This window comes from Triticum urartu, chromosome 3A (genome assembly GCF_056163025.1).
Source record: "Triticum urartu cultivar PI428250 chromosome 3A, HENAU_Tu73, whole genome shotgun sequence".
NCBI classification, from domain to species: domain Eukaryota; kingdom Viridiplantae; phylum Streptophyta; class Magnoliopsida; order Poales; family Poaceae; genus Triticum; species Triticum urartu.
In genome coordinates this window covers 509,764,333-509,908,511 of record NC_141875.1, presented here as the reverse complement: position 1 = coordinate 509,908,511, position 144,179 = coordinate 509,764,333, and positions in this window count along the sequence as shown.

The following is a 144,179-nucleotide window of genomic DNA, read 5'->3' as shown; positions in this document are numbered from 1 at the left end:
GTAGTAGCCTTACTCTTCAGCAAGGTGGGGCTGGGGCCTGTTGAGGATTGCGGAGGAGCTGAAGAACTTGCAGAGCCTCATGTGGCAATTGAGATGCATTTGGTCCTTTGACACGAGGCGAGATGCACATGTGTTGAGGACTTTGCCGGAGGAGCAGAGGCCTTTGCAACTTGAGGAACAGGAGCAGTGTGAGGAATTAGCCGTGAGGGCATAGATGAGCTGGGCTGTGAGGGCATTGCAGAAGAACTGGGCTTGTGAGCTAGTTTCTTGGCCATGGCCTGATACGTCTCCAACGTATCTATAATTTTTGATTGCTCCATGCTATATTATCTACTATTTTGGACATTATTGGGCTTTATTATCCACTTTTATATTATTTTTGCGACTAACCTACTAACCAGAGGCCTAGCCCAGAATTGCTGTTTTTTGCCTATTTTAGGGTTTCGAAAAAAAGGAATATCAAACGGAGTCCAAAGGGAATGAAACCTTCGGGAACATGATTTTCTCAATGAACAAGACCCGGGAGACTAGGACCCTACATCAAGAAACAAGAGAGGAAGCCACGAGGTAGGGGGCGCGCCTACCCCCCCCCCAGGCGCGCCCTCCACCCTCATGGGCCCCCTGTTGCTCCACCGACGTACTCCTTCCTCCTATATATACCCACGTACCCCCAAATGATCAGAAATGGAGCCAAAAACCCTAATTCCACTGCCGCAACTTTCTGTATCCACGAGATCCCATCTTGGGGCCTGTTCCAGAGCTCCGCCAGAGGGGGCATCGATCATGGAGGGCTTCTACATCATCACCATAGCCCCTCCGATGAAGTGTGAGTAGTTCACCTTAGACCTAGGGGTCCATAGTTATTAGCTAGATGGCTTCTTCTCTCTTTTTGGATCTCAATACAATGTTCTCCCCCTCTCTTGTGGAGATCTATTCGATGTAATCTTCTTTTTGCGGTGTGTTTGTTGAGACCGATGAATTGTGGGTTTATGATCAAGATTATCTATGAAAAATATTTGAATCTTCTTTGAATTATTTTATGTATGATTGGTTATCTTTGCAATTCTCTTCGAATTATCAGTTTGGTTTGGCCTACTAGATTGATCTTTCTTGCAATGGGAGAAGTGCTTAGCTTTGGGTTCAATCTTGCGGTGTCCTTTCCCAGTGACAGTAGGGGCAGTAAGGCACGTATTGTATTGTTGCCATCGAGGATAACAAGCTGTTTTTTTATCATATTGCATGAATTTATCCCTCTACATCATGTCATCTTGCTTAAGGCGTTACTCTGTTTTCATGAACTTAATACTCTAGATGCATGCTGGATAGCGGTTGATGAGTGGAGTAATAGTAGTAGATGCAGGCAGGAGTCGGTCTACTTGTCTCGGACGTGATGCCTATATACATGATCATTCCTACATATTCTCATAACTATGCTCAATTCTGTCAATTGCTCAACAGTAATTCGTTCACCCATCATAGAATACTTATGCTCTTGAGAGAAGCCACTAGTGAAACCTATGGCCCCCGGGTCTATCTTCATCATATTCATCTTCCAATACTTAGTTATTTACTTTGCTTTTATTTTACTTTGCATCTTTATCATAAAATACCAAAAATATTATCATATCATATCTATTAGATCTCACTCTCGTAAGTGGCCGTGTAGGGATTGACAACCCCTTATCGCGTTGGTTGTGAGGATTTATTTGTTTTGTGCAGGTACGTGGGACTCGCGCGTAGCCTCCTACTGGATTGATACCTTGGTTCTAAAAAATTGAGGGAAATACTTACGCTACTCTGCTGCATCATCCCTTCCTCTTCGGGGAAAAACCAACACAGTGCTCAAGAGGTAGCAAGAAGGATTTCTGGCACCGTTGCCGGGGAGTCTACGCAAAAAGTCAATATACCAAGTACCCATCACAATCCTTATCTCCCGCATTACATTATTTGCCATTTGCCTCTCGTTTTCCTCTCCCCACTTCACCCTTGCCATTTTATTCGCCATCTCTCTCTATCCTCCCTCTCTTTCTCTATTTGCCTCTTTTTACCCGCTTGCTTTTTGTTTGCTTGTGTGTTAGTTTGCTTCCTTGTCACGATGGCTCAAGATAACACTAAATTGTGTGACTTTACCAATACCAACAACAATGATTTTATTAGCACTCCGATTGCTCCTCTTACCGATGCTGAATCTTGTGAAATTAATACTGCTTTACTTAATCTTGTCATGAAAGATCCGTTTTCCGGCCTTCCTAGTGAAGATGTTGCTACCCATCTAAATAGCTTCGTTGATTTGTGTGATATGCAAAAGAAGAAACATGTGGATAATGATATTGTTAAATTGAAGATATTTCCTTTTTCGCTTAGAGATCGTGCTAAAGCTTGGTTTTCGTCTTTGCTGAAAAATAGTATTGATTCTTGGAATAAGTGCAAAGATGCTTTTATCTCTAAGTATTTTCCTCCCGCTAAGATCATCTCCCTTAGAAATGATATTATGAATTTTAAGCAACTTGATCATGAACATGTTGCACAAGCTTGGGATAGGATGAAATTAATGATATGTAATTGCCCTACTCATGCTTTGAATTTGTGGATGATTATACAAAAATTTTATGCCGGGTTGAATTTTGCTTCTAGAAATCTTTTAGATTTGGCCGCGGGAGGCACTTTTATGGAAATCACTTTAGGAGAAGCTACTAAACTCCTAGATAATATTATGGTTAATTATTCTCAATGGCATACCGAAAGATCCACTAATAAAAAGGTGCATGCGGTAGAAGAAATTAATGTCTTGAGTGGAAAGATGAATGAACTTATGAAATTATTTGCTAATAAAAGTGTTTCTTCTGATCCTAATGATATGACCTTGTCTACTTTGATTGAGAATAATAATGAATCTATGGATTTGAATTTTGTTGGTAGGAACAATTTTGGTAACAACGCGTATAGAGGAAATTTCAATCCTAGGCCTTATCCTAGTAATCCCTCTAATAATTATGGTAATTCCTACAACAATTCTTATGGAAATTATAATAAGATGCCCTCTAATTTTGAATCTAATATTAAAGAATTTATTAATTCCTAAAAGAATTTTAATGCTTTGATTGAAGAAAAATTGCTTAAGATTGATGAGTTGGCTAGGAACGTTGATATAATTGCTCTTGATGTTGATTCTTTGAAACTTAGATCTATTCCACCTAAGCATGATATCAATGAGTCTCTCAAAGCCATGAGAATTTCCATTGATGAGTTGTCACATCCCTAGTTCCGGTATGACCTAGACCAGCTAGTCATTTGTGCATCATGTTTAAATTTCATTTAAATTTGAAATGGGGATTTGTGAAACACTCAGAATCATTTCTGAAAATGACCCAAGTAAAAATTGCTCCAAAAGGGTCCAAGAAAATGCTCATGTTGCTCTCTGAAAATATTGGACAGAGATAAAAATCAAATCAATATTTTTAAAGAGCTCATAAGTATTTATTTTGGGCATTTGGAATTAATCCAGTATTTATTTGCGTTGGATCAATATTTTTATATATACAAAATATTGTCCAGTAATTCTAAATTTTGGTGAGGGGCTTTGGATTAATCCCTTAGGTCCCTGCAAAATTTGACAGAATTAAATAAATTAGTTTAGTATTATTTTTAAGCAGAAACAAATGTCAGAAAATAGAAAACAAAAACAAAATAGAAAAAAGGAGGAAGTACCCGGACCTTACCTGCGGCCTGGCCGGCCCAGTTGGCCAGCCCAGCCCACCTGCCCCCGCTCCCCTGTCGTCTTCCTCCTGCCAAGAGGACGGGCGTGTGTCCGGCGCGCGCGCACGCTCCGCGCACCACGCTAGCTGCCTGCCTGACCTCTCCCCTGCCAGCGCGATGCGCTGGGCGACGTCGCGGGTGCCGTCCCGATCCGGTCGACCTCCTCACTTCTCCCCTCGCCTTCTCCCTCGCTTGCCGCAGCCATGGCCGAGCGCCATCCTCGCCGCCGTTCGCCTAGTCGTCGCCAGAGCCGTCCCCTCGCCCCTCCATCGAGTCCACGAGCTCCGCCACATCTCCTTCTACCTCCCTGTCGAGCCACGTGACGCGGGAAGCCCTCGAGGGCTGCCATCGCCATCGTCTTCCTCCTCGGGCTCCACCGTCCGCCGACGTCGATTCGCCGTCGCGAAGCTGTCCCCGAGCAAGCTGAGCCCCTCTTCGTGATCGCCGTGAGCCCCGCCATCTTTCCCCCCTCTCCCATGTTCATTTGCGTGCAAGAGGCGTGCTAGCCACCGGACCCGAGAGCTCACCGCCGCCGCGCTCGTCGTCACCGGCGAATAGGCTAGCAACCTTCACGTCCGAGCTCTGCTACGTGTTTAGCATGCTCCCAGAAACCCAACGCCACCATCAGCTAGCCCTCCCATGCACCGCAACATCGACCCTGAGCTTGACCGAACTCCGGCCGCCGCGGACTTGCTCGCCATCGTTGGCTCCGGCCACCATAGGCCCGGCCTCCACCACCACTAGATGCGCGCCTGCAAGAGATCTCCAACGAGCCCAAGAACAGCCTCGCCCGTGCCCTGTGGGCATTTTCCAAGCCGCGCCGCCGTCTCGGGCCTCGCCGGCGTTGAGTCGCCGGCGGGTTTTGACCCGCTGACCGGGGTTTGACCTTCCCCTTGTGTCACTGACGCGTGGGCCACCCCCCTGACTTTTTAGCTAGTATTAGTTTAACACTAATTAACTAGGTTAGTTAGCTAGTTAGTCGCTGACCAGTGGGCCCGACGCCCACTAATCCTAATTAGACTAATTAAACCCCCTGTTAACTAACTGAGTCACTGACATGTGGACCCCACACATCAGGTTTGGCTTGGTCAGCGCTATTGACCTGCTGATGTTAGCATGAGGCTGTGCTGATGCAATATATCATTTCCTGGAATAAAAATAATTTAGGAAATTCTAGAAAATGATATAAACTTCAAAAATTCATAGAAATTCAACCGTAGCTCAGATTGAAATAATTTATATATGAAAAATTATCAGAAAAATTCAACCTATCCATCTGTACCGGTTTCATGCATGTCAAACCAACTTATACCTACTGTATAAGTGAAACACTAAAATGGCTTATATAAAGAGCTTATTTTGGAGATGCATTTGAATCTTTGGTTCAAATGGATTTCATCCAAATAAAAGCTAGTTGCATTAGCTCAATTAGCATCACATATTCATGCCATGATCATGCATCATATTGTTGCATATGCTTGTGTTTGATTATCGACACCGTTCCTTCTCGATTGGTCCTGCTTCGGAGACCGATCCAGAGTACCTGTCAGAGGAGCAGTGTCACCCTTGTTGATCTACCAGGCAAGCAAACCCCCTTGTTCATTCTGATAAAATCCTACTCTCTTGCTCCTGCTCTCATTTATTGCATTAGGACAACAACGTTTCAACTGCTACTTTATGCTGCGGTAGTTGAACCCATTCCTCTGCATGACCTGTCATTGCCACAGTAAATAGTTAAAACCCACTAGCATGTGTAGGAGTTGATTGAGCCATGTTGTGTTCTTGCCATGCCATGCCTTCTATTGCTTAGAGTTGTGTCAGGTCTGATTCATCGGGAATGAATTGGAGTGGTACGATATGTTCTGGTGCTGAGAGTTAAGCGTGTGAACACGATTTGGTAAAGGTAGCAGTGAGAGGCCATGTAGGAGTACATGGTGGGTTGTCTCACTGGAACCGTCCTTAAGCACTGAGTTCTGTGTATGTTGTCCAATGACTAGCTACTACCACACATTGGGCTCCAGGTGCTCCAAGCTCTCTCGACTTATTAACCGACTTGATCTCTGTCCAGGAGTCGCAAATAGTTTCTGGTGTTTGTAGGTAGTGTTAGTAGTCTACCAAGTGGCACCCGGCTAGGTGGGCTTGGGACAGACTAGGCACAAGTGGCACGGTGTACTGAAAGTTCTAGTGATCGACTAGAGGGGGGGTGAATAAGTGATTTTTATGAAAGTCTTCAAAACATGGAAGTTTCGAAGACAAACGATAGAGATAAACCTATTACCATGCAGCGGAAGGTAGACTACACTAGGCAAACCATAGTCAAGTATTCAATGAAGTGAAAGCACAATGACTAATAGCAGCTAGGCAGTAAAGATCAGGTAGGAAGATATTGTGAAGCCAATCATAACAAGCAGTCACTTAGTGAAGACAAAAGATAATGCAATCATACAATGACTTCACAAGGACCAACAGTAAGTAAAGGGAAGGGAAGGATGAAACCAGTGACTCGTTGAAGACAATGATTTGTTGGACCAGTTCCAGTTGCTGTGACAAATGTACGTCTGGTTAGGGAGGCTGAGATTCAACTCAGAAGACCTCGTCTTCACCTTATTCCCCTTGAGCTAAGGACACCCAGTCCTCGCCCAATCACTCTGGTAAGTCTTCAAGGTAGACTTCCAAACCTTCACAGACTTCGTTCACCGGCGATCCACAATGACTCTTGGATGCTCAGAACGCGACGCCTAACCGGCTGGAGGATTCACAGTCCTCAAGTGTAATAAGTCTTTAGATCACACAGACAGGAAGACTTAAGTGATGCCTAACACTCTTTGGCTCTCGGTGTTTAGGGCTTTATCCTTGCAAGGAATTCTCTCTCAAAGGCTTCAAGGTGGGTTGCTCTCAAACGACAAAAGCTGTACTCCAACTCTGAGCAGCCAACCGTTTATGGTTGTAGGGGGTGGGCTATTTATATCCACTAGGCAACCAGACCTGATTTGTCCGAAATGACCATGGGTCACTAAGGAACTGACACGTGTTCCAACGGTCAGATTTCAAACACACACGGCAACTTTACTTGGGCTACAAGCAAAGCTGACTTATCCAACTCTCGACAAGATTTGCTCTCATAGTCTTCACTCGAAGACATAGGATTTTGGTTAAGCATCACTTCAGTCATTCTGACTAGTTCTCTTGGACCCCACTTAACAGTACGGTGGTTCCTATGACTCAACAAAGAAGAAAAAGAACGATGAAAGAACTAAGTCTTCGCGCTCCATAGTCTTCATGCGATGTCTTCTCTTGTCATAGTCTTCAATGTGAATGTCTTCACATACCACCTTTGACTTCAATGTCTTCATACATTTTTAGGGGTCATCTCTAGTAGGAAAAACGAATCAATGAGGGACTTCTACCTGTGTTATCCTACTATTCTCACAAACACATTAGTCCCTCAACTAGGTTTGTCGTCAATACTCCAAAACCAACTAGGGGTGGCTCTAGATGCACTTACAATCTCCCCCTTTTTGGTGATTGATGAAAAACTAGTTGAAGTTTTCAACGGGGAATAAAATATGTGAAATTGTAAAGGATAGGTTATTGTCTTCATAAGTGGCAAAGGCTCCCCCTGAAGATGTGCATATAAGTAATTTTCTTTTGGTATGCAAATGCACATGGCAGGTTGTACTTGTGGAGATCCTCTTCAACTTATGGTGACAATTCATCATGCATGAAAAGTATGTGAAGATAATGACATGCATAATGAAAAATGGACGTCTGCAAAATGATCTAAGTGCGAAATTTATCGTCGCACATGCGGAATTTATCATCGCATCACAGTAAAGCAAATAAGTAGCAGATGGCCATCGAGTTTGAGTGTTACAACTCAAAGAACCAAATGTATCAAAACGAGAGTTGTAAACACTAGGCAAAATATAAAGCAACCGCCCATATGGACCCGCTTGAAGACTATCAAACTCATATGCTTCTCCCCCTTTTGTCAGTAAGGACCAAAAAGGTTTGAAGACATAGAGCATCTACTCGTTCCCATGAGGAGTAGGTGAAGCAGCAGGGTCGTCGGTGTTGTTAGGCGGTGCAGACGAACTTGGGTCAGTGTCGATGCGTGCAGAAGTAGGGGGCGGTGAAGTAGCATCGTCTTCGTCATCGATCACTCTGGCATTCACAGTTGCCGCGGAGGAAGAGAACTCAAAGTCTTTAAGCGACGGAGTTCGTCGCAACACAGTCCTTCTTGGAGGTGTGGAGTCAAACTTGAAGCGTTCAGAGAAGCCATCCTCTTGAAGATCATCTTCAGAACACATAAGCGTCAGCCCTTTCCATGTACGCCGACAAGTTTCATAGGCAACAAAGGCATTCTTGGTGGCAAGGTTGCGAATCCTGTTTACGTCCACCAAGAGGCTTCGCATTTGGCGCTTCAGCCAGTCATGATGCTTATCCTATTTCTGATGAAGGGCAACCAGAAGTGCTCGGTTGTTGAGAACATGAGATCGCTTCTTGGGCCGTTGGGCAATGGTGCTTTCAGTGGCTTCAGTGAGGGCACGATGAGGTGCACGTGTAGTACTAGCCAGAGGATAAACACGAGTGACTGCTTGAACTCCTTCAATGTTTTGAGAGAAGCTTTGATTCTCAGCATTTTGAAGACTAAGAGGCTCCTTGGCAGGCTCTGGATAGATGGCTTCAACTGACATATCGACGTCAGGCAGAAAGATCCGATGATTGCGAGTAGAGGGCTGATAGGTGACAGCTAAGTGTAGTTTGATCAGCCGCATAATCCATGGAGCATAAAACTTCAAGCCAAAGAGATCAGATCCTGATGCAACAAGTTGGCGGATGAAGAAATCTTGTGCATTGAAGCTTTTGCCGTGAAGAATATGGAAGACCAAAGTCTTCATTGCACCTTCCAGCTTTGCATGTGGAGAATGTCCTTTGATGGGCCAGAGAGTTCGCCTTATGATGTGATAGATAGTACGTGGCAGATACTCAAGGTCTTCAACAAAGAACTCCTTAGGATATTCAGCATCTGGAGGCAAAGGCTTCATCATGGTAAGCATCTTACTCATATTGGGCTCAAGCTTGTGGAAGATGCTTTCCATAGCAGCACTGTGAAGCTGACAACCAGGTTCATAAAGATCTCCTGGAGTGGGCAGGCCAATAAGCTCAATGATATCAAAGGCTTTGGCTTCATGATGAACATTGCCTGTCATCCACTCAAGGACCCAAGTCTTCGGATCCCTGTTGTAGCCACGGATATGAAGAGTGGCATAGAATTGGAGCAGCAATTCTTCATTCCAGTGCTCCTTATCAGTGACGAACTGCACAGAGCCAGACTCTCTGAAGCAATCCAGAGCTTCTTCCAAACAAGGCAGACCAGTTATGGCTTCAGTGTCAAGACGCAGATGTGGGAAAATGCGACCTTGATTGTACAGAATGCATGAGTAATAACTGCGCTGCTGATAGCTCCAGAACCGATCAGAAGATATTCTTGCCTTGGTGTAGGGGTTCTTGGCGCTATCAAAGAAGGTGTTGTGTGCCTTGAAGCCATTGATATTAAAAGATCCGGGTGCAGATGCAGTACCTGGAAACCTGGGCAACCTTGGTATTGGCTTCTGAACCTGAGGCATATGCTCAACATGATAGTCAAACTGAGGACCAGCAGCAAGTGGAGGAGTCAGAAAGGGCCATTTGACAGTGACAAGTTGGCCATAGTTGAATGCTTTCTCGATAGTGTGTGGCCTTGGTGGTGGAACAGGAGCAGTGGCATCAACAAAGGCGTCGGGTTGCACATCTGTTGCAGGTGCATCATTGGCTTCATTAGCTTCAGGCACATTGGTTGGTGCAGGCTCCACATTTGCTTCAGCCACGACTACGTCATTGGCTTCATTTGTGTTGGTGGTGGCAGCCTCAGGATTCTCAACCTCCACTTCAGATGCTGAAGGGTCTGTCACGTTCTCCTCGAGAACAGCATCTTGGTGAGACGGGGGTGTAGCAACTCTTGGGGCTTCTTCTTCAGCGGCTAATGCAGCCAGAACATCTTCAGCCATTTTGGCTTCGGATTCAGAGACAGTCATAGTAGGAGTGGCATCTGGAAACACTTGACGTGCAACAGATTGGTGGTGCACTTCTCCTTCTGGAACGCTCAAAAGAGGAACTTGAGGCCTTGGTCCTTTGCAAAGCCTGCGTAGCGCTGGCGACACCTGTGGAGATGGAGTTGGCTGGGCCTCAAAGTCGTCTTCTTCGTCTTGCATGGGTGGTGTGACTTTTTGTTGTTGGGGAGTACTTGGGGTGTCTTGTTGTTGTGGGTGATCAGCCCATGATACATCTTGAGCAATTGGCGTCAGAGGACGACCAATGCTGATGAGTTCGCTGTGCGTGAGCAAAGGCGATGATACCAGTTGGTGCTCGATCTGAGGAAGAACTACATCATTTTCAACATTGTCATGGTAACCAATGTCTTCAGCAGTGGTGGGATCAACTGCTGGAATGTCTTCAGCTTCATGAGCCTCTGTGGAAGCAGGCTCATGAACAACTAGTTGGCACTCGTGGTGTTCAGATGCAGGGCGAACCATTGAGATAGGTTCAACAACTAAGGGCTCTGTGGGAGCAGCCCGATCCTTCTTGGTTTTGCGCTTCTTCTTAGAGGGAGAGACATCAGAAGCTTTGGGATTTTTCCTTTTTCTAGCTTCAGCCTCGGCAGTCCTCGTCTTCTTCAGTTCTGAAGCGGTTGACCTGACCTTTGGCTTCGAGCCAGTCATGCTGCTTGGGAAGACTATGCGAGGTTCTTCCTGCCTTGAAGGTGCAGATTGGTCAGTTGAGGGCTTCTTCTTCTTTGCAGCCATTCTTGGGTCGATGCCAGGATGACCAAGAGCCTTGCGCTTCTCAGCCTCATTGTAGGCTTGCACACACTTGTCAGCCAGGCTCTTCATGCGCTCACGAGAACCTTTAGCTTCTTCACGCTTCTTCAGAAAGGCTTCCTTGAGCTCGTGCAGCATAATCTTGAAGTTTTTCACATCTTGCACGCTGAGCTTGGCCATGTGCTTCTTGAACTGAGCTTTCTCATAGTCGATCTTTTGCTTCAGTTCAACGATGCGCTGAGCTAGAGCTAGCTCAGAAGCAATGGCGCTAGTGAAGGCGACACTGAGGCCAATTGGAAGTTGCAGATCTTCAAAGCTGAGGTTGGGCGTGTCAAACCACTCATCAATGAAGTTATGGATGATTGCCACATCAAAGAGAGGCAAATCATTGAAGATCTCTGCTTCTTCCTTGCTCTTAATCAGTTGCTCAAGAGCGTCATCTGCAAGATCTTCATCGCTGGACAGATCAATGGCGTCATTGCGCAGAATAGCAGCAGCAGTCAGTGCCTGATCAGTATTCTTTCTCATCTCAGTCTTCTTGGAGATATGTGATAGATCTTCAGACTGCACACTGTCTTTAGGAGGTGCAGTAGCCAGTGGCTTCGTCCGTAAGATTTTTGGGGCTGAGGAAGGGCTTTGAAGCTTTAGGCTTCTTCAGTTTCTGTGGCTTTGGCGGTGCGGGCGCTTCATCAGATTCAGCGTCATCTGCAGGCTCATCCACGGTTGTCCCTTGAACCATGATATGAGTGATGAGACCTTCCAGGTTGTAGAAGGGCCCAACAAGATTGGGTTCAGCTTCGCGGGTGCCATCGGCACGGGGAGCAGAAGGACCAGGGTTGAAGTCTAGTCCCAATGACTTCTTGTTTTGCTTAGCTGAATTCTTGGCAAATTGGAAGTTGCACTTGAACAGATTGTCGTCATGACACCATAGCAATGACGATGGGTCTGCATCCGCAGGCTGTGGTCCACGGACCATGCAGGGATAGAAGCCTTGTTCAATGGCTTCATCTCTGGACCTGGGTTGAAGATTTCTATATAGGATGTCTCCCCATGGTCGCTTGATGGCATTCTTCTCAGCATATTCCTGGGTCACAAACCTGTACTTGAACCATTGCTCAGCCCAGTATCTTCGAATCCATTGGATTCGTGTCTTGCGCTGATTGTAATCCTCTTCTGGATCAGTCTTGTATAGCTCTGAGAGGTCATCAGGCAGATCTTTTGATGTTCCCCCTCGACGCTGTCTGCCACCCTTCCTTGCTGATTTCTCTGTAGCCATGAACTTCAAACTCGAATGGCTTCAACACGTTCAAAGGTTTCAAAGGCTTCCGCTTGCTGGTCAAACAGGAACTGGCTTCAGGAGAATTTATATGATGCTGTAAGAATTCTGCAAATGAATGCAGACTATAAGAACCAAGGGATTCTCCCACGGACATGTACCTGTGACAGCATTAAGGTGCGAGGGAAGGGGAAGAGGTCATATGCATTCTCAGAAGATTTTGAAGATAAATCAGTTTAGAAGACATTGACCTCATAGTGAGAAGACATTCACTCATAGATAGAGAGTTGGTTCCAGATTTGTACGAATCCACGAATAAGTACAAGTGAGGAATCTAAGTACTTTGTGAAGCATAAGTGAACATACTAGGCATATTATGAGATCCAGTATGAAATAGATCCAACTTGTGTGAACAAAAACTGCTTGTGGTAGAAAGTGATGAATCTATAGGATCAAAGGGGCCGTAAAAAGGAAGTTTTATTTACCACATGAAGAACTGCTAGACGGAGTGGGAGAGGAGGCCGAGCAGTTCGATCGTCCGTGCCCTAACTTGGCGACGGAGGACACCTACAACGACGGCAGAGAAGACGATGTCCGCGGCCGGCGTTGAAGACGGTGTCGGTGAGGTCGCGGCAGCTAAGTGCTTCGTCGCCGGCGTCGTTGAGGGCTAGCGGTGGCGCTAGGGTTTGTGCGAGAGTGTAAGAAAGGATAATGACTGTGGTGAGGCGTGTATTTATAGGGACAGGGACGGCACAGTGTTATTACACAGGTGCCCTTGGCGATTCACATCTGAAGGACACGTGGCTATCATGCAACATATCGGAGGTTGTTCCACGTTCCCACGCACGCCTGGATTGTCGGGTGGTCGTTCCCACTTCTCCGGGTTTCAGGTGAAAGGATTTAGCATTGAAAACAGACTTAATGTTTTTCTCTGTATCTTCTGCTGACAAGGACGCAGAGAAGATATTCGGCAGTTTCAATAGAATGCATATGATTTGGAGAGATAGAGTTTGAGATAGAAAGCATAGAGAGGTTAGGGTCCGATCACATTCACTTAGTTCAAAAGATTCAACAAGAATACATAGCTATAAGTGAATGCTGTAGAGGACAGAACACCAGTATATATATATATATATGAGAAAGACAATCAAATCAACATAGTGAAGATAATCATGAAGACAAGTTGAGATTGAAGCCAAATCAAAATGTGAAGACATAGCAAATGTAACGCCATGAGTGAAACACTTCAAACAGAAAAGTTTGGTGGTGGCATTACCCACCGTATAGGAAGTATTAGACCCAGACACGGCGCACAATTATCGTGGCGCTCCGAAGTCAAATTCCACATTAATGTATTCACACTTAGAATGTAAGTCTTCATTGATTGAAGATATACTTTACTTTGTGTGTTGCACATCTAAGTCATCAATATGCATAAGTGTTTGGATGTGTGCCTGATCACAGGACATTTGAGGATTCCAAGATATTTAGCTCACACCGTAACTTGCAAAACCTCTTCTCATCCAAGGGCTTGGTGAAGATATCTGCCAATTGCTCTTCAGTGTTGACATGTATAATATCAATATCTTCCTTCACAACATGATCTCTGAGAAAGTGATGATGAATTTCAATGTGCTTTGTCTTCGAGTGCTGAACTGGGTTGTTGGCAATCTTGATGGCGCTTTTGTTGTCGCAGTAGAGTGGCACTTGCTTCAGATGAATGCCATAGTCTTTGAGTGTTTGCTTCATCCATAGAAGCTGAGCGCAGCAAGATCCAGCAGCAATGGATTCATATTCAGCAGTGGAGAGAGATACACAGTTCTGCTTCTTTGAAGACCAACATACAAGTGATCGTCCCAGAAAATGACATGTACCTGATGTAGACTTGCGATCCACCTTGTCACCAGCATAATCAGCATCCGAGAATCCAACTAGATCAAACTCTGAGCCCTTTGGATACCATAAACCTAGTGTTGGGGTGTGAGCCAAATATCGAAAAATTCGCTTCACAGCTAAGTGATGCGATTCCTTTGGAGCCGCTTGGAATCGAGCACACATGCAAACACTAAGCATAATATCTGGCCTAGATGCACATAGATAAAGTAAAGAACCAATCACATGGAGCGGTATACCTTTTGATCGAACTCTTTACCATTGTCGTCGGGACCCAGATGATGTTTGGCTGGCATTGGCGTCGTGAAGCCTTTGCAGTCTTGCATCCCAAATTTCTTCAGGCAATCTTTGAGGTACTTCTCTTGAGATATAAAGATGTCGTTGCGTTGCTGACGTATTTGAAGACCAAGGAAGAACTTCAGCTCACCCATCATGGACATCTGATATTGCTCTTGCATCATATATCCAAACTCGTCTGTGTATTTCTGATTAGTGCAGCCGAAGATAATGTCATCCACATATATTTGGCACACAAACAGTTCACCATCATATGTCTTTGTGAGGAGAGTGGGGTCGAGGGAACCAGGTTTGAAGCCTTTGCTCTTCAGGAAGTATTTGAGTGTGTCATACTAAGCCCGAGGGGCTTGTTTGAGGCCATACAGTGCCTTGTTGAGCTTGTACACCATGTCAGGATGTTTTGGATCTTCAAAGCCAGGCGGTTGTGCAACATACACTTCTTTGTCAATCTTGCCATTGAGAAAAGCGCTCTTCACATCCATTTGATACAGAAGAATGTTATGATGATTTGCATAGGCCAGCAGTATGTGTATGGCTTCAAGTCTAGCCACAGGAGCAAATGTTTCATCAACGTCAATCCCTTCAACTTGAGTGTACCCTTGAGCAACGAGACGAGCTTTGTTTCTGACAACTTGACCATGCTCATCTTGCTTGTTGCGATATATCCATTTGGTGCCTATTATATTGTGCTTGTGAGGATCAGGACGCTTAACCAATTCCCATACATTATTCAGCTCAAACTGTTGAAGCTCTTCTTGCATAGCTTGAATCCATTCAGGTTCCACGAAGGCTTCTTCAACTTTCTTGGGTTCAGATATTGAGACGAATGCGAAGTATCCACAGAAATTTGCTAGCTGTGTTGCCCTCGAACGAGTGAGTGGACCTGGTGCATTGATGCTATCAATTATTCTCTCAATCTGTACTTCATTTGCAACACGAGGATGTACAAGACGAAGATTTTGCTCTTGCTGATCATTCTCATTGTTAGAAGGATTGTCTTCAGGCTGAGCATTGTCTTCAGGTTGATCAGGTGCGGAGATGATAAGTTCCTCTTCAGGCTGAGCTTCAGAAGGTATGATTTCTCCAGTTCCCATAAGTTTGATTGATTCACTGGATGGAACTTCATCTAGCACATTTGGCAAGTGCTCTCTTTGTGAGCCGTTAGTCTCATCGAACCGCACATCCACTGTTTCAACCACTTTATAGTGAAAGAGATTGAAGACTCTGTAGGAGTGCGAATCCTTTCCATATCCAAGCATAAAACCTTCATGTGCTTTTGGTGCAAATTTTGAAGTGTGATGTGGATCCTTGATCTAGCACCTGGCACCAAATACTCTGAAGTAACTGACGTTTGGCTTCTTGCCAGTAAGGAGCTCATAGGATGTCTTGTTCAGAAGCTTGTGAAGATAAACACGGTTGATGATATGGCATGCAGTATCAATGGCTTCAGGCCAGAATTTTCTTGGAGTCTTGTATTCATCAAGCATCGTCCGAGCCATCTCAATAAGTGTTCTGTTCTTGCGTTCGACGACGCCATTCTACTGTGGCGTGTACGGAGCTGAGAATTCATGTGTGATGCCCAAAGTATCAAGATATGTATCTAGGCCAGTGTTCTTGAATTCAGTGCCATTGTCACTTCTGATGTGCTTGATCTTGACGCCATAGTTGTTCATGGCTTGATTGGCGAAGCGTCTGAAGACATCCTGCACTTCAGTCTTGTAGAGGATTATATGCACCCAAGTATATCTTGAATAATCATCAACAATGACAAAGCCATAGAGACAAGCAGTAGTAGTAAGAGTTGAGTAATGAGTGGGACCGAAAAGATCCATGTGCAGCAGTTCGAAGGGTTGAGTCGTTGTCATGATTGTCTTCGAGGGATGCTTGGCCCTCGTCATCTTTCCTGCTTCACAGGCACCGCATAAGTGATCCTTCTTGAACTTGATGCCCTCGATGCCTATGACATGCTTCTTCCTTGCAAGGGTGTGGAGGTTCCTCATGCCAGCATGCCCTAGCCTCCGATGCCAGAGCCAGCATTCTGAAGCTTTTGCTAGAAGACATACGGCAAGCTGTGGTCCTGCTGAGAAATCTACCACGTACAAATCATCTTTCCGATACCCTTCAAACACTAGAGACTTGTCAGATTCCATTAGAACAAGGCAACGATATTTTCCAAACATCACAATCATGTTTAAATCGCAAAGCATTGAGACAGACATCAAGTTGAAACCAAGGGATTCAACAAGCATGACTTTATCCATGTGTTGATCCTTTGAGATTGCAACTCTACCTAGACCCAATACCTTGCTTTTACCAGTGTCAGCAAATGTGATGTGACTTTTGTCATATGGACATAAGGTTGAGTCCATGAGAAGGCTTCGCTTGCCAGTCATGTGATTGGTACACCCACTATCAATAATCCATTCTGAAGCAGCTGGTGTCGTACCCTACAGTGCAGTTAGGGGGATAGGCTTCACGAAGAGAATTGTGAAGCATAAACATTTGACGAGCAAGTGGATTATGAAAGCTTAGATCAAGATTAGGACTGATAGGGCAAGTAGCAAGCGACTCAGGAACAAAGTACATAATAAGACCATTTGGGCATTTGATCTTGCGCCCTACAAGATGTTTAAGGTCCCCAGCAATAGCGTCAGACGATTTTGGTTTTTGGCTGGAGACCTTTCCCTGCAAAAGAGAGTTAAGCTTTCTTAGCCACCCACATATTCAAGGGTGGCTTTGAAGCAATGAGTCTAAGTGCAGCATCTGAGAACTTTGGCTTTGGAGCCCTAGCAAAAAGTCTTGCAGGTGGACAATAGTACTCATAAGAATAAGCAGAATAGTTCTTGGTCTTATGAACATGGCGGTTTGATGAACCGCGCTCATATTCATAGGCCTGAGTATGGCTTCCCTACAAAACATTTGCGTTAGTGCGACTCAGGTGAGTCCTCTGTCTGTATGAAGCCTTTGGACCGTATGAAGCCTGTGGTCTGGGGTTTGTCTTCTTCACCTGTGGTGTCATGATGACATTCACAGGAAGATTCTCCAAACACCTTTTTGGCACCCAGACCTTCTTCATAGGCGGTCCATTCCTGCAGTTAGTACCAATATACCTGGCAAACACTTCACCATTCTGATTCTTAAACAGTTTATAGTTTGCATCAAAGGATTCATCAATAACAATAGGATTAGCACAAGTGAAGCCAGATAGGGTGGATGGATCCGTTGAAGGTTCCTTTGCAGCAACCCATGTGGTTTTGGGGTACTGCTCAGGTTTCCAGTAAGAGCCATCAACATTCATTTTCCTTTCGAACCCAACACCCTCTTTCCTAGGGTTTCGGTTCAGGATCTGCCTTTTGAGGACATCACATAGTGTCTGATGCCCTTTGAGACTTTTGTACATCCCTGTTTCAAGCAATGTCTTCAACCTAGCATTCTCATCAGCAATAGCAGTGGTATCCTCAGCAGAGGGGTTAGTTACCACATCAACAGTTGAAGATATTGCAACAGTAGCAGCAGTAGAACATTCAGCAACAGAAGTAGCGTTATCACGCTCAAGGCATTTAAGACATGGTGGTTCAAATCCTTCCTGAGCGGGACTGATCTATTCAGCGCGAAGTGACTCGTTTTCCTTTTGAAGATCTTCATGAGCCTCTCTCAATTTCTCAAGATCTTGCTTCCTTTGAAGATAATCATAGGAAAGCTTTTCATGAGTTGTTGAGAGCGTTTCATGACGAGTTTCAAGTTCCTCATACTTAACATGAAGATTTTTATGTCTTCAATTAAGGACTGAGATCGAGTCATTTCAGCGTCTAACAGATCGCTTTTGTCTAACAGTTTTTGAATATGTTCCATGGCTTTCTGTTGTTCAGTTGCAATTTTAGCAAGTGTTTTGTAGGTGGGTTTGGAACCACAATCAGAGTCATCTTCACTAGATGTTTGATAGTGAGTAGTGCGTGTGTTTACCTTGGCACCGCATGCCATGAAGCAGTAGGTAGGAGTGGAGTAGTCCTTGTCATTTGCATCGGTGTCGGTGATGAAGTCATTGTCTTCAGTGTTGAAGATGGACTTGGCAACGTATGCTGTAGCCAGACTCGCAACGCCCGAATCGGACTCCTCCTCAGACTCCACCTCCGCCTCCTCAGAAGCAGACTCCTCCTCTAAATCCATTTCCTTGCCAACAAACGCACGTGCCTTGCCAGATGAGCTCTTCTTGTGTGATGAAGACTTTGAGGAAGACTTGGAAGAAGACTTTGAGTATTTCTTCTTCTTCTTGTCGTCAGAGTCATACTCCTTGCTCTTCTTCTTCTTGTTGTTGTTCTCATTGTCCCACTGCAGACACTCAGAGATGTAGTGACCAGGTTTCTTGCACTTGTGGCATGTTCTCTTCTTGTAGTCATGAGCAGAAGCTTCATCATTCCTTGAGCATGATCGTGAAGACTTTCTGAAGCCTTTCTTCTTGGTGAATTTTTGAAACTTCTTCACAAGCATAGCAAGCTCCTTTCCAATGTCTTCAGGATCATCAGAACTGCTGTCAGATTGTTCTTCAGATGAGGAGACAGCTTTTGCCTTCAAGGCACGAGTTCGCCCATAGTTGGGACCGTAGATGTCTCTTTTCTCAGAAAGCTGAAACTCGTGTGTGTTGAGCCTCTCAAGTATGTCAGACGGATCGAGTGTCTTGAAGTCAGGATGTTCTTGAATCATCAGGGCTAGGGTGTCAAATGAGCTGTCAAGTGATCTCAGGAGTGTCTTGATGACTTCATGCTTGGTGATCTTAGTGGCGCCGAGAGCTTGAAGCTCATCTGTGATGTCAGTGAGTCGATCAAACGTGAGCTGGACATTCTCATTGTCATTTCGCTTGAAGCGGTTGAAGAGGTTGCGAAGGACACTGATTCTCTGATCTCTCTGGGTTGAGACGCCTTCATTGACCTTGGAGAGCCAGTCCCAGACTAGCTTAGATGTTTCCAAAGCACTCACGCGGCCATACTGTCGATGTTCTTGGCAGTGGAGTCCAGTTGAACGAACTTCTTGACATCAGCAGCGGTGACACCTTCACTAGCCTTGGGAACGCCATTCTTGACGACATACCATAGGTCGACATCAATGGCTTCAAGATGCATGCGCATCTTATTCTTCCAGTAGGGATATTCAGTTCCATCGAAGACGGGGCATGCAACGGAGACTTTAATTATCCCTGTAGGCGACATAGCTAAAACTCCAGGTGGTTAAACCGAATCACACAGAACAAGGGAGTACCTTGCTCTGATACCAATTGAAAGTGCTAGTGATCGACTAGAGGGGGGTGAATAGGCGATTTTTATGAAAGTCTTCAAAACATGGAAGTTTCGAAGACAAACGATAGAGATAAACCTATTACCATGCAGCGGAAGGTAGACTACACTAGGAAAACCATAGTCAAGTATTCAATGAAGTGAAAGCACAATGACTAATAGCAGCTAGACAGTAAAGATCAGGTAGGAAGATATTGTGAAGCCAATCATAACAAGCAGTCACTTAGTGAAGACAAAAGATAATGCAATCATACAATGATTTCACAAGGACCAACAGTAACTAAAGGGAAGGGAAGGATGAAACCAGTGACTCGTTGAAGACAATGATTTGTTGGACCAATTCCAGTTGCTGTGACAACTGTACGTCTGGTTAGGGTGGCTGAGATTCAACTCAGAAGACCTCGTCTTCACCTTATTCCCCTTGAGCTAAGGACACCCAGTCCTCGCCCAATCACTCTGGTAAGTCTTCAAGGTAGACTTCCAAACCTTCACAGACTTCGTTCACCGGCGATCCACAATGACTCTTGGATGCTCGGAACGCGACGCCTAACCGGCTGGAGGATTGACAGTCCTCAAGTGTAATAAGTCTTCAGATCACACAGACAGGAAGACTTAAGTGATGCCTAACACTCTTTGGCTCTCGGTGTTTAGGGCTTTATCCTCGCAAGGAATTCTCTCTCAAAGGCTTCGAGGTGGGTTGCTCTCAAACGACAAAAGCCGTACTCTAACTCTGAGCAGCCAACCGTTTATGGTTGTAGGGGGTGGGCTATTTATAGCCACTAGGCAACCCGACCTGATTTGTCCGAAATGACCATGGGTCACTAAGGAACTGACACGTGTTCCAACGGTCAGATTTCAAACACACACGGCAACTTTACTTGGGCTACAAGCAAAGCTGACTTATCCAACTCTGGACAAGATTTGCTCTCATAGTCTTCACTCGAAGACATAGGATTTTGGTTAAGCATCACTTCAGTCATTCTGACTGGTTCTCTTGGACCCCACTTAACAGTACGGTGGTTCCTATGACTCAACAAAGAAGAAAAAGAACGACGAAAGAACTAAGTCTTCGCGCTCCATAGTCTTCATGTGATGTCTTCTCTTGTCATAGTCTTCAATGTGAATGTCTTCACATACCACCTTTGACTTCAATGTCTTCATACGTTTTTAGGGGTCATCTCTGGTAGGAAAACCGAATCAATGAGGGACTTCTACTTGTGTTATCCTGCAATTCTCACAAACACATTAGTCCCTCAACTAGGTTTGTCGTCAATACTCCAAAACCAACTAGGGGTGGCACTAGATGCACTTACATGTACCAAGCATAGATCCATCCGGCGAGGTGGGCTTGGGAACCCTGCACATATCGTTTGGGGCCGTGAGCGACACCCCGGCCGGATCTCCTTGCGGATGGAACCCGAATAGGCGATAAACATGGGCTAGAGTCTTGTGTGGTTAGTCAGGTCGTGGCTGACACCCTCGCCAGGCTTCCTCTTGAAGGTTGCCGAGATACATGACGTGTATATGGTGATAAGTGGTGAGAGCATGTGTGAAGAAGTACACCCCTGCAGGGTTTTCATGATCTATCCAAATAGCCGTGTCCTCGGTTATGGACTTCTTGGATGCTTACGTGGTACATAGACAACTTGAAGTGGATACTCTAAAATGCTCAAGACAAGTGTGAGTGCTATGGATGGCCTTCTCGTAGAGACACGAGGATGAATCCATAGTAGTGTATTGATGTGGTGATTACTGGACTCATGTGTGCTGCCTCACCTCAAAGAAGTTTCTCGTTTTCGTAGAACAGGATAGCCATTGAGTCAAAGCTGGCTTGCTGCAACTAAACCCCACATTACCTTCTTGATACAAATGCATGTACGATAGGATCTAATGTAAGTCTTGCTGAATACCTTTGTACCCACGTTTGCTTTATTTATGTTTTGTAGGTGAGACATCTGTCTCACTAGTAGTACCGCTTGGACTTCGACGAGTAGCTTGTTACCTCAGCTACGATCTTGTACCCTTGGGAGGGACTTGTAGATAGTCAGGCTTCTTAGCCTTTTTCTTTTGTAGTTGTCTGTACTCAGACATGTAATGCTTCCGTTGCTTGTATGCTCTGAATGATGGGTCATGAGACCCCTGTTTGTATTTAATGCTATGTGGCTCTTCTAGGCCTTTATCTATATGAGTTTGTGTTATGTTGTGATGCCATGTTGTACAGCACATACTTGCATGTTATGCATACGTGTGACGTGTATTGCTATGTGTGGGATCCGACAATCTAGTTGTTTATCCTTGGCAGCCTCTCTTATGGGGAAATGTAGTCTAGTGCTTCCTTGAGCCATAGTAGTCCGCTGCAGCCCGGTTCACCGGAGTCCTGCTAGCCCAGCACTACTGCTCAGGACACTTGACTGGCTGGCATGTGTTTCATTTCATTCATGTGTCTGTCCCTTCGGGGAAATGTCATGCGGTGACATCCGGAGTCTTGCCTAGCCTGCTACAGCCCGGGTTCCCCGGAGTCCTGCCAGCCCAGTGCTACAGCCCGGCTTCACACGCTGCCGACCGACATGCTCGATGTGAATCATGTATGCCTGTCCCCATAGGTTAGTGCCGCTTTGGGTTCACAACTAGCCATGTCGGCCCGGGTTCTCTGTCATATGGATGCTAGCGAGACAATCATATACGTGAGCCAAAAGGCGCAAACGGTCCCGGTCCAGGGTAAGGCGACACCCGTGGGAATACTGTGCGTGAGGCCGCAAAGTGATATGAGGTGTTACCGGCTAGATCAATGTGACTTGGAATCGGGGTCGCCGACAGCTTTGGTATCAGAGCCTGACTGCCTGCAGGATTTCCAAGCCAACCTGATCGAAGTTGAGTCTAGAAATTCTTTAGCTATATAGGGGAATTGATTGTGGAAGGGAACGTAAGGCTCTTTTTACTCCTTATATCTCATGCCTTCTGATCTGAGTCATCCTATCTTTCCTACGGGGTTAAGGAACTAGGCTTTCTCTTCTGTCTATCAGGATCACGTGTTACTACTCCGTAGTCTCTTAGGATTGGTTGATCAAAGTCATATCCCAGTTCGAGTACTTCCGGTGTAGTCTGTTTAGTAATATCTCAGAACCTTAAGTGATGATGTTGAGTATGGTGCTACCCCATCATTTGCAGGATGTCTCATTTTGAGCATTTTACTGCCGTTATGCTGCCAGAATGGTCCTAGGAGTTCAAGAGATAGTATTTCCCTTGTACTATATTCTACATCTTTATGATGATGCTGAATCCATCCTTGTTTCCTTGGTTTCATTCTTCAGGATGTTGCCGGTTAACCAAAATTTTGTTGCTCGTCGCCAGAACCACGGAGATGGTAGGGATGAGGATCCTCCCGATCAGTCTTCGTTGGCAAAGTTCATGTTAGAGGTTGAGCTGAACAAGCGTGAGACCAACCGCTTGTTAGCACGTATCGAGGAGAACACCGCACCCCAGTGCAAGGAATCAGTGACCATCTATGATTTCATTGGTCTGAAACCACCTACCTTCCATCATTCCATTGAACCACTCGATGCAGATGACTGGCTTCGTAGTATCACTCACAAGCTGCGTTCTGTGAACGTAGCTGAAAGTGACAAGGTCATCTATGTTGCATATCACCTAGAAGGTCCTGCTAGTCTTTGGTGGCAGAACTATGAGGCTATGCTTCCAGCTGGCCAGATAACCACCTGGAGATATTTCACTGAGGCTTTTTGCGAGCATCACATTCCTCAGGCTCTCATTGATCGCAAGAGAGAAGAGTTCTGTAGTTTCACCCAGAGTAAGATGGCTGTTGATGCTTACAGTAGATAGTTTGAGAACCTCGCCCGCTATGCTACAAAAGAGGTGTCCACAGACGCCAAGAAGCAGGCTAGGTTCCGGAAGGGTCTCAACCCCAAGTTGCATCGTGATCTCCACTTGCACCATTGCAATACATTCCAGGCTCTTGTGAACAAGGCCATTAATGCAGAGACAGCTCAACTCACTTACGAGGAGTCTCGTAAGCACACCCATGATTTGGGTTCTTCCTCCGGTTCTAGTTCTCAAAAGCGTCGGATTTGGGTTCCGAACTCTGCTCTTCCACCCGGTTATACACCAAGGCCTTCTTGTGTGGCACCTCACCCAGTTCAACCATATGCTACACCCATGCCTATTGGTAGACCACTTGTCAATGCGGGTCCATGTCCTACCTCCAAGATTTGTTACAAGTGCGGAGAGCCAGGCCACATTGCCCGTATTTGCACTCAGACCCGTGTTGCTCCACCCCAGCCTGAGAAGTCTGTTGGCCGTGGTAGTAAGCCTTCACACCAGATGATCAGTGACAAGTCAGCTCCCACTGAACTTGGACGTGTGCATCACGTCTCAGCTAAAGATGCTCATGATGATCCAGATGTTTTTCTTGGTACACTCCTTGTCAATTGCCATCCAGCATCGGTTTTGTTCGATACTGGAGCATCTCATTCCTTCATTTCTGAAAGCTATGCTAACTTGCACAACATGTCATTTTGTGATATGCCCTCTCCACTAGTCATTCAAACTCCTGGATCCAAATGGCAAACTTCTAGTGTAAGCCATGGTAATGAAATCCTTGTTGACAGACTTGTATTCCTTGCATCACTTATAGCCCTCAAGTCTACAGATATCAACATCATCTTGGGTATGGACTGGATGAAAGCTCATTATGCCAAGATTGATTGTTACACCAGGTCCGTTCGGCTTACACACCCATCTGGCAAGATAGTCACTGTCTCCACCAGAGTTGCAAAGCGTCAACTCTATTCTCTTAATGCCAGCCCTCTTCCAGACCTTGAGGATATCCCGGTAGCCCATGACTTTTCGGATGTCTTTCCAGAGGAACTGCCAGGTATTCCACCTGACAGAGATGTAGAATTTGTCATAGATCTTATCCAAGGAACCGCCCCAATCTCTAGGAGACCTTACAAGATGGCACCCTTAGAACTAGCTGAGATTAAGAAACAACTCGATGAATCCTTGCAAAAGGGTTTCATCTGTCCTAGTTCTTCTCCCTGGGCTTTCCCTGTCCTCTTCGTCAAGAAGAAGGATGGTACGGACCGAATGGTTGTAGATTATCATCCCGTTAATTTGGTCACGATAAAGAACAAGTATCCGCTCCCCAGGATCAACGACCTATATGATCAGCTCGTTGGATCCTCAGTCTTTTCAAAGATGGATTTGAGGTTAGGCTATCACCAAATCAAGATCAGAAATGGGGACATTCCTAAGACGGCTTTTGTCACTCGTTATGGCCAGTATGAGTACACCGTCATGTCCTTTGGTCTAACCAATGCTCCAGCTACATTCTCCCACTTGATGAACTCGATCTTCATGGAGTACTTAGATAAGTTCATCATGGTTTACCTCGATGATATCCTTATTTACTCGAAGAACGAGGAAGAACATGCCGAACATCTTAGACTTGTGTTAGAGAAACTCAGAGAGCATCGCCTTTATGCCAAGTTCTCCAAGTGCGAATTTTGGTTGCCAGAAGTGACCTACCTAGGCCACGTGATCTCTGGTAAGTGCATTGCTGTCAATCCCGAGAGAGTTCAAGCCATTCTTGATTGGACTCCACCTGAAACGGTTAAGCAAGTTAGGAGTTTCCTTGGCCTAGCCAGTTATTGTCGCCGCTTCGTTGAGAACTTCTCCAAAGTGGCCAAACCTCTCACGGAACTTCTCAAGAAAGATATAAAGTTTGAGTGGTCCCCATAGTGTGAGCATAGTTTTCAGGAACTGAAAAGACGCCTGACTTCTGCTCCCATACTTGTGCCACCGGATTTCACTAAGGACTTTGTTATCTATTGCAACGCCTCACGACAGGGACTAGGTTGCATTCTTATGCAGGATCGCCATGTGATTGCCTATGCATCTCGACAGTTGCATCCACATGAGGAGAATTATCCTACACATGATCTAGAGCTTGCAGCCGTAGTCTATGCACTTAAGACATGGCGCCACTACCTTCTCGGTAAACGTTGCGAGATATACATCGACCACCAGAGTCTCAAGTATATCTTCACCCAACCAGATTTGAACCTTAGGCAAAGACGTTGGTTGGAGTTGATCTCAGATTACAACTTAGGAATTACCTACACCCCAGGCAAGGGCAATGTCATGGCTGATGCACTAAGTCGTAAGTCCTATTGCAACAATCTTATGTTGCAGCAGGGCCAACCACTTCTCCATGAGGAATTATGTAAGCTTAACCTTCACATTGCTCGTCATGGATTCCGTTCTACCTTGGTGGCGAAACCTACCCTTGTGGATAAAATCATCTCTGCTCAGAAGCAGGATACGGGAATTTCCCGGATCAAGAGAAACATTAACAAGGGAGTTGGTGGATGTTTCTCTATAGATGATCGAGGTGTTGTTTTCTTTGAGAATCGCTTGGTGGTTCCCAAGAATCAACATCTACGACAATTGATCCTTAAGGAGGCTCATGAATCTCCTCTCACGATTCATCCCGGTAGTACTAGGATGTACCAGGACCTACGCCAGAGGTTCTGGTGGACTAGGATGAAGAGAGAAATTGCTCAGTTTATTGCTAACTGCGACGTTTGTCGTCGCGTTAAGGCAAAGCATCAAAGGCTTGGTGGCACCCTTCAGCCTTTAGCTATTCCTGAGTGGAAATGGGATAAAGTTGGTATGGACTTCATCACCGGCTTTCCCAGGACCAAGAAAGGGAATAATGCTATCTTCGTAGTCATTGATCGACTTTCCAAAGTGGCTCACTTCCTACCTGTTCGAGAGACTATCACTGCTAGTCAGCTCGCTGACTTATATATTTCTCGAATAGTGTCACTTCATGGTGTTCCACTAGAGATCAATTCAGACCGTGGTAGTCTTTTCACTTCACATTTCTGGGAGAGTTTCCAAACTGCCATGGGCACCCATCTTTCCTTCAGTACCGCTTTCCAACCTCAGTCAAGTGGTCAGGTGGAAAGGGTCAACCAAATCCTCAAAGGCATGCTTAGAGCTTGCATTATCTCATTCGGTATGGATTGGGAAAAGTGCCTTCCTTTCGCCGAGTTTTCTTATAACAATAGCTACCAATCCAGTCTCAAGAAAGCTCCTTTTGAGATTATGTATGGACGAAGATGTCGAACACCTTTGAACTGGTCAGAAACCGGTGAAAGACAATTCTTTGGACCGGATATGATCCAGGAGGCAGAAGAGCAAGTTCGCATCATTCGTGAGAATTTGAAAACAAACCAATCTCATCAAAAGAGCCAGTATGACTGTCGTCATAAGGAAGTGGCTTATGAAGTTGGCGACAAGGCTTATCTTCGGGTTACTCCCTTGAAGGGTACCCATCGTTTCGGTATCAAGGGCAAGTTGGCTCCTCGTTACATTGGTCCTTTTCGCATTCTCGCTAAACAAGGAGAGGTTGCCTACCAGTTGGAACTACCCCCACATCTTTCTCGAGTACATGATGTCTTCCACGTCTCTCAACTCAGGCGTTGCTTCTCGGATCCCATCCGCGAAGTGGACCACGAAACGGTTGATCTGCAAGATAACCTCACTTATCGAGAGTACCCCGTCCGCATTCTGGATCAAGCAGAGCGTGTCACTCGACGTCATAACATCAAGTTTCTCAAGGTTCAGTGGTCTCATCATTCCGAGAGAGAAGCTACTTGGGAGCGTGAAGATCGTCTTCAATTGGAGTACCCCACTTTCTTTCCGCCAACTCCTGAATCTCGGGACGAGATTCTTCCGAGTGGGGGCGAGTTGTCACATCCCTAGTTCTGGTATGACCTAGACCAGCTAGTTATTTGTGCATCATGTTTAAATTCCATTTAAATTTGAAATGGTGATTTGTGAAACCCTCAGAATCATTTCTGAAAATGACCCAAGTAAAAATTGCTCCAAAAGGGTCCAAGAAAATGCTCATGTTGCTCTCTGAAAATATTGGACAGAGATAAAAATCAAATCAATATTTTTAAAGAGCTCATAAGTATTTATTTTTGGCATTTGGAATTAATCCAGTATTTATTTGCGTTGGATAAATATTTTTATATATACAAAATATTGTCCAATAATTCTGAATTTTGGTGAGGGGCTTTGGATTAATCCCTTAGGTCCCTGCAAAATTTGACAGAATTAAATAAATTAGTTTAGTATTATTTTTAAGAAGAAACAAATGTCAGAAAATATAAAACAAAAACAAAATAGAAAAAAAGGAGGAACTACCCGGACCTTACCTGCGGCCCGGCACTGTGCGGCCTGGCCGGCCCAGTTGGCCAGCCCAGCCCACCTGCCCCCCTCCCCTGTCGTCTTCCTCCCGCCGGGAGGACGAGCGTGTGTCCAGCGCGCGCGCACGCTCCGTGCACCACGCGAGCTGCCTGCCTGGCCTCTCCCCTGCCAGCGCGACGCGCTGGGCGATGTCGCGGGTGCCATCCCGATCCGGTCGACACTTCTCCCCTTGCCTTCTCCCTCGCTTGCCGCAGCCATGGCCGAGCGCCATCCTCGCCGCCGTTCATCTTAGTCATCGCCAGAGCCGTCCCCTCGCCCCTCCGTCGAGTCCACGAGCTCCGCCACATCTCCTTCTACCTCCCCGTCGAGCCACGTGACGCGGGAAGCCCTCGAGGGCTGCCATCGCCATCGTCTTCCTCCTCGGGCTCCACCGTCCGCCGACGTCGATTCGCCGTCGCCAAGACGTCCCCGAGCAAGCTGAGCCCCTCTTCGTGATCGCCGTGAGCCCCGCCATCTTCCTCCCCCCCTCTCCCATGTTCATTTGCATGCAAGAGGCGCGCTAGCCACCGGACCCGAGAGCTTGCCGCCGCCGCGCTCGTCGTCGCCGGCGAATGGGCTAGCAACCTTCGTGTCCGAGCTCTGCTACGTGTTTAGCATGCTCCCAGAAACCCAACGCCGCAATCAGCTAGCCCTCCCGTGCACCGCAACATTGACCCCGAGCTTGACCGAACTCCGGCCGCCGCGGACTTGCTCGCCGTCGTTGGCTCCGTCCACCATAGGCCCGGCCTCCACCACCACTAGACGTGCACCTGCAAGAGCTCTCCAACGAGCCCAAGAACAGCCTCGCCCATGCCCTGTGGGCGTTTTCTGAGCCGCGCCGCCGTATCGGGCCTCGCCGGCGTCGAGTCGCCGGCGGGTTTTGACCCGCTGACCGGGGTTTGACCTTCCCCTTGTGTCACTGACGCGTGGGCCACCCCCTGGCTTTTTAGTTAGTATTAGTTTAACACTAATTAACTAGGTTAGTTAGCTAGTTAGTCGCTGACTACTGGGCCCGGCGCCCACTAATCCTAATTAGACTAATTAAACCCCCTGTTAACTAACTGAGTCACTGATGTGTGGACCCCACATGTCAGGTTTGACTTGGTCAGCGCCATTGACCTGCTGACGTAAGCATGACGCTGTGCTGACGCAATATATCATTTTCTGGTATTAAAATAATTTAGGAAATTCCAGAAAATGATATAAACTTCAAAAATTCATAGAAATTCAATCGTAGCTCAGTTTGAAATAATTTATATATGAAAAATTATCAGAAAAATTCAATCTATCCATCTGTACCAGTTTCATGCATGTCAAACCAACTTGTACCTATTGTATAAGTGAAACACTAAAATGGCTTATATAAAGAGCTTATTTTGGAGATGCATTTGAATCTTTGGTTCAAATGGATTTCATCCAAATAAAAGCTAGTTGCATTAGCTCAATCAGCATCACATATTCATGCCATGATCATGCATCATATTGTTGCATATGCTTGTGTTTGATTATCGACATCGTTCCTTCTCGATAGGTCCTGCTCCGGAGACCGATCCAGAGTACCTGTCAGAGGAGCAGTGCCCCCCCTTGTTGATCTACCAGGCAAGCAAACCCCCCTTGTTCATTCTGATACAATCCTACTCTCTCGCTCCTGCTCTCATTTATTGCATTAGGACAAAAACGTTTCAACTGCTACTTTATGCTGCGGTAGTTGAGCCCATTCCTCTGCATGACCTGTCATTGCCACATTAAATAGTTAAAACCCACTAGCATGTGTAGGAGTTGATTGAGCCATGTTGTGTTCTTGCCATTCCATGCCTGCTATTGCTTAGAGTTGTGTCAGGTCTGATTCATCGGGAATGAATTGGAGTGGTACGATATGTTCTGGTGCTGAGAGTTAAGCGTGTGAACACGATTTGGTAAAGGTAGCGGTGAGAGGCCATGTAGGAGTACATGGTGGGTTGTCTCACTGGAACCATCCTTAAGCACTAAGTTCTGTGTATGTTGTCCAATGACTAGCTACTACCATGCATTGGGCTCCGGGCGCTCCAAGCTCTCTCGACTTATTAACCGACTTGATCTCTGTCCAGGAGTCGCAAATAGTTTCTGGTGTTTGTAGGTAGTGTTAGTAGTCTACCAAGTGGCACCCGGCCAGGTGGGCTTGGGACAGACTAGGCACAAGTGGCACGGTGTGCCAAGCATAGATCCATCCGGCGAGGTGGGCTTGGGAACCCTGCACACATCGTTTGGGGCCGTGAGCGACACCCCGGCCGGATCTCCTTGCGGATGGAACCCGAATAGGCAATAAACCTGGGCTAGAGTCTTGTGTGGTTAGTCAGGTCGTGGCCGACACCCTTGCCAGGCTTCCTCTTGAAGGTTGCCGAGATACATGACGTGTATATGGTGATAAGTGGTGAGAGCGTGTGTGAGGAAGTACACCCCTGCAGGGTTTTCATGATCTATTCGAATAGCCGTGTCCTCGGTTATGGACTTCTTGGATGCTTACGTGGTACATAGACAACTTAAAGTGGATACTCTAAAATGCTCAAGACAAGTGTGAGTGCTATGGATGGCCTTCTCGTAGAGACACGAGGATGAATCCATAGTAGTGTATTGATGTGGTGATTAGTGGACTCGTGTGTGCTGCCTCACCTCAAAGAAGTTTCTCGTTTTCGTAGAACAGGATAGCCATTGAGTCAAAGCTGGCTTGCTGCAACTAAACCCCACATTACCTTCTTGATACAAATGCATGTATGATAGGATCTGATGTAAGTCTTGCTGAATACCTTTGTACCCACGTTTGCTTTATTTATGTTTTGTAGGTGAGACATCTGTCTCACTAGTAGTACCGCTTGGACTTCGACGAGTAGCTTGTTACCTCAGCTACGATCTTGTACCCTTGGGAGGGACTTGTAGATAGTCAGGCTTCTTAGCCTTTTTCTTTTGTAGTTGTCTGTACTCAGACATGTAATGCTTCCGTTGCTTGTATGCTCTGAATGATGGGTCATGAGACCCCTGTTTGTATTTAATGCTATGTGGCTCTTCTGGGCCTTTATCTATATGAGTTTGTGTTATGTTGTGATGCCATGTTGTACAGCACATACTTGCATGTTATGCGTACGTGTGACGTGTATTGCTATGTGTGGGATCCGACAATCTAGTTGTTTATCCTTGGCAGCCTCTCTTATGGGGAAATGTAGTCTAGTGCTTCCTTGAGCCATAGTAGTCCGCTGCAGCCCGGTTCACCGGAGTCATGCTAGCCCAGCACTACTGCTCAGGACACTTGACTGGTCGGCATGTGTTTCATTTCGTTCCTGTGTCTGTCCCTTCGGGGAAATGTCTGAAGGAAATATGCCCTAGAGGCAATAATAAATTTATTATTTATTTCCTTATATCATGATAAATGTTTATTATTCATGCTAGAATTGTATTAACCGGAAACATAATACATGTGTGAATACATAGACAAACAGAGTGTCACTAGTATGCCTCTACTTGACTAGCTCGTTAATCAAAGATGGTTATGTTTCCTAACCATGGACAAAGAGTTGTTATTTGATTAACGGGATCACATCATTAGTTGAATTATCTGATTGACATGACCCATTCCATTAGCTTAGCACCCGATCGTTTAGTATGTTGCTATTGCTTTCTTCATGACTTATAAATGTTCCTATGACTATGAGATTATGCAACTCCCGTTTGCCGGAGGAACACTTTGTGTGCTACCAAACGTCACAACGTAACTGGGTGATTATAAAGGAGCTCTACAGGTGTCTCCAAAGGTACATGTTGGGTTGGCGTATTTCGAGATTAGGATTTGTCACTCTGAATGTCGGAGAGGTATCTCTGGGCCCTCTCGGTAGTGCACATCACTTAAGCCTTGCAAGCATTGCAACTAATGAGTTAGTTGCGGGATGATGTATTACGGAACGAGTAAAGAGACTTGCCGGTAACGAGATTGAACTAGGTATTGGATACCGACGATCGAATCTCGGGCAAGTAACATACCGATGACAAAGGGAACACCGTATGTTGTTATGCGGTCTGACCGATAAAGATCTTCGTAGAATATGTAGGAGCCAATATGAGCATCTAGGTTCCGCTATTGGTTATTCACCGTAGACGTGTCTCGGTCATGTCTACATTGTTCTCGAACCCGTAGGGTCCGCACCCTTAAGGTTTCGATGACAGTTATATTATGAGTTTATGAGTTTTGATGTACCGAAGGAGTTCGGAGTCCTGGATGAGATCGGGGACATGACGAGGAGTCTCGAAATGGTCGAGACGTAAAAATCGATATATTGGATGACTATATTCAGACATCGGAAAGGTTCCGAATGATTCGGGTATTTTTTGGAGTACCGGGTAGTTACGGGAGAAGCAATGGGCCTTGATGGGCTTTAGTGGGAAGAGGAGAAAGGGCCAAGGGGCTGCTGCGCCCCCCCTCCCTCTGGTCCGAATTGGACTAGGGAAAAGGGGGCCGGCCACCTTTCCTTCTCCTCCACTTCCTTCTCCCTTCCTCCCCTCTTGGTGGACTCCTACTAGGACTTGGAGTCCTAGTAGGACTCCACATCCTGGCCGCACCAATTGCCCTGGCCGGCTTCCTCCTCCTCCATCCTTTATATACTGAGGCAAGGGGCACCCCATAGACACAAGTTGATCTTCGTGATCGTTCCTTAGCTGTGTGCGGTGCCCCCCTCCACCATATTCCACCTCGGTCATATTGTAGTGGTGCTTAGGCGAAGCCCTGCGATGGTAGAACATCAAGATCGTCACCACGCCATCATGCTGACAGAACTCCTCCCCGACGCTTTGCTGGATCGGAGCCCGGGGATCGTCATCGAGCTGAACGTGTGCTAGAACTCGGAGGTGCCATAGTTTCGGTGCTTGATCAGTCGGGCCGTGAAGACGTACGACTACATCAACCAAACGCTTCCGTTGTCGATCTACAAGGGTACGTAGATCACACTCTCCCCTCTCGTTGCTCTGCATCACCATGATCTTGCGTGTGCGTAGGAATTTTTTTGAAATTACTACGTTCCCCAACGGTGGCATTTGAGCCTAGGTTTTATATGTTGATGTTATATGCACGAGTAGAACACAAGTGAGTTGTGGGCGATTTAAGTCATACTGCTTACCAGCATGTCATACTTTGGTTCGGCGGTATTGTTGGACGAAGCGGCCCGGACCAACATTACGCGTACGCTTACGCGAGACCGGTTCTCCCGACGTGCTTTGCACTTAGGTGGCTTGCGGGTGACAGTTTCTCCAACTTTAGTTGAACCGAGTGTGGCTACGCCCGGTCCTTGTGAAGGTTAAAACAGCACCAACTTGACAAACTATCATTGTGGTTTTGATGTGTAGGTAAGAACGGTTCTTTCTAAGCCCGTAGCAGCCACGTAAAACTTGCAACAACAAAGTAGAGGACGTCTAACTTGTTTTTGCAGGGCATGTTGTGATGTGATATGGTCAAGACGTGATGAGATATAAGTTGTTGTATGAGATGATCATGTTTTGTTGGAGTTATCAGTAACTGGCAAAATCCTTATGGTTGTCTCTCTATTGCATAAGATGCAAGCGTCCAATAATTGCTTTACTTTATCGCTATGCGATAGCAATAGTTGCAAGAGCAATTGTTGGCGAGACGACCACGTGACAACACATTGATATAGATCAAGATGATGGAGATCATGGTGTCATGCCGGAGACGATATAGATCATGACAGTACTTTGGAGATGGAGATCAAAGAAGCAAGATGATGATGGCCATATCATGTCATATTTTGATTGCATATGATGTTTATCTTTTATACATCTTATTTTTGCTTAGTTTGACGGTAGCATTTTAAGATGATCTCTCACTAATTATCAAGAAGTGTTCTCCCTGAGTATGCACCGTTGCGAAAGTTTTTCGTGCTGAGACACCACGTGATGATCGGGTGTGATAGGCTCTACGTTCAAATACAACGGGTGCAAAACAGTTGCACACGCGGAATACTTAGGTTATACTTGACGAGCCAAGCATATACAGATATGGCCTCAGAACACGAAGACCGAAAGGTCGAGTGTGAATCATATAGTAGATATGATCAACATAGTGATGTTCACCAATGAAACTGCTCCATCTCACGTGATGATCGAACATGGTTTAGTTGATTTGGATCACGTGATCACTTAGAGGATTAGAGGGATGTCTATCTAAGTGGGAGTTCTTAAGTAATATGATTAATTGAACTTAAATTTATCATGAACTTAGTCCTGGTAGTATTTTGCAAATCATGTTGTAGATCAATAGCTCACATTGTTGCTTCCCTGTGTTTATTTTGATATGTTCCTAGAGAAAATTGTGTTGAAAGATGTTAGTAGCAATGATGCGGATTGGATCCGTGATCTGAGATTTATCCTCATTGCTGCACAGAAGAATTATGTCCTTGATGCACCGCTAGGAGACAGACCTATTGCAGGAGCAGATGCAGACGTTATGAACGTTTGGCTAGCTCAATATGATGACTACTTAATAGTTTAGTGCACCATGCTTAACAGCTTAGAATCGGGACTTCAAAAGACGTTTTGAACGTCATGGACCATATGAGATGTTCCAGGAGTTGAATTTAATATTTCAAGCAAATACCCGAGTTGAGAGATATGAAGTCTCCAACAAGTTCTATAGCCAAAAGATGGAGGAGAATCGCTCAACTAGTGAGCATGTGCTCAAATTGTCTGGGTACTACAATCACTTGAATCAAGTGGGAGTTAATCTTCCAGATAAGATAGTGATTGACAGAATTCTCTAGTCACCATCACCAAGTTAGTAGAACTTCATGATGAACTATAGTATGCAAGGGATGATGAAAACGACTCCCGAGCTTTTCATGATGATGAAATCGATGAAGGTAGAAATCAAGAAAGAGCATCAAGTGTTGATGGTAGACAAGACCACTAGTTTCAATAAAAGGTCAAAGGGAAGAAGGGGAACTTCAAGAAGAACGGCAAGCAAGTTGCTGCTCAAGTGAAGAAGCCCAAGTCTGGACCTAAGCCTGATACTAAGTGCTTCTACTGCAAAGGAACTGGTCACTGGAAGTGGTACTACCCCAAGTATTTGGCGGATAAGAAGGATGGCAAAGTGAACAAAGGTATATTTGATATACAAATTATTGATGTGTATTTGACTAGTGTTTATAGCAACCCCTCAGTATTTGATACTAGTTCAGTTGCTAAGATTAGTAACTCGAAACGGGAGTTGTAGAATGAACAGAGACTAGTTAAGGGTGAAGTGACGATGTGTGTTGGAAGTGGTTCCAAGATTGATATGATCATCATCGCACACTCCCTATACTTTCGGGATTAGTGTTGAACCTGAATAAGTGTTATTTGGTGTTTGCGTTGAGCATGAATATGATTTGATCATGTTTATTGTAATACGGTTATTCATTTAAGTAAGAGAATAAATTGTTGTTCTGTTTACATGAATAAAACCTTATATGGTTACACACCCAATGAAAATAGTTTGTTGGATCTCGATCGTAGTGATACACATATTCATAATATTGAAACCAAAAGATGCGAAGTTAATAATGATAGTGCAACTTATTTGTAGCACTGTCATTTAGGTCATATTGGTGTAAAGCGCATGAAGAAACTCCATGCTGATGGGATTTTGGAATCACTTGATTATGAATCACTTGGTGCTTGTGAACCATGCCTTATGGGCAAGATGACTAAAGACTCCGTTCTCCGGAACAATGGAGCGAGCAACTGACTTATTGGAAATAATACATACTGATGTATGCGATCCGATGAGTGTTGAAGCTCGCGGCGGGTATCGTTATTTTCTGACCTTCATAGATGATTTGAGCAGATATGAGTATATCTACTTGATGAAACATAAGTCTGAAACATTTGAAAAGTTCAAATAATTTTAGGGTGAAGTGGAAAATCATCATGACAAGAAAAATAAGGTTTCTACGATCTGATCGCGGAGACAAATATTTGAGTTACGAGTTTGGTCTTCAATTAAAACTATGTGGAATAGTTTCACAAATTCATGCCACCTGGAACACCACAGCATAATAGTGTGTTCAAACATCATAACCGTACTTTATTGGATATAGTGCAATCTATGATGTTTCTTACCGATTTACCACTATAGTTTTGGGGTTATGCATTAGAGACAGCTGCATTCACGAAAAAAGGGCACCATCTAAATCCGTTGAGACGACACTGTATGAACTATGGTTTGACAAGAAACCTAAGCTGTCGTTTCTTAAAGTTTGAGGTTGCATTGCTTATGTGAAAAAGTTTCAACCAGATAAGCTCAAATCCAAATCGAAGAAATGTGTCTTCATAGGATATCCAAAGGAAACTATTGGATACACCTTCTATCACAGATCCGAAGGCAAGACTTTTGTTGCTAAATTCGGAAACTTTCTAGAGAAGGAGTTTCTCTCGAAAGAAGTGAGTGGGAGGAAAGTAGAAAACTTGATAAGGTAATTGTACCTTCTCCCTTATTGGAAAGTAGTTCATCACAGAAATCTGTTCTTGTGACTACTACACCAATTAGTGAGGAAGCTAATGATGATGATCATGTAACTTCAGATCAAGTTACTACCGAATCTCGTAGGTAAACCAGAGTGAGATCCGCACCAGAGTGATACGGTAATCCTGTTCTGGAAGTCATGTTACTAGACCATGACGAACTTGCGAACTATGAGGAAGCGATGATGAGCCCAGATTCCGCGAAATGGTTTGAGGCCATGAAATCTGAGATATGATCCATGTATGAGAACAAAGTATGGACTTTGATGGATTTGCCCGATGATCGGCAAGCCATAAAAAATGGATCTTCAAGAGGAAGACGGACGCTGATAGTAGTGTTATTATCTACAAAGCTAGAATTGTCGCAAAAGGTTTTCGACAAGTTCAAGGTGTTGACTATGATGAGAGATTCTCACTCGTATCTATGCTTAAGTCTGTCCGAATCATGTTAGCAATTGCCGCATTTTATGAAATCTGGCAAATGGATAAACAAAACTGAATTCCTTAATGGATTTATTAAAGAAGAGTTGTATACGATGCAACTAGAAGGTTTTGTCAATCCGAAAGGTGCTAACAAAATGTGCAAGCTCCAGCGATCCATCTGTGGACTGATACAAGCATCTCGGAGTTGGAATATACACTTTGATGAGTTGATCAAAGCATATAGTTTTATACAGACTTGCGGTGAGGCCTGTATTTACAAGAAAGTGAGTGGGAGCACTACGGCATTTCTGATAAGTATATGTATTGTTGATCGTAAATAATGTAGAATTATTCTGTAAAGCATAAAGGAGTGTTTGAAAGGAGTTTTTCAAAGAAAGACTTCGGTGAAGCTGCTTACATATTGAGCTTCAAGATCTATAGAGATAGATCAAGAAGCTTGATAAGTTTTTCCAATGAGTACATACCTTGACAAGATTTTGAAGTAGTTCAAAATGGAGCAGTCAAAGAAAGAGTTCTTGGCTGTGTTACAAGGTATGAAATTGAGTAAGACTCAAAGCCCGACCACGGCAGAAGATGGAAAGAGAATGAAAGTCGTTCCCTATGCCTCAGCCATAGGTTCTATAAAGTATGCCATGATGTGTACCAGATCTATTATATACCCTACACTGTATTAAGCAAGGGAGTACAATAGTGATCTAAGAGTAGATCACTAGACATTGGTCAAAATTATCCTTAGTGGAATAAGGAAATATTTCTCGATTATGGAGGTGACAAAAGGTTCGTTGTAAAAAAGTTACGTCGATGCAAGTTTTCACACAGATCTGGATGATTCTAAGTCTCAATCTGGATACATATTGAAAGTGGGGGCAATTAGCTAGAGTAGCTCCGTGTAGAGCATTGTAGACATAGAACTTGCAAAATACTTATGGATCTGAATGTGACAGACCCGTTGACTAAAATTATCTCACAAGCAAAACATGATCACACCTTAGTACTCTTTGGGTGTTAATCACATAGATATGTGAACTAGATTATTGATTCTAGTAAACCCTTTGAGTGTTGGTCACATGACGATGTGAACTATGGGTGTTAATCACATGGTGATGTGAACTATTGCTGTTAAATCACATGGCGATGTGAACTAGATTATTGACTCTAGTGCAAGTGGGAGACTGAAGGAAATATGCCCTAGAGGCAATAATAAAGTTATTATTTATTTCCTTATATCATGATAAATGTTTATTATTCATGCTAGAATTGTATTAACCAGAAACATAATACATGTGTGAATACATAGACAAACAGAGTGTCACTAGTATGCCTCTACTTGACTAGCTCGTTAATCAAAGATGGTTATGTTTCCTAACCATGGACAAAGAGTTGTTATTTGATTAACGGGATCACATCATTAGTTGAATGATCTGATTGACATGACCCATTCCATTAGCTTAGCACCCGATCGTTTAGTATGTTGCTAATGCTTTCTTCATGACTTATACATGTTCCTATGACTATGAGATTATGCAACTCCCGTTTGCCAGAGGAACACTTTGTGTGCCACCAAACGTCACAACGTAACTGGGCGATTATAAAGGTGCTCTACAGGTGTCTCCGAAGGTACTTGTTGGGTTGGCGTATTTCGAGATTAGGATTTGTCACTCCGATTGTCGGAGAGGTATCTCTGGGCCCTCTCGGTAATGCACAGCACTTAAGCCTTGCAAGCATTGCAACTAATGAGTTAGTTGCAGGATGATGTATTACGGAACGAGTAAAGAGACTTGCCGGTAACGAGATTGAACTAGGTATTGGATACCGACGATCGAATCTCGGGCAAGTAACATACCGATGACAAAGGGAACACCGTATGTTGTTATGCGGTCTGACCGATAAAGATCTTCGTAGAATATGTAGGAGCCAATATGAGCATCCAGGTTCCGCTATTGGTTATTGACCGGAGACATGTCTCGGTCATGTCTACGTTGTTCTCGAACCCGTAGGGTCTGCACGCTTAAGGTTTCGATGACAGTTATATTATGAGTTTATGAGTTTTGATGTACCGAAGGAGTTCGGAGTCCCGGATGAGATCGGGGACATGACGAGGAGTCTCGAAATGGTCGAGACGTAAAAATCGATATATTGGACGACTATATTCGGACATCGGAAAGGTTCCGAATGATTCGGGTATTTTTCGGAGTACCGGGTAGTTACGGGAGAAGCAATGGGCCTTGATGGGCTTTAGTGGGAAGAGGAGAAAGGGCCAAGGGGCTGCTGCGCCCCCCCTCCCCTCTGGTCCGAATTGGACTAGGGAAAAGGGGGCCAGCCACCTTTCCTTCTCCTCCACTTCCTTCTCCCTTCCTCCCCTCTTGGTGGACTCCTACTAGGACTTGGAGTCCTAGTAGGACTCCACATCCTGGCCGCACCAATTGCCTTGGCCGGCTTCCTCCTCCTCCATCCTTTATATACTGAGGCAAGGGGCACCCCATAGACACAAGTTGATCTTCGTGATCGTTCCTTAGCCGTGTGCGGTGCCCCCCTCCACCATATTCCACCTCAGTCATATTGTAGCGGTGCTTAGGCGAAGCCCTGCGATGGTAGAACATCAAGATCGTCACCACGCCGTCGTGCTGACAGAACTCCTCCCCGACGCTTTGCTAGATCGGAGCCCGGGGATCGTCATCGAGCTGAACATGTGCTAGAACTCGGAGGTGCCATAGTTTCGGTGCTTGATCAGTCGGGCCATGAAGACGTACGACTACATCAACCAAACGCTTCCGTTGTCGATCTACAAGGGTACGTAGATCACACTCTCCCCTCTCGTTGCTATGCATCACCATGATCTTGCGTGTGCGTAGGAAATTTTTTGAAATTACTACGTTCCCCAACAATGTCATGCGGTGACATCTGGTGTCCTGCCTAGCCTGCTACAGCCCGGGTTCCCCGGAGTCCTGTCAGCCCAGTGCTACAGCCCGGCTTCACACGCTGCCGACCGACATGCTCGATGTGAATCATGTATGCCTGTCCCCATAGGTTAGTGCCGCTTTGGGTTCACGACTAGCCATGTCGGCCCGGGTTCTCTGTCATATGGATGCTAGCGACACAATCATATACGTGAGCCAAAAGGCGCAAACGGTCCCGGGCCAGGGTAAGGCGACACCCGTGGGAATACCGTGCGTGAGGCCGCAAAGTGATATGAGGTGTTACCGGCTAGATCGATGTGACTTGGAATCGGGGTCGCCGACATGAGTACAAAGAAAGAACCGCTAGGATGCGTGCTAAAAAAGATGCCTTTATAAGAGCGTGTTCCTCTAGTTCCTATGAAAATAAATATGAAGATCTAAAAGTTATTGATGTGTCCCCTATTAAATCTTTGTTTTGCAATATGAATCTTAATAATGATGGGACTGAATATGATCCACCTTTACCTAGGAGACGTTCCAAGAATTCGGAGTTTTTAGATCTTGATGCTAAAATTGATGAAAGTGGGATCGGAGAAATTAAAACCCTAGATGTTGCTAAACCCACTATTTTGGATTTCAAGGAATTTAATTATGAAAATTGCTCTTTGATTGATTGTATTTCCTTGTTGCAATATGTGCTAAATTCTCCTCATGCTTATAGTCAAAATAAAGCGTTCACTAAACATATCGTTGATGCCTTGATGCAATCTTATGAAGAAAAACTTGAATTGGAAGTTTCTATCCCTAGAAAACTTTATGATGAGTGGGAACCAACTATTAAAATTAAAATTAAAGATCATGAGTTTTATGCTTTATGTGATTTGGGTGCTAGTGTTTCCGCGATTCCAAAGACTTCGTGTGATTTGTTAGGTTTCCGTGATTTTGATGATTGCTCTCTAAACTTGCACCTTGCGGATTCCACTATTAAGAAACCTATGGGAAGAATTAATGATGTTCTTATTGTTGCAAATAGGAATTATGTGCCCGTAGATTTTATTGTTCTTGACATAGATTGCAATCCTTCATGTCCTATTATTCTTGGTAGACCTTTCCTTAGAACGATTGGTGCAATTATTGATATGAAGGAAGGAAATATTAGAATCCAATTTCCGTTAAGGAAAGGCATGGAACACTTTCCTAGAAATAAAATTAAATTACCTTATGAATCTATTATGAGAGCCACTTATGGATTGCCAACCAAAGATGGCAATACCTAGATCTATCCTTGCTTTTTATGCCTAGCTAGGTGCGTTAAACGATAGCGCTTGTTGGGAGGCAACCCAATTTTATTTTTCTTCCTTGATTTTTGCTCCTGTTTAGTAATAAATAATTTATCTAGCCTCTGTTTAGGTTGTGTTTTTGTGTTTAATTAGTGTTTGTGCCAAGTAGAACCGTTGGGAGGACTTGGGGAAAGTCTTGTTAATCTTGCTGTAAAAAACAGAAACTTTAGCGTTCACGATAACTGCTGCCATTTTTATTTGGAAAATGATATTTAGTTAATTATTTTTGAATATGATTAATAGATAAATTCCTCACGTCCAGCAATTTATTTTAGAATTTTTGGGGTTCCAGATCTTGCGCTAGCTACAGATTACTACAGACAGTTCTGTTTTTGACAGATTCTCTTTTTCGTGTGTTGTTTGCTTATTTTGATGAATCTATGGCTAGTAAAATAGTTTATAAACCATAGAGAAGTTGGAATACATTAGGTTTAATACCAATATAAGTAAAGAATGAGTTCATTACAGTACCTTGAAGTGGCCTTTTGTTTTCTTTTGTTAACAGAGCTCACGAGATTTTCTACTTTAAGTTTTGTGTTGTGAAGTTTTCAAGTTTTGGGTAAAGATTTGATGGATTATGGAACAAGGAGTGGCAAGAGACTAAGCTTTGGGGTGCCCATGGCACCCCCAAGATAATCTAAGGACACCTAAAATCCAAAGCTTGGGGATGCCCCGGAAGGCATCCCCTCTTTTCGTCTACTTCTATCGGTAACTTTACTTGGAGCTATATTTTTATTCACCACATGATATGTGTTTTTCTTGGAGCGTCTTGTATTATTTGAGTCTTTATTTTTTAGTTTACCACAATCATCCTTGATTTACACACCTTTTGAGAGAGCTATACATGATTTGGAATTTGTCAGAATACTCTATGTGCTTCACTTATACCATTTGAGTTATATAGTTTTGCTCTAGTACTTCACTTATATCTTTTAGAGTACGGTGGTGGATTTGTTTTATAGAAACTATTGATCTCTCATGCTTCACTTAGATTATTTTGAGAGTCTTAAATAGCATGGTAATTTGCTTAAATAATCCTCATATGCTAGGTATTCAAGATTAGTAAAAAAATCCTAGGAGTGTTTTGAATACTAAGAGATGTTTGATGCTTGATGATTGTTTTGAGATATGGAGGTAATAATATCAAAGTCGTGCTAGTTGAGTAGTTGTGAATTTGAGAAGTGCTTGTGTTGAAGTTTGCAAATCCTGTAGCATGCACGTATGGTAAACGTTATGTAACAAATTTGAAACATGAGGTGTTTTTTGATTGTCTTCCTTATGTGTGGCGGTCGGGGACGAGCAATGGTCTTTTCCTACCAATCTATCCCCCTAGGAACATGCGCGTAGTGCCAAGGTTTTTGACAACTTGTAGATTTTTGCAATAAGTATGTGAGTTCTTTATGACTAATGTTGAGTCCATGGATTATACGCACTCTCACCCTTCCATCATTGCTAGCTTCTTCGGTACCGTGAATTGCCCTTTCTCACATTGAGAGTTGGTGCAAACTTCGCCGGTGCATCCAAACCCCGTGATATGATATGCTCTTTCACACATAAACCTCCTTATATCTTCCTCAAAACAGCCACCACACCTACCTATTATGGCATTTCCATAGACATTCCGAGATATATTGCCATGCAACTTTCCACCATTCCGTTTATCATGACACATTCATCATTGTCATATTGCTTAGCATGATCATGTAGTTGACATAGTATTTGTGGCGAAGCCACCATTCATAATTCTTTCATACATGTCACTCTTGATTCATTGCATATCCCGGTACACCGCCGGAGGCATTCATATAGAGTCATCTTTTGTTCTAGCATCGAGTTGTAATCATTGAGTTGTAAATAAATAGAAGTGTGATGATCATCATTTTCTAGAGCATTATCCCAAGTGAGGAAATAAATAAAAAAGGAGAAAGGCCATATAAAAAAGGGAGAAAGGCCTAAATAAAAAATGAGAGAAAAAGAGAGAAGGGACAATGTTACTATCCTTTGCCACACTTGTGCTTCAAAGCAGCACCATGATCTTCATGATAGAGTCTTTTTGTCACTTTCATACACTAGTGGGAAATTTTCATTATAGAACTTGGCTTGTATATTCCAATAATGGGCCTCCTCAAGTGCCCTAGGTCTTCGTGAGCAAGCAAGTTGGATGCACACCCACTTAGTTTCTTTTGTTGAGGTTTCATACATTTGTAGCTCTAGTGCATCTGTTGCATGGCAATCCCTACTCCTTGCATTAACATCAATCGATGGGCATCTCCATAGCCCGTTGATTAGCCACGTTGATATGAGACTATCTCCTTTTTGTCTTCTCCACATAACCCCCATCATCATATTCTATTTCACCCATAGTGCTATGTCCATGGCTCGCGCTCATATATTGCGTGAAAGTTTATAGGTTTGAGATTGCTAAGGTATGAAACAATTGCTTGGATTGTCATCGGGGTTGTGCATGATGAGAGCATTCTTGTGTGATGAAAATGGAGCATGACTAAACTATATGATTTTGTAGGGATGAACTTTTTTGGCCATGTTATTTTGAGAAGACATAATTGCTTAGTTAGTATGCTTGAAGTATTATTATTATTTTTATGTAAATATGAACTTTTATCTTGAATCTTTCGGATCTGATTATTCATACCACAATTAAGAAGAATTACATTAAAATTATGCCAAGTAGCACTCCGCATCAAAAATTCTGTTTTTATCATTTACCTAGTCGAGGAAGAGCAGGAATTAAGCTTGGGGATGCTTGATACGTCTCCAACGTATCTATAATTTTTGATTGCTCCATGCTATATTGTCTACTGTTTTGGACATTATTGGGCTTTATTATCCACTTTTATATTATTTTTGGGACTAACCTACTAATCGGAGGCCCAGCCAGATTTGTTGTTTTTTTTTGCCTATTTTAGGGTTTCGAAGAAAAGGAATATCAAACGGAGTCCAAAAAGAATGAAACCTTCGGGAACATGATTTTCTCAATGAACAAGACCCGGGAGACTTGGACCCTACGTCAAGAAACAAGAGAGGAGGCCACGAGGCAGGGGGCGCACCCACCCCCCCCCCCCCCCAAGCGCGCCCTCCACCCTCGTGGGCGCCCTGTTGCTCCACCGACGTACTCCTTCCTCCTATATATACCTACGTACCCCCAAACGATCAGAAACGGAGCAAAAAACCCTAATTCCACCGCCGCAACTTCCTGTATCCACGAGATCCCATCTCGGGGCCTGTTCCGGAGCTCCGCCGGAGGGGACATCGATCACGGAGGGCTTCTACATCATCACCATAGCCCCTCCGATGAAGTGTGAGTAGTTCACCTTAGACCTACGGGTCCATAGTTATTAGCTAGAGGGCTTCTTCTCTCTTTTTGGATCTCAATACAATGTTCGCCCCCTCTCTTGTGGAGATCTATTCTATGTAATCTTCTTTTTGTGGTGTGTTTGTTGAGACCGATGAATTGTGGGTTTATGATCAAGTCTATCTATGAACAATATTTGAATCTTCTCTGAATTATTTTATGTATGATTGGTTATCTTTGCAAGTCTCTTCGAATTATCAGTTTGGTTTGGCCTACTAGATTGATCTTTCTTGCAATGGGAGAAGTGCTTAGCGTTGGGTTCAATCTTGCAGTGTCCTTTCCCAGAGACAGTAGGGGCAGCAAGGCACGTATTGTATTGTTGCCATCCAGGATAACAAGATGGGGTTTTCATCATATTGCATGAGTTTATCCCTCTACATCATGTCATCTTGCTTAAGGCGTTACTCTGTTTTCGTTAACTTAATACTCTAGATGCATGCTGCATAGCAGTCGATGAGTGGAGTAATAGTAGTAGATGCAGGCAGGAGTCGGTCTATTTGTCTCGGACGTGATGCCTATATACATGATCATGCCTAGATATTCTCATAACTATGCTCAATTCTGTCAATTGCTCAGCAGTAATTCATTCCCCCATCGTAGAATACTTATGCTCTTAAGAGAAGCCACTAGTGAAACCTATGGCCCGGGGTCTATCTTCATCATATTGATCTTCCAATACTTAGTTATTTACTTTGCTTTTTTTACTTTGCCTTTATTTTACTTTGCATCTTTATCATAAAAATACCAAAAATATTATCTTATTATATCTACTAGATCTCACTCTCGTAAGTGGCCATGTAGGGATTGACAACCCCTTATCGCGTTGGTTGCGAGGATTTATTTGTTTTGTGCAAGTACGAGGGACTCGCGCGTAGCCTCCTACTGGATTGATACCTTGGTTCTCAAAAACTGAGGGAAATACTTACGCTACTCTGCTACATCATCCCTTCCTCTTCGGGGAAAAACCAACGCAGTGCTCTAGAGGTAGCATGGCCTTCCTAGGCTTGCTAGCAGAGGCCTCAGCAGCAGCAGCAGCAGTAGAGTCCTCATTGAATTTCCTCACTGCTTCCTTAGCCATTTTGGCTAGCTTGGCTTGTCATTTTGCCCATTCATCAGGATAGTCCTCACCACGCTTGAGGCTGGTGGGATCAGCTATTTGGCCAGGGGCCACATAGGCAAGGAGGGTGAAGAGCGAATTTCTTCATGTACTTGGGAGCGACATATCTGCACTCCCTCCATTCACGTGCCCATCTTCATTCAATCCTCTGTATGCGTACCTTGCGTTGATTCTTGTTCTCCTTGCCATGTTTGGCTTCATCAGGAGTACAATATTCTTCATAAATGTCATCAGGGATCTCAAACGCTATGTTGACTTCCAGTTTCTTGCCTCCCTTCTGAGGTTTCTTACCATCTGCCATATTCTTCAGCTGAGGATTTTGAACAATTGAGTTATCTGAAGAAGTATGCAATTTTTCTTCGAGGAACGCTGCAAATGAGTTAAGTTGATGAGAACCTAAAGATTCAGCAGCGGACATGAGTACCTGTGAACAGAGTATAGGTGTGAAGAATTTGGAGAGGTCATATGCGTTCTTAGAAGTTTTTGCAAAAAGAACACGTTTGAGGAATTTGACCAGAGGCGTCTTGAGGAATTTCACTAAGCGCTTTTTGACTTAGGTTCCAGAGTTGTATAGATTGAACATCCACACAATTGAGGAATCTTGAAGAAAAATGATGCTTAAGAGAAATAGATCAAGAAGAGATGCTTATGTGAGGTGTTCAAAGTGTGGAAGTTGAAGAATAAACACGTTTTGAAGATTTTGTAGAAAACATCAGAATCAACAAGGGCAGTAAAAGTAACTTTTAATTATCCTTGACGAAGAACACGGCGAACTGGGAGTAGTAGATTGGAAGTTCGTCGGTCCAGATCTTCCACGCCCTAACTTGGCTGAGGAAGACAGCTACGGCGGCAGCGGAGTGAAGAAATCCGCGGCCGAGACGAGTACGACGGCGATGATGTCGGGGCAGTGAAGCTCTTCCTCACCGGCGATGATGGAAGTAGCGGCGGCGCTAGGTTAGGAAGCTCGAGTGAGGGGAAGTGAGGTCAAGCAGGATAAATGTAGTCTGAGGAGGTGAGGGGTATATATAGCCGAGGTGAAAAACCGCTCGTCCGAGGAAAATGGATGAACGTGCCCCTGACTCTTCTCATCCTAGCGACATGTGTCACCCACGTACAGAGTGGTGGCGATCATGGGAGATCGTGGGTGAATAGATAATTCCTATTGGGGGATGTGGAACGATTTAGGCGGCAAAAGCCGAAAGCTTAGATAAGAAAATTTTAATGTTCCGTTCGCAAATTCTTCAGCTGACAAGGACACAGTGAAGAATTTGAACGGGTTTCAAATAGAACGCACATGAAGAATTTGTGAACAGGCTGGGTTGAGTTTAGCATAGAGGGGGGAAGGGTCCGATCACATTCACTTAGCAAAAAAACAACTTGAAGAAATAGCAATAAGTGAATGTTGTAGAGGACTTAAACTCACATATATATATATATAGTCAATGAAGAACAACGACGAAAAGAGTGAAGAAAAGAGAAAAGTTGAAGAAATTGAACAACTGGGGAATTTTTAAACTGAAGAAATACTCAAATTGAAGATTTTCAACTTTTGTTGGTGGCGTGACCCATCGTATAAGAATGATGATTTCAGACATCGCATACAATTGTCGTAGGGCTCTAAGAATCAAATTCTTTGTTAATTTCTTCACACTTAGAGGGTTAGTCTTCATTTATTGAAGAAAAATGTTACTTCATGTGTTGCACATCTAAGTCATCAATTTTGCATAAGTGTTAGGTTGTGTGTCCTTTTCAAAGGACATTCGAAGATTCTAAGATATTTAGCTCACACCGCAACTTGCTAAATATCTTCTCATCCAAGGGCTTTGTGAAGATATCGGCTAGCTGTTCTTCAGTCTTCACGTGCTCAATAGAGATGTCGCCCTTCAACACATGATCACGAAGAAACTGATGACGAATCTGAATGTGCTTTGTCTTCGAGTGCTGAACTGGGTTATAAGCAATCTTGATGGCACTCTCATTGTCACAGTAGAGAGGCATATTCTTCACATTGATGTCGTAGTCCTTGAGGGTTTGCTTCATCCATAGCAATTGAGCATAGCATGAACCAGTAGGAATGTACTCAGCTTCAGCAGTAGAAAGTGATACGCAGTTCTCTTTCTTCGAGGACCAACATACCAAAGATCGTCCGAGGAAATGGCATGTGCCTGATGTTGACTTGCGGTCCACACGATCACCAGCATAGTCAGAGTCTGAATATCCAATGAGATCAAAAGCAGACCCCTTGGGATACCATAATCCAAGTGTTGGAGTGTGAGCTAGATATCGAAGAATATGCTTCATAGCCTTATGGTGTGATTCCTTCGGTGTAGCTTGAAAACGGGCACTGTCGGTGTCAAAACCGGCGGATCTCGGGTAGGGGGTCCCGAACTGTGCGTCTAGGCCGGATGGTAACAGGAGGCAGGGGACACAATGTTTTACCCAGGTTCAGGCCCTCTTGATGGAGGTAAAACCCTACGTCCTACTTGATTAATATTGATGATATGGGTAGTACAAGAGTAGATCTACCACAAGATCAGAGAGGCTAAACCCTAGAAGCTAGCCTATGGTATGATTGTTGTTCGTCCTATGGACTAAAACCCTCCGGTTTATATAGACACCGGAGAGGGCTAGGGTTACACAGAGTCGGTTACAATGGGAGGAGATCTACATATCCGTATTGCCAAGCTTGCCTTCCACGCCAAGGAAAGTCCCATCCGGACACGGGACGAAGTCTTCAATCTTGTATCTTCATAATCCGAAGTCTGGCCAAAGGTTATAGTCCGGCTATCCGGACACCCCCTAATCCAGGACTCCCTCAGTAGCCCCTGAACCAGGCTTCAATGACGACGAGTCCGATGCGCAAATTGTCTTTGGCATTGCAAGGCGGGTTCTTCCTCTGAATACTTCATAGAAGATTTTGAACACAAGGATAGTGTCCGGCTCTGCAAAATAAGTTCCACATAATGTCGTAGAGAGAATAATATTTCCACAAATCTTAATCTGCTGAAACGTTTTGGCAACATGACATTATGCCATGGCCCGGTGCTTATTCAAACCGTTTTTCTTCAACCAGCTCCACACATAACGCGAGGCAGTTTCTTGACACGTTTTGTCAAAGCAGAGATCGTGTTCCCACTATTATGGGATTCTCATCAATACGGGCGTGGGTAAACCAACCGCGCCATCGATTACGGCGCTTGGGGGATAAGCGAGTTTTACCAGGCTAGTGGGGACGCTTAGTTTCGTCTGCCCATATAAAGGGATAACAATTTACCTTTTCATCCATGCCTTCTTCCTCCTTTGCTCATCCGTTTTCGCACACTCGAGCTCTAGCGCCCAAGTCCGCACTTCCCACGCCCATCTTCTCCAACCATGTATGGAGCGGGAGGCAGGTGGATGGTCTCCTCCGTCACGGAGGGAGACATCATGAAGCTGTGCGGAGCCGGATACTTAGCCGCGAATATCGCGCATCGGCTGCCCGCTGCGGGGCAGATCGTCCCTGAGGGAGTCCTGGATTAGGGGGTGTTCGGGTAGCCGGACTATACCTTCAGCCGGACTCCTGGACTATGAAGATACAAGATTGAAGACTTCGTCCCGTGTCCGGATGGGACTTTCCTTGGCGTGGAAGGCAAGCTTGGCGATGCGATATTCAAGATCTCCTACCATTGTAACCGACTCTGTGTAACCCTAACCCTATCCGGTGTCTATATAAACCGGAGGGTTGTAGTCCATAGGCAATCAACTCCATACACAACAATCATACCATAGGCTAGCTTCTAGGGTTTAGCCTCCTTGATCTCGTGGTAGATCTACTCTTGTACTACCCATATCATCAATATTAATCAAGCAGGAGTAGGGTATTACCTCCATCGAGAGGGCCCGAACCTGGGTAAAACAAAGTGTTCCCTGCCTCCTGTTACCATCCGACCTAGACGCACAGTTCGGGACCCCCTACCCGAGATCTGCCGGTTTTGACACCGACATTGGTGCTTTCATTGAGGATTCCTCTGTGTCGTCGCCTTTAGGCCCGATGGCTTCTTTGATCATCAACAATGATGCAGTCCAGGGTGACATTTTTCTCCCCGGACAGATCTTCGTCTTCGGCGGCTTCGCACTGCGGGCCAATTCGCTTGGCCACCTTGAGCAGATCGAAAGCTACGCCCCTGGCCGTCAGGTCAGGTTTGGAAGCCTAAACTACACGGCTGACATCCGCGGGGACTTGATCTTCGACGGATTCGAACCACAGCCACGCGCGCCGCACTGTCTCGATGGGCATGATATAGCTCTGCCGCCGAACAGCGCCTTGGAGGCCACACACGTACCGATTCCGACCCTTAATTCGGAGCCTATTGCGCCAATCGAGGATGAACGGTTGGACGTCTCCTCAGGGGGTGCGATCTCAGAGGCGATCGAGCCGAACTCCAGCCCCACACTCCGCATGGCCCGTGACTCCGAGGAGCCGGATTCCTCTCCGAACTCCGAGCCCCCCGCGCCCCTGCCGATCGAATCTGATTGGGCGCCGATAATGGAGTTCACCGCCGCGGACATCTTTCAGCACTCGCCCTTCGGTGACATCCTGAATTCTCTAAAGTCTCTCACTTTATCAGGAGAGCCCTGGCCGAACTACGGTCGGCAAGGTTGGGATACGGACGATGAGGAAATTCAAAGCCCACCCACCACCCACTTTGTAGCCACTGTCGACGATCTAACCGACATGCTTGACTTCGGCTCCGAAGACATCGACGGCATGGACGACGATGTAGGAGACGAACAGGAACCAGCACCTGTCGGGCGCTGGAAGGCCACCTCGTCATATGACATATATATGGTGGATACTCCAAAAGATGGAGATGGCGATGGAACAGTGGGGGATGACGCCCCCAAGAAACAGCCAAAGCGCCGGCGTTAGCGGCGCCGCTCTAAATCCCGCCAAAGCAAAAACGGTGATTCCGGCACGGGAGATAATACTACCCCGGATAGTGCCGAAGAACACCCACCTCAGCAAGATTTGGCACAGGAAGATGGAGAAGCCAGCCCTCATGAGAGAGCGGCAGACCAAGAGGTCGAGGATGATAACTATATGCCTCCCTCCAAAGACGAGGCAAGCCTCGATGATGACGAATTCGTCATACCATCAGACCCCGCCGAACAAGAGCGTTTTAAACGCAGGCTTTTAGCCACGGCAAGCAGCGTCAAGAAAAAGCAGGAACAGCTTAGAGCTTCCCAAGATTTGCTAGCTGACAGATGGACTGAAGTCCTTGCGGCCGAAGAGTATGAACTCGAACGCCCCTCCAAGAGTTACCCGAAGCGCAGGCCGCTACCCCAATCAGAGGAGGAAGCACCTACATCACCAGCGCATGACATGGCAGACCGGCCACCTCGCGGCCGCGACAGAGAGGCCTCTCGGCCCTCCATCCAAGCCATGCCCCGACGCCACTCAACTAAGGCACGGAAAAACGCGCCCGACCTGCGAGACATATTGGAGGATAAGGCAAGACAAACAAGATCGATCTACGGACCGCGCAGGCGCCCTATGGCATGTGACAATGATCTTCACGCTGGATACAACAAATCCGACCGGGCCGAACACAACAGACATAGCTCTTCCGAGTTGCGTCGTGATATAGCCCAGTATAGAGGCGCCGCACACCCGCTATGCTTCACGAATGAAGTAATGGATCATAAAATCCCAGAGGGTTTCAAACCCGTAAACATCGAATCATACGATGGCACAACAGACCCGGCGGTATGGATCGAGGATTATCTCCTTCACATCCACATGGCACGCGGCGATGATCTACATGCCATCAAATACCTCCTGCTCAAACTTAAAGGACCGGCCCGGCATTGGCTTAACAGCTTGCCAGCAGACTCAATTGGTTCTTGGGAGGACCTGGAAGCCGCATTCCTCGACAACTTCCAGGGCACCTACGTGCGACCGCCGGATGCCGACGACTTAAGCCACATAATTCAGCAGCCAGAAGAATCAGCCAGGCAATTCTGGACACGGTTCCTAACAAAGAAAAACCAGATAGTCGACTGTCCAGACGCAGAGGCCCTAGCAGCCTTCAAGCATAACATCCACGACGAGTGGCTTGCCCGGCACCTGGGACAGGAAAAGCCGAAATCCATGGCAGCCCTCACGACACTCATGACCCGCTTTTGCGCGGGTGAAGACAGCTGGCTAGCTCACAGTAACAACTTATCAAACAACCCTGGTAATTCGGATACCAAGGACAAAAGTGGCAGGACACGTCGGAATAAGCAAAAACGCCGCGTTAACAGCAACAGCAATGAAGACACGGCAGTCAATGCCGGATTCAAAGGCTATAAATCCGGTCAGCGGAAAAAGCCATTCAAAAAGAATACTCAGGGCCCGTCCAGTTTGGACCGAATACTCGATCGCTTGTACCAGATACATGGCACCCCCGAAAGACGAGCCAATCACACTAACAGGGATTGTTGGGTGTTCAAGCAGGCAGGCAAGTTAAGGGCCGAAAACAAAGACAAGGGGCTGCACAGCGACGACGAGGAGCCCAAGCCACCGAACAACAATGGACAGAAGGGCTTTCCCCCACAAGTGCGGATGGTGAACATGATATACGCAACCCACATTCCCAAGCAGGAGCGGAAGCGTGCGCTACGGGACGTATACGCGATAGAGCCAGTCACCCCAAAGTTCAATCCATGGTCCTCCTGCCCGATCACTTTTGACCGAAGGGACCATCCCACTAGCATCCGTCATGGTGGCTTCGCCGCATTGGTTCTCAACCCAATCATCGACGGATTTCATCTCACAAGAGTCCTCATGGACGGCGGCAGTAGCCTGAACCTGCTTTATCAGGATACAGTGCGGAAAATGGGCATAGATCCCTCAAGGATTAAGCCCACAAGAACGACCTTTAAAGGCGTTATACCAGGTGTAGAAGCCAACTGTACAGGCTCAGTAACACTTGACGTGGTCTTCAGATCCCCGGACAATTTCCGAAGCGAAGAGTTAATCTTCGATATAGTCCCGTTTCGCAGTGGCTATCACGCCCTGCTCGGACGAACCGCATTCGCAAAGTTCAATGCGGTGCCGCACTACACATATCTCAAGCTCAAGATGCCAGGCCCTCGAGGAGTAATTACGGTCAATGGAAACACCGAACGCTCCCTCCGTATGGAGGAGCATACGGCGGCTCTCGCAGCGGAGGTACAAAGTAGCCTTCTCAGGCAATTCTCTAGTCCGGCCATTAAAAAGCCAGACACTGCCAAGCGCGCCCGGAGTAACCCACAGCACGACCGCCTGGCACACTCTGAGCAAGCGTAGCAATGCGGCCCCAACCCCAGCTTTCGCGACATAGCGAAATCAGTACCTCACGTACATAACTACGCCCTTGAAATACCATGGGCACAGGGGAAGGGGCACAATAACGGCACGCCCAAAATACGGCTTAAAACGTACTAGGGGCTGCCGGATTCTTTTTTAATTTTTTTCTTACTTTCAGGACTCCATACTTCGGACGACCTGTTCGGCAATTCGACTGCCACACAAACGATGCAAGATCCAGGGAGGCAGTCAAGCCATGCCGCACTGTGGAACTCCCAGGTGGTCTCTGTTACGAGCGGTATACCTGTTTTAAATATAATTCCGCGGCCTGCCCCTGGTCAGGACATACTGAATAGTCCAATATCTTTTGCTTACCGCACTATTTGTATCGTTCGGCTTTGATAAATAGCCTCTCTATAAACAATGCTTAGCTTTTTGTCTATTTTTTGCATTACTCTCTTTTATATATGTTCATTAATGACATGTTGCACCCGTACACTGTGGTACGGCAAGTACGCCAGGGGCTTCAGTACCCATTAATATGGTGTGAGAAGTCCGTACACTTTCACAAGTGCGGCACCCCAAACTTATAGCACTATATGCATCGGCTCCGAATCATGATTTGGGTCAATAGTTGGGTTTGCCTGGCTCCTATGTTTTGGTGCCTTACGTTCCGCTATATCGGCTAAGGTAGCACTAGGAGAACCACTGTGATTGTGCCCCGGTTGAGCTGGGTTAAGCACCTCAGTGGAGAAAGCAAAAACTCACTGTCATGATGAGGCGAGAGACCGGTCGCTGTTCGAGAGGTTTTTCGAGTCCCTAAAGACTTATGCCGCTTCGAGCGAGGAGCTGGATAACCCCAGCCAAAGCGTGGATAGCGCCCTGAACTCGGTCTTCTGAACTAGGGGCTTCCCCGAAATTTAAAATTATAAAGTTCTATGGCTAAGTGAGAGTGTTCAAGCATTATAGTCCGATTGCCTGGTTCGTCGTGCTGAGCGCCTCCCTCGAAGGACCCAAACATGGGAAAAAGAGCGCATAGGTTTATCACCGAACACCCCAGCACTAGTGGCATGGGGGTAGAAGCCGACGACTGGCCATCTCTCGATTTTTGATAAACGGCCGCACAGAAAATAATATTTAAATTCAACAAGCATTGCTTAAAGCGCCTATGAACAAGTTTTCAACGCACAGGATAAAAACGAGCGAGTTTATTCAAAAATTACATCCTTGGTACATTCATCCGCCACAAGGCGGGCACCTGCAAGAACATCCTTGTAATAGTTCTCGGGCTTGCGATGCTCCTTCCCCGGCGGCGGCCCGTCCCTCACAAGCTTCTCACCATCCAGCTTACCCCAGTGCACCTTCGCATGGGCAAGGGCCCTACGGGCTCCTTCGATGCAGACGGACCGCTTGATGACCTCGAGCCTTGGACAGGCCTCCACCAGCCGCCGCACCAGCCCGAAGTAGCTCCCAGGCAGGGCCTCTCCGGGCCACAGCCGAACTATGAAGCCCTTCATGGCCTGTTCGGCCGCCTTGTGGAGGTCGACCAGCTGTTTCAGCTGGTCGCTCAAGGGCACAGGGTGTCCGGCCTCAGCATACTGAGACTAGAACACCTTCTCCGTCGAGCTGCCCTCTTCAGCTCGGTAGAATACGGCGGCGGCGGATACGCTGCGGGGAAGATCTGCGAATGCCCCTGGAGAACTCCGGATTCAGGTAAGTGACAAGTAGTTTACTTTTATATTTCTGCTTTGCATGAAGAATGCCTTACCTGCTGCTATCTTGTTCATCTCCTCCAACTCTTGGAGGGCCTTTTGGGCTTCGGCCTTGGCAGACTTGGCAGTCTCAAGGGCCGTCGCGAGCTCGGACGCTTGGGTCTTTGACTCAAGCTCCAAACCCTCATGTTTTTTCATGAGAGCCTGAAGCTCTTGCTGCACCTCGCCGACCTGAGCCCCAAGTTTCTCTCGCTCGGTGCGCTCCGCGGCCGTTTTCTTTTCGGCCTCGGACAGCGCCTGCTTGAGGGTCGCCACCTCAGTCGTGGCCCCTACAATAAGTAGTACAATCCTGTTATTTTTTGCAATCACGCCTCTCTATAGGCACTTTTTTCTGTAAGGTATTTCTTACCTTCTCTCTCCTCGAGCTGCTGCTTGGCAAGGCCGAGCTCTTGCTCGGTCCGGTCGAGTCCCTATTTCAGAGCACCCACCTCCGCAGTCAGTGCGGCGGTGGCTAGCAGTGAAGCCTGCATACGCATATTGACTCTTTGTTGTTAGACTCCTGCGAAATTTAATAGATCCTCTATTCGGCTTTTCTTTCCGAACGCCAAACAGAGCATCAGGGGCTACTGTCTATGCGGTAATATTTTTACATATTTTTACTTACCTCGAAGCCTGTTAGGAGGCTAGCGCAAGCTTCACTCAGTCTGCTCTTGGCGGACTGAACCCTCTGGATCACCGTACTCATAATAGTACGGTGCTCCTCGTCGATGGAGGCGCCGTCAAGCACCTCCAGCAGATTGTCCGGCACCTCCGGTTGGATGGAGGCCGCCGGCTCAAAAGACTTGCTCGTCTTGGAAGGAGTTTGCCTACCACAGTCCGGAACTGTTGAAGATTCCGGAGCGGTGTCCGGCATAAAGCCGGACTTGGAGCCCTGGGGGGTCTTATCCCATTTACTCCTGGAGTCCGGGAGGTCGCCTTGCGGCTCCTCCAGGACCACCTCCTCCTGCCCCGGAGCTCGTTGCAACGCCACTTCGGCGTCATCCGCAGTGCGGGGGGAGACAACGGGCGGAACTGAGTTCACGTCCGATGAATCCAGGGAGCCGCTCGACGACTCGTTGAGTTCGGCCCGGGGCGGGCTGCATGATTATATTCAACATTAGGGAAAGCTGCGCAACAAAAGGAATATCATGAGTTACTTTGGTATCCGAACACTTACGATTTCGCCGGACGCCTGGCCCTGTCCGGCCACTCCTCTTCATCCTCATCGTCATCGGGGGCGTAGTCCGGCGGAGGGGTCCTCCTCTTCTTGGACCCTTTGGCCTTCCCCCTTGGGGCGGCCTTCCTTTTCTTTCCTCCCTCCGCTAGGGGGGGGGAGAGCTTTCTTCTTCCTCCTCCTCGTTTTCACGGGAGGAGGGCATCTCGGACTCGTCGGATGACGAGTCCGACAACACCACGTTGTGGGTACTCTTTCGAGTCCCCGTGGTCTTCTTCTTCTTGGCCTTCTTTTTCGGCACCACATAAGGCGCCGGAGCCAGCAGCTTCACTAGTAGAGCTGGGGCTGGGTCTTCGGGCAGCGGAGCCAGACAGTTAATCGGTCCGGATACCGCCCGCCAAGCCTGTCAAAGGTAAGGGAGTTTAGATCCCGCATAGAGTTAAACTATGAAAAAGCTGAACATCCTGTAAAAGGTGAAAATAGCTTACCTCGCTAGTGTGACGCTGCGAGCTGTATCCGCGGTCCTCGAAAGCGGATGCGGGAGCCTCGGCACCTTTGATTAGCGCCTTCCAGACGTCTTCATGCGTCGTGTCGAAGAGCCTATTAAGGGTTCGGTGCTGTGCCGGGTCGAACTCCCACAGAGTAAAGTCCCATTGTTGACACGGGAGGATTCGGCGAACGAGCATGACCTGGACTACATTTACAAGCCTGATTGACTTGTTTACCAGGGACTGGATGCATGTCTTCAGTCCAGTCACCTCTTCCTCGTTATCCCATGATAGGCCCGTCTCTTTCCAGGACATGAGCCGCGTGGGGGGTCCGGATCGGAACTCAGGGGCTGCGATCCATTTCGGATCGCGTGGCTCGGTGATGTAAAACCACCTGGCTTGCCACCCCTTTAGGGTCTCTACAAAGGAGCCCTCGAACCACAGGACATTGGCAATCTTGCCCGCCATGGCGCCTCCGCACTCCGCCTGGTTGCCGCACACCACCTTGGGCTTGACGTTGAAGGTCTTGAGCCAGAGGCCGAAATGGGGGCGACGCGGAGGAAAGCCTCGCACACGACGATAAACGCCGAGATGTTGAGGATGAAGTTCGGGGCCAGATCGTGGAAATCCAGGCCGTAGTAGAACATGAGCCCCGGACGAATGGGTGAAGTGGAAAACCCAGTCCGCGGAGGAAGTGGGGAAGGAATACTACCCTCTCGTGGGGCCTTGGGGTGGGGAGGAGCTGCCCCTTCTCGGGAAGCCGGTGCGTGATGTCTTTGGACAAGTATCCGGCCTTCCTAAGCTTTTTGACGTCGCCCTCCGTGACGGAGGAAACCTTCCACTTGCCTCCCGCTCCGGACATCTCTGGAGAAGGTCGAGGTGGGAAGTGCGGGCTTGGGCGCTGGAGCTCGAGTGCGCAGGAGATGGATAGGCAAAGGAGGAAGAAGGCGTAGGTAAAAAGGTGGATCCTTATCCCCTTACATGGGCGGATGCGGTTGTGCGTCCCCACCTGCCTAATAAAACTCGCTTGCCTCCCAAGCGCCATGGTAAATGGCGCGGTTAGGGTTACCCACGTCCGTATTGATGAGAATCCCATAAAAAGGGTACATGATCTCTGCTTTGACAAGATGTGCCAAGGAAACCGCCTCGCAAAACATGCTGAGGTGGAAAAGTAAAAATGATTCGAGTAAAGAACTTGGCTGTAGTGTGATGGTGCACTGCAAAATACGTCAGCAGATTTGATTTGTGTTAATATTATTCTCTCTATGGCGATATGTGGAAACTTATTTTGCAGAACCGGACACTACTATTGGTGTTTACAATCTTCTATGAAGGACTTGGAGGAGGAACCCGCCTTGCAATGCCGAAGACAATTTGCGCGCCGGACTCGTCGTCATTGAAGCCTGGTTCAGGGGCTACTGAGGGAGTCCTGGATTAGGGGGTGTTCGGGTAGCCGGACTATACCTTCAGCCGGACTCCTGGACTATGAAGATACAAGATTGAAGACTTCGTCCCGTGTCCGGATGGGACTTTCCTTGGCGTGGAAGGCAAGCTTGGCGATGCGATATTCAAGATCTCCTACCATTGTAACCGACTCTGTGTAACCCTAACCCTATCCAGTGTCTATATAAACCGGAGGGTTGTAGTCCGTAGGCAATCAACTCCATACACAACAATCATACCATAGGCTAGCTTCTAGGGTTTAGCCTCCTTGATCTCGTGGTAGATCTACTCTTGTACTATCCATATCATCAATATTAATCAAGCAGGAGTAGGGTATTACCTCCATCGAGAGGGCCCGAACCTGGGTAAAACAAAGTGTTCCCTGCCTCCTGTTACCATCCGGCCTAGACGCACAGTTCGGGACCCCCTACCCGAGATCCGCCGGTTTTGACACCGACAGTCCCTACCCCGGAACCTCACAAGAGGGTAGTTTTCCTCCACCACTTCCTCCACGGACTGGGGTTTCCCCTCCATCCATTCGTCCGTGGTCTCATGTTCTACTACGGATTGGACTTTCATGATCTGGCCCCGAACTTCGTCCTCAACATTTCGGCATTCATCGTCATGTGTGAGGCTTTCCTCCGCATCCGGCCCCACTTCGGCTTGTGGTTAAAGACCTTCAATATCAAGCCGAAGGTGCTACGAGGCCAACTAGCAGAATGCGGCGGAGCCATGGTGGGCAAGATGCCCAACGTTATATGGCTTGAAGGCTCCTTCATGGAGACAATAAAGGGATGGCAATCGGCGTGGTTCTACATCACCGAGCCGCGCGACGCCAAATGGGCGGCAGCCCCCGAGTTTCGATCTGGATTCCCTATACGGCTCACTTCTTGGAAAGAGAAGAGCTTGTCATGGGGTTCATCGGTGGAGTTGGATGGACTCCAAAAATGTATCCGGAGTATGGCGAGCAAGAAGCTCAAGCTTGTCAACATAGTCCAGGTTATGCTCATCCGCCAGATCCTCCCGTGTCAACAACGGGATTTTAACTTGTGGGAGTTCGACCCGGCCCGCCACCAAACTCTGAGCGAGCTCTTTGATACGACGCACAAGGACGTCTGGAAGGTGCTGTTCAAGGGCGCCGAGGTCCCTCCTCTCGCCGAGGACCGCGGACTAAGCGCAAAGCGCCTAGCGCGTTCGGTGAGTTCAATATTTCCCGTAGGACATTTATTTTCCCTAGCTTAATTATGTGCGTGGTCTAATCTCCATGCCTTTGACAAGACTGGGTGGAGACGTCAGGGCAGATTAACTGTCTGGCCCCTTTGCCCGAAGACACTACGGGCGCTCTCCTGACTGAGATGCTGACTCCGGCTCCTTGCAAGGTGCCGGAGAAGACCAAGAAGGCCAAGGGAACCCGAAAGAGTTCCCGGCGCCAGGTGTTATCAGACTCATCGTCCAATAACTCTGCGGCACACTCCTCCCCCGAAGACGAGGAGGAAGAAGAAGATGCTCCCCCTCCAGGCGGGGGAGACAAGAAAATGAAGGCCGTCCCAACTGGGGGGCCGAAGGGTCCAAGAAGGGAAGGACTCTCCTTTCGGACAGCTCCACCACCGCCGATGAAGACGAAGACGAGTGGTTGCCCAGGGCCAAGCCCCTGGGAAGATCGTAAGTATTCGGATACCAGAGTAACTTGTAGCATTCCTTTGTTGCACTGCTTTCCCTAACGCCGAACATGATTATGCAGGCCGCCACAAGCCAGTATCGATGTATCATCGGACGGCTCCCTGGGCTCGTCGGACATGGATAGCGATCCAGTCCCAACCGCCACCTCCCCTCATCCTGTGGACGACGCCAAGGTGCTGTCTCATGAGGCACCGGGTCGAGGGGAGACGGTCTCGGAGGCTCCTCAAAGCTGTCGGATTTCGGGTTCCGGCAGACCCTTGAGGTTCGAACACTGGGGTGCGCACGGAGATTTCGCCTCCTACCTACCTGCACCCCTCCGCCATGCTAGGATCTAAAACTAAGGAAAGAACAACACAAGAGACACAGGGTTTATACTGGTTCGGGCCACCGTTGTGGTGTAATACCCTACTCTAGTGTGTGGTGTGTGGATTGCCTCTTGGGCTGATGATGATGATGAATACAAGGAAGAACAGCCTCGCGAGGGTCTGTTCTTGGCTGGGGCGATGAACTGCTTGGAGGAGTTCAGTCACCTTTCTCTCTCTCTCTCTCTCTGCTTCCTCCAACCGACCGAACCCCCTTGCTATGTGGGTGGCTGGTCCTATTTATAGAGGCCCTGGTCCTCTTCCCAAATATCGAGCGGGAAGGGAGCCAACAATGGCGGGCTAATTTGAAGGGGGACAGCAAGTATCAGCTATCCTGAAAAAAGTAGTCTTCGCCTGCGCAAAGCTCTGGTGATGACGCCGTCTTGGGCTCCACGGTGACCTCCGTCTCGTAGTCCTCCTGGTCTTGGTCTCGTTGCACCGAAATGGCAACCTTTGCCTGATGCCTCGGTACTCCGCGGCTGCGCTTGCCCCCTTTGCACCAAAGAGGAAAGGAGGACGTTGCGCGGCTGGCACCCGCCTGGCGCCCTGAGTCGTCATGGCTTGCGTCACGGGCACCTCACGAGGTACCCCGCCTTGATCTCTCCGCCTCCTTGTGAGCCAGCCTGATGAGGCCGTGCCTGAGGAAGCTCCGCGTCATCCGCCCCGCGAGGCTTGGCCCCTCGCGAGGGTCTTGGGTTTGTGTTGGTGAAGATGGGCCGTGCTGGGCCCCCTTTTGAGCCACGCCGCAGGCCGCAGGCAGGCAAGTCCGGGGACCCCCATTCCCAAAACGCCGACAGTAGCCCCCGGGCCCAAGGCGCGCCCGGACTTGGCCGTGCAGGGAGGCGGAAGGGCAAGAGCGAAGCGCCGAGGGCCCTAACAGCCTGCGGCCTTGGGCGCCGCGTGGCGGTTGACTGGACGTGGGCGTCTCCACTTCCCCACAACGCCTCGGCAACTGCACGGATGGGACAAGTCCCTGCATGCAAAAACGAGTCATGATTACCCGCGATCGTGGAGGTCGGCGGTTGGCCTTCGCCGGCTATGAGTACGGAACGGCGCACGCCCTTCCAGTCCATCCCTCCTTGCTTCTCCTTCTTCCCGATCCTTGCTCCGTCTTGCCGCGATGGGTCCGATCCGCCGGTTCTCGATGGCAGAGAAGGGAAAGGCTCCCCGAGAGGGGCCAGACCCACTCCCGCCGAAGAAACGGCTCATCCCCCGTGGCCCAGACGAGGGGGCCCTTCAGGTGTTGTCGAGGCCTTTGTGCGAGCGGGCGCCACCGGGGTTCCCGCTTCCATTGTACGCCCACGTCGAGGGCCCCGAAGGAGCTGATGCTGACCGCCACGGGGGGCGCCAACAGGTCACGAAGGTGTGGGTCGTCCCCCTGGGGTCCACACCGACGGCTCCTCCCAAGAGTTCGTGCTCCACGTTGCCATTCCTCTTCAGTCTTGGATCCGCCTGCCTCCCTTCTTCGCCTCCATCATCCGCGGGGGGAGCCCCTGGAGCTCTGGCTGCAGCACACCGGCTGCAGCACCCTCGCGACCGAGGCAGAGGTCGTGGTCGTCGCCCCGGGCGAGGTCTACATGACTCGGGGCTGGAGAGAGATCGCCCGGGTTTGCAGGACAAGGGGCGTCTTCGCGATCCACTTGGACTACGACGGTGCTTCGGTGATGCTCTTCAAGGTCTTCGATGCGAGCGGGCGCCGGCTGGAGTGCTGCCCCGGGGAAGGTGGCCTGGGCCCTGCTGCGACGAGGACTGGGCTCGCCACCCGCTCCCTTGGAGGCTCCTCAGGCGGTGGAGACGCCGGAGGTTCCAGCGACTCTGGCGAGTTCTTCGCGACTCTAGAGACGAGCGACGACAGCTACGAGCCCCCGAGCCGGCGCCGCTCCTGGAGCAGGGCGGGCTCGTCAGGCCACCGCCGACTCTGATCTGGATGGGGTTGGCGTCGGTGCTTGACGGCCCACTGTTGATGATGGCGTCTTTTGCAGGGACGCGCGTAGTTTGTGTCCCTTTAGGATCTGTTCCCTGCGAGGAATCAAAAACGCGTCCCGTAGGGGCTTGTAAGGTGCCTGTGATCCTGTTTTGTTAATATAACCCTTGTCGTAAATTTGCGCGAGTTGCTCATTCCGTCTTAGCTCGGTCCTCCCTTTCAAACGTCACGAGGGCTTGGTGCTCTGCGCCGACAGGTCCTAGTCTCAAGGCAGCTTCAGCCATCGCTGGTCTGCCAGGTCGCGAAGCCGTGGTCAAGGCCAGGAGGTGAGCGACCCGGAGTCCGGTAAGAGCCCCTGAGTCGCGATGCTCAGGAGGTCCCCTTTGGTGCCCAAGCAGCCGTCGTTTGGTGAGAAAGGAGAATGGCGTCGCTAACACGGGATGGCATTAGGTGCGGGGATGGTGCCACGGCAGCTGGCGCTTCCGGGCGATGACTTATCTCGAGGATCAGGGGCCGCTCTCTGGTGTGTCGTCGGGCCCGTGCTTCGGCAGGCGCGAGGTTGCTCGGCAAGGTCCTCGTGTGTCTCTCCGCCCTCGCCTTTGCTCCCCTTTCTGCTCTACGTCCTCAGGTCCCGGCCCTCGAGCGAGTCTCAGCCGTCACTGGTATGCTAGGTCGTGATGCCGTGGTCAAGGCCAGAGGGTGAGGGCTGGAGAGCCAGTAGGAGCCCTGAGTCGCGATGCTCAGGCACCCCCCCCTTTAACGTGCAAGAGGTTCGCGCAGACGAGAGCGAAGGAGACACCGCAAGGGCCTCGCCCGACGCAGCTCCTTTAGGCGGTCCTGCTGGTCCATCACAGAAAAAAACAAGGGGTTGCCATGACAGTTGACAGTTAGCCGTTGGTTGCTTCCGAGGGGTAGTGAGGCACTGAAGGCTTGACGAGGTGACGCTACGCGGGGCTGCCGCGGCCAGAGCTCAGCCATCCAGGTTTGTCGGTGTTGCAGGGACGGACCCATGCGCAAGCGTCGTGCCGTTTGGGAGCAGCTCCGTTAGTTGGCATCAGCTGAGCAGGCAACTGGGTAAAACACATTAGCTGCGAAGGAGTGGGTTCGTTCAAATAGATGCTGGGAATGCGGAGATCACTGGGTCAGGCCCGAGCGACTTGGGAGGGTCACGCAGCCTGAGGGGCACCCCCAACAAGGTAAGCTGACAACATAGAATAAAAAGGGATACACGCCACAGGGACGGACCCCCGCGGCCTGGGAATAATGCAGCCCTGGGGGGGCGCTCCCAGTTGGAAGTGAAACTAGAGAGATGTCACCTAATGAGGACGAAGGAGTGTTGGTGTATCAGACTCGGTGGGCTGCGGGAGCCGATCCTCACGAGCCCCCAGGCCCAGGGGCCTCGGGAGGCTCTGGAGGCGCTGGTGGCTCCTCGCGGGCCATCTCCATCTCTGCCAGGGCTGGGGAACGTCTGGCCTCTCGTGCCTCCGCGATGCCCCTCATGAGGCGCTGGTACATGTCAGCCGCGCTCGGCAAGCCGTAAGGCATGCGAGCGTAGCTGTGGGGTGGACCTCCACAGCGCCCCACTCGCGAGGGCCAGAGGCGCTCTAGGGAGGTGACTTGGTTGAGCCCTGGTACATCGATGCAGACGCGCAGCCCGCCATCCTCGCCTGGATGGGGGGCCACTGCTGGTAGGCGACGGCCGCCTCTCATGACTCTTGACTCTTGTAGCTCCTAAATGTCCTTGCTGACGAACTCCTAAGGGTCTGGATCTCCTTGCCTTGCTCCTTCTTGAGGGAAATGTGCTTCAAAACACGCCTCCATGTGGTACCCAAGCGCCTCCCTCGTGACCCTAGCTAGGTTGGTGGCCCTCCAGGGGAGAGCCCCCGAGCCCTGCCTGAGGAGGGCGCCGGGCGCGCTTTCCTATGCGATGGAGGGAGGTTCCCCCTGGGCAGGCACGGGCCCAGAGGGGCCTGCCTCCTGAGGGACCGGGCCGGACGATGTCTTCTTCTTCTTGGGGGCGGCCTCGGGAAGCCTCCTGCTTCCGTGATCCGGGTCTTCCAGTGATGCGGCCTGAAAGGCTCGTTCCAGGGAACACACCGCGTCCTTATCTTCACATGGCACCGTGATGACTCCGCCACTTCCTGGCATCTTGAGGATGTTGTAGCCGTGGTGAGTTACGGCCATGAACTTGGCCAGCGCTGGGTACCCAAGGATGGCGTTGTACGGTAGGCGAATGTGGGCAACGTCAAAGTCGATGAGCTCGGTGCGGTACTTGTCGCGTGCCCCGAAGGTGACAGGGAGGCGGACCTGCCCAATCAGGACCGTGGAGCCGTCGGTGATACCAGAGAAAGACTTGGTTGGCTAAAGCTGGCTGTAGGGCACTTGGAGGTTGTTGAATGTTTCCACGGACAGGATGTTGAGCCCTGCCCCGCCATCGATGAGGGTCTTGGTGACCACCACGTTGCTGATGATTGGGGAGCAAAGCATCGGGAGAACTCCGGCTGTAGCCGCACACTTGAGCTGATCTGCTGAGCTGAACGTGATGGCGCACGCCGACCACCTGAGAGGGCGCGTGGCTTCGAGCCTGGGGAGGACTGCGTTCACTTCACGGGCAAACTGCTTGAAGATGCGCTGAGAGGCGGGGGCTTGTGCTCCGCCCAAGATGCAGGCGATCGCGCGTGGCTCCTGGAAGCCCCCACCCTCCTCGTCCTGGTGGCGGTCCTCGTTTCTCCTTGGCTGCGGCGGCAGTGGTGGGAGGCCTGCGTTGCCTTGTGGGCGATCCTCGCGAGGCTGATCCCTCCGGTCTCCCTCGCGAGGTTGATCCCTCCATCCTCTCTCGTGAGGCGGGTCCTGCCAGCAATCCTCGCGAGGTTGGTCGCGCCACCCTTGGTGCGGGCCACGGTCTTCCCAGCGTCCTGCGTTCCTTCGACCTCCTCGACCGTAGCCCCGGTCACCGCGGTCGGGGCGACGGCCGATCCTTCCTTCTCGCACGGCTCAGAGTTCTTGACATTCGTTGGTGTTGTGGGTGTGGAGGTCGTGGTACACACAGTATCGGCTGCCCTTGGAAGGTTCGGGCTGATCTCTGCCCCGCTTGGTGTCTGGTTCTGCCGCGAGCACGGCAGCCCCCTTGCGCTTCACATCCTTGGCCTTGAGCTTCTTCTCCTCTGGGTCTGCGGCAGGCAGCTCGAGGAGGGAGAGGCGCCCTTCCTCAGCCCTGGCGCACTTGTTTGCCAAGTTGAACAGCTCCAAGGAAATGCACAGGTCTTCATGCATTGCCAGCTCCTCCTTCATCTTGACGTCGCGCACGCCGTCGGAGAAGGCCGAGATGATGGCCTCCTCAGTCGCCTTGGGAATCTTGAGGCGTGTGTTGTTGAAGCGCTGCATGTACTTCTGCAGGGTTTCCCCAGGCTGTTGCTTGATGTGGCGCATGTCGCTCACGGTGGGTGGCCGGTCGCGAGTGCCTTGGAAGTTGGCGATGAAGCGGGTGCGCATCTCGTCCCAGGAGGAGATTGTGCCTGGAGCCAGGTTCAGGAGCCAGGTGCGGGCCCCGTCCTTGAGCACCATGGGAAACCAGTTCACCATGACCTTCTCGTCTCCGTTGGCAGCTTCGATGCCCAGCTCGTAGAGCTCGAGGAACTCCGCAGGGTCGGCCGTGCCGTCGTAGCGAGGAGGCAGGTCTGGCTTGAACTTGCCGGGCCACGCGACGCTGCGTAGTTCGGTGGTGTAGGCGCGGCAGCCTACTGTGGCCATGGGAGGCCTTGGGTGACGGAGAGACTGGTCTTGCATGTCCCCATGTGCTGCAGCTGAGAGTAGCGCGGGGTCTTGACACGCGGGAGCAGGAGCATGGTCGCGACATGCTGGAGCAGGGAGCGCCGGGCAGCTTCTTGCGGGCGAGGGACTTCTTGGCAGCTCTGTTCTTGCCGCGCTAGCACCTGACGGAATGGGTTCCACCCAGGGGCCACGCGCCTTGGATCCATGGCGTCTTCTTGAGGAGGAGGCAGCCGGGGCGCCGCCGAAGCCTCGTCGCCCGCGCGGGGCGGGGTGCGGTGCAGTGGAACGGATGGCGCAGGAGAGCCCCCTGCGGCGCGGACGAGCTCGGCGACGCGGTCGAGCCATTCGTCGTAGACGTCGTCGACGGGACGGTAGCGCAGGAGCTCGTTTGCCGCGATGAGCGCGGCCCGAGCCTCCATGGGCGCGCGGAGCACGCGGGACGAAGAACCAGCTGGGGTGAGCGAGGGAGTTGCGGTGCGGCCGTCTTGCCGCACGGACGGATGCTGGGACGATGCTTGCCGCTCGTCCCCCGCCGGGCCAGTGGCGGCGTTGACGGCAGGTGACAGGGAACGGCGTGGTTGCCCGCCGACAGGGGCCGTCTGGGCGACGCGGGAAGCGAGTGCGGCCCGGCGCTCGGCGCGGGCCCGACGAGCGTCAGACATGGGCGTGATGGTCGGAGGAGAACGGGGTGGTGGAAGACGAATCCTGACGCACCCCTACCTGGCGCGCCAAATGTCGGATTTCGGGTTCCGGCAGACCCTTGAGGTTCGAACACTGGGGTGCGCGCGGAGATTTCGCCTCCTACCTACCTGCACCCCTCCGCCATGCTAGGATCTAAAACTAAGGAAAGAACAATACAAGAGACACAGGGTTTATACTGGTTCGGGCCACCGTTGTGGTGTAATACCCTACTCCAGTGTGTGGTGTGTGGATTGCCTCTTGGGCTGATGATGATGATGAATACAAGGAAGAACAGCCTCGCGAGGGTCTATTCTTGGCTGGGGCGATGAACTGCTCGGAGGAGTTCAGTCACCTTTCTCTCTCTCTCTCTCTGCTTCCTCCAACTGACCGAGCCCCCTTGCTATGTGGGTGGCTGGTCCTATTTATAGAGTCCCTGGTCCTCTTCCCAAATATCGAGCGGGAAGGGAGCCAACAATGGCAGGCTAATTTGAAGAGGGACAGCAAGTATCAGCTATCCTGACAAAAGTAGTCTTTGCCTGCGCAAAGCTCTGGTGATGACGCCATCTTGGGCTCCACGGTGACCTCCGTCTCGTAGTCCTCCTGGTCTTGGTCTCGTTGCACCGAAATGGAAACCTTTGCCTGATGCCTCGGTACTCCGTGGCTGCGCTTGCCCCCTTTGCACCAAACAGGAAAGGACGACGCTCCATGGCTGGCACCCGTCTGGCGCCCTGAGTCGTCATGGCTTGCATCACGGGCACCTCACGAGGTACCCCGCCTTGATCTCTCCGCCTCCTCGTGAGCCGGCCTGACGAGGCCGTGCCTGAGGAAGCTCCGCGTCGTCCGCCCCGCGAGGCTTGGCCCCTCGCGAGGGTCTTGGGTTTGTGTTAGTGAAGATGGGCCGTGCTGGGCCCCCTTTTGAGCCACGCCGCAGGCCGCAGGCAGGAAAGTCTGGGGACCCCCATTCCCAGAACGCCGACAAAGGTGGCCTCCTGGACTCCGGGAGCTGAGGGGACAAGGCCCCTGAGAGCTCCAAGTTCGGCCCTCAGCCGAACACCGCGCCAGAACCTCCAGTGGTTCCGGGCTTGGGCAGGCGGCCTCCTTCTAAGAGGGGCAAGACGCCTGTGTCGGTGACCTCTGTCCATCCAGAGGCACCGGACAATCTGCTGGAAGCGCTTCGCAGCGCATCCATCGACGAGGAGCACTGTACTATTATGAGTGCGGTGGTCCAGAAGGTTCAGTCTGCCAAGAGCGGATTGACTGAAGCCTGTGCCAACCTTCTAACAGGCTTTGAGGTAAGTGTTTGAAAATATAGGAAAAATATTACCGCATAGACAGTAGCCCCTGATGCTTTGTTCGGTGTTCACAAAGAAAAGCCGAACAGAGGATCAAATAATATCGCAGGAGTCTAATATAAGTATGTCAATATGCATATGCAGGCTTCGCTGCTGGCGTCCGCCACACTGACTGCGGAGGTCGCCGTACTGAAGCAGGACCTCGAGGGGTCCAAGAAAGAGCTCGGCCTTGCCAAGAGGCAGCTCGAGGAGAACAAGGGTAAGTAATACCCTGTCTATAGATATGTATATATAAAAGAAGACGCGATTGCACAATGACAGGATCATCGTATATTTGCCAGGGGCCACGACCGAGGTGGCGACCCTGAAGCAAGCGCTAACCAAGGCCGAAGATAAAGCGGCCAAGGAGCGCACCGAGCGAGAAAAGCAAGAGGCTCAGGTGGGCGAGGTGCAGCAAGAGCTCCAGGCTCTCGTGACGAAGCACGAAGCGTTGGAGCTTGACTCGAAGACCCGATAGTCTGAGCTTGCCACGGCCCTCGAGAGCACGAAAAGTGCCAAGGCCGAAGCCCAAAAGGCCCTCCAGGAGATCGACGCAATGAAGAAGATAGCGGCGGGTAAGGCATTCTATATGCAGAGCAAGCATGTAAAAGTAAATTACGATTTGCCCCGCAGCATGTCGGATGCCACACAGTTTTACCAGGCCGAGGAGGGAAGCTCAATGGAGAAGCTGTTCTAGTCTCAGTATACTGGGACCGAACACCCGATGCCTCTGAGCGACCAGCTAAAGCAGCTGGTGGAGCTGCACAAGGCAGCCGAACAGGCCATGAAGGGCCTTATAGTCCGGCTGTGGCCTGGCGACGCCCTTCCGAACAGCTACTTCGGCCTGGTGACGTGGCTTGTGGATGCCTGCCCACGGCTGGAGGTCGTCAAGCGGTCCGTCTATATCGAAGGTGCACATCGGGCTTTCGCCCGTGTGAAGGTGCAGTGGGCCAAGCTAGACGCCATGAAGCTGATCAAGGAAGGGTCGCCGCAGGGCAAGGAGCATCGCACCCCCGAAATTTATTATGAGGGTGTCCTGAAGGGTGCCCGTCTTATGGCGGACGAATGTTCAAAGGATGTAATATTTGAGTAAATTTTCTCGTGTGATCCTGTATGATGAAAACTTGTTTCATATGTGCAATGCAACGCTTGTGTGAATTTAAAATATTACCTTCTGTTTGGCCGTTTATCCAATCCAAGAGATGGCTAGTCCTCGGCTTCTGCCCCCATGCCACGAGTGCTAGGGTGTTCGGGATAAACCTAAGCACTCTTGTTCCCATATTTGGGTCCTTCGAGGGACGTGCTCAGCACAACGAACAAGGCAACCAGACTAATAATGCTTTATCACTCTCACTTAGCCATAGAATTCTATAATTTTAAATTTCGGTGAAGCCCCTAGTATTCGGAAGGCCGAATTCGGGGCGCGATACACGCTTTTAAGCCGGACAGGGCCGGCCCCTCGCCCTAAGCGGCATAAGTCTTTAGGGACTCGAAAAACCTTGCCGAACAGCGACCAGTCTCTCACCTTATCATGACAGTCAGTTTTAGCTTTCTCTACTGAGGTGCTAAGCCCGGCAGAACCAGGGCACAATCGCAGTAGTTCTCCTAGCGCTACCTTAGCCGATAGAGCGGAACGTAAGGTACCAAAACATAGGAGCCGGGAAAACCCAACATTTGACCAAAGACATGATTCGGAGCTGATGCATATAATGCTATAAGTTCGGGGTGCCGCACTTGTGAAAGTGTTCAGACTTTTCACACCATATTGTGGGGTATGTAAGCCCCTGGTGTATTGGCCATACCAAAGTGTACGGTTGCAAGGCGTCGTTAATGAACACACACACACAGATATATATATATATATAACAAGAATGCAATAATAGTCGTGATGGTATGCATTGTTTATTCAAAAAGGTGCGTTAAAGCAGAATGATACAGATAGTGCGATAAGCAAAGAGTGGGACTATGCCCCTTCCAAGGGCAAGCTGAGGAATAGTATTAAATCAAATATTTCGCTCGTTATTATAATCCACCTGGGAATTCCGTGGTGTGACGTAGCTTTCTGCCTCCTTGGTTGTTGCATCATGTGTTCGGCAATAATGCTGCCGGACAGGGTTTCCAGAGATTAAGGTCCTGAAAAAAGAGAAAAATAACCAAACAGGGAGCCCCTAGTGCGGTTTAAGCCGCGTCTTGGGACATGCCGCAATTGTGCCCCCCCTCCCCACCTATGCCCATGGTATTTTTAATGCATAATTATGTACGCGTGGCACAAGCTTCGCCGTTTGGCTGGGATTGGGGTGGGGGCCGCATTGTTACGCGAGCTCAGATCGCGCTAGGCGTTCTATTTGCCGATTGCTCCGAGCGCGCTTGAAGGTGTCCGGGTTTTGAAACGCCGAACTGGTGGATTGCCTTGAGAGGCTGTTTTGCGCTTCTGCTGCGAGGGCTGCAGTGTGCTCCTCTGTTCGGAGAGAGCGCTATGTGTTTCCATTGACTATAATAACCCCGCAAGGTCCTGGCATTTTGAGCTTGAGGTATGCATAATGCGGTACCGCATTGAATCTCGCAAATGTGGTTCGCCCGAGCAGTGCATGATAACCACTGTGGAACGGGACTATATCGAAGATTAACTCTTTGCTTCGGAAGTTATCCGGGGATCCGAAGACCACTTCCAGTGTAATTGAGCCTGTGCAATGGGCCTCTATGCCTGGAATGACGCCCTTAAAGGTCGTTTTTGTGGGTTTGATCCTTGAGGGGTCTATACCCATTTTGTGCACTGTGTCCTGATAAAGCAGGTTCAGGATGCTGCCGCCATCCATAAGGACTTGAGTGAGGTGAAATCCGTCAATGATTGGGTCCAGAACCAGTGCGGCGAATCCGCCATGACGGATACTAGTGGGATGGTCCCTGTGATCGAAAGTGATCGGATAGGAGGACCATGGATTGAACTTTGGGGCGACTGGCTCCAACACATATACGTCCCTGAGCGCACGCTTCTGCTCCCTCTTGGGGATTTGGGTTGCGTATATCATGTTCACCGTCCGCACTTGTGGGGGAAACCTCTTCTGTCCTCCGGTGTGTGGCTGCCGGGGCTCCTCCTCGTCATCGCTATGTGGCCCCTTGTCCTTATTTTCAGCAATTAACTTGTCGGCCTGCTTGAACACCCAACAATCCCTGTTGGTGTGATTGGCTGGCTTTTCTGGGGTGCCGTGTATTTGACATGAGCGATCGAGTATACGGTCCAAGCTGGACGGACCCGGCGTACTTTGTTTGAATGGCTTTTTCCGCTGACCGGGTTTAGAGCCTTTGAATACGGCATTAACTGTCGTATCCTCGGTATTATCGCTGTTAATGCGGTGCTTATGTTTGTTGCGACGTGACCTGCTGTTGCCGTCCTTGGTATCCGAAGTACCATGGTTCTTTGATATGTTATTACTGTGAGCCAGCCAGCTGTCTTCTCCCGCACAAAAGCGGGTCATGAGTGTCGTGAGGGCTGCCATAGATTTCGGCTTTTCCTTTCCAAGGTGCCGGGCAAGCCACTCATCCTGGGTGTTATGCTTGAAGGCTGCTAGGGCCTCTGTGTCCGGACAGTCGACGATTTGATTTTTCTTGGTTACGAACCGTGTCCAGAATTGCCTGGCGGATTCTTATGGCTGCTGAATTATGTGGCTCAAGTCATCAGCATCTGGTGGCCGCACATAAGTGCCCTAAAAGTTGTCAAGGAAAGTGGCTTCCAGATCTTCCCAATAGCTGATGGACTCGGTTGGCAAGCTGTTAAGCCAATGCCGCGCTGGTCCCTTGAGCTTCAGTAGGAGGTACTTGATGGCGTGTAAGTCGTCACCATGGGCCATGTGGATGTGGAGGAGGAAATCCTCAATCCATACTGCAGGATCTGTTGTGCCGTCATATGATTCAATATTTACAGGTTTGAAACCTTCTGGGATTTGATGATCCATTACTTCGTCTGTGAAGCATAAGGGGTGTGCGGCGCCTCTGTATTGGGCTATATCGCAACGCAGCTCGAATGGGTCTTGCCCGCTGTGTTTGGCCCGGTCGGATTTGCTTTTACTGTATCCGGCGTGACGTTTATCGTCTCGCAGAGTGGCGCGCCCTCGTGATCCGTAGATCGATCTTGCATGCTTTTCTTTGACCTGCAATATGTCTCGCAGGTCTGGCATATCTCCCCATGCCTTTTTATTTGAATGGCGTCGGGGTGGAGGCTGAGTTTTTGGCTGGAATGCCTCTCTAGTCGATCAGCCGTATCATACGCTTCTTCCTCCAGTCGAGGTAGCAACCTGCACTTTGGGTAACTCTTGGAGGGGCGCTCGAGTTTATATTCCTCGGCCGCGAGGACTTCAGTCCATCTGTCAGCTAGCAGATCCTGATCAGCTTGAAGCTGCTGCTGCTTTTCCTTAAGGCTATTTTCCGTGGCTATAAGACGGCGCTTGAAGCGCTCTTGTTCGACGGGATCCTCTGGCACAGCGAATTCGTCGTCGCCGAGGCTTGCCTCGTCTTCGGAGGGGGGCATGTAATTATCATCCTCCTCTTCTCCATCTGCCGCTCTCTCAGGAGGGCTGGCTCCTCCATTCTCATGTTCTAAATCTTGCTGGAGGGGATTGTTGTTGTCTTCGGCACTATCCGGAGTATTATTATCTCCTGTGCCGGTATCACCACTTTTGCATTGGTGGGACTTAGAGTGGCACCACTGACGTCAGCGCTTGGGTTGCTTCTTGGAGCGGTCATCCTCCGCTATCTCGTCGCCATTGCCTTCTTTGGGTGTATCCACCATGTATATATCATATGATGAGGTGGTTGTCCAGTGCCCTATGGGCGGTGGTTCCTCTTCGCCTCCCGTATCGTTGTCCATACCGTCGATGTCTTCGGAGTCGAAGTCGAGCATGTCCGTTAAGTCATCGACAGTGGCTACTAAGTGGGTGGGCCTCGAATTTCTTCGTCATCCGCATCCCAGTCCTGCCGGACATAGTTCGGCCAGGATCCTCCTGACAAGGAGAGAGACCTTAATGGGTTCAGTATGTCGCCAAAGGGCGAGTGCTGAAAAATATCGCGGAGGTAAACTCCATGATCGGCGCCCAATCGGATTCGATAGGAACGGGCGCAGGCGGTTCGGAGTCCGTGGCCGGAGAAGGATCCGGCAGTTTAACAACACGGCTCTCGTGCAAGGTAAGGTCGATGTTTGGCTCGATCACCGCTGAGGGTAAGGCCTCCGTGGCGGGGTCCATCCACCCGTCCGCGGAAGGCGCACCTGGCTCCGAATTGAGGGTCGGAGCGGCTGCCTGTGCGATCTCTTGAACACTATCCGATGGTAGCGCTAAACCGCACTCATCGTGACCACGTGACGCACAAGGCAGAGGCTCGAATCCGTCGAAGATCAAGTCTCCACGGATATCGGCCGTGTAGTTTAAGCTTCCAAACCTGACCTGGTGGCCAGGGGCGTAACTTTTAATCTGCTCCAAATGGCCAAGCGAATTGGCCCGCAGTGCAAAGCCGCCGAATACAAAGATCTGTCCGGGGAGAAAATTCTCGCCCTGGACTGCATTGCCATCGATGATAGTAGGAGCCATCAAGCCTAATGGCGACGACATAGAGGAACTCTCAATGAAAGCACCAATGTCGGTGTCAAAACCGGCGGATCTCGGGTAGGGGGTCCCGAACTGTGTGGCTAGGCCGGATGGTAACAGGAGGCAGGGGACACGATGTTTTACCCAGGTTCGGGCCCTCTTGATGGAGGTAAAACCCTACGTCCTGCTTGATTAATATTGATGATATGGGTAGTACAAGAGTAGATCTACCACGAGATCAGAGAGGCTAAACCCTAGAAGCTAGCCTATGGTATGATTGTTGTTCGTCCTATGGACTAAAACCCTCCGATTTATATAGACACCAGAGAGGGCTGGGGTTACACAGAGTCGGTTACAATGGGAGGAGATCTACATATCCGTATTGCCAAGCTTGCCTTCCACGCCAAGGAAAGTACCATCCGGACACGGGACGAAGTCTTCAATCTTGTATCTTCATAGTCCGAGAGTCCGGCCAAAGGTTATAGTCCGGTTATCCGGACACCCCCTAATCCAGGACTCCCTCAGGCACACATGCAAACACTAAGCATAATATCTGGCCTAGATGCACATAAATACAATAAAGAACCAATCATGGAGTGGTATACCTTTTGATCAAAGTCAATACCATTTTCATCAGTGCATAGATGGCCATTTGTGGGCATAGGGATTTTGATGCCTTTGCAATCTTGCATGCCGAATTTCCTCAATACATCCTTGAGGTATTTCTCCTGAGATATGAAGATATCATTGTGTTGTTGGCGAATCTGAAGACCTAAGAAGAATTTCAATTCTCCCATCATAGACATTTGATATTATTCACTCATCATATAGGCAAATTCATCACTATAACGTTGGTCAGTACAGCCAAATATGATATCATCAACATATATTTGGCATACGAATAATTCATCATCATAGATTTTGGTGAAAAGAGTTGGGTCAAGTGAACCGGGTTTGAAGCCTTTCTTCATGAGGAACTCCTTCAAAGTATCATACCATGCCCGAGGGGCCTGCTTGAGGCCATATAGGGCTTTACTGAGTCTGAAGACTTTGTCAGGATGCTTTGGATCTTCAAAACTTGTGTGTAGCCTTGAGCTACAAGTCGTGCCTTATTCCTCACCACAAGGCCATTTTCATCTTGCTCGTTGCGGTAGATCCATTTGGTGCCGATGATATTGTGATTGCGTGGGTCTGGTCGCTTGACAAGTTCCTAGACATTGTTGAGCTCGAATTGATGTAATTCCTCTTGCATAGCTTGAACCCACTCAGGCTCCAGAAATGCTTCATCTACTTTAGTGGGCTCTATGATAGAGACAAAAGCAAAGTACCCACAAAAGTTAGACAAATGAGAAGCCTTTGAGCGGGTGAGAGGACCTCGTGCTTTGATGTCGTTGATGATTCTCTCAATATGCACTTCATTAGCAACACAAGGATGAGCGGGTTGACGACATTGAGGGGGCTCAGCATTTTCTTCAGAGCCATTTTCCTCAGTTGCAGCGGCATGATGTTCTTCACGATCAGGAATGACTTCTTCAGCAGATTCTTCGGTAGGAATGACATCCTCAGTGGCCTTGAACTTAATGGATTCCTCATGTGGCATTTCATCTAGCATAGGAGGTAGGTGCTCTCTTTGCGAGCCATTGGTTTCATCGAACCGCACATCTACAGTTTCAACAACCTTGTGGTGATAGGTGTTGAAGACTCTATAGGTGTGCGAGTCCTTTCCATAAGCAAGCATAAAACCTTCATGTGCTTTCGGTGAAAATTTAGAATTGTGATGAGGATTTCTAATCCAACATTTAGCACCGAAGACTTTGAAATAACTCACATTGGGTTTCTTATCAGTGAGGAGTTCATATGAGGTCTTTCTGAAGATTTTGTGAAGATATACCATGTTGATGATGTGGCAAGCAGTATCAATTGCCTCAGGCCAGAAGCAAGGAGGCGTCTTGTATTCATCAAACATAGTGCGAGCCATCTCAACAAGAGTCATGTTCTTGTGCTCCACGACACCATTCTGCTGAGGAGTATAAGGAGCAGATAATTAGTGAGTAATACCAAGTTCATCAAGATAGTCATCAAGACCAGTATTCTTGAACTTCCATTGTCACTTCTGATGTTCTTGATCTTCACACTAAAGTTGGTTCAAGCCCTCGAGGAAAATCGTTTGAAGACTTCCTGCACTTTAGTTTCGTAAGTGATGATATGCACCCACGTGTAATGAGAATAGTCATCAACAATGACAAAGCCATATAAGGATGCAGCATTATTAAATGTGGCATAATGAGTTGGGCCAAAGAGATCCATGTGAAGCAATTCAAATGGACAAGTGGTAGTCATGATGGTCTTTGAGGGATGCTTGGCCTTGGTCCTTGTGGGAGTCCTGGATTAGGGGGTCTCTGGACAACCGGACTATCTCCATTGGCCAGACTGTTAGACTATGAAGATACAAGATTAAAGACTTCGTCTCGTGTCCGGATGGGACTCTACTTGCCGTGGAAGGCAAGCTAGGCAATATGGATATGGATATCTCCTCCTTTGTAACCGACCTTGTGTAACCCTAACCCTCTCCGCTGTCTATATAAACCGGAGGGTTTTAGTCCGTAGAACAACAACTACTACAACATACAATCATACCATAGGCTAGCTTCGAGGGTTTAGCCTCTCTGATCTCGTGGTAGATCTACTCTTGTACTACCCATATCATCAATATTAATCAAGCAGGACATAGGGTTTTACCTGCATCAAGAGGGCCCGAACCTGGGTAAAACATTGTGCCCCTGCCTCCTGTCACCATTCGGCCTAGACGCACAGTTCGGGACCCCCTACCCGATATCCGCCGGTTTTGACACCGACATTGGTGCTTTCATTGAGAGTTCCTCTGTGTCGTCGCCGTTAGGCTTGATGGCTCCTACTATCATCGATGCCGATGTAGTCCAGGGTGAGACTTTTCTCCCCAGACAGATCTTCGTATTCGGTGGCTTTGCACTCCGGGCCAATTCGCTTGGCCATCTGGAGCAGATTGAAAGTTATGCCCCTGGCCACTAGTTCAGGTTTGGAAGCTTAAAATACACGGCCGATATCCGTGGATATTTGATCTTCGACGGATTCGAGCCTCTGCCTTGTGCGCCACGCGGTCATGATGAGTAGGACTTAGCTCTCCCATCGGACAGTGTCAAGGAGATCGCACCGGAAGCCGCTCCGACCCTCAATTCGGAGCCAGTTGCGCCTTCCGCGGACGGGTGGATGGACCCCACCACGGAGGCCTTACCCTCAGCGGCGATCGAGCCGAACATCGACCTTATCTTACACGAGAGCCGTGTTGTTAAACTGCCGGATCCTTCTCCGGCCACAGACTCTGAACCGCCTGCGCCCGTTCCTATCCAATCTGATTGGGCGCCGATCATGGAATTTACCTCCGTGGATATTTTTCAGCACTCGCCCTTTGGCGACATACTAAACTCGTTAAGGTCTCTCTCCTTATCAGGAGGATCCTATCCGAACTATGTCCGGCGGGACTGGGATGCGGACGACGAAGAAATTCGCGACCCACCCACCACCCACTTAGTAGCCACTATCGATGACTTAACCGACATGCTCGACTTCGACTCCGAAAACATCGACGGTATGGACGACGATGCGAGAGACAAAGAGGAACCACTGCCCATAGGGCACTGGACGTCCACCTCATCACATGATGTATACATGGTGGACACACCAAAGGAAAACGACGACGAGGAACGGAAGGACGCAACGAAGGGCTGTCCCCTCGAGAAGCAGTCAAAGCGGCGGCGTAAGCACCGCCCCAAATCCCGCCTTGACAGAAATAATGATCATATAGACCCAGAATTAGAGCAGGGCGAACCACTACCGGACAATGGCAACGCGGAGAATCAAACCGAACAAACCAACTCTGTCAAGGATAATAGTCCAGAGGACGTAACAACGGACAGACGCCCGGAGCAACAAAATGCCCATCAAAGGCTTCTTGCCACCGCGAGAGTCTAAAAAGGCAGAAGCAAAGGCTCAAGGCGGCGAGACACACTCCAAATCAGATGGAGTAAAGTACTCAACACAGCAGCAAAGTATGGCGCTAATCGCCTCACCAAGAGCTACCCGAAGTGGAAGTTGCTACCTGAATTCGATGAGGAGGCCTTAGATCCCCCGCAACCAAAAATTAAAATGGCCACCCGGCCGGATAGACGACCTCACGGCCAACATGGACGGCAAGCAACGCCGCACAGAAGCCAATACGCGATCCACGCAAGTGCTCGCACCAAAAGGACGGAGCAACTAGATCCATCTATGGACCGCGCAAGCGCACTCCAGCACACGATGCAACACACCAAACATCTGAACACCACGGCATGCCTAGATACAGGGGCGCCGCACACCCCCTATGTTTCACCGATGAGGTGCTGGACCATGAATTTCCAGAGGGATTCAAACCCGTAAACATAGAGGCATATGACGGAACAACAGACCCTGGGGTCTGGATTGAGGACTATATCCTCCACATCCATATGGCTCGAGGAGACGATCTCCACACCATTAAATACTTACCCCTAAAACTCAAAGGGCTAGCTCGGCACTGGCTTAAAAGCCTCCTCGAAAACTCCATTGGAAGCTGGGAAGAGCTCGAAGACGCTTTTCGGGCAAATTTTCAAGGGACTTATGTCCGACCTCCGGACGCGGATGATTTGAGTCATATAACTCAACAGGGCGGAGAGTCCGCCCGAAAGCTTTGGAACAGGTTTCTTACTAAAAAGAACCAAATAGTCGACTGTCTGGACACCGAAGCCTTGGCAGCTTTTAAGCATAGCGTCCGTGACGAATGGCTTGCCAGACACCTCGGCCAAGAAAATCTGAGAACAATGGCAGCATTAAGAAGCCTCATGACCCACTTTTGCGCGGGTGAGGATAGCTGGCTAGCCAGATGCAGCACCAGCGACCCCAGTACATCCGAAGCTAGAGATGGAAACGGAAAATCACGGTGCAACAACAATAACAAACGCCGGAATAAAGAAGACAGCATGAAGAGCATGGCAGTAAACAACGGATTCAAAAGCTCTCGGCCAAGTCAGCAAAAGCCGCCCTCTAAAGGCGCCAGAGACGAACTGTCCAGCCTAAACATAATTATGGACCAAGTATGTCAGATCCATAGCACCCCTGGTAAACCTGCTAATCATACCCACAGAGAATGTTGGGTCTTCAAGCAGTCCGGCAAGCTCAACGCCGTACACAAGGGGGAGGATACACAAAGCGAAGACGAGGATGAGCCTCTCAAGCAAGACACTGGGGAACAAAAGAAGTTTCCACCAGAAGCCGAAACAGTCAATGTGTTACACGTGATCAAGGGAAGCAAAGCGGCACTCCCAGAGAGATATGCCCAAGGGCCTATCACAGCGAAGTCCTACCACTGGTCGTCTCAAACGATCACTTTCGACCATCGTGATTACTCAGCAAGTATCCGACGTGCAAGATGGGCTGCCCTGGTATTAGACCCAATAATTAACGGATACCACTTTACACGAGTCCTGATGGACGGTGGCAGTAGTTTAAACCTGATATACCAGGATACAATCCGCGAAATGGGGATAGACCCAACAAAAATCTGCCATAGCAACACTACCTTTAAAGGAGTAATGCCAGGCCTAGGGGCTCACTGCACGGGCTCCCTGCTACTAAAAGTTATATTCAGCTTCCCCGATAACTTCCGTAGCGAACATTTAACCTTCCACATTACTCCGTTACAAAGTGGTTATCAAGCACTACTTGGACGCGAAGCTTTCGCTCGCTTTAATGCAACACCGCATTACGCTTCCCTCACGCTCAAGATGCCCGGTCCATGTGGCATCATTACAGTGAACGGAAATATTAAGCGATCTTTGCACGTCGAAGAGAATGCGACTGCCTTGGCAGCCGCACACTAAAAACGGCCTCACCAACTAAAGCATTTGATAGGTCGTCAAGACCACGGACGCGGTTAGACGAGTCCGGCGCTGCTATATGTAATTTGTACCGGATTGATGGCCACACCCCTATTACAAATACAAGGGGCTCAACGCGCGCAGACAAGTGGCAATTTCTACTCATTTTTAATTATACATGGTTTCTTTAAAAACTACCTTTTTGCACGACAACTTTTTCACCTAAGTTCTTCTCTTTTACAGATGATCATCATGCTACACCCGTCCAGGATACGGCACAACGGAGACACAGGCGCAGACGTGCGGCAGGGACCCGCTCCAAGGATTCTTTTTAGATTAAGACCCTGCGTAAATCTTTTTTACTATCTCTTGTTGATACACATCCCTCGAATTCTCAGTACAATTCAGAAGGATGCTGACATCTTGGCATGTGGCCACGTCAGAATAATGCACGTACCTAGACACAAGGGGCTTCTCACAAAGGGCACTATTTAGGCCCGGTTTATACCATAAAGACCGAATACCTTAGGGAGTGTTCGGCGTCGCGAGTTTGGCCTTATATGCCAGCTCTGAATCATTGTCTTTGGTCAAATGTTGGGTTTGCCCGTCTCCTATGTTTTGGTGCCTTACGTTCCGCTTTATCGGCTAAGGCAGCACCAGGAGAACTACTGCAATTGTGCCCTGGTTCATCCGGACGAGCACCTCAATAGAGAAAGCCGAAAACTGACTGTCATGATATAGCGTGAGACTGGTCAACCACTCGATGACCTATCGGAATGTTAGAATTCCTCCGCCTTAACGAAGGGCCGTTTTCTGGCCAGGCATGTATGCACCCCGAGATCGGGAGAGTGCGGAGCCACCAGGGGCTATCTAGTAGCCCCACTGTCAAACTCCTATGGCTAAGTGAAAGTGTTAAAGCATTATAGTCCAGTTGCATTGTTCGCTGCGCTATCACCTCCTTAATAGGACCAAGACGTTGGGTTAAGTGTGAACACGCGTTTTTTGCGAGCACCTCCGCATTATATGCGTGGGGGTTGAAGCCAACGACTGCAATCTTTCAGGTTATATACATATATACATAAACGGCCGCACAGGAGGCATCACATTACTTTCTGGCAAAAGTATAAATACAGCCTTACTATATTTCATAAAAACATTGTGTTTACAATGGGAATACATGTCATTCAAACATAATATTCTTCAAGCACTGGGACTCAATCAAACGAGCACCCTCAAGAACCTCTTCAAAATAGTGCTCGACAGCTACTCGGCCTATGGCCGAACCTTGCGCCGCAACAGTGGCAGCATCCATCTCCGCCTAGTATGCCTTGACACGGGCAAAGGCCATCCGCGAGCCTTCTATGCACGCCGACCTCTTCATCGCATTGATGCGCGGCACCGCACCAAGGAAGTGCTGCACTAAGCTGAAATAGCTGTTCGGCTTCGGCTTCTCCGGCCACAAATGATCTACAACGGACCTCACGGTGAGTCCGGACAACCTATTAAGTTCAGCCCATTTGGCTAGCTGATCAGTCAAGGGAAGCGGACGCTCTGGAACGTTGAATTGCGACCAGAATAGCTTGTCCACTTCACGATCTGATTGATCTTGGAAGTATTCGACCGCATCGACAGCGCTTGCCGCCAAGTCCATGTATGCGTCTGTCGAACTCCATAGCAGATCCAGAGGGGCATACCGCGGATCTCCGAACTTCCTCCGCAGCAGAAAGGGCTTCCCAGCCGCAATATCCCCGGCTTCGTGCAACTCCTCCTTCTTCGCCCTCATCACAGAGCGACTGTCCTTGGTAGCCATAGTGGCCTTCTCAAGGTCCGCTGCCTTCACTCGGTTCTCTTCTTCAAGGAACTGGCAAGGGTCGGCAATGCCTCTTAATTCTACGGCCATCTTGGCCATCTTTTCTTTGCTTTCACAATGGGCAGCCTTCTCAGCTCTTAACTCTTCGGCCGCCTTCAAAGCAGCCGCATTACTAACCCTCGCTTATTCCTTGGCTCGGGCGAGTTCCGCCCGAAGGGTCTCCACGGTGGCAACTCCATCTGCAGTCACAACATATTAAAGATTCTGGCATCATGCTGCTCTTATTATGTGACATTCACCAGAAAACATTACTTAGCCTGTGATTTGTCAAGCCGCTTGTTAACAATCTCAATGTCGGCGTCTGCCGCATCCAGTTGCCGCTTTAATTCGGCAAACTCTCTAGTCCGTCTAGCCACCGGAGCTTCCACCACCTGCACATAAAGGCAATCTGGTTATTGTCTGGGACTATGATCCTCTGTTCGCCACCGTTCTCAAAGACAACCAAAGTCTCAGGGGCTACTATCTACACAGGGCACACCTAACATGTGCGGTACTATCAAATATCATTTCACGTACCTCAAAGCCTGTCAGTAGGCTCATAAAGGCTTCATGTAATCCGCTTTCGGCGGACGAAATTCTTTCCATCACCGTACCCATTAGCGTACGGTGTTCTTCTGAGATGGCCGCTCGCTCCAACAGCTTCCTCAGAATGTCCGACCGCATACCAGATGGTGCCGGACTCTTTTGTTTGCTCTCTTTGAGAGCCGAACGTTGGGGACTTCGGGTGACTATGGGACACCGGATCCGGAGAGGCCCTCCATGACGACACTTCGGGGTCGCCCGCTTCTTGAGCGGAGGAGTCCGGGGGAGGCGTTTCGCTCTCCATCAAATCCGGAAGAAGATCCCCCGAAGACGAGCTCAGCGGAGAAGGCCTAAGACCCGAACTGCATGATATATGCGGCGGTTATTCTCCTCAGAGGAAAGGTAGTATACCTTCACTATTAAAGTATTTTTTGAATCACTTACGACTCATTGGAGGGCTGATCCTCCCACGGACTTTGTGCAGCAAGAGCACCCCACGAGGCAGGACCCTCTGTTGGAGACTTCTTCTCTCGATTGGAGGCCTCGGCTTCTAGATCCTCAGAAGCAGTCCTCTTCCTCCCCGGTTATCCTCCTTTATGGAGGCGCTCATTTCCTCGGTTGGAACTGGCAGCGATGGGGGCCCGCTTTCGCCCATATTATTCCCCCTTGTATCTTCCTTCGAGGGCTCTGGGCAAGGTGCGAGCTCCAGCATCTTTTCCAGCACCGGATTTTCCAAACCCTCAGGGAGGGGGGCCGAACACCGAATCATCTTCGCTTTTGTTAGCCAGTCCTGGTCAAAGAGCGATTTCTCAGAGATGACGTCATGATGAATAAAAGACGGTGTGTTCGGCTAGAGGACTACTTACTTGTTCGGCGATGCAGTTACTGCTCAGGCCCACGTCCTCGGTAATATCCGGACACTCTATTTGAGGTCTGAAGAATGACTTGTACATTTCCTCGTGCGTCAGGCCGAGGAAACTTTGAATAGCACGTGGTCCTTCTGGGTTGAACTCCCACAAGTGAAGGGGCTGGCGTTTGCAAGGCTGGACTCGACGAACTAGCATAACTTGCATTACCACAACCAAATTAAAATCTCCCTCGAAGAGATCTTGAATGCGGCTTTGCAGTATAGGCACGTCCTTGGCTGGACCCCAGCTCAGACCTCTGCTAATCCATGACATCAGTTGTGGTGGGGGCCCGAGCGGAAAGCGGGGGCAGCCGCCCACTTGGCACTTCTAGGAGCCGTGATGTAAAACCACTCCTGTTGCCATAATCTGGACGCCTCTGGAAAGGAACCTTTCGGCCACGGAGCTCCTGCCATCTTGCTTATTGACGCGCCTCCGCACGCTGCATGTTGCCCCTCGATCATCTTCGGCTTCACTTCAAAGGTCTTGAGCCACAGGGCGGAGTGAGGGGTAATGCGGAGGAAGGCCTCACACACGACAATAAATGTCGAGATGTGGAGAAAGGAGTCCGGGGGTAGATCATGGAAATCTAGCCCGTAATAGAACATCAAGCCCCTGACGAAGGGATCCAGAGTGAGGCCTAGGCCTCGAAGGAAGTGGGAGACGAACACGACGTTCTCGTTGGGTTCGGGAGTGGGGACGACCTGCCCTCGGGCAGGCAGCCGATGCGAAACCTCGGCGGTCAGGTATCTGGCCTCCCTCAACTTCTTGATGTCTTCTTCCATAACGGAGGAGGGCATCCATCGGCCTTGAAGGCTAGATCCGTACATGATTGAAGATCCGGAGCACCTGACCTGGGCTTTGGGTGTTAGAACTCGAGGCGGGGGAAGGATTCGATTGAACACGGGAGGGAAAAAAGTAAAAGCCTTGTCCCTTTATAAAGAGGGTGAATAGCAAGCGTCCTCTCCGTAGCCGTTTGGGACTTGCCTATAATCTAGGAGTCCTAGACACGGTTGGGTTACCCACGCCCGTATTGATGAGAATCCCGTAATAAGGGGACACGATCTCTGCTTCGACGAGACATGTCAAAAAACTGCCTCGCGTTATGTGCGGGGCTAGTTAAAGGAAACGGTTCGAATAATCACCGGGCCATGACATAACGTCATGCTGCCAAAATAAGTCAGCAAATTAGATTTGCGAAAATATTATTCTCTCTACGGTGGAATGTGGAACTTATTTTGCAGGGTCAGACACTATCCTTGTATTCAAATCCTTCTGTGATGTATTCGGAGAAGGAACCCGCCTTGCAATGCCGAAGACAATACTGCGCGCCGGACTCATCATCATTGAAGCCTGGTTCAGGGGCTACTGCGGGAGTCCTAGATTAGGGGGTCTCCGGACAGCCGGACTATCTACATTGGCCGGACTGTTAGACTGTGAAGATACAAGATTAAAGACTTCATCTCGTGTCCGGATGGGACTCTACTTGGCGTGGAAGGCAAGCTAGGCAATACGGATATGGATATCTCCTCCTTTGTAACCGACCTTGTGTAACCCTAACCCTCTCCGGTGTCTATATAAACTGGAGGGTTTTAGTCCATAGAACAACAACAACTACAACATACAATCGTACCATAGGCTAGCTTCTAGGGTTTAGCCTCTCTGATCTCGTGGTAGATCAACTCTTGTACTACCCATATCGTCAATATTAATCAAGCAGGACGTAGGGTTTTACCTCCATCAAGAGGGCCCGAACCTGGGTAAAACATTGTGTCCCCTGCCTCCTGTTACCATCCGGCCTAGACGCGCAGTTCGGGACCCCCTACCTGAGATCCGCTGGTTTTGACACCGACAGTCCTCTTTCCAGCTTCACAAGCTCCACACAGATGGTCCTTGAGGAATTTGACACCCTCGATGCCAATGACATGCTTCTTCTTTGCTAGAGTGTGCAAGTTCCTCAAACCACCATGACCAAGTCATCGATGCCATAGCCAGCCTTCTGAAGCTTTTGCAAGTAGATATGCAGCAGGTTGTGGTCCTATATAGAAATCAACAATATACAAATCTCCTCTCCTAAATCCTTCGAGACTTTGGAATTGTCAGCTTCCATGATCACAACACAATGATACTTGCCGAATACAACAACCATATGAAGATCACGAAGCATTGAGACAGACATGAGGTTGAACTCTAAGGATTCGACAAGCATGACTTTGTCCATGTGTCGATCCTTTGAGATCGCAACCTTACCTAGACCCAATACCTTGCTTTTGCCTTTATCAGCGTAGGTGATATGCTTCAGATTTGATGGAGATAAATCAGTGTCCATCAATAAGTTCCTGTCACCAGTCATGTGATTTGTACATCCACTGTCGAGGACCCACTCAGTGGCTTTGGGTTGATCATCCTGCAGATGAATTAGTGCATCTTACGAACTCATATACTTCAGCATTGAAGAATATGACATCAAATTCATCAGATCAATTTCATCAAGAGACAAAACAGGTAAAGCAGTATGAGGACGAGAGAAGTGAAAGTTCATTTCTTCATGATTAGCTTGTGTCCTTTCAAGCATATTCAGGTCTCCAGCAAATTCTTCAGACGTTTAGGTTCGTCTGGAGACCTGACCGTGCATAAGAGATTAGTTCTTTTTCTTCACCACCCACATCTGGAGGGGTGGCAAAGAGCTCACCATTCTGTGGGCTCCATAAGAGAAAGGTGGCATTGAAGCTGAAAGTGCGTTATATCGACTAGAGGGGGGTGAATAGGCGATTTTCATGAATTCTTCACTGAGGAATTTTCGGGTGAGGAAATTCCTGGGTGAAGAACTACTTGCAGCGGAATAAGTACTCAGAAGTAAACGTAAAAGAACATGAGCATGGTCTTCATGATGAAATGAATACAAGCACAGAGTACAGAAAGCGTAAACACGGGATAAACAGAATGAAGACAAATAGACTGAAGAAATTGAGCTGAGGAAATAGAGAAAGTCTTCAGTCAAAGTCTACAAACAGATATGAACAAGCACACAACAGAGAGATGAGGAAATAGAAGGGTTGAGGAATTGGAACCAGGTAGCTCGGTGAAGACAATGATTTGGTAGACCAGTTCCAACTGTTGTGACAGTTGTACGTCTGTTTAGGGTGGCTAGGTATTTAAACCTGAGGACACACAGTCCCGGACACCCAGTCCTAAACACGCAGCTCAGGACACTTAGTCCTCACCATATTCCCCTTGAGCTAAGGTCACACAGACCTCACCCAATCACTCGTGGTAAGTCTTCAGGTGACTTCCAAACCTTCACATACTCGGTCACTCGGTGATCCACAATTTACTCTTGGATGCTCTAGACCATGATGCCTAACCGTCCAAAAGATGCACAGTCTTCAAAGGTAACAAGCGTCGGATCCACGCAGGATCAATCTCTTCAGTGCTGCTCAATCACTTTGGGTTTGTAGGTGTTTGGGTTTGGGTTTTCCTCACTTGATGATTTTCACTCAAAGTTCTCGGAGGATGGGATGCTCTCAAATGACAAGTGTCGGTTTCTCTCGGAGCAGCCAACCAGCTAGTGCTTGTAAGGGGTGGCTATTTATAGCCTAGGGAGCAGCCCGACATGATAAGACATAAATGCCCTTCAATGATATGACCGTTAGGTGGGTAGATATTTTGGGACAGCTGGTGCATAGCACAGCAACGGTCGGAATTTTGAGTATCAAAATCCTCAGGGCTATCATGTTCCTCACTGTGTAGGTAATCCGCACTAGCGAATTCCTAACTCCTCAGTCAGAACAAATTCCTCACAGACCAGAAGAACTTCGTCTCTGTCACTGAAGAAATTTGACTGAACTGTATGAGATTTCCAATGGCTTCACTCGAAGGGATTGGTAGATGTAGGATTTGAGTTGAGCGTCAGTTGGAAATTTTTCCTTAGTATTTCCTCGACCCCCTTTAACAGTATGGTGTTTCCTATGACTCAAGAAAGATAAAATGAAACTACGAAAACAAAAGTCTTCACGCTTCATGTTCCTCGAATGAATACCAAGTCTTCAGGATCACACCAGTTTCTTCACTTTCAAAGTCTTCAGAAAGTCTTCAGAAATCCGAAGTGTTCAGTCGAAGAACTTCATTTTTAGCGGTCGACTTTATCTATAAATATCAAACTCCTCATAGACTTATAGACCTGTGTACACTCACAAACGCATCAGTCCCTTAACCTATAAGTCTTCAATACACCAAAATCACTAAGGGGCACTAGATGCACTTACAATCTCCTCATTTTTGGTGATAGATGACAATATAGGTTAAGTTTTCAACGGGAATAAATATATGAAGTGTAAATACTGATATTGAGGAATTTGATTGCAAGATATAGAAGAACTCCCCCTAAAGATGTGCATAGTGAGGAATTTGCTTTTGAAGCAATGCACACTTGAGGAGTAGAATCAAGGAGATCTCCCCCTATATCTTGTAATCCATACACGCATTTAACATATAATATGAAGAAATTTGAAATGCATGATGAAATATGGTGACTGTTGTAATTCAGCATGCGTACATTAACATATATGAGGAATAAGCATGCAGAAGAACACAGCAAAAGTATCAGACCACCCTCGGGTTTAGTTTACAACTCGATCCAGCAAAGTCTTCAAAAGAACGAGAGTTGTAACTTAGAGAAAAACGCCCATATAGATTGACCTGCTTGAAGACTAACTCAAATTTCTCCCCCTTTGTCATCAAATGACAAAAAGGATCGAAAATGAGGACTAACGCCCCTGAAGAGTATCAAGTTGATGGAGGAGTGCCAGCGTTGTTGGGGTCGTTTGTTGTTGTAGGGCCTGCCACGGTGTCGTCCAAGTCTTCATGTTCATCGGTTTCGCGTGATGAAGAATATGAGCTGGCTACCAAGGAAGGAACTTTAGTCTTCTTGAATTTCTTCGCTGGTGGCGGCTGAGACCATTCAAAGTCCTGCTTGAAACCCATTTGCTTCAGATCATCTTCACCATATAGATTTGACAAAACAGCCCAGGTGCGACCGAAGACTTCATGGAGGTAGTAATGGTTTTCCTTCACTGCATTGTGTGTAGCAGTCATTATTGGAGATATGCCCTAGAGGCAATCATGTATGATGATATTTCCTATGTGTTTATGAATAAAGATAGTCCTTGGACATTATCAATGACGTGTATCAGCAAGTACGTGACTTGTTTGTGGGACTATGCATTGTATGATGACTATCCTAAAAGGTCCCTAGTCGAAAGGGCTGTGTGGACGCGCAGCCAACTAGACTAGCATATGACATGGTCGATGGCTTGGTCTCACTAGCCATGGAGCATTGGATGCTAACCGAATAATATGGACTTGGAAGGATCTGGTCAGATTCGACGTAGTCGGATCTGAGTCGAGATAAGTCCGAGTCGGACAGACCCAACTATGAGACGCGGCGATATGTCATCTGTGAGTCTCTATTACAACATATGTTCTATGTCCTAAGACCTGAGCTGACGCATGTACTCGGGATGGTGACAGACTTGCTTTGGGCCGACCAAACGCTACTCCGTAATTGGGTAGTTATAAACGTAGGTTCGGGTTTGTCCAGAACCATGCTGCGAGACGTGGTCGAGCAAGATGGGATTTTCCTCTCCGATCAGGAGAGATATACTTTGGGCCCCTCATGTGATCCGGCCAGGATAAGCATGGCCATGTGACAAGGATTATGAGATAATCCGGTTTGTGGTCGGCATCACTGGAATGAGAAAGAGGTCGGGCTAGCACAAGGATGATAGACTCACCTTGAGCTCGACAACATATATTGTGTGGCGAAAGGAATGGAAGTATGATGTACAGGTTCGCTAACCAGCTTCATAGTCTGCTTGGTGTTCGGCATGCCTTGCTAGAGGCCGCTACCAACCATGCAGTTCGGAGGTGATCCGAACTGCGACCAAGCCAACTTGAACCTAAGGGGTCGCGCGCTTAAGGGAAGGAACCTACGAGGTCGGATCCGAGGACACTGGTCGGATGTTATCCGAACTGTATTCGGATTGTGGCCGAGTAGACTTATGGGCTTTAGGGTCCGTGCGAGGCCCAAATGTTGAGCCCGCGACGGATGCCTATATATAGTGGAGGTGCGGCACACTCATAGGTTGATCGCTTTGGCGCTGTCACTAGGGTTTGCATGTGTTGCGAATAGACACCTCCACTCGCTGCCGGTTGTGTGATCGGACCTAGTAGTCCGCCGCACGACGTTCCTCCTGCACGTGCGGATACCGTTAGAGGTGGTGCACTTGCGCTGCTCCGGCAAACCTGTACGTGGCAACCGACCACCGGTTGTACGAGGGAGATCGGACAAGGAGGAGACGATCCACGCGGACGCGCTGCCCCAACTCTTCTTCCGCTGCACGGCACTGCGCGTCTAGTGGTAACGAACTGTGATCCATCTCCTATAGCATGTTCTTGGTTGTTCTGCATGTAGGCAATTTTAATTTGAAGTTGACAGACCCTACCGTAGATCCCAACAGTGGTATCAGAGCCTCTGCTATAGAATTTGGATTCAGATCATATGCATATTAGATATGTGGAGGCAATAGATGAGATCTGTTGTCATTGATAAGATTGGCTGTGTGCACGGTTGATGAGATCAACTGCACATGGGGATCGGTGTGGCTATGTTTTCTGTTGATTGGGACTGATGAGGTCATGACACGATCTACCCCTACCAGTCGGTTATCCTCCATCGGGGTTAACAGTGAAACGTAAATCCGAATCGGATTCGCGATGATCGATGAGATCAGTCAGATCAGAGAATTCGGCTGATCGGAGTTCAGATGTGATCTGTAATTTCCGAAAACGTGTGTGTAGCGCCTTGTATTTCGTACACGATCACTCAAATCGGTAGAATGCGATTCTATGCATAACTTTATTTTGTAGGGTTTGATGTGAATAGTATGGCTCATGTGTATGTGATGCATGTGTGTAAATTATACATGACCTGCGTGTCATGTTTGTCAGCCGACAGGAGCCAAAGTGATGTCATTATATTGTATAACAACCTGCGTGTCGACTTGTGACTCTGTAAAATTCATTACTAGATGTAGTAGTTGGATAATGGAGATCAGGTTGGTGGCTTGGCGTCCCGGCATGACAAACAAGATGGAGTTCCTAGATGGTCATCGGAGTCGGAGCCAACCTGGAAGAACATCCATGAAGGAGCCATACTATTTCACAATATGTGTTTATTTCTGATTGTTATGCTTCCTTGTTTTCTATGCATGTTAGAATGGTAGAAAGATCCCTCGTGAATATCAAGCGAACTGCCATCCCCGATGTTGCACCTTCGCACGTCAAGTACATCTAGTAGTGGGCTCATAAAATTGGGGTGCTGCTAGGTGTCCTTGAACTGAAGGGTTCGTGTTGGACACGGACATGCACTACATTAGGTTGACTTGACAAGGCTATCAAAACGGTTTTGGGCCTTGTGGCAAAAGAGGTCGGGAGCCGGGGTATGAGATGCCTACCCGACCGACAGGAGTCGTATAGAGATACGATTAGCAAGGAGTTGCTTACCAGATAGGCATGTTGTCTAGCAGTGATGCTAAAGCTCACTAGTCGCATGTGCTAGTTGGATCCTGAATCACTGAGAGTTTGCGGAGGGATGCTGACTTCAGTGGGAGTATTTCTGTTTAAGGCTAGAATTACTCTACATAAACACATTGCTTAGTGATTGCATATTTTTCTGTTGTAGATCAATGGCACCACCTGCTCAACCCAACTTTGCATTGAAATCAATTCTGGAAAAGGATAAACTAAATGGAACAAACTTTACTACCTGGTATAGAAATTTGAGAATTGTTCTCAAGCATGATAAAAAAGGAACATGTTCTAGAGGATCCGGTTCCAGAGGAACCTGCCGATAATGCTAGTACCACAACCAAGAATGCCTACCAGAAACTCGTTGATGAATCAAACAAGATCAACTGCCTCATGCTGGCTTGTATGGAGCCCGATTTGCAGCAGCATTTCGAAGACGTTGGGGCTTTCGATATGATCGAGAGTCTCAAGAGCATGTTTCAGGTGCAGGCTAGGACCGAAAGGTTCAACGTCTGGCGATCCTTGATGGATTGTAAGCTGAAGGATGGTGATCCACTGAGCCCGCATGTGATCAAGATGATCAAATATGTGCAAGCTTTGGATCGGTTGGGCTTCCCGCTCTTGGATGAGCTGGCTATTGATGCAATTCTGGGTTCTCTTCCGCCCAGCTATGGGACGTTCATCTTGAACTATCATATGCATGGCATGGATAAGAAGCTCGCTGAATTGCATGGGATGCTCAAAGTGGCAGAGCAGGATATTAAGAAAGGCACGCATCAAGTGTTGTTGGTGCAGAAATAGACTAAGTTCAAGAAGAGTTGGTCTAAGAAGAAGGCTAAGGCAAAGGGCACGGAGATGGTAACCTCCGCCGCTGCGCCGAAGTCTGGACCGGACTCAAAGATCATTTGCTATCATTGCAAGGAAACTGGTCACTGGAAGAGGAACTGTAGCAAGTGGCTTGCAGAGCATGGCAAGAAGGCTGGGAATGCTGCTTCAGGCAAAGGTACACTTGTTACATATGTTATAGACATTTACCTTGCTGACATACCTAGTAGCTCTTGGGTATTTGATACCGGATCGGTTGTTCATATTTGCAACTTGATGCAGGGGCTGGTAAGAACTGGGCGCGTGGCACAAGGGGAGATTGACATCAGGGTCTGCAACAAAGCAAGAGTTGTTGCGTTGGAGGTCGGCACGATGTAGCTCCAGCTTCCTTCTGGATTTACTTTGGAATTGAATAATTGTTATTACATTCCTGCACTTAGTCGGAACATTATTTCTACCTCATGCTTGATGAGTCAGGGTTATGAATTCAATTTAAAGGACAATGGTTGTTCAATTTATTTGAATGGCATGTTGCACGGCTATGCACCCATTGTTGATGGGTTATTTATATTGAATCTAGAACGGGACCGGTCTATAACGTGAATGTCAAGAGGCATAAGCCCAATGATATAAATCCGACATACTTCTGGCATTGCCGGCTTGGACACATTAGTCTGAAACGCGTGAAGAAGCTCCATAATGATGGACTCCTAACTTCGACCGACTTTGGGTCATTCGAGACATGCGAATCATGCTTGCTCGGCAAGATGACTAAGTCTCCTTTCGCAAAGAGTTGCGAGAGGGCATCCAAGCTATTGGAACTGATACACAGTGATGTGTGTGGACCAATGAGCACAACTGCCAGAGGTGGCTATCAGTACTTCATGACTCTTACTGACGACTTGACTAGATACGAATATATCTATTTGATGAGGCACAAGTCAGAGACTTTTGAAAAGCTCAAAGAGTTTCAAAACGAGGTGGAGAATCAGCTCGGCAAGACCATTAAACTTCTACGACCTGATCGTGGAGGTGAGTACATGAGCCAGGAGTTTGATGATCATCTGAAAAGCAGAGGTATAGTACCTCAGCTCACACCTCCGGGTACGCCACAGATAAATGGTGTATCAGAACGGAGGAATCGCACCTTGTTGGACATGGTTCGATCTATGATGAGCAAGTCAGATTTACCCTTGTCATTCTGGGGATACGCTCTGCAGCTTTCACACTTAACAGGGTACCATCAAAATCCGTAGACAAGACACCACATGAGATGTGGACCGGGAAGAGTCCCAGTTTGTCTTTTCTAAAGATTTCGGGTTGTGAAGCATTTGTCAAGAAACTTATGTCAGACAAGCTTACACCCAAGTCGGATAAATGCATATTCGTGGGATATCCGAGGGAAACCTTGGGATATAACTTCTACAACCGGGAAGAGAACAAAGTGTTTGTTGCTCGGAACGGGGTTTTCCTTCAGAAAGAGTTTCTCAGTCGGGAGGCCAGTGGGAGGACGATCCGACTTGAAGAAATTCGAGGACCACTCGGGGACGGCTCGGCTAGTGATGAGATCATACCGGAGTTAGTCAGGGAACCCGTAGTGGAAGTGGCACCAGAACCATGAAGGTCGGAAAGATTGCGCAGAGTGCGCGATGTATTGTTGCTAGAAAGCAACGAGTCGACCACATATGGGGAAGCGATGGTGAGCCCAGATTCCGAGGCATGGCTGGAGGCCATGAGATCCGAGTTAAAGTCCATGGATGAGAATCAAGTTTGGGACTTGGTTGATCCGCCGCCTGGCGTAACGGCCATTGGTTGCAAATGGGTCTTTAAGAAGAAAACCGATGTGGATGGAAATGTTCAGATCCACAAATCTCAGCTTGTCGCTAAGGGTTATGGACAAGTTCAAGGAATTGACTACGACGAGACTTACTCGCCGGTAGCGATGCTGAAGTCGGTGAGGATCGTACTAGATATAGTTGCATATTTCGATTATGAGATATGGCAGATGGATGTCAAGATGGCTTTCCTTCATGGAAATTTAACCGAGGACGTGTATATGATACAGCCCGAGGGTTTTGTTGATCCGACTAGCACTAGTAAGGTATGCAAGCTCAAGAGATCCATTTATGGGTTGAGGCAAGCATCTCGGAGCTGGAACATTCGTTTTGATGAGGTCGTCACTGGTTTTGGCTTCATCAAAAGCGAAGAGGACTCTTGTTTACACAAGAAGTTAAGTGGGAGCTCAATAGTGTTTTTGATCTTGTATGTGGATGACATACTACTGATCGGAAATGATATTTCGATGCTGAACTCGGTCAAGGAGTCATTGAATGGCAAGTTTTTGATGGACCTTGGTGAGGCAATGTACATTTTAGGCATTAAGATCTATAGAGATAGATCAAGGAGGCTGCTCGGCTTAAAACAGAGCACGTACATAGATAAAGTGTTGAAGCGATTCAACATGAGTGAGGCAAAGAAAGGGTTCTTGCCACTCTCACATGGTATAAGGCTAAGAGAGACTCAGAGTCCTTCAACATCTGATGAGCGAAGCAGGATGAGTAGGATTCCATATGCCTCGGCAATCGGATCCATCATGTATGCCATGATATGTACGCGGCCCGATGTTGCTTTTGCAATAAGCCTAACAAGTAGATACCAGGGCAACCCAGGTGAGAGTCACTGGGCGGCGGTAAAGAGTATTTTGAAGTACCTGAAAAAGACTAAAGAGATGTTCCTAGTTTATGGAGGTGAGGAAGAGCTCGTCGTAAGGGGTTACGTCGATGCTAGTTTCCAAACCGACAGAGATGATTGTCGATCATAATTCGGATTCGTGTACGTCATGAACGGAGGAGCAGTGAGCTGGATGAGTTCCAAGCAAGATACGGTGGCTGATTCTACTATAGAAGCCGAATACATTGCGGCTTGTGAAGCTGCAAAGGAAGGTGTTTGGATCCGGAACATTCTGGATGATCTTGGTATTTTCCCAGCCTCGGTAAAACCGTTGGACCTTTATTGTGATAATTCTAGTGCCATCGCACAAGCCAAGGAGCCGAGGAATCACCACAAGGTCAGACACATAGATCGGAAATATCACCTGATACGAACGATCGTAAAGAGTGGTGATGTAGAGTTATACAAAATTCACACGGATGCAAATGTTACGGATCCGTTGACTAAGCCGCTTCCACAACCCAAGCATGAGGGGCACGTTAGAGCTATGGGCATTCGATGTCTATTTAATTGACTCTAGTGCAAGTGGGAGACTGTTGGAGATATGCCCTAGAGGCAATCATGTATGATGATATTTCCTATGTGTTTATGAATAAAGATAGTCCTTGGACATTATCAATGATGTGTATCAGCAAGTACTTGACTTGTTTGTGGGACTATGCATTGTATGATGACTGTCCTAAAAGGTCCCTAGTCGAAAGGGCTGTGTGGACGTGCAGCCAACTAGACTAGCATATGACACGGTCGATGGCTTGGCCTCACTAGCCATGGAGCATTGGATGCTAACCGAATAATATGGACTTGGAAGGATCTGGTCGGATTCGACGTAGTCGGATCCGAGTTGAGATAAGGTCCGAGTCAGTCAGACCCAACTATGAGACGCAGCGATATGTCATCTGTGAGTCTCTAGTACAACATATGTTCTATGTCCTAAGACCTGAGCTGACGCATGTACTCGGGATGGTGACAGACTTGCTTTGGTCTGACCAAACGCTACTCCGTAACTGGGTAGTTATAAAGGTAGGTTTTGGGTTTGTCCAGAACCATGCTGCGAGACGTGGTCGAGCAAGATGGGATTTGCCCCTCTGATCAGGAGAGGTATACTTTGGGCCCCTCGTGTGATCCGACCACGATAAGCATGGCCATGCGACAAGGATTATGAGATAATCCGGTTTGTGGTCGGCATCACTGGAACAAGAAAGAGATCGGGCTAGCACAAGGATGACAGACTCGCCTTGAGCTCGACAACATATATCGTGTGGCAAAAGGAATGGAAGTATGATGTACATGTTCGCTAACCAGCTTCATAGTCTGCTTGGTGTTCGGCATGCCTTGCTAGAGGCCACAACCAACCATGCAGTTCGGAGGTGATCCGAACTACGACCAAGCCGACTTGAACCTAAGGGGTCGCGCGCTTAAGGGAAGGAACCTACGAGGTCGGATCCGAGGACACTGGTCGGATGTGATCCGAACTGTATTCGGATTGTGACCGAGTAGACTTATGGGCTTTAGGGTCCGTGCGAGGCCCAAATGTTGAGCCCGCGACGGACTCCTATATATATAGTGGAGGTGCGGCACATTCATAGGTTGATCGCTTCGGCGCTGTCACTAGGATTTTCATGTGTTGCGAATAGACACCTCCACTCGCCGCTGGTTGTGTGATCGGACCTAGCAGTCCGCCGCACGACGTTCCTCCTGCACGTGCGGATACCATTAGAGGTGGTGCACTTGCACCGCTCCGGTGAACCTATAGGTGGGAACCGACCACCGGTTGTACGAGGGAGATCGGACAAGGAGGAGACGATCCACGCGGACGCGCTGCCCCAACTCTTCTTCCGCTGCACGGCACTGCGCGTCTAGTGGTAACGAAGTGTGATCCATCTCCTGTAGCATGTTCTTGGTTGTTCTGCGTGTAGGAAATTTTAATTTGCAGTCGACGCACCCTACCATAGATCCCAACAATCATGTTGTGAAGAATAGAACCAAACTGACGCTTAACCCATTTATGGTTTTGATCCACCTTCTGGTGAAGACTAAGAATAAGCTCACGGTCAGTCATCACCCTGGGAGCTATGGCTTGAGGATTTGGCTTTGATGCATTAGCGGCAGAATCATGAGTAGCAGAATCATCATTGGTGGAGTAAGATGCAACTTTGCTGAACTGACCATCCAATGGACGAATGCCTTCATCAATAATTGCAGTAGCCTTGCCCTTTTCATCAGATGAGGAAAATGTCCTCCTGAGGACTTCTATTGGGGGCAGGTAACTGACATGATTCTGAAAATCAGCCTTGTAGTTGAGTGAAGACCTTGTTCTGAGGAATCTCATAATCCAGAGAGAGTAAGGCTTCAACTCAAATGGAGAGAGGGCAACATTTGCCAGAGTCCTCATGAAGAAATCATGATAGTTGATAGGAATACCATGTATGATATTGAATAGTAGATTCTTCATGATGCCAACAACTTCTTCATCATTTGAATAGTGGCCTTTGATTGGACTCAATGTCCTCGTCAGAATGCAATAGACAGTTCTAGGCACAAACAGCAATTCCTTCACGAGGAATTTGGTCCTTGGAGCTTGACCTGGCTTCAGTGGCTTCATCAACACTTGCATGTAGTGAGCAGTGAGTTCAGGTTCATGATAGATGCAATGAGCGCCTTCAAGGGGAGGACTGACAGGCAGGGCATGAAGTAATTCAGAGGCCGGTGCTTTGAAATGTGTGTTTTCTGTCATCTAGTCCAATACCCAAGAGTTCACATTGTCAGCATCGCCTGTGATATGCAGAGTTGCATAGAATTGAAGAATGAGCTCTTCATTCTAATCGCAAATATCTATGCAAAAGTTGAGCAGTCCTGCATCATGAAGCACACTGAGGACTGGGGTGAAGCAAGGCAGTGATTCCATGTCCACGTGAGGAATATGCGCATGGTCGAAGACTTTGTCTTTGTTGAAGAGCATTGAAGAATAAAAGTTTGCTTGGCTGGCAGTCCATAAGCGCTTCCTTCTAAGACGAGCAGAGTCATAAGGGTTATAGTCTATGAAGAACACATGTTCGCCGAAGAAGTCATCAGCCTTGAATTTCTGCTTCTTCGAGAAAAGGTCCTTTGGCTTGGGCTGAGGGGTATCGGTCAATTGCATCACAATCTCAGGATCCGCTGGCTGAGGAATTTCAGCTTCTTCTTCAGTGATAGCCTGGGTCTTCAATTCTTCATTAACATTTTCTTCAGCACTAGTGGCTGGAATCTCTTCATGGACAAACGGTGGTGCATGAGGTTCTTCAGATCCCATTTGTACTTTAGTGGTCATAGGGGACTGAGGAATTTGTTGAAGAGGTGTGAACAGAGGAGAATTGGGGTGCAGACTTTCCAAAAAGTCGTCGTTCAACATAGGAGTCGTGCTCCCGATGTCCACATCTTCTTCTTCACTCTTTTCCTCAACGTCGGCCTCTTCAGCAGTGAACTGAGGCATGGGCGATGAGATTATTGGGGTTGAAGGGATTGCATCCACTTCAATTTCTTCATCCAACTACTCTAAAGAAGCAGCAGAAGAAATGTCATCATCAGATCCGCTTAGGATCTTGTATTCTTCATCAAAAGGAACAAGGTCCTTTGATGCCATGGATGAGACAAGAACAACATCAATTGGATTGTCAAAAGAGCTAGTCATCGGCTTCATCGGCTTCGGAGCTGAAGAATCTGATGCAGTTGATGCCTTCCTTTTCTTCACAGCTTCATGCTCTACAGCCTTGGTCTTCTTCACATCTGATGCAGATGGAAGGATCGGAGTTGGGTAGGTGCAGGAGGAGCAGAGGAATTTGGTTCAATAACTTCAGGCACAACTGATGTAGTTGCCCTGACTTCTTCAGTTTCTTCAGGCGCAACGCTAGTGGTTGCCCTGGCAATTTCCTCAGCGGCTGGAATGCAGTCATCAGCCCTAGTACTCTAAGTATCTTCAGCAGCCTGATTTTCATCAGCGGTGCTGGCATGCTCTTCAGTAGGCTGAGCAAATGCCTCAGCCTGAGGACTTTATTGTTGCGTTGGGTCTGCAACATTGGAAGTGAACTTCTCAGTTATCTTGAAAAATCTGACTTCGGCACCAAGCCAGTCAGCATAGTAGCGATCAAATTCATCATTTAGTTGCTTGATCTCAGATTGAAGAGCAACAAGTTCTTCAGGTGAAAGCTTCAGAACATTTTGCTTCAGAAAGCGCTCTTTCTTGTACTACGCTTTCTTCACCTTCCTGCCCTGTTCATATTTCCATTTTTCTTCATCAATGAAGTGAGTCAACACATGACTTTGACCAAGAGTGAGGTTCATCTCAGGCAGAGGTGTGTTGGGATCCTTGTGCCATAGGTCCATGAAGTCCAGGATCAACTTTGGATCTAGTATCAATGGCACATTGCTGCCTTTGGCTCTAGAAGCCCTGAGTTGTCTGTCTTTGATGATTTCGGCAAGTTCCTCATCATTAGCTTCATCATCTTCAGACGATACTTGAAAGGCGACCTGCTTCTTGTGAGGACTTGGTCGAGAGCCTCGTCCAGCAGTGGCCTTTTTCTTCAGCAGAGAGGGGCCAGTTGATGAATTGGGTGGAGCTAAAGAACTAGCAGAAGCTCCTGAGGCAATAGAGATGCCTGATGTCCTTTGGCACGAGGCGAGATGCGCAGGTGTTGAGGACTTGGAAGGAGGAGCTGAGGATTTTGAAGGAGCTGGTGCGGCTTGAGGAATTGGTCGTGAGGGCTTAGCAGACGTTGGCCGTGAGGGCATTGCAGAGGAACTTGGCCGTGAGGGCATTGGGGATGAAGCACTTAGCTTATGAGTAGGCTTCTTTGTCATGGCCTTCTTCGTCTTGCTTGCAGCGGCCTCAGTAGTGGTAGCAGCAACAACAGAATCTTCATTAAATTTCATCACTACTTCCTTAGCTATTTTGGCTAGCTTGGCCTGGCGCTTGGCCCATTCATCAGGATAGTACTCACCACGCTTGAGACTGGTGGGATCAGCTTCTTGGCCAGGTGCCAATGGAGGTCTTGGGCATGGAGGATTGTGAGCGAATTTCTTCATATACTTGGGAGTAACATATCTATACTCCCTCCATTCCCGTGCCCATCTCCTCTCTACTCTTTGTATGCGCACCTTGCGCTGATTTTTGTCCTCCTTACCAAATTTGGCCTCATCAGGAGTGCAATAATCCTTGTATATGTCATCAGGAATCTCGAAAGCAGTATTGACCTCAGGCCTCTTTCCTCCCTTCTATGGCTTCTTACCGTCAGCCATTTTCTTCAGCTGAGGAATTTGAGCAATGGAATTCTCTGAAGAGGTGTGCAACTTTTCTTCAAGGAATGTTGCAAATGAGTTAAGTTGATGAGAACCTAGTGATTCAGCAACGGACATATGTACCTGTGAACAGAGTATAGTTGCGAGGAATTTGGAGAGGTCATATGCGTTCTCAGAAGGTTTTGCAACAAGAACAAGTTTGAGGAATTTGACCAGATGAGTCTTGAAGAATTTCACTAAGCGTTCTTTGACTTAGGTTCCAGAGTTGTACAGATTGAAAAATCCACACAATTGAGGAATCTTGAAGAAAAATGTTGCTTAGGGAAATAGATCAAGAACAGATGTTATGGGAGGTGTCCAGTGTGTGAAGATTTGAAGAATAAACACCTTTTGAAGATTTTGTAGGAAACATTTGAATCAAAGAGGGCAGTAAAAGTAACATTTAATTACCCTGGACGAAGAAACACGACGAACTAGGAAGTGTAGATGTGAAGCTCATCGGTTCAGATCTTCCACGCCCTAACTTGGTAGAGGAAGACAGCTATGGTGGCGGTGGAGTGAAGAAATCCACAGCCGACACGAGTACGACGGCAACAAGGTCGAGGCAGTGAAGCTCTTCCTCACCGGCGACGATGAAGTAGAGACGGCGCTAGGTTTTGGGAAGCTCGAGCAGGAAAGAGGTCGAGCGGAGTAAAAACAAAGTGAGGAAGGGGAGGGGTATTTATAGTCGAAGTGAAAAACTGTCCGCCCGAAGAAATTGGACGAACGTGCCTATGACCCTTCTCATTTTCCTGACATGTGTCACCAATGCACTGAGAGGTGGCGATCATGTGAGATCGTGGGTGAATAGATAAACATTTCACAAAATGTGGAACGGTTTGAGCGGCAAAGTCGAAAATTTAGATAAGATACATTTTAAAGTTTTGTTCGCAAATTCTTCAGCTGACAAGGACACAGTGAAGATTTTGAACGAGTTTCAAATAGAACGCACATGAAGAATTTGTGAATAGACTGGGTTGAGTTTAGCATAGAGGGGGAAGGGTCCGATCACATTCACTTAGCAGAACAAGCAACTTGAAGAAATAACAATAAGTGAATGTTGTAGAGGACATAAACTCATATATGTATATATATAGCCAATGAAGAAAAACGATGGAAATGGTGAAGACATTGCAAAGTTGAAGAAATTTGAACAACTGAGGAATTTCAAAACTAGAAAAACTCAAATTGAAGATTTTCAACTTTTGGTGGTGGCGTGAGCCACCTTATAAGAATGATGATTTCAGACACCGTGTACAATTGTCGTAGGGTTCTGAGAATCAAATTCTTCGTTAATTTCTTCACACTTAGAGTGTTAGTCTTCATTGATTGAAGAAAAACGTTTCTTCATGTGTTGCACATCTAAGTCATCAATTTTGCATAAGTGTTAGGATGAGTGTCCTTTTCAAAGAACATTTGAAGATTCTAAGATATTTAGCTCACACCGCAACTTGATAAATCTCTTCTCATCCAAGGGCTTAGTGAAGATATTGGCTAGCTGTTCTTCAGTCTTCACATGATCAATAGAGATGTCACCCTTCAAAACATGATCACAAAGAAAATGATGACGAATTTGAATGTGCTTTGTCTTCGAGTGCTGAACTGGGTTATGAGCAATCTTGATGGCACTCTCATTGTCATAGTCGAGTGGCACAATCTTCACGTTGACACCGTAGTCCTTGAGAGTTTGCTTCATCCATAGCAGTTGAGCACAGCAAGAACCAGCAGCAATGTACTCAGCTTCAGCAGTAGACAGTGATACACAGTTCTATTTCTTCTAGGACCAAAAGACCAAGGATCGTCCGAGGAAATGGCATGTGCCAGATGTTGACTTGCGGTCCACACGATCACCAGCATAGTCAGAGTCTGAATATCCAATGAGATCAAAGGCCGAGCCCTTGGGGTACCATAAAACAAGTGTTGGTGTGTGAGCTAGATATCGAAGAATATGCTTCACAGCCTTATGGTGTGATTCCTTCGGTGTAGCTTGAAATCGGGCACACATGCAAACACTAAGCATAATATCTGGCCTAGATGCACATAAGTACAATAAAGAACCAATCATGGAGCGGTATACCTTCTGATCAAAGTCAATACCATTTTCATCAGTGCAAAGATGGCCATTTGTGGGCATATGAATTTTGACACCTTTGCAGTCTTGCATGCCGAATTTCCTCAATACATCCTTGAAGTATTTCTCCTGAGATATGAATATGCCATTGCGCTGTTGACGAATTTGAAGACCTAAGAAGAATTTCAATTTTCCCATCATAGAAATTTGGTATTCTTCACTCATCATATAGGCAAATTCATCACTGTAACGTTAGTTAGTACAGCCAAAAATGATATCATCAACATAAATTTGGCACACAAACAATTCACCATCATAAGATTTAGTGAAAAGAGTTGGGTCAAGTGAACCGGGTTTGAAGCCTTTATTCATGAGGAATTCCTTCAAAGTATCATACCACGCCCGAGGGGCCTGCTTGAGGCCATAGAGGGCCTTATTGAGTCAGAATACTTTGTCGGGATGCTTTGGATCTTCAAAACCTGGGGGTTGAGCAACATATACTTCTTCCTCAAGCTTACCATTGAGGAATGCACTTTTCACATCCATTTGATATAAGATGATATCATGATGGTTAGCATAAGCAAGTAATATGCGAATAGCTTCAAGTCTAGCAACAGGTGCAATAGTTTCATCGAAGTTAATTCCTTCAACATGTGTGTAGCCTTGAGCTACAAGCCATGCCTTATTCCTCACCACAAGGCCATTTTCATCTTGCTTGTTGCGGTAGATCCACTTTGTGCCAATGATACTGTGCTTGCGAGGATCTGGACGTTTGACTAGTTCCCAGACATTGTTGAGCTCGAATTGATGTAATTCCTCTTGCATAGCTTGAACCCACTCAGGCTCCAAAAATGCTTCATCTACCTTAGTGGGCTCTGTGATAGAGACGAAAGCAAAGTGCCCACAAAAGTTAGATAAATGTGAAGCTCTTGAGCGTGTGAGAGGACCTGGAATGTTGATGTCGCTGAAGATTTTCTCAATCTGCACTTCGTTCACAACGCGAGGATGAGCGGGTTGTCGTTGAGGAATTTGATCAGCATTTTCTTCAGCACCATTTCCCTCAGGTGCATCAACATGACGTTCTTCACGTTCTCGAACGAGTTCTTCAGTAGATTCTTCGGTAGGAATGACATCATCGGTAGCCTTGAACTTAATAGATTCCTTAGGAGGTATTTCATCTGTCACAGGAGGTAGGTGCTCTCTTGGTGAGCCATTAGTTTCATCAAACCGCACATCTACAGTTTCAACAACCTTGTGGTGATAGGTGTTTAAGACTCTATAGGTGTGCGAGTCCTTACCATAACCGAGCATAAAACCTTCATGTGCTTTCGGTGCAAATTTAGAGCTGTGATGAGGATCTCTAATCCAGCATTTAGCACCGAAGACTTTGAAATAACTCACATTGGTTTTCTTGTCAGTGAGGAGTTCATATGCAGTCTTCTTGAAGAATTTGTGAAGATATACCCTTTTGATGATGTGGCAAGCAGTATCAATTGCCTCAGGCCAGAAGCGAGTAGGCGTCTTGTACTCATCAAGCATATGCGAGCCATCTCAGCAAGAGTCCTGTTCTTGCGCTCCATGACGCCATTTTGCTGAGGAGTATAAGGAGCAGATAACTCATGAGTAATACCAAGTTCATCAAGATAGTCATCAAGACCAGTGTTCTTGAACTCAGTTCCATTATCACTTCTGATGTGCTTGATCTTCACACCAAAGTTGGTTGAAGCCATCAAGGAAAAACGTTTGAAGACTTCCTGCACTTCGGTTTTGTACGTGATGATATGCACCCATGTATATCGAGAATAATCATCAACAATGACAAAGCCATATAAAGATGCAGCATTAGTAAATGTGGCATAGTGAGTAGGGCCAAAGAGATCCATGTGAAGCAATTCAAATAGTCGAGTAGTACTCATGATAGTCTTCGCTGGATGCTTGGCCTTGGTCATCTTTCTAGCTTCATAGGCTCCGGATAAGTGATCCTTGAGGAATTTGACATTTTTAATGCCAATGACATGCTTCTTCTTTGTGAGTGTGTGCAGATTCCTCATGACAGCATGACCAAGTCGTCGATGCCATAGCCAGCCTTCTGAAGCTTTTGCAAGTAGACATGTAGCAGGTTGTGGTCCTGTAGAGAAATCAACAATATACAAATCTCCTCTCCTAAAGCCTTCGAATACTTTGGAATTGTCAGCTTTCATGATCACAACACAACGATACTTGCCAAAGACAACAACCATATCAAGATCACAAAGCATTGAGCCAGACATGAGGTTGAACCCTAAGGACTCGACAAGCATGACTTTGTCCATGTGTCGATCCTTTGAGATTGCAACCTTACCTAGACCCAATACCTTGCTTTTGCCTTTGTCAGCGTAGGTGATATGCTTCAGATGTGATGGAGATAAAGTAGAGTCCATCAATAAGCTCCTGTCACCAGTCATGTGATTTGTACATCCACTATCGAGGACCCACTCAGTGGCTTTGGGTTGATCATCCTTTGAGCCTTTTTCCATGAAGCAATAGGTGGGAGCGTAGACCTCATCGCCGTCATCAGTAGTGTTGGGGAGGTCCTTTTCCTCAGAGTTGAAGATGGACTTGCTGATGAACACGGTAGCGAGGGCTAGGATCGCCACGCTAGAGTCTGACTCCTCAGATTCCTCCTCTTCCTCATTTTCCTCAGATTCAGCCTCAGAGTCCATTTCCTAGCCAATGAATGCCTGAGCCTTCTTGGAGCTGCTCTTCTTGTGAGATGAGGACCATGAAGGTTTTGACGAAGAGGACCTTGAAGATTTATTCTTCTTCTTTGAATCATCAGAACTGTAATCCTTGTACTTCTTCTTTGATTCCTTTTCCCACTAAGGACAATCTTGAATGTAGTGTCTGGGTTTCTTGCATTTGTGACATAGTCTCTTCTTGTAATCATGGGATGAGGAATCTGATCTCAAGTCACCGTTTCTTGAGGATTTTCCAAAGCGACCACGTCTTGAGAACTTCTGGAATTTCCTCACGAGCATTGCTAGCTCCTGGCTCAGTTCTTCAGGGTCACCAAGGCTGCTACCAGAATCTTCACCTTCAGATTCAGACACTGCCTTGGCCTTCAGAGCCCGTGATCTACCATAACTTGGTCCATAGAGATCTCTCTTCTCAGCAAGCTGGAACTCAGAGTGTTTAGTCTCCCGAGGATATCAGTGGGATCAAGTGACTTATAGTCTCCACGTTCTTGTATCATCAATGCCAAGGTATCAAATGAGGAATCAAGCGACCTCAGCAATTTCTTCGCCACCGCATGATTGGTGACATCAGTGGCACCAAGTGCTTGAAGCTCATTTGAGATGTCGGTGAGGCGATCGAGGGTTTGCTGAACATTTTCATTGTCGAGTCTTTTGAAGCGGTTGAAGAGATTGCGAAGAACGTCAACTCGAGAGTCATGCTGTCTCCAAGGCACTCACTCTGCCATACTTCCATTTGCTCAGATGGCCATATATAATGTTCTTCGCTTGAGAGTCGAGTTGCTTGAATCTCTTCACATCAGCAGTGTTGATGGTAGGAGTGACAGAGGGGACGCCATTTTCCACAACGTACCAGAGATCATTGTCAATTGCCTCAAGATGCATGCGCATCTTGTTCTTCCAGTAGGGGTAGTCCATCCCATCGAAGGTAGGACACCCAGCAGAAACCTTGATCATACCTGCGGTCGACATAACTAAAACTCCAGGCGGTTAAACCAAAATCACACAGAACAAGGGAGTACCTTGCTCTGATACCAATTGAAAGTGTGTTATATCGACTAGAGGGGGGGTGAATAGGCGATTTTTATGAATTCTTCACAGAGGAATTTGCGGGTGAGGAAATTCCTGAGTGAAGAACTACTTGCAGCGGAATAAGTACTCAGAAGTAAACATAACAGAACATGAGCATGGTCTTCATGATGAAATGAATACAAGCACAGAGTACAGAAAGTGTAAACACGGGATAAACAGAATGAAGACAAACAGGCTGAAGAAATTGAGCTGAGAAAATAGAGAAAGTCTTCAGTCAAAGTCTTCAAATAGATATGAACAAGCACACAACAGAGAGATGAGGAAATGGAAGGGTTGAGGAATTGGAACCAGGTAGCTCAGTGAAGACAATGATTTGGTAGACCAGTTCCAATGGTTGTGACAGTTGTACGTCTGGTTAGGGCGGCTAGGTATTTCAACCCGAGGACACACAGTCCCGGACACCCAGTCCTGAACACGCAGCTCGGGACACTTAGTCCTCACCGTATTCCCCTTGAGCTAAGGTCACACAGACCTCGCCCAATCACTCGTGGTAAGTCTTCAGGTGACTTCCAAACCTTCACAGACTCGGTCACTCGGCGATCCACGATTTCCTCTTGGATGCTCTAGACCATACGCCTAACCGTCCGGAACATGCACAGTCTTCAAAGGTAACAAGCATCGGATCCACGCAGGATCAATCTCTTCAGTGATGCTCAATCACTTTGGGTTTGTAGGTATTTGGGTTTGGGTTTTCCTCACTTGATGCACTTACAGAAGCCAATCCACTTCGTTTCACATAAGAGGTGTTAGAGTAAGCATATGAATAAGCAGAGAAATTCTTCGTGGACTTATGAACATAATGATTTGAAGAAGAATGCACATATTCATAACCCTTAGATCTTCCCTGCGAAACAGAAGGGTAAGCATGATGATGTTCATATGAAGATTTTGATCCATGTGAGGAATTTGGTCCATATGAGGACTTGGATCCATATGAAGACTTTGGTCCATATGAAGAATTTGATCTGGGGTTCCTATTCTTCACAGGTGGTGTCATGATGACATTCATCTGAAGACTTTCAAGGCACCTTTTGGGAACCCAGATTTTCTTCATAGGGGGACCGTTCCTGCAGTTGGTGCCAACATATCTAGCAAAACTTCACCATTCTGATTTTTGAACAGTTTATAGTTGGAGTCAAATGACTCATCAGAAGAATATGAAGATTCACATGTAAAGCCAGATAGGGTAGATGGATCCACTGAAGGTCCCTTTTGCAGCAACCCATGCGGTTTTGGGATACTGCTCACGTTTCCAGTAGGTCCCATCAGCATTTAGTTTCCTCTCAAAGGAAATACCCTCTTTCCTAGGGTTCCTGTTGAGGATCTGCTTTTTAAGCACATCACAAAGTGCCTGCTGCCCTTTGAGGCTTTTGTACATACCTGTCACATACAATTCCTTCAGCCCTGCATGGTCAGTGATACTAGCAACATCCTCAGATGAGGAATTAGTGATAGCAGAGACAGTTGAAGAATTTGCAGCAATAGAAGCATTTGAACTTTCAGGTGAAGAATTAGTAGATTCTTGTTCAATGCATTTCAAACATGGTGTAATGAATTCAACCTGAGCGGAACTGATTTGTTGATCAAGTAATGAATAACATTCCTTCTGAAGATCTTCATAACTCGCCCTTAGCTGCTCAAGATCTTGCTTTCTTTGAAGAAATTCATAAGAAAGCTTCTCATGATCAGATAAGAGAGTGTTATGATGACTCTGAAGATTATCAAACTTAGTCTGAAGTCTCTGATGACTTTCAGCCAAAGCTTTAGAACGATCCATTTCTTCACCCAACATATCATCGCTCTTATCTAGCATGTTTTGAACTTTTTCCAAAGCTCTTTGTTGTTTAGTGGCAAGGGAAGCAAGTTTGGTATAGTTGGGTCCAAATTCATCACCAGATTCATCATCACTGGACTCAGATAGGTAGCATTCAGTTACCTTGGCACCTTTTTCCATGATGCATGGTGAAGAGGATGATGATTTCGAATCGAAAGTCATAGCCTTGCGCGATTCCATGAAATCCTCAAACCATGGATCATGATGAGTTCGATGACCTTCCTAGACCTCAGAGAGTCGGTCCCAGATGAGCTTCGCATGGCTGAGTTGCATAATGTTCCTGAACTGATTTTGGGACAAGCTGGAGCAGATGATGTCCTTCACCGTGAGGTTAAGTAGAGTGTACTTGTGAATATCATCAGCCTCCACCATCTTGCAGAGATCGGTAAGACTAATCTTAATGACGGTCCACAGTTTGTTGTTCATCGCCATGAGGTGCTTCTTCATCATGGCCTTCCACTTGGGATAATCATGACCGTCAAAGATGGGGCATGTCACTGTCTTCATTCATGCGGTCGACATACCTAAAACTCCAGGTGGTTAAACCAAAATCACACAGAACAAGGGAGTACCTAGCTCTGAGACCAATTGAAAGTGCGTTATATCGACTAGAGGGGGGTGAATAGGTGATTTTTAAAAATTCGTCACTGAGGAATATCAGGGTGAGGAAATTCCTAAGCGACGAACTACTTAGCAGTGGAATAATTACTCAGATGTAACCATAACAGAGTAGTAGTACGGTCATCATGAAGAAATGAAAACAAGCAAAGAGTACAGAAAGCATAAACACAGGATAAGTAGGCTGAAGACAAACAAACTGAAGATTTTGAACTGAGGAAATTAAGAAGGTTTTTAGTCAAATTCTTCAAACAGTAACGATCAGGTACAACAACACAGTAATGAGGAAATAGAACTAGTTAGCTCAGTGAAGACAATGATTTGGTAGACCAGTTCCAACTGTTGTGACAGTCGTACGTCTCGTTGGAGCGGCTAGGTATTTAAACCTGAGAACACACGGTCCTCACCGTATTCTCCTTGAGCTAAGGTCACACAGACCTCGCCCAATCACTCATGGTAAGTCTTCAGGTGACTTCCAAACCTTCACAGACTCGGTCACTCGGCGATCCACAATTTCCTCTTGGATGCTCTAGACCATGACGCCTAACCGTCTGGAGGATGCACAGTCCTCAAAGGTAACAAGTGTCGGTTCCACACAGGAACACTCTCTTTAGTGATGCTCAATCACTTGGGTTTGTAGGTGTTTGGTTTGGGTTTTGGGTTTTTCTCACTTGATGATTTTTGCTCAAAGTCCTCAAAGGATGGGATGCTCTCAATGACAAGTGTCAGTTTCTCGCGGAGCAGCCAACCAGCTAGTGGTTGTAGGGGGACAGCTATTTATAGCCTAGGGAGCAACCTGACATGATAAGACATAAATGCCCTTCAATGATATGACCATTGGGTGGGTAGATATTTTGGGACAGTTGGCGCATAGCACAGCAACGGTCAGAAATTTGAGCTTTCAAATTCCTCAGGACTATCATGTTCCTCACTTGTAGGCAATCCGCACTGGCGAATTCCTAACTCCTCAGTCAGAACAAATTCCTTAGAGAACAGAAGATCTTCGTCTCTGTCACTGAAGAAATTGACTAAACTGTATGAGATTTCCAATGGCTTCACTCGAAAGGATTGGGTAGGTGTAGGATTTTGAGATGAGCATCACTTGGAAACTTTTCCTTAGTTTTACCTCGACCCCCTTTAATAGTACAGTGTTTCCTATGACTCAAGAAAGAGAAAAAATGAAACTACGAAAACAAAAGTCTTCACGCTTCATATTCCTCGCATGAATATCAAGTCTTCGGGATCACACCAATTTCTTCACTTTCAAAATCTTCAAAAAGCCAAAGTCTTCAGATGAAGACTTCATTTTTAGGGTCAACTTTCTCTGGAAATATCAAACTCCTCATAGACTTATAGACATGTGTACACTCACAAACACATTAGTCCCTTAACCTATAAGTCTTCAATACACCAAAATCACTAAGGGGCACTAGATGCACTTACAATGATAAATGTTTATTATCATGCTAGAATTGTATTAACCGGAAACTTGCTAGATGTGTGAATACATAGACAAAACAAAGTGTCCCTAGTAGGCCTCCACTTGACTAGCTCGTTAATCAAAGATGGTTAAGTTTCCTGACTGTAGACATGTGTTGCCATTTGATGAATGGGATCACATCATTAGAGAATGATGTGATGGACAAGACCCACCCGTTAGCTTAGCATAATGAGCGTTAAGTTTTATTGATATTGCTTTCTTCATGACTTATACATATTCCTTTGACTAAGAGATTATGCAACTCCCGAATACCGGAGGAATACCTTGTGTGCTATCAAACGTCACAATGTAACTGGGTGATTATAAAGATGCTCTATAGGTATCTCCAAAGGTGTTTGTTGGGTTGGCATAGATCGAGATTAGGATTTGTCACTCCGAGCATCGGAGAGGTATCTCTGGGCCCTCTCGGTAATGCACATCATGATAAGTGTTGCAAGCAATGTGACTAATTAGTTAGTTATGGGATGATGCATTACGGAATGAGTAAAGAGACTTGTCGGTAACGAGATTGAACTAGGTATGAAGATACCGACGATCGAATCTCGGGCAAGTAACATACCGATGACAAAGGGAATGACATATTTTGTCATTGCGGTTTGACCGATAAAGATCTTCGTAGAATATGTAGGAACCAATATGGGCATCTAGGTTCCGCTGTTGGTTGTTGATCGGAGATGTGTCTCGGTCATGTCTACATAGTTCTCGAGCCCGTAGGATCCGCACGCTTAATGTTCAATGATGATTTGTATTATGAGTTATGTGTTTTCGTGACCGGAGATTGTTCGGAGTCCCGGATGAGATCATGGACATGATGAGGAGTCTCAAAATGGTCAAAATGTAAAGATTGATATATTGGATGATAGTATTCGGACACCGGAATGGTTTCGCAGTGTTCCGGGGTTTTATCGGAGTACGGGGTGTTACCGGAACCCCTGGGGGAAATATATGGGCCATAGAGGGGATGGGAGGCAGCCCACAAGGGGTGGCGCCCCCCCTGGCGTGTCCTAATTGGACAAGGGGAGGGGGCACGACCCCCCTTTCCTTCTCCTCCTCCTACTCCTTCCCCCTTTCCCCTTCCGGTAAAAGGAAAGGGGGCCGAATTGGAGTAGGGGTCCAAGTGGGACTCCTCCCACTTGGCGCGCCCTAGGCCGGCCTCCTCCCCTCTCCCTCCTTTATATACGGGGGTAGGGGGGCACCTCTAATCACATCAATAGTTTCTTAGCCGCGTGCGGTGCCCTCCTCCACCCTTTACTCCTCCGGTCATATTGTCATAGTGCTTAGGCGAAGCCCTCCGTGGATCACATCACCATCACCGTCACCACGCCTTCGTGCTGATGAAACTCTCCCTCGACACTTTGCTAGATTAAGAGTTCGAGGGACGTCATCGAGCTAAACATGTGCAGAACTCGAAGGTGTCGTACGTTCGGTGCTTGATCGGTTGAATCGAGAAGACATTCAACTACATCAACCGCGTTAAGCTAATGCTTCCGCTTTCAGTCTACGAGGGTACATGGACACACTCTCCCCCTTTCATTGATATGCATCTCCTAGATAGATCTAGCATGATCGTAGGAAATTTTTTGAAATTGCATGCTACGTTCCCCGACAGTGGCATCCGAGCCAGGTCTATGCATAGATGATATGCACGAGTAGAACACAAAGAGTTGTGGGCGATGATAGTCATACTGCTTACCACCAACGTCTTATTTTGATTCCGCGGTATTGTTGGATGAAGCGGCCCGGACCTGTTGGGGATCGTTGCAGAAATTAAAAAAAATTCTACGCACCACCAAGATCAATCTATGGAGAGACTAGCAACGAGAGATAGGGGAGTGTATCTTCATACCCTTGAAGATCGTGAAACGGAAGCGTTACAAGAACACAGATGAAGGAGTCGTACTCACAGCGATTCAGATCGCGGTTGATTCCGATCTAAGCGCCGAACAACGGCGCCTCCGTGTTCAACATACATACAGCCCGGGGACGTCTCCTCCTTCTTGATCTAGCAAGGGGGAGGAGAAGTTGGGGAAAAACTCCGGCAGCACGACGGCGTGGTGGTGGAGCTCGTAGTTCTCCGGCAGGGCTTCGCCAAGCTCAATGGAGGAGGAGGAGGTGTTGGGGGAGGGAGGGCTGCGCCTTGGAAGTGGTGTGTCTTCCCTCCCTCCACCCCTCTATTTATAGGGTGAAGGGGGAAGGGGTCGGCCCCTCTAGATGAGATCTAGAGGGGGGCGGCGGCCAAGGGGAGGGGGCGCCCCCTTTAGGGTTCCCCCCAACCCTAGGCGCATGGGCCCTAAGGGGGGGTGGTGCCCAGCCCACTTAGGGGCTGGTTCCCTTCCACATACAGCCCATAGGGCCCTTCGGGGCAGGTGGGCCCTCCCGGTGGACCCCCGGAACCCCTTCGATGGTCTCGGTATAATACCGATAAACCACCAAACACTTCCGTGACCGTATGATGACTTCTCACATATAAATCTTCACCTCTGGACCATTCCGGAACTCCTTGTGACGTCGGGATCTCATTCGGGACACCGAACAACATTCGGTAACTGCATACTATTTCCCATAACAACTCTAGCGTCACCGAACCTTAAGTGTGTAGACCCTACGGGTTCGGGAATCATGCAGACATGACCGAGACATCTCTCTGGCCAATAACCAACAGCGGGATCTGGATACCCATGTTGTCTCCCACATGTTCCACGATGATCTCATCGGATGAACCATGATGTCGGGGATTCGATCAATCCCGTATAAAATTCCCTTTGTCTACCGGTATGATACTTGCCCGAGATTCGATCATCGGTATCCCTATACCTTGTTCAATCTCGTTACCGGCAAGTCTCTTTACTCGTTCCATAACACATCATCCCGTGATCAACTCCTTGATGACATTGATCTCATTTTGATGATTGTCGGTGTCAAAACCGGCGGATCTCGGGTAGGGGGTCCCGAACTGTGCGTCTAGGCGGATGGTAACAGGAGGCAGGGGACACAATGTTTTACCCAGGTTCGGGCCCTCTTGATGGAGGTAAAACCCTACGTCCTGCTTGATTAATATTGATGATATGGGTAGTACAAGAGTAGATCTACCACGAGATCAAGGAGGCTAAACCCTAGAAGCTAGCCTATGGTATGATTGTTGTTCGTCCTACGGACTAAAACCCCCCGGTTTATATAGACACCGGAGAGGGCTAGGGTTACACAGAGTCAGTTACAATGGTAGGAGATCTACATATCCGTATCGCCAAGCTTGCCTTCCACGCCAAGGAAAGTCCCTTCCGGACACGGGACGAAGTCTTCAATCTTGTATCTTCATAGTCCAGGAGTCCGGCCGAAGGTATAGTCCGGCTATCCGGACACCCCCTAATCCAGGACTCCCTTAGTAGCCCCTGAACCAGGCTTCAATGACGACGAGTCCGGTGCGCAGATTGTCTTCGGCATTGCAAGGCGGGTTCCTCCTCCAAGTACTTCATAGAAGATTTTGAACACAAAGGTAGTGTCCGGCTCTGCAAAATAAGTTTCCACATATTGCCATAGAGAGAATAATATTTACACAAATCTAATCTGCTGGCGTATTCCGTAGCGTGACATCACACCACGGCCAAGTCTTTATTCGAATCGTTTTACTGTCCCACCTCAGCGTGTTTAGCGAGGCGGTTTCCTTGGCATGTCTTGATAAAGCAGAGATCGTGTCCCCTTATTCCGCGGTTCTCATCAATACGGGCGTGGGTAACCCAACCATACCCGTTGGTATGTTTTCTCGATCAAAGGCGAGTCCCAAACGGTCACGGGGAGGGCCCTTGGTATTCAACCTCTTATAAAGAGACCAAGGCCCTACTCCTTTCTTTCAATCTCAAACGAGTTCGCCCTTCGCCTCGAGTTCCAACACCCAAGGCTCCAGATTTTAGGCGCTTCGGACCTTCGACAATGTCTGGTTCCGACCTTCGAGGCCGATGGATGCCCTCCTCCATCACGGAGGAGGACGTGCTGAAGTTGAGAGGGGCCAGGTTCTTGACCGGCAAAATCTCGCATAGGCTGCCTGCTCAAGGGCAGGTCATTCCCACTCCCAAGCCTGGTGAGAGTGTGGTATTCGTGTCTCACTTCCTTCGGGTGCTAGGCTTCCCGACGGATCCCTTCGTGAGGGGGCTCATGTTTTATTATGGGATGGAATTTCACGACTTAGCTCCGGAGTCCATCCTCCATATTTCCTCATTCATCGTCGTGTGTGAAGCCTTCCTCCGTATTACTCCTCACTTCGGACTATGGCTCAAGACCTTCAAAGTAGAGCCGAAGATGATCGAGGGACGGCACGCGAAGTGTGGAGGTGCTTTTATAAGCAAGAATGTTGGTGCTCCATGGCCCAAGGGCTCTTTTCAAGGGGAGTCCAGCTTATGGCAACGAGAGTGGTTTTATATCACAGCTCCCAGGAGCACCAAGTGGGTGGCGCTGCCTGCTTTCTGCTCGGGTCCCCCGCCACGACTGGCGTCATGGGTCAATAAGGGGATGGACTGGGGGGCGGCAAAGGACGTGCCCCTGTTGCAGGGCCGCATCCGAGATCTCCTAGAAAGAGACATCAGTCTGGTCATGGTGACGCGGGTTATGTTAATTCGCCGAGTTCTGCCCTGCAAATGTCGCCCCCTCCGCCTGTGGGAGTTCAACCCGGAGGGACCATGAGTTCTCCAACATTTTCTTGGCATGATGCCCGTGGAGATGTACAAATTGTTCTTCGGACCACAAGTAGTGTGTCCGGATTCTACGGAGGACGCAGGTCTGAGCTGCAATCGTCCGGATACTCAAGTAAGTAGCCTTGTGCCCAGACTTGCTATCCGTATATTTATCATAAAATTGCCCCTAAAAGAGTTGTCCTTTAAACAGGAGTGGATAGCGAAAGCAAAGCTAATCAGGTGTCCGGCCACCCTCCCCGAGACCACGCCGGGTCCCGTGCTAGCCAGGATGTTGGAGGTTGTGCCTTCAAAGGAAAGCGAGGGAGGGGACAGGGAAGCTACGGCCTCCTCGAAGGAGGCTGTTTGGAAGGGAGGAATCGAAAATTCCTCTCCTCAGGGGAAGAAGAGGACCGCCTCTGAAGACCCGGAGACCATGGCCTCAAAGCGGGGGAAGAAATCTTCGCCAGAGGGTCCTGTGCCGGGGGATACTTCGGCCGAATTACGCCCTCAAGGGGATCAGCCCTCCACCGAGCCGTAAGTAGAGAGGAGTTTTCTTTTTAAGAAACGAGAGAAATCCTTGCTTTATATCTAAGAAAAGTAATCGGAAATTTACCTTGTAGCTCGTACCTTAGCCCTTCTCAGCAGAGCTCGTCTTTGGGGGATCTTCTTCCGGAGATGATGGAGAGCGGAACGCCTCCCCCTGCCGTACCACCTTGCGAGGCGGGCGACCCTGAGGTATCGTCGTGGAGGGTTTCTCCATATCCAGCAGGGCCGGAAGGTAGTCATATGGCCCCCCAAAGCCCTCTGCGCCCGGCCTTCGAAAAGGGCCATCAGACGAGTCCGGCACCGTCTGGTGCGCGGTCGGAGGAGCTGAAGGATCTGCTAGGGCGAGCATCTATCTCAGAGGAGCACCGTGCATTGATGGGTACGGTGATGAGAGGATTTCATCCGCGGAGAGCGGATTGCACGAGGCCGTCAGGAGTTTACTGACAGGTTTTGAGGTACGCGAAATAATGTACCCTTTTTGGACAGTTGCGCATAAATAAGATGCGCCCTGTGTAGATAGTAGCCCCTGAGACTCTGTGCATTGTCAAAAGTGACGGCGCGCAGAGGATCATAATCTCAGGTCTAATATGCCGCCTTCATACGTAGGTGGCGAAGTGTCCGGTGGCCAGCCGGACTGATAAATTTGCCGAGCTAAAGCGGCAACTTGACGTGGCAGATGCCGACATCGCGCTTGTCAACAAGCGGCTTGACGAGGCCCAAGGTATGTAATTTCTCCGACGGCACCTGGTAAGAGGAGCTTTATGCCAGTATCTTACAATGTGTGCACTTGATGCAGATGGTGCTGCTGCCATGGAGAATCTTCGGGCAGAACTTGCCCAAGCCAAGGAGCAAGCCAGGAAAAGTGATGCGGCTGCCTTAAAGGCAATTGAAGAGCTGAAAGCCGAACAGGCTGCTCACTGCCGAAGCAAGAAGGAAATGGCTGAGATGGCCGTGAAGTTGAAGGACTCTGCTGACCGTTGCAAGCTTCTTGAAAAAGAAGATCGGGCGGAACAGACGGACCTGGAGAAGGCCGTTGCCGATGCCAAGGATGCTCGCTCTACGATGAGAGCTATGAAGGAGGAGCTGCGTCAGGCCGGAGAAATCACGGCTGGAAAGCCCTTTATGCTGCGGAGGAAGTTCTGTGATCCTAAACATGCTCCGTTAGACCGGATGTGGAGTACGGCTGACACCTATCTGGATTTGGCAGCGAGTGCCGTAGATGCGGCCGAACACTTCCGAGATCAAGAAGATCGCGAAGTGGAAAAGCTCTTTTGGTCGCAGTTCCACAGTCCGAAGCGTCCGCTGTCATTAGTCGATCGTTTGGCCGAATGGGCCGAGCTAAATAGGTTGTCCGGACTCGCCATGAAGTATGTCATGAGTCATCTGTGGCCAGAGAGGCCGGAGCCGAAAAGTTATTTCAACTTGGTGCAGCAGTTCCTTGGTGCGGCGCCGCATATCAATGCGATGAAGAGGTCAGCGTGCATAGAGGGTGCGCGGATGGCTCTTGCCCGTGTCAAGACATACTGGGCGGAAATGGAGGCCACCGCTGTTGCATCCCTAGACTCAGATGGAAGCCGAGTACCTGCTGAGCACTATTTTCAGGAAGTTCTGCAAGGCGCTTGTTTAATAGAGACGCAGTGCTCGAAGGACACTATATTCGAATAGCATTATTGTAAAACAATATTTTGATAAATTGTAGAAGCTTTTTATACTTGTGCCTGCAAGTATTATAATACCTCCTGTGCGGCCGTTTAACATATATGTATATATAATCTGAAAGATGGCAGTCGTCGGCTTCAGCCCCCACGCACATAATGCGGGGGTGTTCGCAGAAGGCGCATTTTCACACTTGATCCAATGTCTTGGTCCTACAAAGGAGGTGATAGCGCAGCGAACTAGGAAATCGGACTATGATGCTTTATCACTTTCACTTAGCCATAGGAGTTTGACAGTGAGGCTACTTATATAGCCCCTGGTGGCGCCTGCGCTCGCCCGAACTTGGGGCGCGTATGTGCCTGGCCGGGAAGCGGCCCTTCGTTAATGCGGAGGAATCCTAAAGATTCCGGTAAGTCATCGAGTGGTTGACCAGTCTCACGCTATATCATGACAGTCAGTTTTCGGCTTTCTCTACTGAGGTGCTCGCCTGGCCGAACCGGGGCACAATCGCAGTAGTTCTCCTGGTGCCGCCTTAGCCGATAGAGCGGAACGTAAGGTAGCAAAACACAGGAGCCGGGCAAACCCAACATTTGACCAAAGACATGATTCGGAGCTGATGCATATAAGGCCAAACTCGCGACGCCAAACACTCCCTAAGTTATTCGGTCTTTATGAGGGCGGGCGGGATAACGCCCTTAGTAATAAGCCCCTAGTGTCCAGGTACGCGCAAAAATTCTGACATGGCCACATGCCAAAACGCCAGCCTCCTCCTTGGTTAGACCAAGAAACCAGGGGATGTGTATCAACAAGAGACAGTAAAAAAGGTTTATGCAGGGTCTTAATCTGAAAAGAATCCTTGGAACGGGTCCCTGCTGCACGTCTGCGCCTGTGTCTCCATTGTGCCGTATCCTGGACGGGCGTAGCATGGTGTTCATCTGTAAAAGAGAGGAACTTAGTTAAAGAAAGATCGTGCCGAACATAAGTTATACTAAATAAACGAAGTATAAATCGAAATGGGTAACATTGAGCTTTATTGTCTCTTGTTTTATATGTGTGGAGCCCCTAGTACAGGGGCATACGGCTATTAAGCCTTTGTCACTTGTATGTTTATGCCGGACTCGTCTAGCCGTGTCTGTGGTCTTGACGACCTGTTTAGGTGCTTTGGCTGGTGAAGCCGCTTTATTGTGGGGCTGTCAAGACAGCCGCACTGTCTTCCGCACGGGGGGAACACTCAATGTTTTCCCTTTAATGAGATGATGCCTCGTGGAACGGGTATCTTAAGCGTGAGAGATGCATAATGCGGTATTGCGTTAAAGCGGGCGAAAGCTTCGCGTCCCAGCAGTGCTTGATAGCTACTTGAGAATGGGGCGATGTGGAAGGTTAGTTGTTCGCGATGGAAGTTATCGGGGGAGCCGAACATAACTTCTAGCCGGAGAGAACCCATGCAACGGGCATCCGGGCCTTGCGTTACCCCTTGAAAAGAGGTTTTGCTATGGCGAATTTTTGTTGGGTCTATCCCCATGTTGCGGATTGTGTCCTGGTATAACAGGTTTAGACCACTGTCGCCGTCCATCAGGACATTTGTAAAGTGGAGTCCGCCGATTATTGGATCTAATACCAAGGCAGTCTAGCCTGCATTCCGGATACTTCAAGAGTAATCCTGATGGTCGAAGGTGATCGGTTTTAACAACCATTGGCGAGACTCCTTTGGGATAGGCCGTATGGCGCGTATTTCTGTTGGCGCCATTCTATTCGTCACGTGAAGTAAGTTTACTGTTTTGGCTTCTTGTGGGAAGTCCTTTTGTTTCCTGGTGCTCTGCTTGTGGGGTTCATCATCGTCCTCACTTGGTGTGTCAAGCCCCTTGTGTTCGGCGTTGAGTTTGCCGGATTGCTTGAAAACCCAACAATCTCTGTGGGTATGGTTCGCAGGCTTCCCGGGAGTACTGTGTATTTGACATATCTTGTCCAAGATTTTGTTTAAGTTGGATAGCTCGTCCCTGTTATCCTTGAGGGGCGGCTTTCTCTGATTCAGTCGCGAGCTTTTGAATCCGGCGTTGACCGTCGTGCTCTTTGGGCTGTTTCTCTTATTCCGGCACTGGTCCTTGTTGCGTCGTGGTTTTCCGTTTCCATCCCTAACTTCGGATGTACTTGGGTCGCTGGTGCTACATCTTACCAACCAGCTGTCCTCTCCTGCGCAAAAGCGGGTCATGAGGCTTGTTAATGCGGCCATTGTTCTTGGCTTTTCTTGGCCGAGGTGTCTGGCGAGCCATTCGTCTCGAACTTATGCTTAAAAGCTGCTAGGGCTTCGGCATCCGGACAGTCGGCTATCTGATTCTTTTTAGTAAGAAATATGTTCCAGAATTTCCGGGCTGACTCTCCGGGCTATTGAGTTATGTGACTGAGATCGTCTGCATCCGGAGGGCGGACATAGGTCCCTTGAAAATTTGCCCGGAAAGCATCCTCAAGCTCTTCCCAACTTCCAATGGTGTTTTTGGGAAGGCTTTTGAGCCAATGCCGGGCTGGCCCTTTAAGCTTGAGGGGTAAGTATGTTATGGCATGGAGGTCATCTCCTCTGGCCATATGTATGTGGAGGATATAATCCTTGATCCAGACCCCAGGGTCTGTTGTTCTGTCGTACGCCTCTATGTTTACGGGCTTGAATCCCGCTGGAAATTCATGGTCTAGCACCTCATCGGTGAAACATAGGGGGTGTGCGGCACCCCTATATTTGGGTGTGCCGTGATGTTCGGATGTTTGTTGTGTTACATTGCTTACTAGAGCTTGCTTTCGTGGCCCGTAGATAGATCTGGCTGGGCCATCTTTTTGATGCGGATCCTTTGGTGGATCGCATGCCGGCTTGTGTGCGGCGCCGCTTGCCGCTCCATGCTGGCCATGCGGTCGTCTATCCGACCGGGTGGCTTTCGTATTTGTTGACTGTGGGGGCTCTAAGGCCTCCTCGTCAAATTCAGGCAGTAGCTTTTGTTGTGGATTGCTTTTTGTGCGGCGACTGCCGCCGTATTTGTTTGCGGTGTTGCGTACTTTGCTCCATTTCATTCTGAGTGCATCCTCCGCAGTTTTGAGCTTCCGCTTCTGCTTTTTCAGGCTACGCGCAGTGGCGATGAGCCTTTTGTGGAGGTTCTTCTGCTCCATGAGCCTATCCAGCGTAAGGTCATCTGGACTGTTGTTTTCGCCGGGGACGGGGTGTTCGGTTTGTTTATCCAAGTTGCCCTGTTCAGACGGTTGCTCGAAGGCATGTTCGTCGTCCGCTGGCTCGTCCTGCTCTATGGCTGGGTCTGTATGGCTGTTGTCTCTGTTGGGGCGGGGCTTGGAGCGGCGCTTACGTCGCCGCTTTGATTGCTTTTCGAGAGAACGATCCCTCGTTGCATCCCCGTGTTCCTCGTTGTCGCTTCCTTTGGGTGTGTCCACCATGTATACATCATGAGGTGAGGTGGCTGTCCAGTGCCTTATAGGCGTTGGTTCTCCTACATCGTCGTCCATACCGTTGATGTCTTCGGAGTCGAAGTTGAGCACGTCGTTTGAATTATCGACAGTGGCTACGAAGTGGGTGGTGGGTGGGCTTTGAATTTCTTCATCATCCGCATCCCAACCTTGCTGACCATAGTCCGGCCAGGTCTCTCCTGATAAAGAGAGAGACTTTAGTGAATTCAGAATATCGCCGAAGGGCGAGTGCTGAAAGATGTCTGCGGCGGTGAACTCCATGATCGGCGCCCAATCGGGTTCGATCGGTAGGGGCGCGGAGGGCTCGGAGTCTGGAGAGGAGTCCGGCTCCTTGGAGTCACGGGCTTCGCAGAGAATAGGGCTGGTGTTCGGCTCGATCGCCGTAGAGATTGCAGCCCCCAAGGCAATGTCCGACCACCCATCCTCGGTTGGCGCAGTTGGCTCCGAATTAAGGGTAGGAGCTGATGCGGGTGCGGCCTCCAGGGCACTGTTCGGTGGCAGAGCTAGATCGTGCCCATCGTGACAGTGCGGCGCACTCGGCTGTGGCTCGAATCTGCCGAAGATCAAGTCTCCGCGGATGTCGGCCGTGTAGTTCAAACTTCCAAATCTGACCTGATGGCCAGGGGCGTAGCTTTCGATCTGCTCCAGATGACCAAGCGAATTGGCCCGCAGTGCAAAGCCGCCGAATACGAAGATCTGTCCGAGGAGAAAGGTCTCACCCTAGATCGCATCGCTGTTGATGATCGGAGGAGCCATCGGGCCTAAAAGTGACGACACAGAGGAACTCTCAATGAAAGCACCAATGTCGGTGTCAAAACCGGCGGATCTCGGGTAGGGGGTCCCGAACTGTGCATCTAGGCGGATGGTAACAGGAGGTAGGGGACACAATGTTTTACCCAGGTTCGGGCCCTCTTGATGGAGGTAAAACTCTACGTCTTGCTTGATTAATATTGATGATATGGGTAGTACAAGAGTAGATCTACCACGAGATCAAGGAGGCTAAACCCTAGAAGCTAGCCTATGGTAGGATTGTTATTCATCCTACGGACTAAAACCCTCCGGTTTATATAGACACCGGAGAGGGCTAGGGTTACACAGAGTCGGTTACAATGGTAGGAGATCTACATATCCGTATCACCAAGCTTGCCTTCCACGCCAAGGAAAGTCCCTTCCGGACACGGGAAGAAGTCTTCAATCTTGTATCTTCATAGTCCAGGAGTCCGGCCGAAGGTATAGTCCGGCTATCCGGACACCCCCTAATCCAGGACTCCCTCAATGATGTCTTACCAAGTGGGCCCAGAGATACCTCTCCGTCACACGGAGTGACAAATCCCAATCTCGATTCGTGCCAACTCAATAGACACTTTCGGAGATACCCGTGGTGTGCCTTTATAGCCACCCAGTTACGTTGTGACGTTTGGCACACCCCAAAGCATTCCTACAGTATCCGGGAGTTGCACAATCTCATGGTCTAAGGAAATGATACTTGACATTAGAAAAGCTTTAGCAGACGAACTATATGATCTTGTGCTATGCTTAGGATTGGCTCTTGTCCATCACATCATTCTCCCAATGATGTGATCCCGTTATCAACGACATCCAATGTCCATGGTCAGGAAATCGTAACCATCTATTGATCAACGAGCTAGTCAACTAGAGGCTCACTAGGGACATGTTGTGGTCTATGTATTCACACATGTATTACGATTTCCGGATAACACAATTATAGCATGAACAATAGACAATTATCATGAACAAGGAAATAGAATAATAACCATTTTATTATTGCCTCTAGGGCATATTTCCAACAGTCTCCCACTTGCACTAGAGTCAATAATCTAGTTACATTGTGATGAATCGAACACCCATAGAGTTCTGGTGTTGATCATGTTTTGCTCGTGGAAGAGGTTTAGTCAACGGATCTGCGACATTCAGGTCCGTATGCACTTTACAAATATCTATGTATCCATCTTGAACATTTTCACGAATGGAGTTGAAGCGACGCTTGATATGCCTGGTCTTCTTGTGAAACCTGGGCTCCTTGGCCAGGGCAATAGCTCCAGTGTTGTCGCGGAAGAGAGTCATTGGGCCCGACGCATTGGGAATAACTCCTATGTCGGTAATGAACTCCTTCATCCAGATTGCTTCATGTGCTGCCTCCGAGGCTGCCATGTACTCCGCTTCACATGTAGATCCAGCCACGACACTTTGCTTGCATTTGCACCAGCTGACTGCCCCACCATTCAATATATACACGTATCCGGTTTGTGACTTGGAGTAATCCAGATCTGTGTCGAAGCTAGCATCGACGTAACCCTTTATGATGAGCTCTTCGTCGCCTCCATAAATGAGAAACATATCCTTAGTCCTTTTCAGGTACTTCAGGATATTCTTGACCACTGTCCAGTGTTCCATGCCGGGATTACTTTGGTACCTTCCTACCAAACTTACGGCAAGGTTTACATCAGGTCTGGTACATAGCATGGCATATAGAATAGACCCTATGGCCGAGGCATGGGGGATGACACTCATCTTTTCTCTATCTTCAGTCGTGGTCGGGCATTGAGCCATGCTCAATCTCACACCTTGCAATACAGGCAAGAAACCCTTCTTGGACTGATCCATATTGAACTTCTTCAATATCTTGTCAAGGTACATGCTTTGTGAAAGACCAATGAGGCGTCTCGATCTATCTCTATAGATCTTGATGCCTAATATATAAGCAGCTTCTCCAAGGTCCTTCATTGAAAAACACTTATTCAAGTAGGCCTTTACGCTTTCTAAGAGTTCTATATCATTTCCCATCAATAGTATGTCATCCACATATAATATGAGAAATGCTACAGAGCTCCCACTCACTTTCTTATAAACGCAGGCTTCTCCATAAATCTGCGTAAACCCAAACGCTTTGATCATCTCATCAAAGCGAATGTTCCAACTCCGAGATGCTTGCACCAGCCCATAGATTGAGCGCTGGAGCTTGCATACCTTGTCAGCGGATCGACAAAACCTTCTGGCTGCATCATATACAATTCTTCCTTAAGGAAACCATTAAGGAATGTCGTTTTCACGTCCATTTGCCATATCTCATAATCATAGAATGCGGCAATTGCTAACATGATTCGGACGGACTTCAGCTTTGCTACGGGTGAGAAGGTCTCATCGTAGTCAACCCATTGAACTTGTCGATAACCCTTAGCGATAAGCCGAGCTTTATAGATGGTCACATTGCCATCCGCGTCCGTCTTCTTCTTAAAGATCCATTTATTTTCTATGGCTCGCTGATCATCGGGCAAGTCTGTCAAAGTCCATACTTTGTTTTCATACATGGATCCTATCTCGGATTTTATGGCTTCAAGCCATTTGTTGGAATCTGGGCCCGCCATCGCTTCTTCATAGTGTGAAGGTTCACCGTTGTCTAACAACATTATTTCTAGGACAGGGTTGCCACACCATTCTAGTGTGGAACGTGTCCTTGTGGACCTACGAAGTTCAGTAGTAACTTGATCCGAAGTTCATTGATCATCATCATTAACTTCCTCTCTAGTCGGTGCAGGCACCATAGAAACATTTTCTTGAGCTGCGCTACTTTCCGGTTCAAGAGGCAATACTTCATCAAATTATACTTTCCTCCCACTTACTTCTTTCGAGAGAAACTCTTTCTCTAGAAAGGATCCATTCTTGGCAACAAAGATCTTGCCTTCGGATCTGAGGTAGAAAGTATACCCAATAGTTTCCTTAGCGTATCCTATGAACATTTTTCTGACTTGGGTTCGAGCTTTTCAGGTTGAAGTTTCTTGACATAAGCATCGCATCCCCAAACTTTTAGAAACAACAGCTTGGGTTTCTTTCCAAGCCATAATTCATATGGTGTCGTCTCAACGGATTTTGACGGAGCCCTATTTAAAGTGAATGCGGCAGTCTCTAAAGCATAACCCCAAAATGATAGCGGTAGATTGGTAAGAGACATCATAGATCGCACCATATCTAATGGATTGCAATTACGACGTTCGGACACACCATTACGCTGAGGTGTCCCAGGCGGCGTGAGTTGTGAAACAATTCCACATTTTCTTAAGTGCGTGCCAAATTTGTGACTCAAATATTCTCCCCCACGATCTGATCATAAGAACTTTATTTTCCTGTCACGTTGATTCTCAACCTCATTCTAAAATTCCTTGAACTTTTCAAAGATCTCATACTTGTGTTTCATTAAGTAGACATACCCATATCTACTCAAGTCATCAGTGAGGGTGAGAACATAACGATAGCCACCGCGAGCCTCAACGCTCATTGGACCGCACACATCAGTATGTATGATTTCCAATAAGTTGGTTGCTCGCTCCATTGTTCCGGAGAACGGAGTCTTGGTCATTTTTCCCATGAGGCATGGCTCGCACGTGTCAAATCTTATATATATTTACTAATTGGAGGCACCATCCGAGTTTCCACGTTAATTCTCACGTCTAACCACTTAATTACCGTTGGATTAAAAGATGGAAACCTAAGATTGCTTCTTTAACCGTAATGTTCCCCTAGAGTCTGGGGCTACCAAATATCAATCTCCTCCCAATACTTAAAAAAAACTCAATCTCTTATCTCTCCCCGACTCTTCCCTGCTTCAATCTCCACATCACGCAAAAAAGAAAAAAATATCTATCTCCCCCGAGACTTCCATGTTTCAGTCTCCACATCACGTGAAAAGAAAAAAAATCAATCTCTGATTCTCCCTGACCCTCCCCTCTTTCAATCTCCCCATCACGCACAAAAGAAATCAATCTCTTCCCTACCCTCTCCCCTATTTCAATCTCCACATCACGCCGCCGCCGTCCAAGCTTGGGTTCCCATCAAATTTGGATCAAGGTGCAGGCTTGGGTTCCTCCTGTTGCGGGGCAGCACATTCTCCCCCCGTATCTTCTCTCTACCATGCTCTAATGGTCGATGCATTGCCCTAGCCACAACATCATGGATTTCTGTCTGCTGGCCTTCTATGCGTGAGGGCCTGCTCTCGGCTTCGCTGGGGCTCAAACATGTCTCCCTAGCTTTCTCCTCTTCTTGGCTGTGGTAGGTGTTTCTAGCCTGCATCGATTTTATACTGCAGTGTCTGTGCTTTGCAAGTGTATCTTCCATGTTGCACCTTTTCTTTTTGTTCGTTGGTTGCGAACAACGGTTCAGTATGACCATTGCCATCATGTTTTCGCTGATCCATTCACTTCTGAATAGGATGGAGAGCTAACATAAGCTATATCCAGACTGATGTTGACTTTATGGTGCCTATTAAAAAAATCTATTGCGTCTGTAACTTGACCCTTTTTCTCTGATTTTTGGTTCTCAGCAAACTGTTTAATATGTAATATCATCAGTGTGGATTTAGTCTTTACAGCAGGACGATCGAATTTGTTTGGATAATACTTCTAAAGCAGATCTAAAATATCAAGGTGATAAGTGTGCATCATGTTTTTTGCTTACATAATATTTTTATGTTTCTCTTCTTTCCTCTTCCGCGCTAGGAAATTTTATTCTGCTAAATGATGCATGTGCGTCTAGTCTCTTATTTTCAGTGTTAATGATAACATGCCATTGTTTCTATTGTGCAAAGTAGTAGAATCATGGAAGTTGTGGCCATAGGTGAAAGCACGGTACTTTTTCCCTTAAGGTCTAATTTAGGTATTCTCAACGTGTTCTAATATTTCTTGGTGTTCAGTTCATACCGTTCTATCACAGAGATCCTCTATATATAATACGCCAATGAAATGACAGAAGAATTCTTGACATTTTTTCCGGTCAGTTCTTGACATTGAATTGCGTACTCTAATACTGTATACATTTTAACATTAGGGATTATTGCTCAAAGAAATTATGTCTCAAAGAGGAAATTCTGATTAATTTTGGCACATTCTGTTAGTAGCACTAATTGATATTGTAAGGTCTATCTCGACATTAGTTTAAATGGTTCAATATCATTTGTTTGTTCTTAGATAGCAATTTTTTAAAATCTTGCTTTTTAGCAGCTGTTGTACTTCATAGTTTAAATTTCATTCCATGGACGTGAAAACAGAAGCCGTCGTAAGCAAGACAAATGTATAAGTATGACTAACCGTGGGAACTTTTGCATCTGGATTTAGAAGTAATTCACAGTGCACGCTATGACAAAAGTATAAGTGGCTTGATTCCGTCGATCCACTTATAACCGCTGGATGAAAAGATGTGCCTTGGCAGCTGAGACGCGCATGCTTCTTCTCCCGGGTCTTCCGCCGGTTCCCTCAAAATAGAAAAAGGAAAAGAAAGCCTTCTCTGTGATGAGTTTCGATTGGCAAGATATATTGAGGGAACCAAGAAGGTACTTCATAAAGCTAGACATTTTGCGAATGCATAGCGTACTGAAATAAATTTGGATGGACTAACTTGAGTTCTTCCATCAAGTTGTTTTACTACAAATCTACTGTATAGAACTGGACAACAAAAACAGTACAGAACAGTATGTAGTTCTAATTTTGATATTCCTGATACATGTACAGTTTGACATCATGGTTCAAGTCATCTAATCACATTTGTACAAGTTTAGTTGTAGCACGTCAATACTGGAGATGGTGGCAGCATGCTGGATCGAGCCATCGGCATGAATGACAAAGACGGCACTCATGCATAAGGATGCTAGATTGATCTTTTGAGCTGTTCGTACTGAGGCTGTTCCGTCGATGCTTCACATGGTTGCACTTTACAGGTTTTGGTTGTCTCGCCCAAGCTGCAGCTAACCTTCACGTTGCCTGTCCAATTGTAGTAGTGATTTGCTTTTGAGAGAAAATTGGTATATGTTCATTGATTCATCTTTGACCTAACGCAAACAAAAATGTCAAATCTTTTGAAGATTGTTGGAAATAGTTTGAGAGTAATAATGGTTATAATAAATATGTGGGTATTTGATGATTTGATTAAGTAGTGCTACTCGAGATACACTGGTACACTTGCAGAAACATGTATACCAAGCTACATCTACTTCCTTTGATCTACTGTTTTACAAAAATTGTATACACTATAATGGAGCATATGCGTTGTAACTGAGCCTAAAAATTAGTACCATGGGGAGAAGCAGGCAAGACCTAATATATTGCCTTTCAAGAAAAATAGTTAAGCATACGATTCATTAGGTTCATAATAAAGTTACCTTAAATACCATGTATTATCCCACAAAATAAATAAATAAATATTGTTGTTTGCAAAAGGCATCGATTATTGCCCATTCAAGGTCATCCCCACTACATCCGTTAGGCTGAGCTCGAGCGGGGCTAAAATCTTCAGTTCAGTGATGCTTTTGCATCATAAGGGCTAACAATTGTTGTTCGCAAAAGGTAAATCTCAGCCTATTGATTTCTTTTGCAGAAATAAAACATTATAATTTCTTACCTTTATGCAAAAAGAGCTGTTAATTTGGCAAAAATATTTAATCGGTTTCTTTTAACGAAAGGTCTAGAGGGTGAGACAATTTTAATAAGTTTCAGAAGAATATTAGCTTAAGTACCATATAGAGAGTAACACAATAATGATAACTAACATAACACGGACCTTGCATGATTTCCTTATTGAATCAGTAGTCTATTTCATGTAGCAAAGTCACCGATTGTAAATATTCCTATAACTCTTTTTGTTGTCTTCTTTCAAAAATATGATGTTGATATTAATCTTATACCTGTTTTCTCATATGATAGTGTTTCAGTTTTATGTATGTATTGTTTCATTGACACCATTCCCCAAATTTATGGAACTAACTTACACAAATATCAGGTGGATTTGCATCAATAATTCGTTAGATCAAACCAATAAAATTTGTTTGTTTCCAAAATACACTAATTCTACGCACATTCATAGCTCCAAATTAAATAGCCAGAATATTTACTTCTATGCGGTACAATTGGATTTGACTATTGTAGTTTAACACAAACTTAATGTCGAGCTACGAAATCCGAGTTTTCAAACATATTCTATGTACCAGAATTTGAGATGTTATTCAAAATTAAGTGATAACTTCTCTTGGATGTCGTCCTTTCTTTTGTGATTGCATCCTTCTTAATTTAATTAGGTTGATGCGCATGGCCCAAACTTTGAAACTTTAAGTATATACAAATAGTATAATATAAGTTTATTTCATACTACACAATTACAATAATTGTATGAAAGTGTGCATGCCTACGGTTAGGTTATAGTAATCATTCTCTTGGACCAAACATTAATAACATCATTTTCCGTCTTATCATGGCATTTGTATAGAGATTGTTGATACAAGTAAATAACTAAATATCTAAATATTTTTCCTCATTGTATTTCAATATATAAATGTGGAAATCACTAGCCCGTACCGATGCACGGGTTGACAACTAGTGATTCATAATTAAGAGACTCCAAAAATCCATCTGCATGGAGTTTCTTCATGCGTTTGACACCAATGTGACCAAGGCAACAGTGCCACAAGTATGTGGGACTATCATTATCAACCTTACACTTCTTGGTATTCACACTATGAACATGTGTAACATCACGTTCGAGATTAAACATGAATAAACCATTGACCAGCGAGGCGTGACCATAAAACATATCTCTCATATAAATGGAACAACCATTATTCTTGGATTTAAATGAGTAGCCATCTCGCATTAAACGAGATCCAGAAACAATGTTCATGCTCAAAGCTGGCACTAAATAACAATTGTTAAGGTTTAAAACTAATCACGTAGGTAAATGTAGAGGCAGCATGCCGACGGCGATCACATCAACCTTGGAACCATTCCCGACGTGCATCGTCACCTCGTCCTTCGCCAGTCTCCGCTTATTCCGCAGCTCCTGTTTTGAGTTACAAATATGAGCAACCGCATCGGTATCAAATACCCAGGAGCTACTACGAGTGCTGGTAAGGTACACATCAATAACATGTACATCATATATACCTTTGGTATTGCCAGCCTTCTTATCCGCTAAGTACTTGGGGCAGTTCCGCTTCCAGTGACTGTTTCCCTTGCAATAAAAGCACTCACTCTCAGGCTTGGGTCCATGCTTTGGCTTCTTCCCGGCAGCTTGCTTACCGGGCGCGGCAACTCCCTTGTCGTCCTTCTTGAAGTTCTTCTTACCCTTGCCTTTCTTGAAACTAGTGGTTTTATTGACCATAAACACTTGATGTTCCTTTTTGATCTCCACCTCCGCTGATTTCAACATTGAATATACCTTAGGAATGGTTTTCTCCATCCCCTGCATATTGAAATTCATCACAAAGCTCTTGTAGCTAGGTGGGAGCGACTGAAGGACTCTGTCAACGACCGCGTCATACGGGAGATTAACTCCCAGCTGAGACAAGCGGTTGTGCAACCCATACATTTTGAGTATGTGCTCGTTGACAGAACTATTCTCCTCCATCTTACAACTGTAGAACTTGTTGGAGACTTCATATCTCTCGACCCGGGCATGAGCTTGGAAAACCATTTTCAGCTCTTGGAACATCTCATATGCTCCGTGCTGCTCAAAACACTTTTGGAGCCCCGGTTCTAAACTGTAAAGCATGCCGCACTTAACCAGGGAGTAATCATCACTAGCGACTGCCAGGCGTTCATAACGTCTTGAGTTGCTGGGAAAACAGGTGCTTCACCTAGCGGTGCTTCAAGGACATATGCTTTCTTGGCATCTATGAGGATAATCCTCAGGTTACAGACCCAGTCCGTGTAGTTGCTGCCATCGTCTTTCAGCTTGGTTTTCTCTAGGAACGCATTGAAGTTGAGGGCAACATTAGTGTGGGCCATTTGATCTACAAGACATATTGCAAAGTTTTAGGCTATGTTCATGATAACTAAGTTCATCTAATCAAATTATTTAATGAACTCCCACTCAGATTGACATCCCTCTAGTCATCTAAGCAATACATGATCCGAGTCAACTAGGTCGTGTTCGATCATCACGTGAGACGGACTAGTCATCATCGGTGAACATCTTCATGTTGATCGTACCTTCTACACGACTCATGTTCGACCTTTCGGTCTTCCATGTTCTGAGGCCATGTCTGTACATGCTAGTCTCGTCAAGTCAACCTAAGTGTATTGCGTGTGTAAATCTAGCTTACACCCGTTGTATGTGAACGTTAGAATCTATCACACCCGATCATCACGTGGTGCTTCAAAACAACGGACCTTAGCAACGGTGCACAGTTAGGGAGAGCACTTTCTTGAAATTATTGCAAGGGATCATCTTATTTATGCTACCGTCGTTCTAAGCAAATAAGATGTAAAACATGATAAACATCACATGCAATCAAATAGTGACATGATATGGCCAATATCATTTTGCTCCTTTTAATCTCCATCTTCGGGGCGCCATGATCATCATCTTCACCGCACTACAAAAAAAAGACACATCCGTGACATTTTGGGCCGAACGAATTTTTTTTTCTGTCATACATATGACACTTCTATGACGATAATTGTGACAAAAACCCGGTATCATCATAGATGTGGTGGGCTCCTACTTCTATGAAAAAAAATCATGACAGAAAATGGGCTTTTCGTCCTAGGCGGGCCGGAGACACAGCTGCATGACATTCTTTGGGCCGTCCATGACGGAAAAAACCATGGTAGAAGCGAGGGGGAGGAAAATTTTGGGGAGTTCCCGGTTACGGTGGGAGGTCGGGGGCCGAGCGATGCGCGTTTCTCTCATACACGTACGCGCGTGTGTGCGAGGCATTGGCTCTAACTGAACCCGAGCGAGGCGTTGGGCTCTAACTGAACCTGAGCGATTGCACTGCAGGCTACGCGTTACTGAACCCGAGCGATCGATCGATGGCTGTTAACTGAACCCGATCGAGTGATTCCTTGGCTACTGCTGCTAACTGAAGTCGATCGATGGGATGAACAGTGTGCGCGTGTGTGCGAGGCGTTGGCTCTAACTGAACCCGAGCGAGGCGTTGGGCTCTAACTGAACCTGACCGATTGCACTGCAGGCTACGCGTTACTGAACCCGAGCGATCGATCGATGGATGTTAACTGAACCCGATCGAGCGATTCCTTGGCTACTGCTGCTAACTGAAGCCGATCGATGGGATGAACAGTGAGCGTTGCGGGGGGTTTGGATGAACAGTGAGCGGTGGCATTGCCTTTGGATGAACAGGACCCTGTGGTGTGGTGGAGGGCTGGATGAACAGTAGACGGTGGAGGGGTGCCCGTGGAGGGGTGGATTAACAGGACCCCGTGGTGTGGAGGGCAGGATGAACAGTAGACGGTGGAGGGGTGCCCGTGGAGGGGTGGTTGAACAGGACCCCGTGGTGTGGAGGGCTGGATGAACAGTAGACGGTGGAGGGGTGGTTGAACAGTAGTCGGTGGAGTAGCGCGTGGTGGAGGCTGGATGAACAGGAGCCCGTGGAGGCTGGAGAAGGTCGACGGTGGATGAACAGTAGCTCGTGGAGGCTGGAGGGGGTCGACGGTGGAGATGAACAGTATCCCGTGGAGTCCCGTTTTGCGGTACGCCACACCCCTCCCGATGAACAGGACCCCCGTTTCGACCGTAGCGCTCCAACACAAGTCCGTTTCCTCCATTTTGCGGTACGCCACACCCCTCCCGATCAACAGGACCCCTGTTTCAACTATAGGAGGTCCGTTTCCTCTGTTTTGCGGTACGCCACACCCCTCCCGATCAACAGGACCCCCGTTTCGACCGTAGGAGGTCCGTTTCCTCCGTTTTGCGGTACGCCACACCCCTCCCGATCAACAGGACCCCTGTTTCGACCGTAGGAGGTCCGTTTCCTCTGTTGTGCGGTACGCCAGGCCTCGTTTCCATCGCCTCTTCCGTCCGAGCCCTCCCGATGAACACGACCACGCATTCCTTTCCGACCCATGAACACGACGACGACGCTGTTTCTCCGTTCCGACCCAGCCATGTACATGAGCCCTCGCCGTACATATGCACGAGTAGGCGTTCGAGACCCCGCCCGTATGTACACATACGTGGCCTTATTTTCTTTCTTGCACCCTGGCCGCCTCTACTACGACACGTGCGCGCCTCTACATCCACAAGTATATATGTACGTACACGTTCGCGACCAGAATGACAACGCTACGTATGCTTCGACCAGGTGGGTCCCGACTGTCAGGCACTTCCTTGCCTGTGAAGATGTAGCTGGTGGGTCCCAGCAGTCAGGGGGGCGAAATACGGTGGCCCGTTTGGTGGGTCCCCGCTGTCAGGTGGACAAATAATTAGTTTGCACGTAATAAGGAGGCACTTCCTTGCTGCGGCCGTGGACCCAGCTGTCAGCCTCTACACGTACAGTCCACGTCCGATGGAAGTCGTTCCTTGACCACGTTGACCACGCCGCGCCGAGAGCACAAGGGCGGTGGATGACGTCGAGGCCTAGGAAGGGGACGACGGGGAGCCGGGGAACCCGCGGCAGCGGAAGCCCGCGCGCGCGGAGAGGGGTACGAGGGTTCACTGGTTCGATTGCGGTGTGAGGCTGCCGTCCCGCAGGGCCTGGCCAGTGGTGGGAATAGTAGGGGGCGGCGAGGCCTCCACGGCAGCACAGCCGGCCACGTGAGGCAGGAGCATGCGGCATGACCGACGCTGCTTTGGGCGGCTGGAGCAAGAAGACCAGAGGTTGAAGAAGCACTACGGCCGTTGGATGGACATCGTACGATCACTGGAGCTAGAATCTTTCATATTGACTAAGTTGACAAAGCCCTTCATCCCCGTCAACTTAGTAGGCCCACAAGTCAGCCTCCCACCAAGGTGGGTCCCAGCTAGCCGGGGGAGTATTCATTTTTTTGTGCATAATAAGGAGGCACTTCCGGTGGGTCCGAGCTGACAGCGGGGGGAACGTTTTTTTTTGCGAAATACGGTGGCCCGTCTAGTGGGTCCCAGCAGTCAGGGGGAAACGATTTTTTTCGCAAAATACTGGTGGCTCATCCAGTGGGTCCCTGCTATCAGGTGGAGGAATAATTATTTTCTGTGTAATAAGGAGGCACTTCCTTGCGGCTGCCGTGACCTAGCTGTCAGCCTCTCCACGTACAGTATTCTTCAGATGGAATTCGATCTTTGACCACATTGACCACGGCGCGCCGACAGCACCACGGCGGTGGAAGACGGCGAGGCCTAGGAAGGGGACGACGCGGAGCCGGGGAAGACGCGACAGTGGATGCCCACGTGGAGAGGAGTACGAGGGTTCACTGGTTCGGTTGCGCTGCCGTCGCCGCAGAATAACAGGGGGTGTGGGTGAGTGGAGTGGAGGGATGGCCTGGCCAGCAGTGGGAGTAGTATGGGGGCGGTGAGGCCTCCGCGGTAGCACAGCCGGCCACGGGAGGCAAGAGCAGGCGGCACGACCGGCGCTGGTTTGGGCGGCTGGAGCAAGAAGACCAGAGGTTGAAGAAGCACTACGGCCGTTGGATGGACATCGTACGGTCAGTCGAGCTAGAATCGTGCATATTGAGTAAGTTGACAAAGCCCTTCGTCCCCGTCAACTTAGTAGGCCCACTATACTGGGTCCCAGCTAGCAGGGGGAGTATTCATTTTTTTGTGCGTAATAAGGAGGCACTTCCTTGCGTGCGAAGATATAGCTGGTGGGTCCGAGCTGTCAGCGGCGGTAACGTTTTTTTCACGAAATACAGAGGCCGTTTCGGTGGGTCCCAGATGTCAGGTGGAGGAAATCATTATTTTGCGCGTAATAAGGAGGCATTTCCTTGCGTGCGGTCGTGGACCCAGCTGTCAGCCTCTCCACGTACAGTCCACTTCAGATGCATGTCGGTCGTTGACCATGCTGACCACGCCACGCCGAGAGCACCAGGGCGGTGGACGACGGCGAGGCCTAGGAAGGGAACGACACGGAGGCAGGGAAGACTCGGCCGTTGTTTTTGTTTCCCATGCGGAGGGGAGTACGACTGTACGAGGGTTTACTGGTTTGTCTGTCGTCGCCGAAGAATAACAGCAGGTGTGGGTGAGTAGAGGGATGGCTAGGCCAGCGATGGGAGTACGGTGGGGCAGTGAGGCCTGTGCGGCAGCACAGCCGGCCGCGGGGAGGAGGGAGCAGGCAGTCCTGTCGGCGCTTGTTTGAGCGGCTGGAGCACGAAGAGTAGAGATTGAAGAAGCACGACGGCCGTTGGATGGACATCCAGCAGTATACAGGCCATCTGTGGAAAGCCTCAAATCTATGGAAAACAGCATACAGCCCACCTTCCATTATTTCAAATAATTTACAGCCCATTTGCTAATTCTTACGGGTTTTTTTGGAGCCCATATTCTTTATGTTAGCATTACAGCCCATATTGTGGCCACGGTTAAAAAATTATACGAAATTTTGCATATGTCGGTGCGGTCTGAACTGTTTTTAATCCTGAAATTTCGAGTCACATTCAGACTGATTTTAAAAATAAATGTATATCAATATAAAATCCAATAAATTGTCCACGCATAAAAATCGATGTGATTTAAAATCTCAAAATGAAAAAAATGATATTTGAAAATAATTGCCGGTTTGATGTGTTTTAAAAATGTACAACCCATTTCTCATTACTGATAGGCCACTCTCCTCGTCTTGAAAGATTTGCAGCCCAACAGTCCTGATAAAGCGACTTACTTGACAAATCACAAAAAAACTGGGCTAGCCATTTTCAGAAAGAAAAAAAACTACTGGGCTAGTCTGTGGTAAACATAAAAGAAAAGGCTGTCTAGACAGGCCAGAGTGTCCCGCACAGCCCAGTTGACACCCTGCTTCCGTCTCAAAAACAAATTAGATAAATGCCACTCCAATTATGGCGATTCATAAAAATACCACTGCAATTTCCAAACTTTGAAAAATGCCACTGCAATTTTTGCAAACTTTGAAAAACGCCACTGCAGTTTGCAAACTTTGAAAAACGCCACTCCAGACTTCGAAAAATGCCACTAGAAATGGCATGAAATGGCATTTTTCAAAGTTTGGAAATTGCAGTGGCATTTCTCGGATACACCAGATTTGGAGTGGCATTTATCAAATTAACCCAAAACAAAAATAATTGGGCGAGCTGCTGGGTCCCTGGTGTCAGCCGCTCGTTGTGCAATTCTCTCGTTTATTGACTACGTTGACAATGGCATGGGACCCAGATGTCAGAAATCCACTAGGAGGAGCCATTTTTTATTGGCTTGAAATAAGGAGGCACTTGCTTGCGTACTGCCATGACCTTGGCGGGTCCCTGCTGTCATCCTCTCCACGTACAATCATCTCCTGATTGTGTATGCGTCAACTTGCTAGGCCCACAAGTCAGCCTCTAAACCGTGGAGGACAAATACAACTCATTTAAAAAAATAACAGCCCATTCCATACGTTCAAACGGAAAGTTCAACATTCAGAGCAAAGTAACAGGTCTGATCCACATATAGAGTACTGAACTTCCACGTTGACAACCATCATGGCCAAGTGAACTATCTACTCCCACTAACACTCTAGTAGCGTACAAGTACTAACTACTCTTAGCTAACTAGACGATGCCGGCCGTCTTCTGCTGTCCATGCTAAACGCCGGCACCGGCGTCCTCCGCCTCGCCTCGGACTTGCCAGAGGTGCGATAGGGCGCGTTGCTCGCGCGCGTTGGCCCTTTCCATACCGGCGTGGTCCACCGAAGCTTCGGCTTCCAAGCGGGAAACCCACTTGACGAGCTGGTAGTAAAAATCGGCGTCGCAAACGCGTGCGTGCCCGACAGCCTCCAGGGATATTTGCCGGGCGCCGGCCTCCACGTAGTCGGCCCAGTTGCGGGCGCTCTGCTCGCGACTCAGAGCATCGGTGCACTGCTGCTCCATGTCCCGCTGGCGGCGCAAATCGGCGAGACGCTGCTCCTCCACCAGGCGGTCGCGCTCCAACAATTCCTGCTCCTCCGCCATGCGGTCGCGCTCCAACAACTCCTCGATCTCCACATTGCCATCTAAAGACAGATAGAATGCCTCCTCCCTCAGTCTGCCTTCCGGTGAAAACTCGAACACTAGTTCCGGTGGTGACCGCCTCCGCCGTCGCCTACCGCGGACGGACGGGGACATGGCGGACGTGGCGAGCGACGTCGGGCCGGTAGGGGCTTATGAGGATATGGCGAGTTGGGTCACGGTGGCACCTGAGAAGGCCGGGAAACAGTACTTATAGGCGGAAGGTAGCGCAACGGTCATCAGAATTCAATGCATAATGGCTTAGCGCGCCAGCTTGCCGTGGAAAACTAGAGAAACTGAAATTATGACTGTGCCGTCCCGTCCCATCTGGGTCGCACGCCGGCATGGCGGTCAAACGAGTGCACTCGAATCATCTCCCTCCTTGTCAATAATGATTCCACGGATTTAAAGCATATCTTTTTTCGCATCAGTTAGCTGCCTTAATTACGGCCAGCTGCATGCAGGCGCTCAGAATCGCTCACAGGCAGTACGCGAAGCAGCATGCAGCCACTTAAATCGCTGGAATTAATTAGGCTTAAACTTCTGCATGCCGAGGGCATGCATGCAGCCACTTAAATCGCTGGAATTTATTAGGCTTAAACTTCTGCATGCCGTTAATTATTGCCATGCCTTGGTCTTGCTGCTTTGCTCACGGGACTAATAAACCCGGACGGAGGGAGTACCTTGGTTGGTGAGAGGTTTGAATTAAGCCCTGCAAACCGGAAAGGAGGCACTAGTACGTGCGTGATCCGCTATTTATTCGTGTAGGATCGAGTAGGTCGTTTCTTGAATTGAGCCCTGCAAACCGGAAAGGAGGTAGTACGTGCGTGATCCGCTATTTATCCGTGTAGGATCGATAGTGTAGCTTGTCAGTTTCTTTAGAGGTAGGCATTTTTATCCGTGTAGGATCGATAGTGAAGCTTGCCAGTTTCTTCATAGGTAGGCATTTTTATTCAAAAAACTGCCACTTCGCATCTTGCGTCGCAAATAAAACTGCCAGGAGCGCATTTGTAGGCTAGCTAGTGATCGATCAGTAACTTGTAAACACTGAGCGAACAGAAATAAGTAACTGTTAATGCATCTCAATGATTCACAGATCATATACAAATATGTAGCTCCAAAAGCAAAGATCAGCCACTTCGGATCTTGCGTCGCAACTAAAACTAACTAGTACGATTCCCATACATAAGATCAACATGTTAATGCATCTCAATGACTCACAGATCATATACAAATATGTAGCTCCAAAAGCAAAGATCTAGAAAAAACATATGTTCTTCCTACTAACATGGATGCTTCTCTTGGCCAACATTCAGTACAGACTAAAATACAAATTTGTTTGTGAAGTCTACAATTCCTCTTGCAAACGTAAGTGGTTTCACCAATAGCTGGAACCATGAGAATGAACCAGACATGATGGAGGAACATCCACTGCAATATGATTTGTTCTTCTCTTGATCACACGGCAAGACTATTTTCGGAATACAAACTTGAACTTAGGCAAAATTATGCCCATTGTATAATCATACCAAAGCAATGAAGCACTAGTGTTGGCCAATAAATAGTATAGTACTACTTTTCTGCAATCCATGAAGTGACTATCCAATCTTTCTGTGTCTATTTTCAAATGGCACTGCATGCAGTGACTACTATTCTCTTGTGTAGTTCAACCAAAATTGCGGGCACTTTGTTGGTTTGCCAAATAGCAATAGGCAGACATCTCTGTCTGCACAAATATCAAGCAGCTAGTAAACATATACCACACCTTGTATTTTCGGTTTAAACATGTCTCTTCCGCTTAGCATCTGTCATGTTCTGCACTGGACAATCTGATACAGTTATGTTTTGCCCTGGACAATTTCATACTGAATTGATTTGCTGGTTCAGAGCAGAAATATATCGCCTATTCTTCATCAGACCAAGGATATCCATGTTCGCAGTGATGGAGGTGAAATCGATACAACCGAAATTGAGCATCCAATCATTGAATCCTGTCCTGCACCTCCAATGTAGGTCCACCCTGCCAATAAATTCACATGCAAACCACTAGTATTACTATCTAATGACAGTATAAAAAGAGTAGCAAGATAGTAGCAAACCATGTACCTTCGTAATGAACAGCTCATAGTGCCACCAATTGGATATAAAGGTTGGGAAAAAAACATGCTCCTAATGTTGAACCAGTTGGACTTTTTGTGCAGTTCCACTAAAATCGAGCATCCCTGTTTGCATAGATATTGAAAGTGTGATTACTCTAAAAGTGGCACTAGTTGAAGCATAGACTCACAAATATAAGCATTCCAATTTCTTAATGGGAAAAGGTAGCAAGACTGTTTCTAACCACCTTTTCAAGGAATAAATAAAGCAACAGCGGCTGATGTGAGGAAGGCATACATAGTTTTTTCCTGGAAAAGTGAGCCATTCCTGACATTTCCTCTTCTTTTAAGCAAATTTTGTGCAGTTCTACTAAAATAAAATGCCATCACCGCCTTGACAATTCAGTGACACTGTACAAAAGGAAATGACCTAACATTACATCATGATGTCAGCTATGTAGTCGACAGGCATTAGAGACAAACATATAGACCTCCTCAAGAGAATGGCCGGAGGAGGAGGTGCCCACTCTTGACCTTTCCTCTTGTCTTGTTAATTGTCTGTGCAGTTTAACCAAAATAAAATGACATCAGCGCCTTGGCATTTTGGTAACACTATACAAAAAATTAACTTATCTCATGAAAGTGAGGTATGTAATCTATAAGCATTAACAGTGCAAAAATCTGACGGGAGTAACAAGTTTCATCGTTGGTATATTGGCTGTGCAACAGCATTAGAATGCCTTATAGCTAAAAAATCTTTAATACATCCACAATCAACAGCTAACCCTGAAATAATCCAGTGACATTAAATGGCATTGCTTAAATTTATGGGTGGCATTAGACTGAGAGCGGCATTAGTTAAATGTGGCATCACTTTAGCAGTAGCATTGCTTGACTTGACTGCTGGCGTTATACTAACAGCAAAAAAAGTGTCAATAAGAGCATGGGAGGCACCAGTATGATGTACCTCCACGGACGCAGAGTGGTGAGGGAGGTATGGTTGCCCAGAGCAACAAATATCCAGGCAGCATATGTGGATTAAGGTCCCATTTTTGTTCTCTTTAGCCACCTTTTTCCTATGCGAGGACAACAAACCGATCGACCTGGTCATTCTCTATTGTGTTGTCATGCCTTTCTACCCTTCTTCAACCAAGAGACACGAGACTCGTTCCTTAGCTACTGATTTTCCCCTTTTCAACCTAGATGCGGGTTCGATGCCTACTCTCTTGGACAGTACAGTCTCCCTTCCTTTCCTTATTCAACCCAGACATGGATTAGTCTGCATGAAGTAGGGTTTCCTTTAATAGTGCAAATTATGGTTTTCGTCTGCGTGGCCAGCAGAGTACAGGATAGCAAATTGGGAAGATGGTGGAGTGGAAAAAGATCCACATGCAACGACGTAGCAGATGGGGCAATAGAACAAGGTTATGGCTCGAAAACAGGTAGCATACCTGAGGGTCGGCGGGAAGTGGCTTTGCTCGTGGTCGTCGTCCTCCGCACACACTACGGCAGCGAGCTTGGGGACGGAGGCCATCCCGCGCGGGCGCTAGGTCTGAGAGGACGGCCTTGTCGTCAGTGCGTGACCTCGCTCGCCGATGACGAGTGCGTCAAGGCTGCATGTCCTTCTCTTCCCCGGAGGATCTGTGACCAATGGTGAGGAGGGAGAGAGGGGCCGTCTTTTTTAGATCTGGAGAGAGGGTGGTAGTGTGAGAAGCAAGTGGGCAGCCCTTAGCAAGAAAGCGCTGAAGCTCCAGCCTATATCTATATCTTTTTTATACTACTAGTACTAGAGGTGGGGGAGTGGTAGAGTAGTTTATATTTTCTCTGCGTACAATACCAGTTAGTCGTGCTTCAAAACTGATTGGCACGCCATTAAAAAAATAAAGGTCGATAACTAATGCGGCACCTCGGGCCAACGCGGCCAGATCGCATTTTGCACGAGAAATTACACACCATGTTTCGTTGACATGTGGTCCCGTTCCAACATATCAGTGAGACGACGGCGAGTAGTAGGAGTATTTCTGAACGGACGTGTAGGCCGGGGCGACTCTTCGTGAACCGTGGCAAACACACAACCGTCCACCGTCTCTTCGCATTTCCCTCTCGATTTGGAACTGCTGTCGCACGCTCTTCCTCTCCCTCCTCCATTTTCCTTCAGCCCTTCACCCTTTCTTCTGCCATTGTTCGATCGTCTTCTCCATGGAGGGAACAGGCCGGAAACGACCTCGTTATTCTTGCCCCGATCTGAAAGATGACGTGGTGGAGGAACTCACTGATCGGTGCAACGTCATCACCTCGGCTAGCATGGCAGGTTCGTTCCAGCCCATTCTCGACTCAACTAATAACATCATTGCAAGGAACCCAAGGGTCAAGGAGCGGTTTGATCTCCCCTATCTTCTTCGCCATGACCCTGCTCGCTGGCGAGCGGACGACGGAGACCTCGCCTTGTGCAAGTTGATGCCGCTTGATAATGATACGTGTGATGTCAAGATGCCATCGCTTAAGGGTAAGTCCTGGGCTGGCGCGAATGGAGATTGGGTTGTTTATATTGGGTACAATTGCGAGTGGGAACTTGTGAATGTGTACACTCGTCAGCGGATTCCACTTCCAAAAATCTCTGAGTGCCCTGAGGTTGAGTACATAGATGATCTACGTACGTTCAAATACGATCATGGTGACTGTCATGTACTGAAGATAGCAATTTGTCGAGTTCCCAACTGCTCTTGGAATTACATAAACTATGATGTTGTTGCTATCTTCGACAAGCTAGTTGCCATCCTTCGTGGTTCGACTGGATGGATATTACTCAAAAATCAGTTTCTATACACGGATGTGTACTGTGATGCAATTGAATACAAGGATCTTGTGTTTGCTGCCACCTCTCGTGGCACTATTTTTGCATGGGATCCTCGTTTTTTCAGTACGTTTGTCTTCCACCGTAATTATAATTGTTTCATCCACATGCATGCGGGTTAGAAACTTTCCCTTTACTAATTAACCTTCTTCTTGTGTTTCCAAGGTCCTGTGGACATCCCACCACCTATACTTGAAGATTTTTATAACCAAGGGGGAGATGACGATGGTGATGATCACGAGCATGAGGACGAGCAGCGCCGATATACTCTGTGGCGCCTCGCAACTAATTCCGATGGATCACCTCTTCTTGTGTGTATACAGCCCACTGATGATGTTACTGCTAAGGAAGCAGGTGTAGTCTCCCATGGTCGCACTCTCCGGACCTATTCCAACACCCGCTGCATGGTATTCGGGATGGATACTAGTGTGCTAGCGCCAACTCCTTCTCCCTGGCACAGAATTGATAGTCTTGGAGAAAACTCGCTCTTCCTTGGACGAAACTATCCGATGATGGTGAAAGGCGATCCAACCATTGTTGACACATTTATGAGAAGCAACTGTGTCTATACCTCGGACATTTGCGTGGTTCCCTACCCTGGTACTGATATAGTAGGCCGCTTCAGCCTGGATGATCAGTCCTGCATTGGTCTCCAGATCAACAATGCATGGCCCATCCCAGAGAATCACTTGTGGTTCAAAGCAAGCGTTTCCAACGCCGCGGAATGGTTGAGTTGAAGTTCATTTCATGGCTTGTTATTTGTTGTGTGGTGAAAACTTTAGTATTTATAATGTATCCTCATTGTCGATGTGGGTTGATGACCTGTTGTACTATGTAATAAAATGATATGCCTGTGATAAACTTACTAAATTTATGAATGGCTTTTGAGTCGCTTCTCTGAGTGAGTGGTGCGACGAGGCAAAAAAATATTTTCCGAATACATAATTGTACGTGCATTGCAACAGGTTATTGGATGAGGCCAATCAACAATAGTAGTACACTATTTGTACTAGCTTCACATGCTTCACGCGTCGGGCGGGTGTTTTTACTGTAGCCATATGTTAATGTGTTCGTTGTACGTAACCAGCACCTCGAATCCTCGATATACTAGTAGTATAGTATATAGTAGGAGTAAGTAGTAGGAGTAGTAGGGTGGCATGGGCCAGAACAAGCATTCACGTCCAGGAGTACGGCACACGCCGCCACCACGACATCCATCTGATACCATATTATTTCTTGGAGTCCGTGCGAGAGCAATCTCTTCAACCTCATCGTTTCTCTAACTTCAGCCATCGCGCGGCGGGCGAGGTGGGGGTTTGCCGATAGTCGGTTTGCTTAACTGCGGTCCCACTTGTAAGGCCAACTCCAACGCACGACCCCAAATGGACCTCCGTTTTGCACGAACTCCAACGATAATTTTGACTACTCTTGTAGTAAGTTGGATTAGTGCCTTCTCGATGCATTCATTGTTGATCTGCGGAGGCTCGATCTTGCGTGCTTCTTTCTTCTTCGAGTGTAAAGAAGTAGATGTTGATTCCTCGCATCTAGTCTCATGTCTAGCCTCTATTCTATACTAGCTAAAAGTGATAGAACATCTACTAAATTGCGCTCTATCAATATATGGATGTACTCTTCTTCCCAATACAAAAACTTGCATCCATTCTACTCCCTCCGTTGCACAATACTACATGCCTTCTATTTGTCAAAATATATATGTATCTAGACATGTCTTAGTATATAGGTACATCCATTTTTGGACAAATGGAAGTCAAGTATTTTGGAACGGAGGGAGTACACAATAAAAATTTTAAGTTAGCACAACTAGTCCAATCCGAGAGCAGAACCGAAGATTTGGTCGGGTTCTTCCTCCTTTTGCCGACACGTGGGACATCCAGCATCCAGGTCGTGTCATGAAAGAAAATAGAGTGGTAGTTGAAGCCACAAGATGTGCATCTTGGGTTAAACTGTAAATAGAATCTTACTCCAAAAGCGGCCACTGAAGATCTTTATTGGATTTGTTTTTCATCACCAGCATGTCGAGGTGAAAGATGTGCAGGTTCAGTGGGTCCTCTTGCGTTTTCACTGACATGTGGGGTCGCATGTGAGCAAACAAACGATGGGCTCCGCGCGTCTGCTGGCTGGCTGAGAAGAGAGATAGAGGAGGGTTGAGCACAGACTGCAGGAAATTTGTTCTACGTACCTCGATATAGGCTCGATATAGTGGGGTGGCATGGGCCATAACTAGCATTCACGTCTAGCAGTACGGCGCACGCCACCCACACGAGTCCCATCCGACACCAATTTTCTTGGAGTCCGTGCTACAGCCATCTCTTCTCCCTCCTGTCCTCTTTTCTCAGCCATCGCGCGGTGGGCGGGGTGGGGGTTTGCCGATAGTCGGTTTGCTCAACTGTGGTCCCACTTGTAAGTGAAAATGCAACACCGCATGCATTCCCGCTTGAGCGGCGTGCCGGACCAACTGTGTGGGGGTGCGACGCGAACACGGCGGGCTTTTCCTTTTGAGCTCGTAACTTGTAAAATTTGGTTCTGCTCCATGGCGCGACCGATAGATAGAAAATAATGATTTTGCCTAGAGTAATGAGAAGTTTGCTTCTGGCGCCGTTCATGCATGGAGTACGTACGAAAATTATGAAGTTGATGCGAAAGGTAAGATAATTACTGTAGTATCATATACTACTACATGGATTTGACGGAAGGATAAAAATACATACAGATCCATCAACGTTCAACGACATCCTCACGCCCTAGTGCGCCGGGTCACCAACCGACATGTGAGGAGCAGCGGCGTTGGCGGCGAGCTCAACGTGCTTCTGAACAGTGCCGTCCAAGGTTGCCCTGCGCTCCAAGAAGGCCAGCGTCCTATCGTCCTCCTCTTGCATGTACTAGTCCTTGTGGACGATTTGCGCGTAGATGTGGGTGATTATGTCGATGGTGTCTTGCTGCGCCAGGCGCTGCGCGGCGAGCGCGACCTCGAGGTGGACATTCTCCAGCGCGACGGCGGGCAGTTGCAGGGCCACCAGTGCGTCGAAGAGGTTGTTACCATAGTGGCCGTTGAGGGTGGCGGGCATCGCAGAGCCTGGGCGCGTCGGCTGGAGGCACGTCAAAGTCGTCCGCAAGCTTCTTGACGACGGTGAACTTGTCGAGGAAACCGACGAGGACCTCGTCGAACAAGGATGCGAAGCTGTCGTCCAAGCGGCCCCTCGCCCTGGCAGCCTCAAGCAATACTACCTGCTGGGCCGCAGGCCGGCGTCGTGGACCATCTGGCATAGCCGGCTGATGCTCGCGCTCATCGCCTCCATGGGTCTAGCGTAGCTTCTAGTCAACTGATCTTGCGATTCGAGTGATCACTCAGCCCTTGGTTAGCGTGCGTAGGTGCGTAGGATTTTGTACTACTCCCCTGCCCTCTACTGCACCTGCCTTTGGCTGTATGATAGGTGGGCCAGCCACCCCCTGGGCCATGTGTCATTCACCCAAAGGTAGTTGCCGTAAGTCAATGAAGCTATGTCCCCCTCCGTGTCGGTGCAGTATAGTCATCTCACCGGACCTCTAGTTGGGGCCAAACGAGAGAAGTTTGATGTTTACTGGTTTATTGGTCCCCTTTGCATTTTGCGCCAAGTTTTGACCTTTGATTTAACTAATAAAATGTTAATGCATGTAAACAAAAATGTTGTGTAAGTCACCTTACGAAAACCAAATAATCCCAAAATACTTAGGCACGGTGCATTAACTCCCTCCTTGTTTCTTATTTCGTGACATATCAACCAATGAGAGATGTGGGCCGTGCATGCTTTCAATGACTTGAGACTAGTACCAAACATGACATGCAGTGTTTAGTTCATTGCATCTAATCCTATTACAGTACTCTAGTTAGCAAAAAAACATTAAGTTCTCTCGCCGATAGGAATAAAACACCATGTAGTTATTTACAGAGGGAGTAGTACATTTTTGGTGACATGCATTACTAGATATTGCTAGTCAATACTAAAATCCAGATGGACGTGGTAGTACTCCTAAATCCAGACGGTGGTGCTACTAGTACTAGTAGTAGTACTACCAATGTAGTAGTAGGAGTACTAGCACTGTACTACTCGTTGGTCAAATTATTACGTGCTGCTCCTCACAGTGAAGTGACAAGACCCTGCGCCGGAGATGACACCTGAGTATAGGCGCCATGTTCGGCATACCATAGTCAGCCTCACCGTCTGCAGTCACTATCATCATGGCTGTAGAGCTAGCCTGCTTACAACTAGCCCTATTCAACATAATTTCCCGTGCGTAGATGCTCGTGCATTGCACGGAACACCAAGATTGGGGGTGGACGGCTCCGGCAGCGGCCATCGCGCCAGATTTTTCCACGGCCTTCTACTCCTAGATGTGGTGGGGAGGAGATGAGGCTGATTGTGAGAGACAAGGAGTTGTTTGTAAATAGGGAACAAGTGCGGGCATCTTTTTGCAAAAATGGAGAATCTTGGTTTGTATGCGTCAGATCTAGATCTGACGGCTATTGGTGAAAGATGGGAGGCACAACATCATCACCAACTCAGGACCTGTTTGATTCGCAGGATTTTGAAAACGCGGGAATAGGACACGGCAATATTACAAGTTTCAAAC